This window comes from Accipiter gentilis, chromosome 6 (genome assembly GCF_929443795.1).
Source record: "Accipiter gentilis chromosome 6, bAccGen1.1, whole genome shotgun sequence".
Classification (NCBI taxonomy): Eukaryota; Metazoa; Chordata; class Aves; order Accipitriformes; family Accipitridae; genus Astur; species Astur gentilis.
In genome coordinates, this window is record NC_064885.1 from 39,142,358 (window position 1) to 39,284,522 (window position 142,165).

The following is a 142,165-nucleotide window of genomic DNA, read 5'->3' on the forward strand; positions in this document are numbered from 1 at the left end:
TTGTCAGGATTCTGTTAAGTCCACTCACAATTTTACTATTACTGGCACATTGTAATCACTTCTCTCATTATCTCATTCCAAAATAATTCTGAAGTATTTGGGGAATATTTGTAGAAAATGCTAGATTACAGGAATGGGTCATGGAGTCCCTTCCTTAACCACAGAACAGCTCTGACAAGATCTCTTTCTTCACACTACTTCAGACAATTCAGTTGTTCACTGCAGATCAAGTAAAGAGTTTAAGACCAATTTCTACAGCTGCGTGAGCCCGGAACTCTATTAAGGTGACAGTACAAATTTTTGATAGTTAATTTTGAGATCCAGACACTTGTCCCCAGGCCACAGGTGGATAGCGCTAGCGTATCGCCCACATCCACTTAACAGGAAGCAGTCGGCAACATCACCGAAGTATTTATTATTTGACCATTTCAACTTTATTTTCTCAGCAAGGCCCTCAAGACGTTATTTCACATCTAGGACGAAAAGTACTCGAAATGTACTTGAAATCCACTGCACTGGTTGCTTTAAAAGTGGCAGTGGCTCAGCTGCCTGCTGTGAACTGCTGCTAGAGACGCTGCCAGCGCACGTGTTCTGCCCTGTTCAGTGTGTACTACTGCTCTCCCCCGTGCTCATTTGTAAATGGCTTCTGAAGACAGGTATGCAAAAGGTCAGCCACCCTTGTTTTGGCTCCTACTGGAATTAGCAGGAATCTAACGTAATGAACTGCGAGGATGCCTTCCGTATGGAGATTTTTTGTAACTCTGCGCTTGCACAGTAAAAAGCAAGAGTTACCACGCAAGCTGTAGTACTAGCTCTTCAGGTCAGAGGTACCGTGAATGACAGCGCCAACGAGCTGAAGATTCTCACACAGAAAGAAAGGCAGCTCTGTTCTCAACGCTAGACATGAAGATGTGAAACGCAAGCACCAAGGAAACCAGCCTCTGTACGAGCCAAGTGTCGAGAGCATCTTAAACCAGCTGCCTGAGTGAGTGAAAAGGCAGCTGTTGGCCAAGATGCTTCATCATCACAGCATGCATACCCCAGTAAGGTATGGAAGGCAGCAACAGGACTTTGTTAGCTATTTTCATCAGTGATAACACACAAGTGTCCAGGAGTCAATCCCTTTAGGTAATGGGTCCTTTAATTTTTTGCTATATTAATAAAAAAGGTGATCCAATTTATCTGTTTCTTTATGGAGTAAATATTCAGGAGATTTAAGAAGCAAATACACCATATCCATGAAGTGTTTATCAATGCACCCATTATGATGTATATATATATTTGCACGATCCAAAAAATTAGTATCTTCATCCAAAATACTGATGCTGGAAGGAAGGGGAAGCAATTTAGGATAGGAAAAAAAGTTCTCCAAGTCAGTTATTAAAACGTCAAGCTTACCCTTATCTTCTCCAAGTGGGTTCGGGAGATGATCCAATCTATAGTTAAAGTCACCTAGAGGAATGATGCCAAGTCTTCACTTCTTCAGTGCTTAGTTAACCAAAACATACAGTACATCCTCCAAACGTCCAGCAGAAAGGGATGCGCAAGAGAAACTGCACAAACTACTTCAAGATATTTATAAATGAATTATTAACAGTCACTTCATATCAGCTTCGAGTTACCTACATTTCTGAACAGATGAATACTCTCCTACCTCTTCCATTTAAAAAGTACTCCAGTTCCAGAATATAGAAAGTTTTAACATTAAGGCATACGTACAGCTATGTTGTTTGCTTTCATTTAATAAAGATCAATTTACTCAAATACATGGAATGTTGGCACAGAACTAAAGCTCTTGTGGAACAGCTACCAATCATACACAAATATTCTGTGAGGTCCTCTTGACTTGCACTTCTCTGATAGATACACCACAAAATGGCTTTAATAATACAAACTGAATGCTGGATCAAATCTCTAAATAATAAGTAGCAGTTAAAGTAAATGGTTTGCTTTATTTGTAAATTATGTACAGAATACATTTTTTTTTTAATTATGACGGAACAGGAGAAAGAAAACAGCCGTAATTCCCAAACTGTGCTGCTTCCTTTACCTGCTGGAGATGACATCCTTCTCCGAACCAGATGTACAAAACCAGTTTGGATTTCCTCAGTTGCTGGCACACAGTCTGGAGAAACAGAGAACACTGCAGCCAAATTCAGCGCTACCAGCTTTTTATATTTTCAGCAAAATACTTCTGCTAAAACTAGTTTTCTTAGGAAAGTTTTCACAATCTTGAAAATACAATCAAGAAAAATACCAAGAAAGCTGTGGGCTAAGAAGGGCATTACCTAACTAGCTATCAAATGAGCATAACTAGGAATAATCTGAGATTTGGTCATTCAACTTTTACCTGTTTTACAAAAGCAAGTTTGAGAAGCTAAACTAATTGACCAGTTATGCAAGTACCAGAAAACTATGTTTTCAGTATGTTTGAGGACGATCTGGGCAATCTATCAATCAATAGAAAACTTGTCAGATTGATAAAACTTCTGTCAATGGATATTAATGATTAACGTAGTACCAAGTAATCGAGTTAATGGTTAAAAAAAATGAAGGAACTAGATATAAAACTGTTTGGTAACATGTATATTTCAGCAAACAAAGATGCTACGGTAGGGTCTATGTTTTGGTGATCAGCCAACAAAGAAAATCCAACCATTTGCACATACTTAGTCCCAAAACCACAGTGAGTTATGATTTTTCATGTGAAGGCCTACTTTCGGTATCTTCCTCCTCTTCCTCTTCACAATCCCCTTCATCTGTTTGCTGTTCCAGTTCCTCTTTTGTGATCATTTCAAAGTCGTTTCCATTTCCACTACTGTGCTGGGACCTGTCGTCTTCACGCCTGTCACTGTCAGTGTCTGAATGTCGCTCTCCTCCTGAGCCGTCTGTTCCCGAGTTCCTTGTTGCTTCTGTTTTCCCATCGTCTTCTTCCTTCTTCTCACTATCTGATTTCTCCTCACTGTCGTGTTTTTGCTGCTTTTTGGATTCTGATTTTTCCTCTTTCTTTAAGTCTGCTTTTGGTCCTTTGTATTCGTGTGTGTACAGGGGCCTGAAGGAGTCAATGAATCCCACGTCTGCTGTAAGATTTGGCAGGAACCAGAAGTGATGCCTTCCTCCAGTGATGAGCCAGATGATAAGGAAAAGGATGCAGCGAGCTGTATAAAAAAGGAAAAGAGAAATTTGGGGGTTTGTTGTAAACATCCAGACTGTACAACTATGGTGTAAGAGATGCCCACTACTAATACCCACCCCAGGCCAGGGACAGGGGTGACATTGGGGGAAAATCTCTCCCTCTGCAACAGCACTGTGGAATAGTTTGTTCTTGCCACATCTCCCCCACCCCATTAACCATGTATCTTATCTGTGATTTAGCTCTTAATCCCCCACAGTCAGTACCCCTGCTACAGAAATACAAGCCAAAGAAAGCTTTAAAATCCTGGTCACACCATTCTCACCACTGAATCTGGTCTGACACACAGTTCTTGGGTTTGTTTTGCCCCTTTTTTTTTTTTTTTTTTTAAACGGAGGCAGTGAACAAGTCTCCACTATACAGGAAGCACAAACAGGTGACACAAGCCTGTGCCTGCTTTCTTTCTGTGGCACAACTCCGACACCCAGTGGCCAGGAGGGAAATACATACACGGAATCGGCCTGGCAGTGGCCAACAACAATACCCTGGGAAGTGAGTGTCAGACAGCTCAGACCACCTTTAAGAAGCAGGCTGTTTATCCGCCCTTTTAGACTGCATCCCCTGATTAAGTGGAGATGACCGACACTTACCAACAGCAAGAAGAAGAATACTGGCGACAAAACATCCTGCGCCTACACTGAGGTAATAAACACCAACACGCATTTCTGCTGGCCAGAGTGGGAACAGAGTTGCAGCTATAACAGCAATCACTAAATAGGAAGATAAGGACAGAAGCATGAGAAGCATGATTAGTTTTTCCTGGTATATGCATAAATGTTCTAGGCTTACCATTTATTCAAGGTACTGGCTTAGCATAGTATTGAGTTACTGACAGTATTTTAGGCCTCGCCTGAAACCTTGTCTAGCTTCACCGCTCCCGTTTTCGTACCAGGTAGAGAGAGACGACACATTCAGCAACTCTTAACTCGCTGTGCTGAGTCAACACAGCAAAGAGAACACCTCTGAGGAGAGGGCACCAGCAAAAAGGTGAGCAGGGAGCTGCCTGTAAGCAGGGCAGCAGGAAACAGGGGCTGGGAGCTGGGTGGAGATCATGGTGGCCCCAAGGACTGGTCCAAGGCCTAAATATGGCCCCAAGGGATGACAGGGATTCTCAGGAAAGGTGGTTCTCTCAAGGGGAGGAAGCTGGAAGGTAGAGGTCAAGGGTGTTAGACCAGCAGTATGATGATCTGTTAGCTCACTGATGTCAGTTAACATCAATACTAAGTTAGATGAAAAAAACATAAAATTAGCTGATTGGGCTTATCCTACACAAATACAAATTCTAGGGTCAGAACGGTATCATTCATAGTTTGAAATAATGCCTTTTAACATCTTTCACATTTGTATATAACCCCCATTTGCCTAGTGGACAACTTGCTCGTTAGCTTAAAGCAGCTTGCAAACTTGTGCAAGTTCAGACACCTGCTAAAGCGTGTTTCAGCTCTTTCTTTCTACCATGTGTAGCCCCTCCACCCTGAGATCAATAGTCATATATGATTGGTATCAAATCATGCTGAAACTGAAGAGCAAAACTTTGTCCAGGAAAAAGACAAACTTCCGCAAGGCTTTTGATACTATGCCTACATTTACAATGCGCTCACCAATATCTACTCTTACTTACCAAGTACAAGTCCCATGGCAAAAGTTTTAAAGTGAACGGGGTCATAGATCCACACGTACACCTACAACAGAAATAATCTGGTTTACACTTGGAAAACAAGCTCTTTGATAAACGATTTCGTTTGTTGCCTCATCCAAACCCTTACTGCCACGCCGTAACACTTGGTGCTGAACAAACGGCCCCATGGTCAGCACCGTATCTGGGTAGAGGAGCAGGGCAAGGGATCGTGTAGCATAGGTAGGGCTATACTTGGAACAGGACTTGAAACAGGTTTCTGCCAGTTGAAGAGGTGCAAAAGGAGACAGCCAGCCAAGGGGCTGCACACCTGCGTGCCCGCAGCAATTGCCTTAGCTACGGGCTGATCATAATTTGAGCCTCACGGCAGGAGGCCTAAGGACACCATGCTGCTGAGGCAGGACACAAAGCAGGGCTGGGCAGGGCACTGGCTGTGCTGGAGGGGAAGGAAGGGAAGGAGTTCCCACACCGTGTAAGAAAATCAGTGCAAATCTCAGGCCAGATCTCTCAAAGAATTACTTCATGAAAGAAACTGTACCCACAGTAACTTACAGGGGACGTAAAATCCCAGGGAATGCAGCCAGACAGTAAAAATGATGGGGAAACAAAAGATTCAGAAGTATCACTGAATCAAGGGGGTTTTTTATTTTTCTTTATTCATTAATGTTGTTTGGCATGAAGCCAAATAACTGTTGTAAGGAAAAAATTTCTCCGGTCCACCAAGCGGAAACAAAAAAAGTACTTCTAGCTTTGAAGAGATTCCCTAAGAGAAAAAAACAGACTGAACATATGGAACAAAGCACCCAGCTGAAACGCTCAGTTCAGCTTCAGTCCCATTTGATGGCCTCAGACCAGCATAACTGGTAGCCACTCTTCCACAGCGTGCTGTTATCTACATGTCTACAGCTGCAACGCTCAGGACCAAATGTTTGTGTGAGAACTGTGGATACATTTGAAACAGATTTGCTCAGCCTTATTAAAAAAGAACACCACCTTCTTGGTAAAGTGCAGGATTTTCTGATCTAGAAAAACAGGAATATTTTTTTTCTTACCAAACTAAACAGTTTGAATCTTAGCTATTATTAACTGTGAAAAGCTGCTGATTACTAGAAACCAGGAACCTCATAGCAGAAGCCTTATTATAAACTACAAGGAGGACACCTTGGAGGCAGTAATACAGTTTTTCAGTGTGATCAACAAGTATTTAATATTCTACTTCTCACAGGGTGTGAAAGGTGACCATATGCAGGTGTAGCTCTGCTGCCAGTCAACTGTTCTGTGAGCCCAAACAAATGGACAATCATGACTGGTGACAGGGCAATAAAGTAGTGTGTAATACTCAGTGTTTGTAAGAGCAAAACAATGAAGAAAAGGCAAGAACCAGCTCTAATGTAAATATACAAGGATTGGCTCTACATTAGCTACTACTGAAAAAAAAAAGATTTGGGGAGTCGCAGTTCTTAAAAAAAATGTCAGCTCATTAATAAACAAAAAAGTAAATGATGTTAAGACAAGAAGTAAATACTGTTATACTGCAAATATAGTACCGCACCCTCATTCTGAATGCTGCATGCCACCCTGGTTACTCCATATAAAAGACAATAGGGAAGATCAGAGGCAGGTGTGCTTCTATATGAGGTGGGATGAAACAGAGCAAGGCAGGTTGTAAAAGAACTGACTGAGAAGACTAAAATAAAGATACATAAAGGAAGGACATTTTCCACACAAGTGATTTATTTACAGCGCTCACTGCCGTGTATGTTTTATAACCAAAGGTATAATCTTAGGGGAGGTTCCAGTACAGTGACCCACAGCATCAACACAGAGCACAGTATAATTTTGCTGAAGTAAAGACTTACAACTTACCCAAATCTTAAAAGCACAAATATGACTGGATGTTACAGAGCTGTTAAAGAACTAAATTCTTTGTCTCCCAGGAAAGCAAAATACAGAGAAGTATTTAAGACCATAATTTCAGACGTAAAGTCAGGATGAGAATTCAGAAATGCCTAAGCGTCACTGATCTGCTCCGGTCACAAAGTCAGGCAGCCTCTGGGTGGCAGGTATTTTTGATTTCCCCTCCTGTGATTGAACATCCTGTTCTAAAGGGCTCGTGTTTTGTTTAGAACTATTTCAGCATGACAGTGGCCACAGGATAATTTGGGCTGGAAGGGACCTCAGGGGGTCTCTAGTGCACCCTCCTGTTAAAAGCAGGGTCAGCTGTGAGGCCAGTCCAGGTTACTCGGGGGCTTACCCAGTCCGGTCTTGAAAGCCTCTGGGCAGGGAGGCTCTGGGCAGCCTGCTCCAACACCCCATCACACCCTGAAGGCAAATATTTCACCTCATGGCCGCTAACACCTAATCTACTGGCAATTAAGGTTTCTTTTAGATTTTTTAAGTTACTGTCCTACATTTATCTCCCTCCAACCTCCTTGCAAATATTTAAAAGCTGATTTTTCAAGATCAGCCATCACATTGCCATTAATTTTTCTTTCAACATGTCAAGAAAGAGTTTGCAGAAATCCAGTAAATTAACTTATTATCTGACAATAGTACACTGTCACTAAAAGTTAGAAAGCACCCGTAAATATTACCTCATTTCCATCCAAGAAGACTTGGTCTTCATGTGGCTCAAGCTTAAATTTCCTCTTAGTTTCCTTTTTCTTGGGTGTACCTGGGGTCTCATCCTGAGGACAAACACAAATTATATACATTTAAAAAATATTTAAAAAAATTAAGAGGGTTTTAATTTATATTATTTTAATATATTGAGTCTGATAACTTTTCAGAAACTTAACATCACGTTCACACCTTTTTTCTTTTTTTTTTTAAGTAAAGGTGCGTTATTTCCTCCTGTGCTCATTTATTACCAACTGGGTACCTCAAAAATAAAAGGAGAATCGTAAGGAAAGAGAAATTTTATTTTTAGTTAGTGTCTAAGGACTAGACTATGACCTCAGGATTACATTATGTCTTCAAATGCATAGCAAAGCTCCACTAATATTAACAGTCTGCACAAATACGAAGAACAGGGTACAACACTTCATAATCACTAACTTTATTATTTGGTACCTTGGTGCCATACGGACCACATGGGCTTCCTTTCAGAATTAGTTTCTGCCTGTTTATTCTCTATCCTCCTCAATCTCTTTCTGGATCTTGTGCTTTCTCTTTCCTGTCTCCTGCTTCCTTCTCTTTGCTCATTTCTTTGCTTGAAATTAACTTCCTGATTTTTGTCCTGTTGTTGTTCAAGTTACTATCCATTAGCTTATATAATAAACCAAAATACCAGTTCAATAAATAATGGTTAGTTTAAAAATTAACATTACATTTAATAATGTAACTCTCCAGATGACAGGGAATTGGAGGAGTTTATAACTTTCATAACCAGCATTTTAAACTACCTCAAGAGTTAGGTAATCTACTGGCTTCTATGTTTAGGCTGCCAGCAAGATTGTTTTAATTCTTTTATTAGCCATGTAGCTTTCTTCTGAGATCTAGACCTTTGTACATGTAGACTACCCTCTCACTAAATGTGCTATTATTTCACTTAGGAGTGTCTGAATGGCAGTAACTTTTGAGCACTATCCTACTAACTCTCACTGGATTCCTACCACGGCATATAGAAGAAAACACACATGCCCTCATCAAGTTTCTCCTGCAGATCCCTAACAGTTTAATTTAGGATTTCCGTTCTGCTAATAAATCAGGAATGAAAACACGAAAAAACACATGAAAACTTGTACAGTAATAATAGTTTGAACTTTAAAGAAAGTAAATCAGAAGTCTGTGAAAGCGAGGCATTATGCAGATTAGCAATGGAGCTAAAACCAGCCCACTATTACAGAGCTATTTACAAGCACCAAGTATCAAATATTACATTCCAAGCATTCTTATTACCAAACACTGCAAAATTGTTTTTGTTTCACATGTGCAGCTGCACTGTTTTGAGACATTAGGTCACATGCCTATGTGTCCTCTCTCAATGCTAACGTAGACTTGTACAAAGCATCATTGCTCGGTACAGCTGAAGAGAATAGTTTTTGATTAACTCAGCCCACATTAGAAGATGATGAGGTACACAAAGGCCCAACTGAAGCCTCTTTTTTGATCTAGATCAAAATCAGAAAAACTCCAAAGTTAAAAAAAAAAAACCAGCCTATTTTAGAGATGAAAACAGGCCAAAAATGGTATGTCACATTTTGGAACAACTAACCATATTTTTAAGCCAAGGTAACCTTAACAGTCAGTTAATGTATTCTCTGTTACAGGTTTGTCTCTTCTCTTACTGATAGTACTTACCTTCTTACACTCCTCTTTTTCACCATCCTTTTTCTTTTCCTTTTCTTTCTCTTTCTTAGTTTTTTCATCTTTGCCACTTTCCTTCTTGCTCTTTTTCTCCTCTTCTTTCCCACTCTCGGCCTTTCCTTTTTCCTTTTCTTTCTTTGCATCCTTGTCAGGTTTCATTTTCATCACTTTTAATGCTCGATGAAAGAACTGTTTTTTCAGGAGTCTTAAAATGGAAAAAGTTAAATGATACATTTAAGTGTGGCTGTGATAATAACATTTACGCTCAATTATGTTATTAGATACCATCCTAGATTATCTAATAAAATCATGGATAGTGTGACTGAAAGACAGAGGTCACCATCATCTGCTCTATTTACAACTAAATACACCAGACCTAATTATCCCATGTCTCACCCCTTGCTTTGCGTTTTTTTGTTCATTTGTTCAAAACTGGGTAAAACCTATACTTTTCTGTGGCAGCATTTTGGATAGATATAAATGAATACACAGGATGTAGGATGGAGAAAGCCACCCATTGATGCAACTCCATCCAATATTTATTTTCAAGTTCACGTCAGTGTATTTCACAGCAAAAATAAGAAAGTGGACATACAGCTTATCTGGTTCTTTGGTAAGTGGTGCACGATGAATAAAATGACGCTGTTGAAACTGTGGTGCATACGCAAGCATTCCATTCACGTCAGCTACAAACAGACCTTACAGCAAGCATATCTATGGCCAGTGGGGCACCAAGAAGTAGTATTTGCTAGTCTTAAAGCTGTCGCCAACAAGTAACGTCCTTGAAAGGATCATAGCCAAACTCAGAATTGGAAAAACACTGCAGAATACTGCTCTTCAGACTGAGAGGAAGCAGTGGGGTGTGAAATCCAAGCACACACCCCAAAAATCCTCATCCTATGCATCAAATTGATTTTCTTTGTCCTTGATTTCTTTCATCTCTTGCTGCAGACCAAATCCTTATGCTGGACTGCTTGTTGAATTAGGAAAACTCATTAAAGAGAGAGAAGTCATTCTACGAGTTTAACTTATGTGCATGCTGACTATCAAGCAGAGTTGTTTCAGGTATGTAAAAATAAATTCCTTCAGACAACTGTTGACACAGATTCTCCTTCTAGCAACAGAAAAACTCTTGTTTGGGAGAAACTACTTTTCTTCACAGCTGAAAGTTTAGGGGGCTCAGGTATTGAACAGCCCACAGGACAAGCCTGGCCTGCAGAACTGCTCTTTCACTTGCAGGAGCTACCTCTGCCTCTGATGGAAAATAAAAAGACAGTGCTGTGCAAGACCTACTGCTCAGAGCATGCAGCCATGGTATCAGTGCGGCCAACAGCCAGGTCCTGAAGCGGGACAGACCTTGATATAACTAATGAAGTCCAGATTGCTTGCCGATTCCCAACTTGTTAACCCTCTGTAGATCTGCTGAACAAAGCATTACTGATGTAGCTTATTTGTGAACAAAACACCTCAAAAGAAAACTTACTGAACTTAGATCAATAAGTAAGTGTACCGGGAGACCTTATGTACTGGAACAGCATTATGAATTCAGTTAGTAACTTGTTTTACATATGCAACTGATCAATGCAATTGACACAGAATGAAGGAACAGGATCTGGCATTTGGTTTTTGTTTGATAGGGCAGGTAAAACAAGCAATAGCCTCACCAAGAGAGTTAAGGTACTTGGTTTTAATATTAATAAGGGCCTAAGCAGCCTCTTACACTGAAGGGATTATTTTTGTATTAAGATGTTCCTCCATCCCTTCCAAAAGGCAAAGGAAGTAGACAGTGCTATTGTTTAAAACTCTGAGAACAGCTTCAGTGACTAAAGGTGGCCTCAACAGAGGGCTGAACTGATTTTCTTTGCACACTACACAGGCATTCTTTACACTCCTGGAGCTGAAGGACTTAACCAACTGTTGTCTCATCTGATGCTTTAGGAACTGAAGAACAAACACACAGACTCCCGCCTCAGTCCAAAGACTCTGGAAGGGAAAACTTATTTTTATGCTTGCATTAAAATAATATTTTTTACTAAACTTCTTGAAGAAATCAGCAAAAGGATTAAAGTTCAAACACAGAATCAGCCCTGCCTGCCTCAGCCCTGGAACTGGGTAGAAGAATCTCACCTTGCTGCGTGGCTATCTAAAAGAGGCCAGGAAAAAAAGGCTAAATATTAGCCATATTCTTCATTTCTAAATAGTTTTCACAGAACTCTCCAAGTGTAGACAGTCCTCTTAACCCTATGTGTCTGCCCCAAATGAGGTACAGTCACAATACGCCATCCATCTAAACAAAGCACTTCGAGTACACTAAGCAGCAGGGACTCACCATTTGAGAGACATAAATTGAACCTCCAAGTCCACCTCCTGCCATGATGGCAGACTAGGTACATGGGAAGGAGAGATTTGAGAGCTCTGACCCTACTAACTTAAAATAACTATAAAATTCAGGAAAATAATTTTGTTCATTTTGCTGCCCCAAGCATCATAATGAAAACATGAGAGAGTTTTGAGAACAAAGATAATGAAACTACATTGTTTCCACCCTCAAACACGGTAATAAAAATACAATCATTATTTTTACATGCAACCACAAATGTTTTAGAATGCACAAAGCCTAAGTGAAATTGGTTCCTAAATAGCTAAGGCATCTTGACAACTATACTCATTAATAACATTGATGAATTGGACAAGGTCATACCTGTTGCAATAATCAACTACAGACTCTCGGGTTGTAAATAAAGCCTCTTCTCCTTTCTTTGCCTTTGCCCATTTAGAATCCAGGAGGCAATCCACTGCTTTTGAGGCTAGAGGGAAAAATGGAATTTAAAATGCATTAAAATTAATGGCATTTATTTTAACATTTAGTCTACATTCCTTGAACAAACCAACCAGTCAGTCAGTTCTGGTGATGTTCCACATCCTCTCAATCTTTAGAGTAAGACTATTCTGAAATACAGCACTCTTGACAACTACACACTTTTAAATCACAAAGCGAAAAGTTTATTATGTTTACTTCAGGCCAGTATTAATTTTATGGCTATCTAATGCCTAGATAAGTTTTCAAAACCAAACTGTAAGATCAGTACTTATTACATAAAGCACTAATAATAAAAACAAAACAGCCCCCCTTCCCCCCTCCAGTACAATGTTAGAAGAACAAAGTTTAATTCTCTGGTTAAAAGTAACCCTACCAATAAAATAATCAACTCGGTGGCCCATCATGTTGGTGGATTTTGTTGGACAGTTGAAACGTAAGTATTTAGCAACAGCCTTCTCCTCTTTGAATGGCTCACCAACCTCCTACAATAGTAAAAGTGCAAAATTAATACAGTTTTAAACACATGGGAAAGACACTCATTTGGGATAAAAAAATCAGGTATTGTAAAGTCCTCATTATTTTACGGTCATATATAAATAACAAATAAAAGGTAAAAGATGTGAAAATAGGGCAAGTCATTTTTCCCAAGAACTTTCTGCCTACATAAAGTAAAAAAAGCAGGAATTCTTAAGTTAGATGATCTGAAGGTAACGACTACAAACTCCTTTAACGGCTCTGTAAAAAGAGCAAACTAAAGGAGGAACTAAGAGGAAAGCACTGGGCACATGGAAAGCTGCTTAAGGCACATAAGCTTGGATGAAAACAGTTGTGAAGCTGAGAGCAAAGAAAAACAAGAGTGAGGAATGAGCATGTATGAAATGACAGCAATGCAGGCATATTGACAGAATACAAAGCAGCTTGAATTTCATGTGAAAGAGGAGAAAACCATGTTGAAAAGAAGTTGATTTGGCTAGAAAATTTCAGTACCACTGCATGACTACAAAATTACTTTTAACTTCAGAGTACCACCAAGGAGATTCTTCCAATCTAGAAATGAGGAACATCAGTATGAAGCACAGCAGGATGAAGTACATGAACGTCAAAACAGACGTTTTAGGAAAAGGGAGCCCTTCATCTGCACGCATTCATAAACTCTGTACATTTACCAACTTGCAGAGAGGTAGCAGAATTCAAAGATTTCTAAGACAGAAGGATAGAGATGGGCATTTTCAATTATGTAAAATTAAGACCTAATATTTGTAAGCAGGAAAGGAAGACCTTTCTAATGTTCCTGCTTCACAAAAACATACCTGAAACAAACATTTGGCATATTATACCGACTCAGGCAAACTTCCTCCAAAATTCCTTTCTATAAAAGTGCTTTTAATCAGTAAGGCTTAATTCTCCAAATCCCCCCGCTACTCACAGATCAATAACAGCAAAACATTAAGACATCTCTTCAGACTGCCAGCACCTTTTCGGTACCTATTCTTCTCATGCTGGCCAAAGAAACAGATTACAGAAGCCACAAAACAGATTGATGATTTACAGGAATATATAGAATTCAAAGATTCTATCTAAAGACATGATGTTTTCAAAGGTTAATAAACATATACAACCTCCATTACCGCTTTTAAGATGTATAATCATAATACTGCAAGAAGCATGTGAATTGAAAATGCAAGGTCAAATACGTGCTGTTACACCAGAATAAAAACCTCAGACGGTGAGAACTGTTAATTTTCAACAGTATGCACAGCTAACTTTCAAAATGAACTGGTTAATGAATTATCCTTCTAGATGGGATTATTGCTTTTCCTATCTGAGGACAATTTTAAAGAGAATAATACAGACATAAGATATCCAAATGACCAAAAGCACTCCATAGTTTGTTAGTTCTGAGACGACTGACATTTTTTAAGCCTAAATTCTTTATATATACGCAGAAATACGCTCTCATACTCACCAGTTAAGACAGTTTTAAAAACATGCCTAAATTAAGCCAGATGACCCTAACAGTCCTCATACAGATTAAATTAACGCTTTCTCTATGTTCAATCCTTTCCCCCCCCCCCCAATTAAAAAACCGTGTATAACTCATGGAGAACTATTCAGAACTAACAGTGCATGTATGCACAAAATTTATATACTGTGGTTTGATGTCCCCTTATATGGTACAGTTGTACCAGCAATTGTAAATCACTGATGATGCTACCAAGTTTGGTACCGAAACAGATCTGGTTTAATAGCAATAGAATCAGTTACAATGCATTTAAAGAAAATGAGTGAACGTGTACCATCATTACCGTATGGCACACATGCTAAGCCACCATGGAGACTGATGACTACATGCAGCAACTGTATTTCAAAATAATGCTTTTCTAGTATTTCCTACCGGCAAATTAAACCTGGAACAACAACTCACAAGGCAAATGTTGTTCTTCACAGCACAGACAGTAAAACAGTCAGAGAAGCTACAGATATTCACATCAACGTTAATTCCTGTGCTAGGTTTTGGGTTTGTTTTTTTTCTTCCTAAAATATTTATGATTCTGCTAGGTCATGTGATGCGCTACACAGGCAGTGGCTGGCACCAGGAGATCTTTCTTTTTTTTGATCGCTCCTTACTATCTATTGCTTTGTCCTTTTCTGTGGGATAGTTTCATAACATCCCAGACAAGAAAAAGCTTCCCTGTGAGAGAGACTGCCAGTTTAACTGAACTCATTCTGTGAAAGTTTCCCCTGCAATTTACCCCCATTTTACATCCTCTTTTCATCCATTTTATTTGCAGAGCCAGGCTTCTGTTAAAATATTAAAACAGATGACTGACAGAAAATAATATTGCATTCCACCATAAAGTGAAATCAACAAAAGCACTGAAAATGTCAGTATCCTAAGCAAAACTTTTTAAAGATGCAGTTCAACTGATCTTTATGTTCAGTTGTAAAAAAAAGCCAAAACCCCAGCATTTTAAGCCTCCTATGCATTCAGAAAAAGATTATACAAATGAAGTCATGGGATAGTTCTCAATAAATTATAAAGCTTTAAAACGGATGACACAGCCTTAAAAAGCACATGAAAACTTTCTGATACTTCAAGTTTGCTTTTATAAGAAAGACAGAAAGATTCAAGAAACACCTCAGGCAATATGTTTCTGGAATGTTGTAAAATGTCTTCTCAGTTAAAATTCTATGATTAAACTGTTTTCAATTAATAAAAAAATAGGATAGTGTCAAGCTTCCAAATAATTCTGCTCTAGATTTTGTTTTAGACCTTTGCATCTACTTTAATTTTATATATGGAAAAATGCATTTTGTCACTAGACAGCATGTAAAATTTAGAGATTTATGATCCCTGATAATTTACAAACTCTGGAAGAATGCCATTAAAAATAAAAATCAAACCCAATTTCTTATTTGTCTAGACAGAACTCCATCTACAGGAAGACAGGAAAAGCAGTGCTCAAGTCTACCTACTTACTAGAAATGCACTAACATTTTAGAATTTTTAAGAATAATTCTCAAGCATTCCTATCAAAATTCTGCCCCATATGAATTCATAAAATGACACAGAGTTTTTTCAAACCTAGGGACCTTCCAGACCCACTGAAGTGAAAGGAAAACCCTACTCAACTTTACTTTTTACCATTATCTCCCAAATCAAAGTATAGCATAGTGCATTCTGAACTTCCTTCAATACACTGATGTAGTTTCCAGTTAATTCAACCTCCAGCTGGGACTGCAGCAGAAGAGAGGCCTGTATATGTTAAAAATAAAACCATCTGAACTGAGCTATTACAACTAGTTTGCCCATGAGCTTCCTTCTCCCTCTCATCTCTACCTAAGTATGATTTATTCAGGCTCTCTTACTCCTCGGAATCACTCAATGGATGTCAAAAGGCCAGAGCATATTTGTGGTTTGAAATGTCACTCTTTTTTTTTTCCCCCCCTTTGCATCACAGTTGCGAGAAGACAGGCACAACCCAAGACAGGATGATTTCCCTCCACAACACTGTAATGTAAACAAGGTTTCTGGAAAATCAGAACAGAGTAAATGATGACTACACTAACAAGACAAGTTATCTCATGTGCAGACAAACACATTACAAGGATTTATCTTCCTCTGTTTCAAAGGAATCATCAAAATTATTTGATTTCAATAAAATTAATACCCTTTTTACTTCTTTGCTCCTTCATCTGAGAACCTAGATTTTCAGAACACCGTCCCTCAGAGAAGATTTCTGAAGCGTAATAGTTTATACAGTTTTCAGATAAGGGAAAGAAGAAATTTAAGCACATTTGTCACGTGCAGCCTGTTTTTCAAGCTGAGATGTTACATCAAAAATGACACTATGTCAACCCATGTTCCATTCCTCATACCTCTCCTCATATTTTAAGGACACGACAACTGCATTACTGTCATCTTCTCTGAAGATGGTTTGAGCACATCAAAGCTTGGGTTGAATCCCAACATTATCTTTTTCCTTTCCCTGTTAATTCTCAGGACCTTAGACTAGAAGATGTTCTGTGGCAAGAGAGCAGGGGGTACTCATGCATCCTGCTGAAACATTTATACTTTGCCTAAAATAAATCAAGGTGCAGCAGGACAGAGAAGAAGCACACAAACTAGCATAATTCGATGGAACACTGGGTGGGAGTGGGTAGGGGGGAAACAAACACATTAGGGTCTTAAGACTCGCTCTTAGGACTCCATCTATATTTTCTTCAGTGACTAATAAACATAAAATTGTCCAACTCTTGCATGGATGACCAGTACGTGGATTGCCTCTGGTCTCTTAAAAGAAACTGTGGCAGAGCCATGCAGAGAAACCAGTTCTTCTGGATTACTGTGGCTGTGTGCTAGCCACAAGACATTAACTTTTCTTTACAGAAAAAGATTAATGGATATTTTATTTTTATAGGATATGTATAGGACAAAAAAAGTATTTGTTTTCTTTCTTCTTTCTTTTCAGCTGTCACCAATTTTTTTTTGATCAAAAGCTGTAAACACACAGAGTTCTAAAACAGATGCCAAAGGAGCAACGTACAGTACTTTGAAACCAAAACATGCCAGATTCAGTCCTCTTCTAACCCTAGGTCAGTTGTTTTGACTTTTTCCCTTCCTACCTCCAAAAACGTAACTCAGATTTTTCAAAAGACAGCAATTACTGTTTTACTGACAAGTGGAGCTGCTACTTTTAATTCCTATTTTTCTGTTTTCCCCACCTCAATCTTTGTTTCTTCTTTATCACCTGATACCACTCACTTTCACAGAAGCTATTTAGCTATTCCCCTTTGTTATCATCCCACTTAGCTTTACTAGAATTTATGAGAAAATAAAGACAAATGGGCAAGCTGGATTAAAATCTGTGTTACTGGAAAACCATTGTACTGTCATTTCTGAAGATCCTTTCCATACTCATTCACAAAAAACTGTAGCACAGGAAGCAGCGATGAAGCTGTTGCACATTTTCCTTCCAGCCGAGCCCAAATCAAGACACAACAGAACTGCAGGCTACAACAGTTAATATTGACTAGTAGATATCCTGCGTCAGGAGAACCTCAAAGCTTGAATCCAGTGATTCAAGAGAAAAGAAAAGGTCAACAAGGAAGGCATGTGTCATTAATGGCATGTACAAGACACTGATGCGACCTCAGCCATCAATTTGCAGTGACACATTTGCCTAAGAACTGTTTTCTCTATTCCTACAGACAGTATTTATATGCATTAACATTTCTAGAGCAAAGGACGCAGCACTAGGGTGCTATGCAAGTGCTATTAATTGCAAAGCAAAAATAAACAAAACTTCACATGGGCAGAATAAAACCGTGCACAATGGAATCCAGCCAATGTAATTAAAACTTAATGCCTACTTAACAGTCAAATTGCAGACCTGCCAACAAAGTGCCACGTGTTACCCGCTGAATGCTTGTCAAAGTAACCAACTCTGAAGATTTTGTGCTTAAGTGAATATTCCAGGATACTTATGGAACCGTATTTTTTTCTAAGGTATGAAATAGCTTTGATCAGGTTGCTGGAGTTAACAGGCATTCAAAGACACCTTCCATCTTTTGAGATGTATCTGTCTAAAGAAAAAATATTAAACTAGCCGTCAGGTAACATATGTTGTTTTTCTTTTAATAAGTCCTTTATATACAGCAAGCATTCTCGATTTCAGAAATTTTAATCACGTGGAAGCCCACTGGCTTGAGCAATCTGGATCCTACAGACCAGTCTCTTTTCACCACCACATGTCTGAAGTAATCTCCATGTTAATTACAGTTAAATTACGGTCAGGAATGACACTTTGAAAACTGTACCTCTAAAATGTCTTTATTCAAACTTTTGAAGTTAAGATTTCTGCAACTTCCATAACTTTCAGCTTGTCACCAGAGGAAAAGTCTAAGCTATGCAATACAGGTTGGGCAATGTGTCTTTTTAGGAAAACGCATAGATAAAGTAAATCTTGCCTATTACCACTTCTGATGGAAAACACAGAAAGTAGACTTGACAGAACTTTGAACTATTTTATTGAGACTTTTTTCATGTGTCACCTCATCTGTAGCTAGCTGACTTAACTACCATGATTTCAATCTTGATGGCAGACATAAAAACCTATAAAAATTATTCAGAACCCAGGTTCTGTACACATAGTACTTGTAATCGAACTCTATTACATCAGCCTCTTCCACAGCTAAACATACCGTCTCCTCCTAAGAACTCTACTCTTGTCAAGAAATACAGCTCTGCTTAATTACAATGGGGTATTCAAATGTCAGACTTGCACACAGTATGAAAAATAATCTCTTTATTAAGGGTACACATCACCCTAAAATAAGTATACACTTCTAAAGCACTTGAAACACCTCCAAATAAAAATCCCAGACTTCATTTTAAAAGAAGAAACTTGCAGCATTATCCTGAAACTTGATAATCATACCGTAACTATGCCAATAAAATTCAAAAAGCTTAAAAAAACCCACCCAAAACCAACTACCAAGAAAAATACATGTTGTTTTATTCACTGACTAATTAGGAACACCCTTTGAGCATTCAACAATATTCTTTATTCAGTCTTGGCTTTCCATTGTTGTTGGCATACACTAGGAAACTATTAAGATGCAATACACATTTATCTGCATAATTATATCACAAATTTAGGCCACAATCTTAAACCTTAAGTGTTAACACCGAGACATCAATTTAATTACTAACAATCTGGGAAATAGTTTTACTGCTAACAGGCTGGAAATTAAGCATGTGCTTAAGTGCCTGCAAGACCACAGCCTTGGGTATTACACAAAACATTAAATTACATTTAATTTGTTTTTGATAGATGCTTTATTGAGCTGTTGTCATCCTTGGTAAGGGACAGTCTATAATTATTACGAAAAGAGAATAATTCTGTAATGTTTTACAATAATTCACTGAATGCCTGTGATTGATAAGGCTTGCTTAACAAGATTTTGATTAATTACTCTTTGAATTCTCCCCCGCCCCCCGAAGTAATTTCAATTAAAGGGGAAAAAAAAAAAGAAACTATTACAAGTACAGGCACATCTCCATCTTCTTGGGGGAAGGGAAAGTGGGCTGGGAAGGGAGAGGATGAGAAGAGGAAAGGAGAGAGGAAGAGAACGAGGAAGAGAAAGGAGAGAGGGCAACAGAGCAGAAGGATGACATATGAAGTGTGTTGTTGAATGGCGCTAGGACTTCTCTCGTGATTATCTCCACTTACAGAAGAGCAATAAATCCCAAACACTATTTAGGGTTAAGAGTTAATAATACATAACGGTAACGTGCATTATATTAACTGATGCTGCAACTGTGCCCAAAACATGCATTAAAACCTCTGTAAAACTCGCTGTTAAAGTTCCATATTCAGAAGTCCAGGCTTGCAGGTAAGTGAAAATACCTGAGCAGTCTTCGCTTTGCCTTTAAGTGACACCACGTAATTACCACTACATTTTATCATGATCTCAAAGCTGATTAGGTCTATTTTTAGACACGGTTGTTTGTTTATGTTTTCTAAAAACAAATTTCCTCTCCTTACCACATCATTTCCTGGCTGGGGCACGTTTGTTTTTAAGATGCTGATACCATCTGTCCCATGTGTTTTGCTTCCCAATCACTGGAACAGACACGCCGGGTGTCAGCTCTAGGCAAAGGCGGCTGCTCGCCTGGGTATTCTGAGTGTTGTTCTACCACATTAAGCTATTGTTCGACACTGGTAACGGCTGAGATCCTAAGCATAATACGGCGATTAAAAACAGGTAGCAGCTCGATCTCTCACCCTCCCCCCCGGCCACGGAGAAAGACGATGTGCTTCTGAGGCCGCAGACCCCGTGAGGGCAGAACCGCCGGGCCCTCGGATGAACGGATGGGCCGGGCTGGCCCCGCCGGCCGCCCCTCAGACCCCCGCCGCGCCCGGGGGGGGCCCGGGGCGGCAGCACCCGCAGCACCCCCGAAACGCTCCTCCCTGCGCTTCTCCGCCGCCCAGCGGGCCCCAGTTTTTCTCAGTATTTACTAAGATTTACGAATTTGCTAGAAAATTCTGAGGGAAAAAACCTGTCGCCCGGTGCCAGCCCGGGCTTTTACGGAGCTCCGGTACGGCGCACACCCCCCCCACTCCCGCCCCGCACTCCCGGCGCCTGCGGGGCTCCCGCTGCCCCGGCGGCGGCCGAGACGAGGACCCTTCCCCTCACCGCCGGCTCCCGCGGGCCGCCCGGTACCGGCACGGCGAGGCCGCAGAACCGGGGCTGGGAGGGGGAATCCCCTCCGAGGGACGGCCGGGCTACTCGACGCAGCCCACCCGGCGGGGCCGGATCACCCTGAGGACGGGGATAAGGAGCGAACCGGGCAAAGGAGGGAGAAGCTCGGCTACCTGGATCCGCTTCCTGTGCCTCCGCCGCTCCGCCATGTTGTCCCCGTCTGCTCCGCCGGTGACGTGAGGCGGCGGCGGCGGCGGCAGCCTCGCGAGAGGCGGCGGGAAAACCGCGCCCCCTCAGCCCGCCTCGCGTCGCCTCAGCCCCCGCGGCGGGCGGTGCCGGTCTCTGAGGGAGAGCCGGAGCGCAGCATCTCCGCGGCGGGTCTGCGCTCTGGTGGGCAGCCCCGGTGGGCCGAGGCTGGGCTGGGCACCCCCCGCACCACCACTTCGGGCTGTCGGGGCCCTCCTGTAGCAGTCTGGTTAATCAGAAACTCCCCGCGGGGGAGATGCGGCCTCTCCTGCTCCCGTGGCCGGGCTTCACCCCGAGGTGCTCGGGTTCCACCGTCTAAAGTCCAACTCCCAAATCGGTATCGAGGACTTTTCGCCGCCCGGTTCCCTCGAAGGCAGGCAGGGCTGCGCGTCGGGGCCTACCCAGGGCAGGAGGCGGCGATCCAGCCGCGTCCTGGCCGTGCTGTCCGCTGGCTGGACGAAGCTGGGGTGCCCGTCAGCGCTCGGAGGTGTCTCTTGGTATCTGAAGAGCTAGCCTGGCCTGCTGGAATAAAGGTGCTCCAGCTCTTTGGCAGTAAAAAAATAGACGTTTAGTTTTGTTACTCCTCCTAAATAGGACATTGGGCCTTAAGGATGCTCGATGTAGCAGGCCTTTGTTAGTTGTTACCTATTTACGCAGACTCTGATTGCGCAGACCTGCTCCTATACTTAACAGAATTAGAGTCAGGAGGCAACCTATATAAAGTAAAATGGCCTTTTGTCAGAGGTTGTCCCACATGTTTTCGCTATGAGATCACTCAAGTTAGCAAAATGTATAATGGTTTATCCTGGCTCCATGTTTCCAAACCACACCCTGGCACTTTGGGATGGAAAAGTATGTGCAGTGCTGTATCGTCTTGTCCAGTCTTCTCAAATCTTGTTGCCACTTCCTGTTCCTACGATTTTGGAACCTCTCAGATCGAAAACGAGGTAATTAAGAACCTAAAATTATTTCCAGCAGCTTATTTGACCCTGAGTCACCATGCCAGTTTTTGTGCTTTTTCTGGTACGACATCTTTTTCTTTTGAATGTTTTCCTCTTGCTGTTGCTGGGCAGAAAATCTATACAAGTTACAAATTAAGCTGACTGACTGCACGGTGAATGAACTATAAAAGCGTAATTCAAAAGATAAAATTGTAGGTATAGGGAATTAAAGTTTTTATGGTTATAATAAAACAATGCCTTGTAAAAAGTAGGCAAACTGCATTTATTAAAAAAAAAAAAACAACACCACATTTTTAAGTTTGCACTCATTTCAACCATTATTTCATGTACTTAACTTGGAGTAACACAAAAGCACATCTGAAGTGGAGGCTTTCTTCCGGAAGAAGTTTTAGCCATCTGTAACTTACAGCTTGCTAATAATACACAATGGCTGCAGTAAGGGTTTTATCACAGTATAGCTCAGAGCCCCTCTGCAATCCCTGCATAGGCACAAGCTGAACTTCAGCTATGAAACTCCACCCTGCTCTAAGGGAGAGGTTGTTTGGAACCACGCTCCTGTCTGCACACAGCCCTCCTCCTGAAGACTGCAGTTGCCTCGTGATGGGTCTCATTCCAGATCATGACCCCTCATACCTCTACTTTCAGGCTCTTTTAAGGTCTTACTTCCCATATACCTTCTGTGTCTTGGAATCTACTATTGATTCATAAACCCACCTTTAAGGCTTAGTTCTTAATTTTGCCTTTTTTTTTTTTTTTTTTGGCATGGTATATTATCTGCAGTGCATTAAGTTGTTAGCTGACAGAAAAGCACCTTGGATTTCTGGTTAATCTCTATTTTCTTTTTGTCCACAGAACTTTTAATTCATCTGAAGTTTGAGAACCACTAACTTGCAGGAGCTCTTCCCAGGACAGCTGGGCATGCAGCAGCAGATTGGCGTGCAGCACAGGGAGCAAACTGATCACCTTAAGAAGATCTGTAAGAAAGGACCGAGGGATGGAAAGTGGGCTAGGGAATGTGTCCTCCAGTGTGAGGCACTGGGTAGTGAACTTCCTGCCACTATGGAGCACAGAGCCTATCAAGACTGAATCTTACATGGAAGAAGTTTATTTGCAGTCATCAGTACAGCAGGGAAACAGGAGAGAAGCAAGTGGCTGAATCTCAAGAAAGCCAGGGAGTGGAAATGAAGGTTCAAACAGCTTGCATTTAAGGTTAGTGTCTATGTCAACTGCAGGGCAGGCTGCAAAAAGAAGCATTTCAGAACCATGCAGTGAAGTCACAGCCCCTTAAGTGCCAACTGCCATTTTGATTAGAGTAGGGGTTTCAGAATCATGACCACTTAAATTACTGTTGTGAAGGATATTGCATGCAAGTGGAGTGGTTTCCTTTTTCAACCGAAGCCAAACCGATGGCATTTCATTAACCTCTTTTCCCTCCTTCTCCTCCTCTTTAAGCCAACTGTGTGATCTAATGGGGCAGTATGGATGCTGGAAAATTAGTTCAAAAAACAGCTGGATACATTCATGAAACAAAAATGCATCATGAGCTATTAAATATAAAAATCACCTCTGCTTGTCTGCAAGATAGGTCCCTGGAGATAAAGGAAGTATTCTGAAATGTTTGCTTTGTTCTTATATTCTGCATTTGGTATCCTCTCTTGGCCTCTGAGGCAGGACACTGAGTTAGGTGGTGGTCTACTCCTTCTGGTACATATTTTCTTATACCCTTATATTCACTTATTCCTGGCAATTTATTGGCATTTGTGCTATTTATAATTTCATTGTTTTGGGCTAAGTCTCGGTCATCCTGGATCCATAAGATGATGTGGTCTTACCACTATGGCATGGTTAATATGTGCCAGAAGTGCAAGGCTACATGTTGGCAATTGAATTACTGACAAGCATGTCACAAATTATCTCGAGTCATGCTGCCTTCTGCGATACAGAAATTGAAGTGACACTAGAAGTCTGAGCAAGTGTCTGTTCTGCTGAACAAATGATTCACTTGCCAGAAGCTTATCCACTGGACCCATGGTGAATCCTTCTGGCTTTGGAGGAAGAGAGGGGAGAACACAAATCACAGTTACTTCAACTATTATGTTGATGGGCAGGAGGGAAGGCAGGAAGGAGGGAAGGAAGGAAAGAGCTTCCATAGAGGAATCCAAGGAGGACAGACAAATTCCCCAGCAATATGTTAGGAGCCATGTCCTAGATCATCTGCAGATGGTAGCATGCTGCACACTCTGGAGTGACTTCCCTTTTCATCCAGTCAGCTTCAGCACTGAATATGGGTTCAAAATATAAGGAATATGGCCTTGTACCATACAGCATCACATACTTCAAGGCAGGTTCAGCTAAAATCCACCCACAAATACATGAGTCATAACTCAGAAGCACACTCCAGTGTAGACATATCCTGAGTCACTTCCATCTCAGAAGCTTATAAATATTTAGTTAGCCACTTAGCTTTTAATTTAGCAGAACAACAAAGATTCATTAGTCAAATCTCCAGAATTATCTTTCACTAAGAAGCTTCTTAAATACTTTCACTCTTGCAAATTCCTTTTCATTTCCATACAACTCAGAATTATTTGATATGTATAACGTACAAAACCCATAGTTGAACTAAGAATTAATTTCTCCTGATTCTGGTCCTTCTGTAATTAATTGCATCTATTTAAAATACCAGCTCTCTTCATTGCAAGAATATATTTTCATTTTTTCTCATTTTAGCAATAACTGGTGAACCCTAATAAGGACATGTCTCTCCTGATGTGAAGTGGCATATAGCTCTTCCTAAAGACCACTGTCAATCTGGTCGTCCAGCAGACCATGCTAGAGTCGGTTGGGATGTACCTGGACACATAAATATGTTAAATGGAAAATATATCCATACATTTTTTGGAAGAACCAGCCGAGGTTTTGGAAAAAATAAAATGCTTCCTTGTTTCTCTGTATTTTTTGGCAGTAACAGGAAGGGAGAAGAATTAAGGATATAGCATTAGGAAAAACTAATAATAAAATCATAAATTTGTTGTTATGACTACAAGTGTTTGAGTTAAAAATATGGGTTATATAAAAATGTGATTCTTGAGTTTACATCTCTCCAATTAACAGATTCAACCAGAAGCCAGTGATTGCTTTACAGACCATCTTTCAATGCAAACTGTTTACAGGCTGTTGGAGTCCCATGAATCACAGACTGAGCAGCACTCCTCCCTAGCAGAGCTGTTTGAACCCTGTAACTGAAAGGTAATCAGCAAAGATGATAACCAGGTTGGCCTGATGCTTTCTTTTTTCCCCTGGGTCACCAGTGCTTTTTCTGTTTGCTGTTTTGGTTGATTGATTTTTATTTCAATCATTCACGCATGCAGATTCCACATATATGTGTTTTTAAATTTTGATAAAGCAAAACATCTATTCACATCTTCACTGTACTATGGGAAAAAATACTGTATCATTCTCTATACAACACAGACAATAGGTTCCTCTTTTCTATGGTCTAGGTAAAAGACTTTGCATCCTTACCAACAGGGAAATTGTTGGTTCAAGAAGAACCTGTGGATAGTAGCAGAACTAATGTCTGTCTGAAAGAATACAGACTTAGGTAAACTTGGCAATGGGACAAAGGAAAGGACTGTGTAAAGGCCAAGTCAACAGAATAATTCTTGTGGTATCAATATAGGTGATGATAGTAGGAACAAAGCCTTCCCAAAGAAAGAAAAGAGCTTTGGAACTGCAAAGGCAGAAAGCAAACCACTCACCCCCTCAAAAACCCCCGAACCCTAAACAAATGAAAAAGGGGAAGTGAGTTTTTCTCTTACTGTAACATATATTCTCGTTATACTGAAATTGCCATAGCAATATAGCTATAGCTATTTATTATAACATGAAGGGCTTAATCAAAACCACGCATCACAGGTAGCAGAGCCCTGATGAACACCCAGCCTCATAGAGCTGACTTGTTATTTTCTAGTGAATAATAAAGAGCTTAGATAGAACATTTATTATGCCATTATCAGAACAAGGTAATAAAACAAGAGTTGTATCTAGTTTTGGGTGCTTTTCTGTAAAATTCCTGATGTTGAAGGTGACTCAAAACACTGCACAACTAATCAACATTTTATTAGGGTATTTGGAAAGTCTAAAATATGAGAAGTTTCTGCTTAGTTTAAAAAATAGAGGTGATTTTAAAAACAAGGTGATTATTTTTTCTGTTTCACATTCAAAGGATAGATTAACATTCTGAAAACTACTTTGTGGAGGATTCAAAATTGTATAAGGTCTTAGAATACAGAGTTTTATAAAGTAGCTGATGGTGTAGATCCAAGTCAGTTTGAAATACTGTTGCCTTGTGGACCTAGCTGCTTGTTCTTGTTTTCATGTGCTTGATTAGAATGACTGCCTGACTTGGACCAGGTGAGAATTCTGCTTAATTGTTGCATATTCATAGCACCTGGGGAATTGAGCAGAGAATTATCTGTTCAGGTCAGTATGAATGTGTATTCCACACATAATATATTAATATATAATAATAATATATGATATAATATACATAATATTATATTAATATATAACATTCCACACATAATGTAATACACACATGTGTATTTCATCATATGCAGCAATGCTGAGGTCAGAAACACAGGTTGTAGTAGGAAGGACAAGCTATTTCTTCCTTTTCAGGACTTTCCTAAATCTGTTATTTATAGTACAGAACCATTTTGTTATATGTTTGCTATACCTTTTCATTTATCTTGTCTTTAACCTTGGCCCTATAAAAAAAAAAGAAATGGAAGTCCCTGTCCCTAGGACCCTACACATTTAGTGTAAATACAGACAAAATTAGATACTTCTACAACATCTCATAAAAAATATTCTCTTCTTCATTAACTATATCACTATTACAGACTAATACAGCAATAGAAGTGAAACATTTCTAATGATGCCACACATATTAAAATACATGATCTGTATCCCATTGTGATTTTAATGGCATAGCAGAAAAAATGAATGCGGTGGTGGCATAGGCACCAGAAACTTACTAAGTAGCACAGTTCTGCCAACTTTCTTACGTACTTGTGATTGCTAGCTACACCCCTTTGCAGCTGGAATAAGCATTAAAAGTCAAAAAAGAACATGTAGCTGCTAAGAACCAGCAAGGCCTCAATGTTTATATATAAACATAATTCCTGAAAACACATCAAAATCTGAAAATATGGGTCTGTCTACTGATTCCATGTCTTTTTTAAATTTTTACCTTTTTTTTTTTTTTTTCCATTTTCTCTGAAGTGTTTGTAGGAGAGGAAACATTCATTACAAGTGGTATTTCCGTCATTAGAAATAGAATCAATTATGTCCGTTTAGGTAAATCCCTTTCCTTCCTATTTCACTCTACGGTTGTATGCAATCCAGGCCTTACTGCATTTTGACTGCTCCAGCACTGCATTTTGACTGCTCCGACACATCTCTGCCTCCCAGTACAGGAAGCCATGAAGTCATTCTTTTTGTCATTTTGGGAAGAAGAGCCCAGTATGTGCCAAGGATCCTATGGGTTTTTTTAATTGCAGGAGTAGTACCAGACTGCAAAGTTTGCATCCTAGCTTTCTCTGCTTTTAGCATTGTTCATGTCTGAGCCATTTACAAAACTAGTCATGCTCTTCAGAACCAGACTTCAATCTTTCTTCCCTGGCATATGGAATTTCAAGTCAAGCTCCTCTGCTGTTACTTTAGAAAAACAAGTTCAGTTTCTTCATATCCTTGCTCTTAACAGGCCACCTGTACTTCAGGTGTGCTGCATTTCACTTTGGAGGGGTAGTATATAACCTCTCGTAGCTTTGCAGCGACATCTCGTGGCCTCATTGGCCTGGAAACGTCTCAGAGATTTCTAAGGTGGAGAAGGTCTCATGTGGATTAAGTCAAATATTTCATACAATGACGGAGGTAGGATGCCATTTGAAAACCAATTCATTAACTGTGTTTAATTAGGTAAGTGACATTGTTGACGTGATCGTCAATTGTACAAAAAAAAAAAGTTAGAAATTGTTTCAGATGCTAAACTGAATTGGTGTCCCTGATTTATTTATTTATTTTTATTTTAACAAGCACTTTTACTATATAAAAATATTTTAATTTTCCCTCATGGTATATGAACAGTCTACATCAAAACCAAACCACAATAGTTAAATCTACTGTAAAACATTTTTTCTGGGGTAACTAATCCAAGATGTTACATCTTAAAGTAATAGGTAAAACCATTTCAAACAGAATATGATTTTTTTACATTGACAATTGTGTTTCAATTCAAAATCTGAAAAGTAAACATTTACATTACCAAATTCAACATAAAACTCTCCAAGCTGCCTTACTAATTTTAAAGCCATGAAAAAATGTAGAAAAGTTAATGAAGATAACAGAGGTTAACACTTCTTGAAATTAATTGAGGTGGGTGAGGTAAGTGAACAGGAAACTAATTGCCAGTCCAAGATTAATATTGCTGTTGTACACCTTCTTTTAAACAATCTTATGGAGTTATATTTAAACTTTCCAGCTTTAGATTATAATTTTGCCTTTTTTTGAACACTATTGAATATTCAGTATATAGTCCCTTATATGAAAAATATCCACAGATCACGCATAAGACATTATCCAGATTCTTGAGAAAGACTCCCATTATTTCACCAGATCACAGATGTAAAGGTCAGCACTTTACTTAGGAGGGGATTACTTCAGGATCTGTCTGCAACTTGGGAGTATTTTGCTGCATAGCATACCATGCTTTTGCATTAGGCCTTACTGGGTTTTATCAATGAACCCTAAGGTCATATACTCCAGTTGCATTATTTGAAGATACATGCAGAGAGCCCAAAACTGCCATAACTCATGTCAGTGGCATTTTTCAGTGAAAGCAGAATCAGGCTCTACTCCTTTTACAGAAAGACTTTGCTACTTCAGAAAAGGAGTATTATAGATATATGCCCTTCGTCTCAAGGCTGCAAAGTTTGTATAGTATAGTAAGATGAACATCTTAAGTTGTTGCAAACATCTAATCACATATTACCTAGTGCACAAGTATACCAAAGATATAAAATAACTTATCTCAGGCTAAAGTAGAAGAAGAGGTGCCCACAGTATAAAATATGAGAGTACTCCCTCTCCTCGTGTGCTTAGACACTCGCTATCTAAACAACAGTGTACCTCTTGGTTTTTAAATACTTGAGGCCACACAAACTAAACTAAGGGGAGAGAATCTAAAGTAGCAATATACAGCAGATCCGCAATCTATCAACCCTCAATTTACAGAAATTAATTTTATCAAAAATAATTTGTGTGTTCTTTGGAGTAAAGAAGTGTTCTTGCAAGGAAGAGAGTAGAAGACGGCACTGTAGTATACTGACTTCCAAAGCCTCAGTGGAAGACCAGTGTGTGACCAAACCTCTAAAGAGGGAACAAAGATAATCCACACAGGTATCACAATAAAATGCTGGGGATTTATCACTAGCTAAAACCTCTATTTTGTGGTTCTTGTTTGCTGTGAGGTAATGAATCATCAGTAGCAGAAGTGAGGGGAAAACGTATTTTTGCAGAGGAAGGGGAGTTTTCAGGCTAGCATTGGTGGCCTCTTCCAAAATGAAGAACACTGAGCATGCTGCTGAGTGAAGGGCTTTCCATGGCTTGCCCAGCTGACCTGAGGGGAAGAGTGCTGCCGCAGAGGTTGGCTTTGAGCCTGCTGCCTGCAGGGACGTTACTGACCCAGTGACTGGTCTTCATGGCAGAGTCTGCTGGTGCTTCCTCCTAAACTCAGCTCAGCTGTGCAATCACGCAAAGCAAATTCAAACCCCATCGATAAGAATGCCTTGGAATAATTAAAATTGATGTTACACACTGTAAATTCATCTCCAGGGTTTAATCCATGTGTCTCATCTATACGCTGTATACCCTTCCCAGGCACTTAGAAAGGCTTAGTTCTAGAATAGCAATGGAATTAACTCAAATTGTTGAGTCTAGGATGTATTTCTCTACATTCTCCGGGTAATTCCATACTCTCCCAATGAATTCCATATAAATTTTCTGCAGAAGTCAGCTATGTGTGGAAGCTGTAACTTTTCCTTGTAGTTTCTCAGCAGGTACACGCTGTAAGACAGACAATGCACTGAGTCTCTGACAGATTTCAGTGATCACATTGGACTTCAATGGAAAATTAGATTTATCTGTTAACTGTACTAGTATTCTTTTCAATGAATTGCACTTGAAAATAATTGCACTAATATGTAGTTGCATTTTTTAAATGCTTTTCAGATACCATACTTCCTCATGCTACATTTGCAGATTATTTCACTCAGCCCCCGTCATACGGAGGTTTCAGACTGTAGCTATCTTCTCAAACACTGTAACTAGAGCTTCCTGTATTATTAAAAATAGTTTATGTCCTAGACTCAGCTCAACTTTTCTGAAAAGTGATCATCTGGAAGTCAGCCTGAGATCCAGCTGTGTCACATGGGTTTTCCCTGCTTTCTGAAACGATCTGTTCCACTGCTTTTGAAGTTTCTGGGTCCTGAGAGCAGGGACTATCCAGCGTATCGCCACTGCTATTGCAGTGAAGTGGGGAGGCTATGTCGGAGGGCTGATCTGAGGGTTTGCCTGGTGCAGGTGGCAGGGGCACGGACAGAGGAAGATTCATCATGTAGAACACATTGCCCAAACGTCGGGACACCTTTAAAGACAAAAACACAATTGCAGCAATTGCTTCTCAAGATAGTGTTAAAGCCATTAAATGTCAAGGCTGACTGTTGTGTAGCAATGCCAGGGACATCCAGGAGATCCCAACCATCTCAAAGGGTTATTAGTGGTTAGCAAAGGTGCAAAAATCTCATCCATTTTCCCTCTCTCGTATTTTTCTAGGCCCAGGTTCTTGTGGAAGGAGCTTGGCAATACTCAGCTTGGGAAACAGCCCCAATGTGCTAGGCCTGACAGCAAGCTCCTCATGCTCTCTAGGTGCTGTAGCACCCATGGGACAGAGGGGAGACAACTGCCAGCCAGGAGTGGGGAAGGTGGTTTTAATGAGAGAAGAGTGAGGGCAAAGGGGTTAAAGAAAAGAAAAAGAACCAGGCAACAACAGGAACACACAGAGAGTTGGTGTTACTGGATGAAATTAAGAGCAGAAAACTTTAAACACAGAGGCACAGCCTGTCTGTGAAACATGTACGATTATATTCCCAGAAAGGCTGTAGAAACCTCCACTTAGTATGTTCTAAAAGCCAGGTTGGAGCAAAAGCAAGTATCTATAAGAGCAGTTCTTACCAGCTGGGAAGGGAAAAGAGGAGTGAAACTGAATTAATTCATCAAACACGTCTTTTCCATTTCAACCTCAGCCTAGTCTCCAGTGTTGTATCCTGACTCGACTTGAAGTGTCAGTCCTAACTTCCCCTTAGTGTCTCCCTGCATGCTGTTGTAACATGCAGAGAAGCAAAAGCAAGCTATGCTGGAGTAATTTCTTTTCTCCTAATATTATGGTAGTCGCCTTATCAGTGAGAAAATCGTGTTTTAGTTTGGAAAAATTTCATCCTGTTAGCTTCTGACTCTTTCACATCTCTGTGACTTGCCATCTTGGCATACATTTAATGATCGTACCTGAGAGCGGATTTTCAATGCTGGTCCGAGTTTTAATCCCATTGTATCCAGGAGATGTTCCTCTGTTAACAGTGGGAGGGTTTCTCCATCAATAGCGTGGTCTTTAAATACCTTATGAAATGATAAAACACAACATGGTGTGCTAAAACAGACTTCACTGGTTATTTTTTACACTTAATCCTGAGGCATAGACAATAAAAGGAGGAAATAATTTTACTGTTTTATCTTCATATTTATCTCCTAACTGCAGCGTGAAGTCTCTTGTTCAGGTGTGTGGGTATCAGCACATTTGCCTGTAGTTTATCTACTTGTTCTTGGCAAGTGGGACCTTTGTAATGTTTCGAAGTTACTTTTTTTTTTTTAAGGAAGTGAGCAGCCTGCTACCAATGAAAGAATAGTGTCGATATTATTAAGGCTTTACCAGGAATATACAAGATTTCAATCTCTTTGCCTGCATTTCTAATAATACTTCCTTTTTCAAATAGGATGATGCCCATAAGAGCTCAGGGGTGGTAGGTGAGTTATACCAATATTCAAGAATGCAAAATTGCTTTAATCTGCATAAAAATTGTGCAGGGCATGTGGAGTGAAAAAATTAAGATACTTTTCTTATACTGTTGTTTTGCTGGTATGTATCATGACCAATGACTCCAGATGCAGCAGAAGTGCGTGTAACCTCTCAGAGCATGGACTGCCTTTCCCTTTAAGAAGCAAGTGGCTTCATATGTTGAAGCACAATGAAAACTACTATTAGTTTGTAACTTTGTGACAACCAGTTAACCTCTAGCATTTAGGTTTGTTTGATGACCTTTAAATCTAGATGGTCCTAAAGGCCTGAAAATGTGGTGAATATTTATAATCACCTGGGCATAATCTGAACAGCCTGGGAGACTAACGATGAAGTTGTATACATCATCAACAGTCCACTTGCGAATGTCTTCAATGGAAGAAATGTCTTCTCCATTCAGGATCAGGCCTTGTGCTCCTTTAAGGAGGAAACATGAATGTTATGTTTGTAGAACTTTGCTGGCAAATCAATAGGAAATGATTGTTAACATGAGAATTTTTACACTTCTCCAGAACCTAATATATTAACAGCAGTGTGTAGTCACAGACAGATACGGGAGTCCTAGACGCCAAAATCACCAGATAGTCAGTAGTAGCCAATTCTGGAGGTTTTTCTTCTGGTTGGCTTCTTTTGTGTACTGCTGGCAGTGTATATACCAGTTACTACACATAAAAATCATAGTGTGGTTTTTTCTCTAATCAGTGTGTTATCCAATGCTTTTGATTCTTTAGACTTTCCTGTTATTTTAACTTTACTAATATTTTGGTAGAATGGAACCAAGCCTCTGCTAGCCCATAGTGCCTACTGTGATTTAGAAGGACATATAGAAAAGTTATGGGCAGAACATGGAGGCTAGCTCACAATTTCATTTAGCAATTTTGTTTATTTTAATTTAAATTCCTTTTGCAGACAGGAACTGAATACTTAATGTGCATTTTAGGGACATGTTTTAGTGGTAGACTTGACAGTGTTAGGTTTATGGTTGGATTCGATGATCTCAAAGGTCTTTTCCAACCTAAATGATTCTATGATTATATATTTTTCAGTGATACAGTATGTCTTTGGTAGATTATCCTTGACCAACATCACAGCCTGTTCTCATTTCAGGTACTGGGAAGTTTTGCAGGGCTCATCCACTGGCACTGTTGCATTTAACAAGAGCTGTAAAGCTATAGAAAAAATGATTCTTGAACAGTAGCTGGAGGGTCCTGTGTCTTATGCTCTGTTCTTGCGGAGGTCAAGTCTCAGGGATAAGTTTGTTCCTAAATGAGTGCAGCTTCTAAGGGGATTCCTTGTCCTGTTTGACAAAGACAGGGATTATGATCAGTATATTGCGTGCTGCTACGTTTCCCCCCAACTACCAGGAGAGGGGAGAATGTAGCATGTTGAACAGAATTGTGGAGAACCTCAAAGTGCTGCTAACTTGACAGCTTAGGGGTGACCGATATAAACACAGGACGACATCCTGCAGTAGTATAGCGTGTGGCACTGAGCATTGAAACAGTTAAGAGGCTGCTTTGTGACTTTTTGCTGTGCAATTGCATTGCCCTGCAAGGTAAAGCACTGCTACCTAAGATGCTGAAACCTCCATTATGCCAGCAAGCAGCACAGTTTGCAGGTAGGGAAAACTGTTCTTTACCTTTGCTGACTTGGATTTACCAAGTTATTACTATTTGCAGCATATTAATTCTACATTTAGTTTCCATGACTCTATCATACAAAAAAAAAATTGCTTAAAACAGAGGGAAGAAATGAGAGAGCAAATCAATAGAAATAAATAATATCAACATGCCACTCTAACTGTAATCTGGAGACTTGACAAACCTGAAGGTAGCAATGGGTTGCTGGGTACTGGAAATCCGTATGGCAATGCTGAGAATGGGATTGCAGAAGGGTACATGTACTTCTCATCAAAAGCAGCACAGGAGCTATTAGATTCCTTCTCATTTGTGTTGCTGCAGCTGTTGGTTTCAGTAGAAATTTCATGAGTAGCACAGTTTTTTCTCAAGCCTTGTTCAAACTCTTTACAATTTTTGGCAACTGCAGATGGCTCAGTCTGGTTTTTGCTTTGTTCATGTTTGTTTGGTGTCTCCACCTCTGCTTCTTTCTTGTCTTCTTTCTCATCATCCACTGCAGCTGAAGCAGGGTCCGTAGTTTTGTCATCAGCTTGGTTCTTTGTGCCATTGGCACTACAGTCTGCAGTTTTGTGATTTCCAGCTCTCCTCCCTGGTCGACGTGCCCTCTCCCTTTGCAAAGTGCTGACTGGAGGGTATGGGCTGGTTGCCATGAGCATAGTGTTGCCATGAATTTCATCAAGGGTGGTACGATGAACATATAAGTCGCTGGGAAGATGGCCTTCAGGTAGTCTGTGCCTGCCACGGAAAGCGATGGGACTAGCTGGCATCCCATGGTAAAGGAAAGGTGCTTCCAGGCCCAGTAGCCCTTTTCGGTGAGCTTTCTCCATTTCTTTTTGCTGAAAAATAGCACTCATCTCCATTTCCATTCTAAGAGGCACATAGAGTACAAGCAATTAGTGCCGCTCAGTTCCTTCATCACCTCTTTTTTTCAGTAGCAGATTAAAACTCACATAATTGAACAGGCAAGAGTACTGCTTTTCTTCTTTCACCCCTATATTGCTAGATGTGAGAGGTCACAAACTGCAGATAGAACAGCAAACCTGGCTATATTTAATGTGCTGCCAGATATGTATAGTAAACTAAAAGGAGGAGAAAAGATATCTTCCATGTGATGCCTCTGGATAATATTTCAGACAAAAAAGTGTTATTTGTATATTGGCAATCCAGGCATTATTACAGTGATTATGCTCACTTGGGATTTGGCAAATTGTCTCCAGAGTCGTAAGGGTTAAAGACTAAAGAAAATAAGTAATTTACATTACCGATTAGAAAATTATACTGAAAACTGGAGAACGGCAGTGATATTGTAAGTGATAAAGAACTAGAACTATATTATCTATGGAACCTGTGCATACATTCAGAGTAAGCTAACATTAGTAAGTCTCTTGAGTAACTCTCCATAGTGCCTGGCACCTGAACATGACTCTGACAGCGTGAAAGGGTGAGATCCTGGTGGTAAGTGTTCAACCTGTTGGATAAAGCCAGTGCTTCAGGGTCTGTGCCAGCTTCCCGCCCCTGGCATAGCGGGTGGGAGGGCTTACCAGTGAGATACGGAGAATACAAGTAGAAATATGTGTCTCCATTGTACCAACCTTTGCTGGGATCAGCTTTCTCTGGAGCCAAGCTAGTGATCAAACAGAAAGCTGTAGCTCCCAGAGCTCCACAGCTTCAGCGGGTGCCGAGAGATGAGAGAAGTGAGCCAGTTTACCAGACACAAACCAGAAATGGTTCAGCCTGCCTTCCTTGCTATGAGGAGCTTTCAGTGGGACTTCCACATTCTTCTTTGGAAAAGGGCTTGTGTGGGCAGCCAAGTCTTTAAACTTTAAAAAACTTTAAAAAGCACCAAAATAGCTTTCTTAACACCGCAATGAGGATAAAAGGTCAGAGGGAGTCTGACTTTTAGGAGACTGCTCATTAATGTAAAACTGTCAGGAAAGCAGTTATTCAGATGATTGTTGCAAGGAGGAAGTAGTTGATGACCCCATAACATTCAGGGCTTTTTCTCTGCCCTCTTTTCATCTTTGCAACAACCTGCAAATTACTGATTTTCTGCTTTCAGAGATCCAGCGGAAGTGTTTTGTCTATGGACTATGTCCTTGCACATCTTGCCCAATTGTCATTACTCACATGCAGCTCCTGAGGTGGAGATAAACAGCAAAGACCATTACATTCCTGACTACTCCCCCTGATAAGATAGTCTGCTCCTCTGAGGACCAGCAGATGGGCAAGCACTGAGCTTTGGTAAGAGGCAGAGTCCCTTGGAGAACAAGGATTTAGGCCCAGGTGCTCAGCAGCATGGTTGTAGCAAGTGCAGGAGATTGTTTGCCAACACCTGATTTCTATAAAGGGTGAAAGGAGCAAGTGCACCTCTAAAGGTGATGTGCGCTGCAGAAAGCAGTATGAAGCTAGTGGCAATTACCAGGATGGCAAAAGTCTGGGGTAGGAGGTTATCTCATGGATATAGGCTGAGCTCTTTTACATTGGGGTTTTCTTGGGTTTGGTGGGCTGAAGGAAGAGCCTGAACAGGTAGGACTAGCTCTGCTGTGGCTGAGGGTATATGTGATGGCCATGCTTGCTGCTAGCTGTTTTACTTGTTTTTCTCAGGGTTTTTGCCATGTGGTAAGAGCTATGTGAAATGCATTGTGGATGCAAACCTTGTGCTTGGAGGAGTTCAGTAATCAAGCTTTGCTGACTGAAGAGCTCAAAACACTTCCGTCATAATTCTCTTGAGATGCCTACTCAGAATTTATCTGTTCTTTGCTCTTAATCTTACTGTGTGAGGGGTGTTGCCACTCAGTACTGTGCTGCAGCCCAGGTGCAGGTGTGCTTGAGGTTAGAATTCCTCTATGGAAATGGTGCGGCTGTGAGCAGGGGCACTGGTGGTTACTTAACCAGCTACTGGTTACACTGAAACTTGTACAAATAACTGGACTCTCTATAGTCCCCCTGACATTCAGACAATTTGGTTAAACTAGGAAAGCTGTCCACCCTGGGTAGGGTAGAGACATAGCTAATCATCCCAAGGGCCCAGCTGTAGAGGCTTAAAATGTGTGTGATAGCACACAGCTGTAAAGTTTGAGTTTGTTTCTGACTTCTTATAACTTCAGGGTGTTTGGATCCAGAGTTCAGGGGTTTGGGCTGAAGTTGATAGGTTGTTTGTTACTTCAACCAAGTTGAGGGGTTTGTTTCTTTTTCTTGTATCATTTTAAGACTAAAAGCAGAATAGGGGCAAGAAGAAACTCCAGTAGCTTCAGACCTTAAGAGGTAATTAAAGGGCCTCTGCTTGTCTGGGTGACTTGAAAAAGTATCTTAATCACTGTAAAAACCCACAAAAAGTCTGTGACTTAATAATTTCCAACTGCCCTTGCTGCTCTAGTCCTGGCATGCACCTCAGAGCAAAGCTGACTATTGATTACCTGGCAATATTTTGCTTTTGAACCAGTTCCTGTCTCCTGGCCACAGCTTCCATGGATTCTGGTTGCAGAAAGCTATATCCTTAAAGGGAAGGGGGAAAAAAAAAAAAAATCTTTAAAATTCACTTATTTCTGCAAGCAAATGCACAAACCCTAAAGCAATGCAGAGACACTTGAAAAAGCTTTTTAAGATTTGAACTATGTGCTTTGCCAGGAAGCTGATATGACTTCAAGTTAAATCCCATTTGTATTCATTGCTTTGGTGGGAACCTGTAGTAGAAACACGCAAGTCCAGCATCAGGTGTTTGCAAGATCAGATCTGTAGTTAGGTATAACTGCCATTATCTATAAAGGAAAGAGACAGCAGGGTAGTTTTACTTGGTGACTTATGTCTTTGAAGTACATACAACTGCTCAGAAAATAATAACCACCAGTTAAGCAAAGCAAACGTGCTCCTTCAAGGCTGTTTTCAGCCTACATGCTGTGTAATTTTAAATTGCATTTCCTCTTAAGGGAGTCTGTTATCGGAGAGCCACACTGCGGGGGGGAGGGGAGGGGCTGAAGCCAGGAATTCTTGTTTATAGATCTATGTGCCATCAAGAATTTATTCACTCATCTCAAAGAATGAACCTTAAGAAATTACCTCTTTGTATAAAGAGATATGTAAATTTATGTGCAGCATGACATGCATGCCACAGTTGTGTTGCCATGCTGTGATATCCAGCCTTCCCCTTAGAGCTGTGTCCTGTAATTTTGAGCCTTTTTAAAAGGACTTGTAGTTGCCCAATATGAGTAAAGTAGCATGTAATATTATGATTAAAGAATATGATCAGTAGTCTTAAAAAAGCTAATGCTTGTATGTGAGCAAGAGTTAAATGTAGCAAAAAGTGTTGTTGATTGGACTCATTTGTTTAGCTACAGCCTTCTGTTTTGGTGTGAAAATGCTTGGAAAATACAAAAAAAGAGGAGAGAACAAAACCATGCAAATGATCTTGGAAACAGTGTACTTAAAAGCTGAAAAGGATGTGTTTAGACTTAAACTGGCACAGTTTAGAATCTCTGGTAGGCAGGCTGCCTCCTTTTAGTGAGACTTGTTTTTCCAAATAAAATAAACTGTTATTGACAGTACCGATAAACCTATGAAAAACTAGTTGGTGCAGTTTGCTTTCTAATTTACATGCTATCACTTTTCAGGATGCAGACAATGCTTCATTACCTGGGCCTGGGTAAACACGGTTGGACAATATGTTTGGCATGTTTGTGTGCTGTGGGACTGTGGGTCCAAGGTGCGACGCAATATGGATTTGTCTTGGATCAGCTGATGCCATCATTTCAGTTGAAGGCAACAGATCTCTGAGAGGAAAAAAATACATTCAGACATGCAAAGGACATTGTTTAGTTAAGAATAATCTAAGATCTTTATATACTCAGGTACAGCATGTGCACAGTTATTCTTTAACTGCAGTGTTATAGTAGAGAAGTGGTGCAAAATACCTGTCTACCAGTCGAGGCTCAAACTGTGAGGGAATTGCCTGCATTCTCTGCTGGCTTGCGCCCATTAGCTGAGGGTTTACTGCCATCAACTGATTTCTCATTAGCATCTCTTGCCGCTGCCGCAGTTCTGATACAAAGCATATATTCTGTTGTCAGTGTAGTAAATTAGAAAGTGACGATGTCTGCAGTATAACTTCACCAGAAAAAAAAAAAAATTTCTCAAGTGACAGCATTTTAGTAAGAGTTAGCAAATCACACTTTTTTTTTTAATGGCAGCAACTAAAAAAGAATACATTTCCACTGCCACCTTAACCGTATTGTTTAAATAATGTAGTTTTATACAAGCAAACTGCAGTAAAAATAAGAAGGATGTGCATAGTCAAGGGTACAAAAGGACAATTTACAATCAACAATAAACTCATATATCACTATTAAACAGAAGAGAATAGCCATGAATGTTAGGTTCTATGCTTGAGAGAGTTTTCATTTCTAATACAGTTTTATTTTTGGAAAAATCTTATTAGCTAGAACCTGCCTTGGCATGAGACAGCAGCTCTAGAAAGAAGAGCCTGCAGTGCTGAACCAGAACCTCATAATGTCCAGCTATGGCTTTTGCCGAGTTTCTGTGTGACCTTGACTCTCGAGATGCTTAGCATCTCTTGATTAAATTGTGAATGCCAAGAATCCCCCATGTTAACTTCTAATAAGATAAATGTTTCTCCAGTTACTCCTAAGATGAATTTGAGATACCTCTTAAAGATGTTAAACCTGTTGCTGGCTGTTTCTTATACATTGTACAGGTATTAGCAATGCTATAAACAAATGCGCAGTTAGGTTTCTTCCTGCTTACCTCCTGCTGCCATGCCACTTGCTAATCGGTATAAGTGCTTTTCTTCTAGTGTTCCTTGTTCTCCTAGGATAGACATTTTTCTCATGTGATCCCGTGGAGTCATGCTTCAAAGGGACAGCAACAACTTTTCTGTTGTAAAGAACAGAATCAGGAGGCCCAAATAAAAGAATAAGACATTCAAAACTAGAAGAAACAGAGCAGGTTATACACGTTAATTTCTCAGATAAGAAGGTAGTCCTTCTGCCACTCACAGCTGCACCCTTTAGTGCTTGTGGATTGTATTGGTTACCATATAGAAACTTTCAGTTTTCAGGACAATGCAAATGTTGCCTTTGTTTATACTAAGTTGTTCAGTGTCCTTGGGTCTTACTATGCAAGGAAAGTAAGGATTTGGGGAAATATCAGCTGCTCAGAAGGATGTAATTAAGCCAAAGTCGTTTGCCTGCAGCCCTGAGAACGGCGACATGTGCTCATACTCAGGAAGGCAGGTATCTCTGGTTTTATTTGGGAATTGTAATAGTTAGGAGCCCTGTCTACTGTAAACTAAGTGAAACGGATAGAAAGAAATTATAGAAATAAGTTGTTCCAAATGACATCAGCCCCTTAAGACTGCCAAATGAAGTAAAAAAAAAGGTAAAAGAACATGCTTTATAGTGATGAAAACAGTGATAAAATCAGCTAGGCTCAGATTAATTATCCATATATGTACAGGTAAATAAAGCCAGATGAAGAGTAGAAATTTAGACTAAGACCTAATACACTACAAATGCATAGTTGAATAGCTGTAGTGTCACTGAGGTGGATTGCATCAGCATTTCTGAAATCTATCTGAAGAAGCAGGTGACTAGATTACAAATGATCCTGATACCAGGGGAGTAAGTAATCACAGTATGCCCTGCTCAGGATTTTAGGGGAAGGATTATTTGTGCAGATAGGTCATAAAGGAAATAAATCCTGTAACCCACAGCCTGGATGTTAAAAAGCTATCCTGTGTGGGAGGCTTTAAGTTGAGAGGCTGGTGGAGGGGGCAGGCTAGCTCTAAAGGCAGCAGAGGCATCTGTACATTTGTTTCAAACTAGATTTGCACAGCAAATGATTGATTTTTTTTTTTTTAAAGTAAATTGCAATTAAGGAGTTTAATTTTGTTCCCCATTAGCTCTGATGAAATGGATTCTTTCTTTCTTCTTAAAGATGGAAGATGTAATGCTTAAGTGTTCTCATCCTGTAGATACTGACAGCTCTGTGAGTTCAGCCAGCATTTATAGATAACAGTGAGGAATGCCTTAGAAATGCAAAGAGAGAAGCACAGAGAATCTACCAAAGCCAAAGAGAGCTCAAGTGAATCGTGCCTTTCTAAACCTTTCCATGAAAGCCATCAAACAGGAATCATTGAGAAACAAGACTAAAGAAAGAGAGGACTGGCTGTGCTGTGAAGGGCAGCAGTCTCCTCTCTGCTGGGTCTAGTTTGGGACATGAATCCCATGGCACAGAAGCCATCACTGACAAATTCCCTGACAGCAGCTACCTCATTTCAGCTGAGTGCTGGTAACTGCTGAATACGTATTAATAATCACTCCACAAAGATGTGATCTCTGATGCACAAATGGCCAAAAACATCTAGAGCTTTGGATAGTTTGACTTTTTATGGCTTACTTGCCAATTTGCCTTTAGTATGTTGTGATGAAGCTATTACCTTAAAATGCCAACCTTCTCTGAGAACTCTAACTACCTTTTGCTCAAGTCTTTCTCATGTATTTTCACATTTATGCCAAACTTGCTTACTTTGCAGGCCGAAACTTATTTTCATTTTTATACTATGTTGCCCCTGCTTCTAGCCGTAGTAAGTCAATGCCTGTGATTAATGGGATTGGCATGATAAAATCCAACTGTGGGACCAATTGTGCATATGGGACCACTGCAGAGGCAGTGGTGTTGTACAAGTAACAGTGAGACCAAACACAGTTTGAGATGTTAGCATTGTTATGAGTACAAGATGGATCCAATTGCCAAGTGGTTTATCTACCTTTAAACCAGCTACATAGGATACAGAAATTCTTTAGAAATGGTAAGCATGAACAACCAAAATTCCCCTTTTCACAGCCAGTCCTTCTCTAAAACAGAACCAAACTTTAAAAACTGTTCCTTATGCAAAATCTGATGGAAGCTAAATCCTATATTTTGTTACCCAAGTAATTTATAAATTAGAGTAGTCATTATAACTCCTTTTATTGCCTTTGACCTATTGAAGAGTTACAAAAAAACTTAAAGGAAAGCTATCAGTCTAATTCACATGCTTCAGAAATTTACCATTTCCTTGGTATGGCGAAGATACTTGGTCTCAGCCTCAAAATGAGTTTTCCAAAAGCTAGACAAGTTAGTAATTTTCAGCCATTCAGACTGAGAGTAGAGACTATACTTGGACCACACCACTGGTGTTCCCTCAAAATAAAAAGTTCTTTACATTTGTAAATGTTGTAAATGCTAGAATTCTGTGTTGGCTAAGATTGAGGTCTTCCTGGAAGCAGACAAGCCTGTCAAATCCAAGAACAGCACCATGTGCTTTGTTCTTGGCACATGTATGTCATGTGCCACTGGGTGTGTTTCCATTTGCCTTTTTTTTTTTTTTTAGGATACTTTAGTCTTAAAGCGGTTTAGGATGCTGGGTGCTTCATGAAGAGCATTTGAGCTGCCAAAGTGCTTCTGAGCTGCTAAAGCATTTTAAAGCTCAGTACTAAAGCGTTTTAGTGCTGAACTAAACTTTACAGCAGCTCAAAAAATAGATGGCAACTGGGATGATGGTATTTGCCATACCATATTGGTCTGGTGAACCATTTAGGTAGTTTCCTTTCCCAGATGAGTGGCCATGTATTAAATATTCTGGAAAACAAAGCAGCAATTTTAAACTTCATGCTAACCTGCTTACAGCCTGGCCTTTGGCCTTTGCCTGGTGCACCTGACTAAAGAATATGAAGGTGCAAAGCAACCAGCAGAGGCTCAGATAGACATAATGGAAAACCTTTTTATTCTAGTAAATCAGAAAAAAAAAATAATTAAAAGCTAGTATTAACACTAACAAAGTTTTGTCTGACAGATGACTGACAAGCTGTACCACTTTTGCTTTTTAGGAACTGCTAGAATGCTTCAATCCCCTGTTTTAATCACAGTTGTGAATGCACTTTATTCTGGGGAAGCTGTCCCTGTGTGGGGAAAGAGACATACATGTAAAAGACACTTTTATTCTTCTGACTCTTTTACTGTTGTATTAACACCCCTCACTCCAATCCCCCCTAAAATCACACCTGTGACTAAAATTTTTTGATACAACTTTAAAACATAGACTCGTGGGAAAAGATCCATCCATTCTAACCCAAATCCACCACCTCCATGTGGGATCCCATATACCCTGCCTGTTCTGACAAACATCTACCAACAACTAAGCAGCAGTAACTGTGGTTAGAAATCAGCAGTACCAGTATCCCCATCATGCACTCTGTATAGTCCATGCAGTTCCCAAAACAAGTCTGGATGTTGTGTTGGATGTGAGGTATGTTACACTGTCTGTTGACAGGTGGTCTCTCACATAGCCTCCTTTCAGAGCTGAAGCAGAAACTATTTTAAGACTGTTCTTAAAATCTTTATTTTTAAAAGTGAGGTTTTCTTTTAAATGCTGGCATTTTCACTCAGTGTAGGGTACCATATACAGCAGCATCCATAGTGGAGTTGATCTGTATTTATTGGTAGATTATTATCCACTAGATGATCAAGGTTCACAGCGCATCACTTCAGGCAACATTAATCACTTCAGGCAATGTACATCACATAAGCAACTTATCCTTGCAAAGGTAGACTAGGTGGTCTGTTGGTTTGACATGGAGAAGATATAGTATTGAAAAAAGTCATGGAATAATATGACTTGAAAGTTCATTGGTATCTTCTTCCACTAAAGCTGTAGCTTACTACTTCCACTGACCCAGTTTTTGAGTCATCATGAGCCAAAAAGGAGGGTTTGATTCCTTAATGAAGCTTTCACTGGAGTTTCTTCATGAAGTCATTCTGGTTTTCTTCATTGGTGTGCCAGTCAATCCTATCTAACTTGGCTTGGATTTCTTCTCGGATACATAGAAATAACTCTGGTATTTTTAATAACTTTAACTCTGATAAAAATTTTCAGATATTATTTCCACTGAAATTCTAATCTATGTTCCCTAGCAGAATGTTAGAATATCAATATAGTGTGAATTTTAATTATAGGACACATTTTATATGTATATGTCATCCACATTAAATTATTCATTTATTTCCCTTAATTTTCTGTTCAGGGAAGTACTGAATTGATCAGGTAGGATAAATACGTAGCTTAATAACCTAATATAAAGACTTGTATGTAACCCTGTGTCAGGGGGAGAAACTGAATTTGACTAATCTGTGTTATTCCATTTGGAAAAAACACCTTTTTTGGTTACTTAGCTGGGGTTCTGACTTGCAGGTGAAATTCCAGGTACTTAAGGTTTATACTATTTCCATAAAAACTAGCATATTAGAAACAAACATCAGCAAAACAGGATCTCTGAGGGAACAGGGAAAGTATACTTCTGATACATATATTAGCCAGGATTTGAGAGTAGCTCAAAATCTTGCATCAGGGTTCATATAAATTCATACACACCAGCTGTCCAGTGTTACATTCATATATGGCTGATCCTATTGCACAAATCCTGGCTGTACAGCACATTACAGGGATGAAGACAAGTTAATCTCTACCTTTAGAGTCTTACCCTTAGCAAACCCTTCTTGGCAGCAGGCAGAACCACTCACCCAGTACTAATTCTGTCTCAATTTATTAGATGAGAAGTGGCAAGACACGAACTTCATGAACCAGAAGCATTTGCAAATCTAATCATGCAATATGCAGTTTCAAAATGTCTATTGCAGTCTGTGTATTGTATTATTAATTGCATTGGCAAAATACAGTATAGTCTTATGTATAATATAGACTTGTTGGAAGACTTGGGTTTTTGGTTAAATGCATCAAGATTTCATTAACTAATAACTGCTTTTATTTACATCAAACACATGGAATTAGCATTCTTTAAAAGCAATGTTTAGTATGCCTTTGCAGTGGCTCCACAGGCTGTTTGGAAGAAGCTGAGTATCGTTTAAAATGCTCAGCTAAATCTGTTTAAAATGCTCAGATAAATCTGTGTCAGAGAAATCAGTTAAACGTATAATATAAACATGTATACATGCTTAAGAGTGAAATATATGAATAAACTCATATATAGCCTCATTTTCATTTCCATTGGCTCCCTTTTTAGAAAAAGCTCTCCTGATTACTTGAGAAATCAGATGCTGTTTTAAAAAATAGATAAATATTCCAATATTATTAATACTCCAGTGTTATTAACTGTAGTATCAAGGGTTCATGCCCTAACCCTATGCTAAGAGTCATAAAGCTAGAGATTGTACTTATTCAAGAACCCGTAGTCTGCAAAATAAATTACTTTTGGAAAGCAAGAAAGCAATTATACCAGCATTTTGTCATACAGGAGCATGAACTATGTCGTCTTAATTGGGGTAAGGTACCATTGGAGAGGCTATAGGGCTAAATTCTAATCCCAGATACGTGGGCACAGACTGCTCAGAGACTGAGATTAGAGTGTAATCCTAAAACTGGATTGAGAATGATACATTCCCTAAAGAAAGGAAAATAACTATATTTATACTGTGTATGTCAGCCAGTAGAGTTCGCATTGCATACCTTTACACTGAAATGGAGACACGGACATGCATGTTTCGCCATTTTTGAGCTAGCTAATTGCGAAGATTGCAAGCAGCCAGTCATTTGTATGTTTTTAAACACACTGGTCTCAGGAAGAAATCAAGGCTTAGTATTGGCAAACTCAGTCTTTCAGGAACTAAGTTAGGTTCATAATAGAAGTTCATCTTGTTCTCTCTGGAATGGCTGGGGGCAAGGGGAAACTGTTATTCCTGTGTGCCACTAAGGCAACAGTCAGCTTAATGCATTGACTAAAACCAAGGGTGGAGATGCTTTGTGCTGAACACAAACACACAGCAAGAGCCCTCAAAGCCTGCTAGGTGAGACAGACAGATGGTGGAGGAAAAAGAAGCAGTCCTGCTACTTGATATGGCATCGGAGGCATATAGATACAGGACAGTAAGCAGCTGAGGTGGGAATTGTGCTTAGCAGTTCTCCCTCTCGGCTCAGTGCTGTAACCGCAGGACGGGTTTCTGCAGAACCATAGTGCTAATATTATTCGTTTGTGTTTGTGGCAGTACCCAAAGACTCCAACTGGGATCACACTGAGTGCTTTAACTATGCTTTTTAAAAAAAAAAACAAGTAAAATAACTAACCAGAAACTAATGAAAATAGTGGTTGTAAGCAGAGCAAGTGTGCAGGTGCAGGCATACATGTGTGTAACATTGTACACCCACCCTGTATCCTGACAAGCTGGTACACGGAGAAGCTGTTTACAAGGGATGGGTCTCTCTATTACATCGGTTATATACACAAAGCATGATGTAATTTGTTTTCCTTGTGGATTTATTTCATAATTAGAGATGACATTTGAAACATTATCCTCTTGTCTTTGATTCTTTCAGAAGCCTAAAGATTGCAAAATGTGGCATAAGTGGGATCAGTTAAAGGGAAACTAATCTCTGTATTTTTTACTTTTTAATCGTTTTTACTTTTAAAGCATAAAAAAGAAGTTTTTTCTTTTTCTATTTTTAAATACTGGAAATGGATGTCTTGGAATGCAGAGCTTTCTGAGGACTGGAGAGCAAGGCTGGTATTTCCAAATGAAATACAGTTGAATTTTAGTGGGATTTGTGTTTCATTTTAACAAGAAATACTAGTGCAAATGACAACACTCCCAGTGCCAAAAGAAACCAGGTAGTGGAAAGAGGAATGGGTTTTAGGAAGGCTATTTAAAATTGTTTTTATTTAACAACTCTTTAACATCACTGACTAACTAAGAGTTTGAATCTAGAAAACTTTTACTGAATCCTTAGTACCTTCTCTTTTCAGTTAGGGTATTAAATATTGCAGCAATATCCTTCAAACTTCCCCAAATCCTCTCATAAAACAGAAAACTGCATTCGATGTGTCTTATGCCACTAAGGTAAAAAAAGATGGTGTGGGTTTTTATCATTAATTGTTTCAGGTTAGCTTTATTACAAAGCAAAAGACAGCACACGCTTGTCTTAAAAAATATTTGCAGGTATGTTAAAATATATGTAAGTCACAGATATCAGATACTAAAACTACTCCAAATTCCTATATGAATTCACAAGTTTTAATACAAACTTTTTCCCCTTGCGAGATTAACATGCGAAATTGCACACCTGATCCTGCAAACAGACTCAGAAATCAACATCTTGAACAGACTGAACATTTTCATCTCCAATTTCAAGGGTCAGACCATGATAAAATTACTTGAATCAGGATTGCCTCTCTCTCTCTCATTCTGTATCTCTGGGGCACCAGGGTGATACAGAAATTCACATATTCTGTAACTGAGAAACTTGAAATTTTAGCTCCGAAGGCAATATTACAATGCCCAAGCCTTTCTCAGTCTACAGTTAATTCTGCCCTCATATTCAGGTAATAACAAGACATAAGGAACCTCATCATGTTATGATATTATTTTTACAAAATATATCACTCTGCATACATTGGTGTTCTGCAAAGCTGCTAGCACTGGGGTGTATTACAATGGCTATGCACACAAGCAAAATTTTAATTAGGTAAATCTAATGCAGGTACATCAGACTAAAACAGCCAAATATATCTGTGTGATGATAGCCTTGATTAATTCTGATTGCACACTGATTTAGAAAATCCACTGCTCCAGGAAGTATCTGTAAAATACTGAGGTTTTTCTATTGTACTTTAAAAAGATAAATTGGCACAAAGATTAAGCTATATGTATTAACAACGAGTTAGCTTTTAAGAATATTTTGTTACGGTTAGAAAAGACAGTGGAACATCTGTGCATATACATTAAGCAACTCAATCTGTATCCAAAGTTTTCTAGAAAAATACTGAATATGCAATGACAAGCTTTCCCAAAGTAAAATCCTCCATTTGTGAAATAGCTCTTTAAATGTTTCTAAAAGGATCAAGTTTATATCAGAAGAAAATACAGTGTTTGCACCTGAATATGCAGTATTATTTACCTGTAAGAATACAAATAGCAGATTGCTGAGAAATCAGAACATAATTAATTACATACTTTACTCTTTCTGTATCACCCCTGCCAATTCCCAACTACTCTCTGCAGTCCAGTGCTGCTCTTAAAGAAAAACACCATGAAGAAGTCTGCTTAGATCTGCGCTGTTTCTATCGTGAGGTCTTTCCTGTCGAAATCTGAAAAATCATACACCTCTTGGTATTGCTTAGCATCACCATTTACATTAAAAACTAGCACTTTTTATTTCATGTATACTTACATCTATTGTGAAGACCTTAGTTTTGGGTAAAATGAAGACACCGTGAACATCCAAAAGTATGTGCCTTCACTATAAGTCTTCCTTTCAAGCTGCCTCAGTAATGTGATTGACAGCTTTTAAAACACATCAAGATTAACATGTCAAAAACTGCCTTAACTAACGCTGACTTTACTTTAAATACAAATTGAACTTATCTTGATTAGCCCTCATCCCTGCTTCTAAGCCCTACCCACTCTGACATCACAAGCCCTTCTCCAATACCATCCTCTAACCAGGCTGTAAAAACATAATTACAAGAAGAGCACTACACTGATCTGATAAACCTATTTCACATTTAACCTGCTAAGCTGTTGTTAGCTTTTAAGATGCTTGATGCATTCACTTAAAATCTTCCTGTTCCAACAAGAAATATGAGAGAAGGTTAACAATTGCCTAGCCTTTGTGCATTGTGTTACCTATCTATGCTGATTTTTAGAAAGGGCGTACTTCTGACCATTGGCAAGCAGTTACCCCACAACCGTGTTATCCCAAAATTGTGTATCCGATTGGATTGGAGGGAACTAGAAGGTGGAAATCCTGTTAAGCATATTGTGAGGCTAACACAGGGATCAGATGGTTATACTGCTCAAGCTGGCAATTTACTCTTTAATTCTCACTGTCGAGTTAGGTCTCAGAACGAATGCATAGTAAATGGCAGATTTTAAAATGTCAGAGAGTGGTTAGTTTCTTCTAATATCCATGTCAGCTGATGGGATGTCAGGTTGATGTTTGTTAATCCCATATTTACTTGCCTGAAGTTCATCAACTGCAACAATGAAAAATTGTCCCTCATACTCTCTTGGATGCTAACACAATGCCTAAACCTGGAGAAAATGGACTCGCTTTTACTGAAAATTGCTCTCAGGGAAGTGTTATCATTAGCAAAGGGATGTAATTCTGCTATAGTTCAGCATGCCCTTACAGAAAACAAACTATTTTTATAATGTAACATAAAATACATATCTAGTATCTACTGTGGGATTTTTATTTTTTTTTTAAAGTGACTGTGACTCTGTAAATATTTTTGTTGTAAATGCTATCATGACTATTTTTTGCTGTCTGGACTTTCTTTATAAAGAAGAAAATCACACCCAGAATCACTGTTAAAAAAAAAATTCCAATATTAGGTTTTACAAATAATTTTAGGACTTCCTTTTAAAAATATAATTAGAGACCAGCTATAATAACCTGAGAGTAATTTTCATGTGGTTGTACAAATCTTCACATGTGCAGGCAGACAAGGAATCGAAGGAGCATTCTAGTCTTAAAGATAGTATTCAGCTTGTGTTCAGTCTACTCAGTCTGTAACTGCCTCCAGAAGCCTGTGACTTGAAATGTAATGAGTAGATACAGTCTTGAAAAAAGTTCCTTTGCTGGGATTTTTCCAGATTGTCTGGGAGAGGCTGAAGCAAATCCTTTGTAAGATATGGCGTTGCTCGAATAAATTAAAAGCGAAGTCTTGCATCAGCATCCATTTTTCATCAGATGTTTTAGTCCATGTGAATCATGTTTCAGGAAAACCACAAAAAGTTTAATACCAGGAAAAATTACTTCCTGAGGTAGAAACAAAACCAGCAATATAATAAGGATATATATTTATTTTTTCCTGTTTAACCTAATGAGGGAAGTTTGGAGAGAGAGCACACTATTTCGCAAGACCCCTGGCATCTAGCCTTTGGTTTCTGGCACAGAAGCAGGATTGCTGTGTGCTGTAGTGAAGTGTGACAACCACAATTCATAGAGATACTTTAATGGTCCCTCTCAGGAGAAGATCTAGTTGTTCTTGACTGGATTTCACAGGCGTCAGGCAGGGGTGTGTATTTCTGGATCGTGCAGTGGTCTGCGTGTCTCTCGGTAGTCCTGTTTCTGCTGATTGTCTTCACCAATAGGAAAAATGGCAAAGCAGCAAAGAGGGAGGGAAAGCGACATAGGAGATGAGTTATGAATAGAACAAAGTAATGCAGAGTATATCAAATTGATTTGGGCCTTAGTCTGTCAATCAGTATCAATGTTAGCTGAGCTGGTTTAGGGCAGTGTAGTCCCACGTTATGCCCTTTGCACAGAGGAATCTGGGAGTGGGGAAACACCAACATTCAGATTCCTCTGTGCAAAGGGAATAACTGTAGCCTGACAGCTCCCACCCACTATATGGTGTTTGTCACCTGAGCTACTGGCACCAGATATATAGTAATGCGAAAGATGGAGCTGGAGTCACACCACCTTCTGTACATTCCTACCGAGAGTTATTGCCTGGGGTTACCTCTACGGCAAGCAGTGAAAAAGTCTCAAAACTGGGATTTGACCCAGCTGGTATAGGATACCTCAAGAGAGTATCACTTCATCACAGCCCACAAGGACTTGGAAGAATACCAAAAAACCAACAGGTTTTGGCAGTTTATATACCATTCTAAAGCTGAATTAAGAACGAAGAGACTCTCTTTCTCAATTCATTTCAAAAGAAATGTTAACTACTTCACATCTTTCACAATTCCTGAAGTACCAGAATGGGTTATCAGTGTGGAATCAGCTCCATGCACTAAGGTAGATCGAGTCTTACTGTTGTCACCAGACATTTTGTCAGCACTGGTTTGGGTCAGAATTTTCTTTGTTCCCTTTTGACAAAATCAATGACAGACATCGCTCAGCTGATGGGATTTATAGTCTTCAAAAATGGAAAGCAAAAAATTGTATTAGGCCATTTTATTACCAGTTCAAGAACTATGTTGTTTACCAAAATGCAATGCTGGAATGGATTTGTATAAGTAGAGAACCTGCTAAACTAGAGTCTAAACAGGTTTTAATCCACTGTTTCTAAACACTGTCTGTCATAAGTGAGAAATCCGTGAAAGAGTGATAATCCTTATTTCTTCTCCTTATGAAGTTCACTGAAGCAAGATACACTTCAATGCAGACTTATTTCTGTATGATGAAATGAACTGGACTGATACAGAACTTGGTAAATGGCTTATTTGTCACAAATCACCCTGTCTTTTTTCCAGAATGAAATCTGTGTTCAGACATATCAAATTCTACATCCAAACCTCACTTCCTTCCATGTTTCCCCAAAAGTTCTAAACTAGAAGAGTAGAGTGCCCACAAGCATAGGTAAGGAAAGGGTGGTCTGATGGTTGGGTTAGGAAGTCTGGGATCGGTAAATTGGGAATAGCAAGAATGAGCTTGAACAAGAAGCAGTGGTCTCGAATCCTGGGATTAGAAACAATCACCAGACTCTACAGTGACACAGCTGGCTTAGAAACACATGGGATCTCGCCTTTGGGTCCACTCACAAGAAACTGAATAATAACCAGAGAAGGGAATGGGCAGAGTTGTGTGTCAGTGTCACTGTAATCATCTGACACCCTGGGTATGCAGAATGTCCTTTAAACTTTAGCACTCCCTGGGAGTTAATTTTTTTTTTTTTTCTCCAATCCTCAGCCCTTTGCTTGGTTGCAGGATTGGTGTTCTAGTTCCTTCCTGAGTTGCAGGATGCTCTGAGGAGGGAAGTGCCCAACTTTGGTGTTCACCTGTATTAAATACATACTGACAAGATCAGCAAATACTTACTGGAAAGGTAGCAGGTTGTAACACAATTGGCTGTTCAATGGAAAAGCATTACATTTGCCACAGCTCTTGAGAGAAGTTTGGAAGGACTAGGTGGATTACACAGCTGTCTCATTCCCAGTGGAAATGTGGAATTAATCAGAGAGAACTGGACCTAAACAGGGACAAAACTGAAGCTACTGAATTTTACTTAGCATGGCTGACCTCAATTCCAAAAGCCAATGAGTGAATCTAAGTGATGAAATGTGACTAACCATTAAGTTCCTTTGAAAATTAAATTGACCAAACATTGTATATTGAAAGAAGACTGGATTTTGTGTGTCCCTGAATCAAAATGTTTGGAAAGGTCTGGATTTAAAACCATACAAGCTGAGTTTTCAAAGACGTGATTTTTTGTTTGGCTAACAGGACTGAAACATTTTGGTCAAAATTTTCAAATTGGCCACGTGCTGAAAGAGCAAATCAGTTGGTAAAATTGTATTACCATTTCCATGCACACACATCAGAGGTAATGGAAGCCACACTCTACCATGTTTGTGTCATGTACAGAATTTTACTCTTTTCACTTTGGACATGACTTTTAACATTGGAGTAATAATTAACAAAGCAAATGACAATACACACACTTATCTTTAATTAAAGCATTTTATGGCATATGTTCATATTTGCTTGTTTGGGGATTTTTTTCATTAGCCTGTGTATGGATTTAGGGTATTTTTGGATGTAGAAAGGCCAATTAACGACTGCATTGGTATCACATTCAAAAAGAAAACTTGAGTAAATACTCTTTTTTGAACTAACTTTTGAAATAACATCTAGAAATACAGGGACTCAGATGCTGTCATTTAGGATGACCCTAAGAATGCTTTACAGACAGCTCATATATCAGCATAAATTTGCTCTCTGTGGCAACACATATTCAGGTTGAAGTTCCACAGAATGCAATAAGGAGTTTTGCTGAGCTATCCAGACCCATTGTACCAGATGGTACCGTATGGAAGTAACACTGATCCTTTGACTCTGTTGATTTCTAATTAGGTTTCTAGTAATTAATATAGTTTGCAGGCCTTGCATGAACTCTGAAGATTACCCATTCATATAAATGATTAACTGAAAGGGGATTAATCCTGGCATAAGTTCAACCAAAAAGAAATTTCCAGCCTGAAAATCTTCTCTATCAGACTAATACATTGTAATAGAGAAAGAACAAAACATTAAGTTTGTATTTGTGTAGTTCCATTCAAAAAAGAATAACTCAATATCAAAGTGTTAAAAATATCTGCATTGTGGATATAAATATACATTTGCTGCAATAGATCTTTTAGTCATGCTTTTTATGGAATAAAAATGCATATTCAATATGAGATAGTTGGAAAAATCTACTTATCATTGCTATTATTTCATAGTAGATAAGGTAAATTCTGGCTGTGAAAAAAAGAATATGTTTTAGAATTCTACAGTTCATGTTTAGCAGCTTGTGCTGGTATATGCAAGGTTGAAATTCTTCTAACTATAATAAATCAGAGGCAACAGAGGCCATCACACACCTCTGCTCACAACCAGTTCATCCAGCACATGCACTTGCAAGACTGTCCTGCCAAGTGGGCAGCCCCTTCAGGTCAGGCAGAGCCCACCTTTACATGCTAGCACCAGAGTTTCATAACTTGACTTTTTGTTATGTTTTGAAGTGTAAAAGTACAGTGAAGAATCAAAATCTTCCTCAGCCTTTCCACCTATGAAAAGTCTCATTGAGTTTAGGTGACATTTTAAGGTTACTCAGAGGTGTATGCGTTTCTGAAGCCAAGGGGTTTAGCTGATTTTGTATGTTCTCTGTGCTTCTTCAACCCCCTCCTGTTATCAGTGTATGGTTGCACATAAATATGGAATGAGGGGGTTGCATTTAGTTTTCATAACCCAGTGAAATGTACTTTAAACAACTGTCTCAGTAGCTACTGGGCTGATGGGCTATTAAAATCAGAAGGTCTAATATTTATTTTGTAGGAAATTATGAGGATACTCGGACACTTTGGACCAAATAGAATCCTCAGGCATGCACACTGATCTCAGTGTAGGAAAGTCTGGAATGAGTTTGCTCCAGGGAAGTGTCAGTGTTGCACAATATTTCTGAGAGTGTAAGAATATATGGGAAAAGTGTTTATCCACATGGCAGCACACTGCTGAGCTCTACCTGGACGCTCAAGCTACAGTTCCTAACCTAGGCTCTGCAGAGCACTTCCCGCTAGTTGAGTGCAGCTGCATCTATTCATTCTTCCGCGGGGAATGGTCCTTCCAGCCCATCGTGTGTGCAGTCTCTTCTGAAGGTTTTTGTCTGGCCTTAAAGCCGATCTCTGCTGCTCTGTGAATTGCCTGGGTGTAAGGAGAGGCAACATCAAATTAGCAGATGACACAGATATTGTGGCGCTAGCAAATACCATCAGTGCCAGCCGAAGGCTTCTCAGCTGTGTAGGCAAGACTGAATTTTGCTGCCTCAGTTGTAAGGGGTCAGAACTTGGTGAAAGTCAGAGGATAAAGGGAAGGGACACAGCAGGAGCGAGAAAATGGAGGGGGCTGTGAGGGGCATAGTTTGATGTACGTGGCTGGGAAAGATGAGGGCAGTGAACCTGGTACTGGAGCAGGCCACTCTTACCCTGCCCTGGTTTGGCAGCAGCTCCTGGCACAGGTATTCTGAGTCAGCACAGCCCAAGAGAAAGTCCCGTGGCACTGGTAGTCAGCAATGGGGCAATAAGCATTTTTCCACCCCTAGCAATTTCTTGGCCCATGCAACAGCCCACTTCACCTAGGCAGCCTGCAGCAAATTGAGCCAAGCAAGAGAAGCTCATGGAGGCTGCTGCAGGCAGGGACAGTCATGGAGAAAGGGGAAACAGAGCAGCAGAGATGCATGCTAAGGAAAGGGAGAAAGAATAATATGGCAGTGATTCAGTCTCCTTCTCCCACAGAGAGGAGATCAGTGGCTTCACTGGGTGTGAGCAAAGGTGGGACAGGGAACTGCCTTAGAAGCAAACAAGGGTCACTGTGTTGCTGCATGCTACAGGACTCGGAATATTAAAAATCCCTAGCAGATAGATATCCCAAATCATTACATTCTGTATAAATATTGGGCCAAGTGCCTCCTAGTATAACTGCAACGATTGTGTGGAAACAAGGATGGGTTTAGTCCAGTGTGTTTAGATTCTGTATTATTTTAACCAGATGCTTGGGGTTTTGTTTTCCTTTACTGGATAATAAGGGCCATCCAAAACAGAGTTGCTACTTTGCTTGGGTTTCATTGAAAGAGACACTACTAAAGGGAGAGGAAATCCCCAAAATGATACTCAGTGATTAAGTACATAGAATATAGGATTTCAGTGTTTGCAAATCCTTTTTTTCAAATGAACTTGTGGCACTAATCCTCTAATGGCATTATTTCTTTGGAATATATGCAGGATTAAGGAGTCACAATGAGGCAAAGTACAAAAATCCACATTAATCTCTCACCAGTGGATGCTGTGTGGGATGCCACTTTAACTATTTTGTTCCAAAATTGGTTCTGTTCCTAACCTTGCCCCAGGTCTACACAGAAGAGTAGATATAAACAAGTATGACACTGAGCACTCAGCAGATGGTCACAAACCATTTAACTGGATAGAAAGGGGAAGGCATTTATTATTTTTAAACTCCAAAAGCTAAGCCTGGCCTGTGCTGTCCATGACGTACTGCAAGAAGCAGACGCACAAGTCCGCAAGGCAGGAGCAGGACACGTGTTCAGAAGTATGCCATGGAGGAGACAGCAACCGACACAGCAAGGCCCAGTCTAGCAGCTAACGGCAGCATGGCTGGGCCTGGCCGTCATGACATATTTCGTCTTCACAGCACAGCCTGGGCCGATGCTCATGTCTTCAGCCCACCTCGCTCTAGTCATCCTGCTTTGTTTTGGGATAACCCTGCTGTCCCCTCTTCTTTCATAGCTGCTGTAAAAAAAGTTAAAGATTTGCTTTCTAGGAAGAGGAAACTAGGTCACTGCAAAACTACATTTGCCTTCTCACCAAATTACAGGGATGCTGTCATGCTGCCATGAGATATTTCCACTATCATTCAACAACCTAAAGTGGTGAAAGAGTTTCTGAATGGGCAAAATATCACCTAACATACTGATGTCAGAACATTCAAGTTAGTCCAGCCTAACCATTGTAATTGGTGCTTCATACTTAAGGATATTCCCAGTTCCAGGGAGTGGAGATTATCAAATATTCCCCTTCCACGTTCTCATTGAACTGCAGTGGGCATTGAGTGTTTAGGGCCAGCAGAGCCCATGTCACGAACATGGGTTGCTTTGCCTCCGTTTCATCCCTGGCCACTCTGTTGTTAAGCACAACAAGTGGAAAAGAGCTGTCAAATTCAATGAGATCCTTACCAACAGAAAAGCTTGGGATTTTCGATAGACTGCGTAGCTGAGATGCCTGAACACATGAAGTGAATTAGCACACAGGGAGGTGATCTTTCCCAGTGGATACAGGTCTGTAGTGAGATGCTAGTTGCAGAAATTGGGACATGACAGCCACTGCTGGTGTCAGAAAACCCTAAAACCAACTTGGAGATCCTTTCTTTTTGGGAATAGAAATGTGCCCTCCATTCCTGCGGGGAAAGATGGTTCATCACAGTGTTTTTGTGCATTTTCTCCTACTGTAAATGTTTCCCAGCGTGGTACTTCTCATGGGCAGGAAGATTTTTCTGATGTTCACTTTAAGTTTTTTTTTCTCTTAATCTTATCCTGTTGGCTCATAGCAGCAGCTCGTGCCTTATTCCACCCTGTCTGAATCATTTGTATGTTGACACACTGAGTCAAGCCTGTCCTCACAGCTGGTGTCTGCTCAACTGCTTTCAAAGAAATCATTAGTTTTGTTGACCAGCTTTATCATTCCCCACCAAAAGCACTCCAGTTTGCATATGTCTTTAGTGTATACATACCGCTGGATGGTCCCTTGTACCTAAGGAAGTATAAATTATATTGCAACAGGTGCAGACAAAGGTGAGCAGGAAGCGATAAGGGAAACGGAGTCTCCACTTGAGGGGAGACAAGAAGAGTTTGTTGGTTTAGCCTACAAAAATGAAGACCTCATAGATTAAAAAGAATCATCAAAGCTGAAGAGATTCAGCATAAATGGCCATGAGTATGTTTAAGCTAGAAATTGTAACATTTGCCATCATGGAAATCAGATTCCAGGACAGACAGACAGACAAAAAAGGTATAGTGAAGTTTGATGTATGTATTGCATCGTAATGTTGTATCACACTGTTGCCTACAAGCAGTATGACATCTTACATCTGTTGCCCTAAAGTGAACAGAAGTGCACTAGTCCGCTGTGTTCCTTTTTCTTACTGAACTATGCAACATCTTGCTGACAGCACGGTTTTGCTCAGCCTCCAGCAGTATTTCTGACCAGTATGGACAAAAGGGGTGGGAAAACAAAGAGCTTTTCTTCAGGTAGTCTTGTAACCTGATCTATGAGGTGACTCAGCCTCTTCTAACAACAGCTGTTTCAGGGACGTGCAGTGGTTAGCCTGCAGTATCGAAGTCTGTGCGGTCACTTCCTGATTTCTGCCTTGTGAGTGATCAGAGTTGGGACATGATCAGAGTATTTAAATGGACTTCTCAACCCCCTCCCCGAAAAGAGAGGCCAGGGAGAGCAGGCTGACACTGGGAGACAGTACAGAGGAATAGAGGCATCGGGAAAGAGCCCACAAACCACTTGTGCAGAGCTGCTGCTATCAAACTGATGAAGACAGAAACTCTTGAAAGAAAACTACATGGAAGGTCCTATTAGGGAAAGAAGTGAGGTTTTGTTTGCATATCACGGCTCACTTCTCCTTGCAAGCCCTGAAAGTACTGTAGAACGTGAAAGAGATCCTCAGGTGTGCCAATGGAAAAGACAGGTATGTTTCTTTGTTTAAAATAATACCACTCTACAGCGTGAAAACACAGCCAGAGTAACCAGCATTGCTTTACAGCTCAGTAAATGTGCATGTACAGCTATGTACATTGTTTTGTATAGTTTTTGTACTTAGAAGAAATACAGCTGTGACAGCCTATTAAGAGCAAGACTTTACACAATGCATCAGCTTTTTGTAATTGTAAGTGCTCTGCCCTTGAACACTGTTATCATGACAGATAACTTCCAACACAGTAAGAAAATATGCATACGTTTATATACATCAGTATATATACCCACATTTATATATATACACACACACACAAAGTATATGTATATAAAAACTACATTTGCTTTATTTTGACATTTTCCCCCTAACCCAAATCTTGCTATAACATGAAAACTATCTATGCAAGTCATAGGGTTCCTGATACTACTTCTTGTTTCTCTCTTTCAGAAAGTTGATGCCAGTGATATTCTGTATAACTGACAATTATTAAAATTATTGAGTTCATGTACTCTATGGATAACAACAAATTGTGGAATGAATTCTGCATGCGGGTCTGTACTGGGGAAGGGGGAATCTGTGTGAGCACAGAAATCTATTCATGAGCTCTGGTATATTACAGGATCGAGGTCCGAGCACAGGTCATTCCCCTGTGCACACTCCTGACTGTGTGCAGTCAACAGCACACAGTAGGACTTGAGACATATCTTTTCCACATAGTCATTGCAAAGCAAAAGTCAATGAATGCCTGCTTAGTTTTTATGACTGCTCCATTAAAAGCATGTGTGTGCAGTTGAAGGCTAGAGTTAAAACTAAAGAAAGAGCATTAAATTAATATTTAGAGAAAAACAAAGCAGTTTCGGAATCACCACATGATGCTATAGCTTGTGTAGTAAAAACAGAAATAAGGAAAGAGTGTGTATAAATTATAAAGTCAAACTTTCATTTACCTGTGAATTAGTTACTGAAACTGAGGTTGCTATACTACTGAACTGTTCCAAACAAGCTATCTGGGGGGGGCTTGTTTTCTTCCAGCAGTGGCACACTCCCAGTGTTCGTAGCTACAATATCTCGTTGTTTTCTGCACTATCACTTCAGCTTTGCTCTAAGGTTAGTGGGGTTTCATTTCCATGTTCCACCCTGAGCTTGGTAGTGTGTGACATTGTTCAGGCAAAGATGTCCTTGCACTCCTTGTTGCACACTTCCGCCTCTCGCCTTCCTGACTGCTGGACTGGCCTTTGGCATGAAGAATCACTTTGGTGTCAGACTTAACCTGGCATCCCCTCAGAGCGGGGACATCTCAGCCTTGGTTCTGTAATGTGGCCACAAGACTATGAACTGAACCTGGGGATTAAATGGTAGGGGAAGCAGCAGTTTAGCCCTTCAGCGCTTGGTGGCCAGGTGGGGTGGCCTTAAGGGCAGTCTGCATTAACAAGGCAGCAGAGAGTGATACTTGTACCATTGAGAACTGGGACCACTGAGTCTGCTGTGCTAGTACTGAGCATTACTAGTTCCTTTTGAAGGAGGAGAAATGAGTTCAGAGTGTGGTCTACTAAACAGTGCTTTTCTGATATTAGCACAGAGGGAATGGTAGGAAATTCTCAGTGCATCTGCCATTATGAAAGAAGGTAAGCAAAAGTAAACGTTAGTAAAACTAATTCTATGTTTGCTGATTCCCTGAAAGATGACATTCAGAGCTGCCAGGATAAGCAAGAAGAGGACATCCCAAAGAGTTCCCCATTTGGCTTTGTAATAAAACAATTCCAAGGGAAGAGATCCTCTCCTGGAAAAAGAAAAGAGCAGCCTTCAGCCATCAAAAAATTCTTCAGGGGCTTTGACTTTGGGAAATCTGAAGGCAAGGACAGAAGGGAAATTGAAGAAACAGAAATAAACAACTCTGGAGCTGATGACGAGAGTGAGAAGCAAGATCTCTCTGTAGAAGGTAATACTGCTACAATAGTGAAGTACATGTGCATTGTATATATTTTAATTTCATAGAAAATCAGTTGCTTTTCTTGCTAGCCAAAGTCCTGTATTTTGCTGCCTACACTTTATCCTTTAGCCAGGATTTGCTTCTGATTGGAACATTATCAAGGATGTGCTCTCTAATTTGATAGGTGCCAAGCAAGGAGTGAGGTCCATATTACTGAGGAGGGATAAAGCTTTTGGGCGACCTCTCTCTTGATCTCCAATGTGAGAGGTCAGTGCTAGAGTCAGCTCATTAGTTGCAGAGCTTATTTGGTTTCAAAGCCAAGCTTTGAGCAGTAGCTTTGCTTGTTGTATTTAAGATTGGTCTCTGTCTGCCCTGCTGCTAAAGCAATCTGAAGACAACAAGAGCAGATGTTTCCTACCACTTAACACTGGCGAGGGGGAGGGGAAGGGAATGGAAATTCACCATGTATGTTATTCTGCGCACACAAGAATACCCTTTACATCCGCACCATAGAAAATGAGGCTATATCGAAAAAGAAGCTGGGAGGTGAGGCTTAGACCCCCATCCTTTTGTCCTAAGAGTTTTGGGTAAGTTTGGGGAAACAGTAAGAGGACAGCTGCTGAGAGTGGCATTGCTATTTTGTGTAAATTTTGGCTGCTTTTTTCCACCTGTTAGATGAAATTACTGATTTGTTAAAGGGTTTAGCAATGAATGTAAATGCAATTTTCCTTGCTGTACAAACTTAATGGAAGAAGAACATAAGTGGGGGTTGCTTTGCACAGTCAAGAAAAGCAGAATCTGCCTTATACAGACAATGTATGGAAATGAACTCAGGCTATCATGAAGGAAGTAGCAGGTTCATCAAGCAGTTCCGGGGCCACTCAGTGCTAACTGATCAAGTACAGGCTGTATTGCAGCAGTGCGGCTACAGCGCCGGCACACAGAGGTGGTTATACGACTTGTGCATCCAGAATAACTGCTGCAGTTCAGAATTTTGCATGAATTTAATGCCCTTGAACTGGTGGTGCAAACTTCCCAAGTCACTGGCATAAGGTATCGTGGAGATGTGCAACAGGAGATTCTTCTCTCACTCTGCATCAGATCTATAGTGATCTTATCACTCAGGTTATTGGTCCACTTGATCAAAAATAGAGTCTGGTTTACTGACAGATTTAGTTCATTTCCTAAGTCTTCACCTGACAGCCACAGACAGGGTTTACACACTGTGTTAGTAGCAGCAGTAACCAGGGCCGTATTTCTTTGTTACTCAGATGGACTTTCACATCTCATTTCTGAAGCGGAGTCACCATCTGGTGAGCAGAGATTTAACCAGTTCATGCAGAAACTGGGAAAGAAACCCAACAGCAAGAATTTGGATCTAAATAATTGTGCATTAAGTGCAGCAGATGTAACAGAGCTGGGTAAATACACATTTTATTCAACTAGTCACTTCATACATTTATTTAATACTTATTTGCCTATTCAGTTATTCACTCTCCTCTTTTCCTTTCCCTTTTTTTATAGGGGCCTGGCTTTATTTAACATTCCATCTGGTGGTCCCAGGTCCCTGAGAAATGATAGTTAATAAATTATGTAATTTATGTAATATATATATATGAATATAAAAATCATACAGGTCTGTGAAGCAGGTGAATGTCCTTACACTCAAATTACAGATAAGAAAACTGAGGTACAAATTGTCATGGCTTTATAATGCTGTATTGGTTGTAGAAGGCATCTCTGTATTAAGATGTATTGACACCCAATGTGTGCAAATAACATTCAAACAGAATATGCGTTTGTTTTTTTTTTGTTTGTTTTGTTTTTTTTTTACAGCTTCTTTATTGCCGTTTCTCCCGGAGCTGGAAGAGATCAGCCTGTCCTGGAATGGCTGTGTTGGTGGGACTTTGAAAGCTCTCACTGTTCATCTTCATCATGTGAACCTGCTAAGAGTCCTTCGACTTAACAACTGCAGGCTGACAGCTGAGGATGTCACCTCCTTAGGTACAGGATTTCATTTACATTTACTTCCAGACAGCTTGGGTCTAATGTAATCCATCTCATCTCTTCCTACATCCTACTCCTGCTGCTTCCATGCTGGGCAGTGTAAACTCCTGCTATGAAACAGTAGAAAGAGCTTTGGCTGATGAATGACCTTATACCTTTGAGAAGCTCTGCCAAGTTCGTTCCTCAGGGTATGAAGCTTTCACATTCAGAAGGGAACAGAATTCAGTCCTATTTGCAGGAAACCATGTTTTCAATTTCGATAAGTAATTTTTTAGCTAGCTTTGATATCTAACGGTAGACAGAAGAACTGAAACAGAGTCAGTTGTCATAGGGTCAGCTTAGGTCTTAATGCTGCAGGACAGATGAGTGCTCATCACAAAAAAAGTGATGTTCTTTTGGAAGAGACTTAAAACTGGAAGTGCTGCTTTGGAGCTTTATGACTTGGTTTTGCAAGTCTGAGAGAAGCTTATTCCTCTGTTTGCTTCTTTGCTTGGAGTGCCTGCAACCCTGCTTTCTGCAAAGCATGAGATTTAAAAGTGATGTTATGCACTCAGGTTCTGGTGCTGAGTCACTTACCTCTGGGCCTGGAGCTTACTCTGGGGTCAGTCTGTGATATGTATCTTAAAGAAGGGCAAACTCAATCAACTAGGAATTATAAAAATTACTGCTTATTTTGCAAGTTCTAAAAACTGGTCTGAGTTATAAAGCTGGGGTTTATGTCATTCATATCCAGGCTTTTTCCAGGAAATGTTCAGAAATAAAATTACATATATGGTAGTAGCTCAAAAGTGGGTCATACTATCGTTAGGGAGGAAAAACGCATCTCTACAAAAGCTGGTGAAAGTAATTGATCTGTTTCTGATGAGGATAAAATCTGTGTTTCATTTTCTATAATATTTTATCAACTTTATTTCATTCTTTTTCAAACCCTTTTCTCGTACTTTTTTTTCTCTTGAATTTTATTAGTTATATTTCCAATTGATTTATTCTGCCTGGTTCTTCTGTGCTGTTTCCTTACCTCTTCTGGATTGGCCTCTGCTGAGACAGACACAAAACTGATCATAGGACTTGAATTTCTAGTCAAAATGTGATGCCCTTGACATGTGCAATAGCAGCAGTCAGTTTGCATTGATTTTGCCTGCGATTTTGAAAACAGCTTGTGTATTTAGGCCGATATTGCCTGTTTGACTATGTCTACATCTATCTGTGGAAATGTGGCCACTTGTGGACTCAGTGCATTCTGCTTAGAAATCAGTGCCTCAAATATAACCATAATATCAACCTTTCCTATGTGGTTGCTCAGAGCTGTGACTGTGAGAGGTGGTAGGAAACCATTCCTGGAGTTATAGTCCTTTATTTATCTTCTGGGTGGAAAATGTGTCTGGAATGCTAGTCCCCATGTCAAACAGAAACAGGCTATGCTGCAGAGGCAAACCCACTTCTCAACTGTAGAGCATTGCTCAGTAGTCAAGACTCAGGCACTAATTTAAAATAAATGCAAAAATAAAAATTAAGACCTGTCCTTTTCTCTCAAACCTGGATATTCACTTACAACAACAGAAATAATTATTTTTCTATTATAAATCTTTTGTGAAGAATTAATTATGAAAACACACAGACATGAAGTGTTTTTATTATTAAAATACAATTCTCAATTATTAGGTTGATGACAAGACTTTAGATCAAAAATTTGTGTAAGACACTTTGAAATTGCATTTGAATACGGTCTGATTAATTGATCTTTCTTGGGAATGAGTTTATGCAAATATACATCTGCCTCCCTCTACAAAGAAAGTTAGGAAGCTAGATTTTGCAGTGGGATGCTAGTATTACAAAGAAGCACTAACACAGTTCACATTGGCAGGTGCGTCAAGCCTGGAAAAGGCTAGTTTTTCTGAATGTAATCAAAACCAGTGCTGTCTGCCTTAAAATAATGGGAAAGTTAGTTTGGGTCAAAACAACGGTCATTGTGATTCCTTATGAAGTGAGTGAGAAATTCCTGTCAGAAATGAAACTTTTACGCTTCAGAAATAGTTGTGAGAGGACGTTTTTCATCCCCTCCAAAATGACCTGTGGACACAGTACAGAGGACGTTGGAAGTTTGACAACTAAAATAGAGCAGAACTGTACAGGACAGTAAATTCAGACTTGACACTTGTATTGATTTCCCTATAGTCTAGGCTTTCTGGGTCCTGGCACAGGTCTACAATGACAGCCAAACAGTCTGATGAGGATTTGGGAACCTGAATAAATTTCAGGTCTGTGTGTACTGTGACAATGACTTGTGATCTGTATTGCTCTTTAGACAAGCTGAGAATTTATACAACATTGCTGCAGTAGCAACAATTCATGGCATCCACCAACTTTCCTGGCAAGCCGTTCAAGATATAATAATTTGAGAACTAAGTGGCTAACCTTCTTCTTTAATATATTCCAAACGTCTATTTGTGTCTTGCACTGAAATTGATACCTAGAATGAATCATCTTAGACTTCTGTTACAGGAGAGGCATTTGAAATTGTTTCTCAACTGGAAGAACTGGATTTATCATGGAACAGTAACATAGGTGGAAAACTATCACTCCTGACAAAAAAAATCCAGAAAGGGTGCAAGTTAAAACTTCTGAAAATTACAGACTGTAACCTGACAGCAAAGGATGGAGAATCTCTTGGTATGTGTGTCCATCTAGCTGAATGGAGACTGTCTTGTTTGACTTAGATGATGTCTGTATTGAGCTCAATGTTAGTGGAAAGTTATTTTATTTCAGGCTCTGCATTGTAACAGTATTTACCACGCAGTGTTGGGATTTAATGCACATTCTTCCACAGAAGAAAGTTGTTCTCTCTAATCACGTGAGGTAGGGTTGAGAAGAAGAATAGCTAGATCTAAACCATAGTCTGGCTGCCTCAGTGGTCCAGGGTTGCTGGATCCTTTGAGACCCTGATCAAGTCATGTGTGCCAGAATTTCCAACACTGATTGCTTAAAAGTAAGCAGCCAAATTTGTAGTTAGTTATGGGGATGGGAAAGAAGGCCTGAGGGATGGGAATTTAGGCTGGGTTGGCAACCACTGATCACCCCTCCCCTCTTTCTTCTCACCATAGCTTAATCCTGTGTGGTCTTTTGATCTGACTCTGTGTTTTAAAAGATATTTTCTCTCTAAAGAGAAGCCCCTGTGCTCTCATCTCCACTGCAGAAGATGGCCCACATGCAACATACAGTCCTACATCTTTTCATTAGAAATTTTTCTTACTCTTTGTATTCCTGCTTTTTATTCCCCTGTGTTTTTCCAACTGTCCTTGTATTTTTTCACCTTTATTTTCATACTGATTTTTGACTGATTTTCTTGATGCCTATCCAATCTTTGTTTTGATGTATTTTTAAAGTAGAACAGGAACTTAGCAAGTCTAAACCACACATATAGGCAAACCCAGCCTACCTCTTCCTGTTTGTCATGGTGCTGTATTTTAATAGGGTTCATCTGTATGTATACCAGACAATTACCAATTCTGGTTTTCTTTTCTTTTTTTCCCAGCTGAAATTCTAAATGTGATCCCAAACCTCGAAGTATTAGATCTCTCTATCAACAAACACATTGGCTGCAGCATGAAGGTTATTGCTCAGGATCTGAAAAATGTGCCAGGCTTGAAAGAGTTAAACTTGCACATGTGTGGATTAAAGCAAGACAGCCTCCAGGGCTTAGGTTAGACTTTATGTTCAGAAACACTTTCATTCTGAATAAATTGTACATCTGAAAACCATTTAAGAAGGGCAATGAGGTGGGATTTTGCTAATGGTTTGGCAGTATTAATGGCCAATCATTATTTGCTGTTTGAGGATTGATAAAAGACTACAGAGACTTTCAGCAGGAGTAGCATTTATCTTCCCTGAGCTCAAGCATGTGAAACTCACTAGGGAGAGTCACCCTCCACACCATTTATCTGAGACACATCTTAGGGTAGATTAGTGGCTCTCTGGACATGCTTCTTCTCTCCCCAGACAGAACATAGACAAGGGCACAGACAGGCTAGCTAACTTCTAACAAGCTAATCCTACTCTCAGAAGGAAATCCAAATTCACCATTATCACTTAATGAGTGTCCAGTGAAGCCATATGAAATGGGCTTATTATCTGTGTCTCTCCCTAGTGGAGGTTTTATCCATAAAATAAAACAACTGGCACTAACTAGCACATCTAGTAGTTTCAGCAAAAGGCTGAGGAGTGAATGGATCTGGGGGATGACCTGGCCTCACCTTCACCTGCTCTTTCAGAGAAGAATGGAGTTGCATGGGTGGGGAAGTTTTGCGATATTACTGTATATCCACTGTGATTGTACGCTGAAGCTTAGTGTAAGAGCTTTGCCTGCAATACCTTGTGCAAACTTTGATGTTAAAGTAAATAAATGCTAAAGCTATGACCTGCGTTATTGTAGCAGCCGGTGACCAGCATGCTCCCTTTTCCATTTCAGACACTGCTTTACAGCACCTTGCAGAGCTAAGAAAATTAGACATATCATGTAACAAAGAGATTGGTGGTGGCTTTAAAGACTCAACAGCTCATTTGGCCAGCTTGAAAAACCTTGAAGTCCTTGATCTCCACCAGTGCTGTGTAACAGAAGAGGACGTGACCGTTTTGTGTAAGGACGTGTTGATGAAATCCATTAAGAATCTAGGTTTTGACTTCTGAAAATATCTCAAAGGCGTAAGAGATTATGCTTAACCTAGTCTAGCAGATCTTAGTATGCTTTTTGTTAGGCAGTTCTGGAAGTGCATTGTGGAGGATAGCTTTCTTGATCAATATGGAATGTTATTTTTGCTGAATCAAAGGTAATCTCATAGTGTTTGATCCCACGTAGAACTGAGGACCTGAATCTGCCATGGTTCAGACCCGTGATGGGAATGTAGGAACTGCCATCAAGCACTGCTTTTTTGATAATCAGTAATTTTGGAAATATCCCGCGACAGTTCCCCACTGCTATAAATTGTCATGGATCCAAGGTGTGTATGTGCATATAAATGTAACTGCCTAAAACTTGCTTAGTGAACTGTATGTCGAGTAGAGAGTGATGTTAGGAGATCTTGCATTGCTGCTGCTGTATGCTTTATGGAAAAAGCTGAAGACTACAGTCTCCATGCTGAATTGATCCAACTCATAAATACTATTAGGAAGAGAAAGACATTTCCCATTCAATCAGTAAGTTTATTTTTCTGTGTGCATTATAACAACTTTTTGACACTGGTTTTTACTCTTTAGAACAACAACAACAACAACAAATCCCATGACTCAAAGCCTATATTGTCCACATCTTATTTTCCATGATAAAGAAGGTTATTTGAAAAGCTGCTGCTGAAGCATTGGGAAATAGTAACTATTAGTAATAGCAATCCTGATTTATTTTTAATTTATTGACTAATAGAGAATAGTAACATGAATATAAAGGAGTTTCAGTTAGCAGTGAAGACATTTGGAAGTAACCCCCATCTCATTTAATGTTAAATTCCCTACTTCACCTGGAAAATTGCAACAGGATGCCGTCTTCTGACAACCTTCCACACAGTATGTAATACCTAATTTCTTAAACATTACTACTGAAAATGGCAAGGCTATTTATGGACTAAAACATTACTCACCATAAATTTGAGTGTCAAAACCTGGCCTTGACTTTTGGATTGATTTATAAAGAAAAGAAATGATGTCAAGCAAATATACAACTACATATTTGTTCTGGATCGGTGACTGTCTAATAAATATTTCATGTTTTCATAGCCCAGGTGATACCTTTGCTCTCCAGTCTTCAAGAGCTGAATTTATCCTCGAATAAGAGTGTAGGAGTCTCATCTGATCCTCTTCTGGGCAGGCTCAGGTTTTTACCAAAGCTGAAATCTGTGGCCATCAGCAATTGTGGTTTAGGTGAAGAGTCGTTTTCATCACTAGGTAGGAATGTTTTTTTTAAAGTATGTCTATTCTCTGTGTATCCTTGTGGGACAAAGCACTTCATTCTCCTTTGGCTGAACTCCAAAGATCATGGTTATATTATACCACAGGTCCCGAGTGAAAAAGCCTGCGATGAAACCAGTGCTTCATGGGACCTGATTGCAAGGGAAGACCGTTGTATGTCTTGCCCCATTACACCTGACTGGATGAAGTCCTTTTAGTCCTTTGTCTGATAGTAAGCTTTCATATACTGCCTAATTTTGGAAGAGAAAGGAAAACATGATTTCATATTATGCTGTAATTATCATTTGGTTGTGACACTGCATTTGCAGTTTAGTGGGGTAAAGTTTTGACTGAAGGTTTTTCACCTCACTGCAGGTGAAAGTTCAGTAGAAACTTTCTGGGATAGAGTTAAGCATGGGGCAATGGAGGAACTAAGGCAATGACTGCAGTAGTGGAAAAGATATTGCACAGCCATGAAGAAAAGTCCAGTCTAACAGAGCATATGTAAATTCAGCCTCTTTTGCCTACTTATTGCAAATCTCAGTGGATTAGTGTCTACACCGTCCCTTTGATAGGTGTTCCATATGGCACATGAAGTCTAAGTACAGAGGGATCTGTTAGTTACTGTGTATTGTGCATTTATAATATATTTTGTACTGTTTACTAGTGGCATTAAAACTTGACCGCCTTCAGCAGAAGCAGTAGCAAGCTAAACTGGTCCGAGGTCCCTGCAGAAAGAGTACTATATTTATATCATTGCAATTATGTAAGAGTGACATCATGGAAATCAGTGTTGTCAAAAGGTACAGAGCATTTTACCTTGCGTGGTGAGTTCACAGCAAAAAATTGCTGTGTTTGAATTGATATTAAATGGCTTAAAAACAAGCTGTTAAATTAAATCGACTTCAGTGGGACAAGGTTAAGCCAATAACATGAACAGAAAGACGAGAAACCCCTCCGCAGTATCCTTAAAGATTCTGTAGGCAGGCCCTTCTTGTATTCTTTAAAGAGAACAGGAGATATTTTTTGTCTGATTTATTAGGATAAAGTAAGTCATTCTAAGCACAAGCAGGCAGCCTGTTAAGAGCCTATTTACAGGTGAATTGCCGGTGAGGTGTCTATTGAGGCCATGTTGTTTTCTCTTAGTAAGCAGAAGTTGCTGGTCTTAATCTTTTCAGCTGAGGCTGCCCTTCACCTTCCTGAACTGGAGATATTAGACCTTTCTTGGAATAAGTGCGTTGGTGGGAACCTAAAGCTGCTTTTGGGAGCACTAAAGCTTGCAACGGAGATTCAAGTGTTAAGACTGAGCAGCTGTAACTTGGTGGCTGAAGATTTGGCACTTCTAAGTACGTATAACATGGTATTTACTAGCAGTCAAAGAGCCAGGGCATTTAGACCACAATTCAGAAGGGACTTGTTCAATGGGTTGAGCACGTTGTTGCATAAATCAAATTAAAAGATGGAAAATACAGCAGTATTTTTTCCAGAAAGGGTTTTAATTTTGCTGAAGACTGTGTGTCCTGTACATGCACAGTGCAAAAACTGAAAAGGCTAAAATGCAAAGAATCTTTTAGCAGTTTTATCTATTAATACAAAAAGGCAGCCCTTAGAAAACGTAGGGTTTGCATCTATTTTTTATATCAGATATTTAAAGCTGCCTGTAAGAAATTTTATTTTGCTCAGTTGCTGGTTTTGGGTTCAGTAATTTATAGAAAATGTATGTGCTGACAGCCAGTAATACAGGCACTACCAGCTCTCAGTCCATTAGGTGTGTTTCTGGAGTCAAACTATTGTGGGAGAACTAAACCAGAAATATTTCCACCCACCTCTTAGCAGCTGCTGAGGAATACTGGAAGATGGGAACCTGATGAGGGAATAAATTCTAGGATCCTTTTACAATCCTGTTTATTTTGTAATCATCCTTGTGATTCTGTGGGCCTTGGCAATAGCTGTGTGACAGCTATTAAGGCCCTGTAATCTGAAGGCTGGTGAGATGAAGCCTGAGTATTTTTGACTTTACAAACATCACACTTGATGGGTGTCTCCTTTGCCAATCATACATTAAGGATCCCAGTTCCCTTTAGTGTATATTAGGCCCATTACCCTCCCACAGTGAGAGGTGGCTGTTGTAATCATGCAACCTCATCCAGTTTTGCTTTCCTCTTTCTAAAACTCTGTGTAAAGCCTCTCTGCCTATTTTAATTGGCACTTATAACCTCCTTCCAACTGACTCAAAGGTTTTCAGGTTGCCATACAGTTTTAACCCATTACTCCTGTTCCTTTTGAATTGCCTGTGTTTAAATTGTTGTACACTCCTTCAGCTGTGATAAAACAATCTTTCTGAGATCAACAGCAAGTGATTTTATGTTGCTGAGGAGTTGAATCTTGCTGTTTGACTGCTGAAAACCCTTAAATAATATGGTACTCTTCTTACTTATAAGCTTTTAAAGCAATTGCCGGGATGTATTAGTTGTGTTTGTGTCTGTTGTTTCTTGCAGCGTTACTGACGGAGGATGGCCATCTAGCCAGATTACGGAAGCTGGATTTGAGTTATAACAACAGCATCTCTGATGAAGGGTGGGTCGTTTTCTGTCAAGGCTTAGCAGTATTCAAAGAACTCTCAGAGCTGGATGTCAGTCTTCGCCCATTGTCCTGCCGTGACTGTGGGCCGTGGTTCAGCAAGTTGTTAGCAGCCCTGACAAAGCTGCCTGCCTTGACAGAGCTGGGGATGCAAAGATGGGTCCTTTCAGAATCACAGCGAAAACGACTGGAGAGCTTTAATCAAGACAACAAAAGAAACATTCGTTTTGACTGTTGATGGAGGTTGAAGGTTTCTGGAAGGCCCTTCACAAACAGCAGATGAACCAAGTATTACATGTCTCTGACTTAGAAGACTGCCCAGTTTTTAGTAATCTTGTCTCATGAGAGCTCTTGAAATAGTTCCACAATTACAGAAAACTGTTATTTAACCTTCTGCATGCATAGATCATTCCATTTAATAACATATTCTTTCAGATTCTCTGGGCCATGCTTACGCTACTATCTATGCTTAATCTTTGTTTTGTGAATTCTCCAATGACTACTGTCAAAAGAGCAATGATGATTTCACATGGACACACTGTAGGTTTGCCAATGGAGGAAAGTGGCTGGGGTGTGTACTAATGCAGGTGGGTGGGCAGTGTGAATGTGGCCTCCTGTATATAAGGAAGATGCCTCCAATGTGAAAATACTTGAAACCTCTATGTTTTAAATTTTAGTTTCATCTCTCCCCAGACTTTTGCCTCTTTGTGAATGCATTAAATCTACATAATTGTGAGATTTGCAAAGCATCCCAACAACTCAGGATTATATGTTAGTCCAGTAAGCAGAATAGGGAAGGGGCTGTTCTGCCTCTGCTCTGGCCGTTGATGCCATCTCACAGTGTAGATAAGTCCTGTGTACAGAATCAGCATAAAGTCAAGGTAAGAAACAGTTCCTTGATATCTTGACAGGTCTCGGGGGCAAGGGAAATGCTGTGGTAGGTTAAATCAGGGGTATGTCCTGCTACCTTAGCAAGGATTTTGGACACAGAGCAATCCATAGGCATTCTGGATAAGGCTATACAAAGACTTCAGGATACTTCAGGGATGCTCCTTCTCATCCTGAGCTGTTTCGGCCTTACCCAGACTGCTCTTTCTGTACAGATGCTTTTATGACATGCAGCACAAAACCAAACTTCCAGATCTAGGAGTCTGATCTAAAGCATATGAAAGCCAGTGGGAGTCCCTGCAGTGCCTTCACGCTTCCTGCATTAATCCATTAACCTTCACAACACCTTGTGACATGGACTGTGTTCTTATCCTTACCTTAAAGATGAGGGAAATAAGCAAAGTCTATTATTCAAAGCCACAGGGCAGCTTCTAGGTAAGAGCACAGCACCCTGCTTTGTGCTCAAGACTTGTTAGAAGAAGCACCAACTTGGGATGTGTAAGTGGCTCCTCCTTTTTTTAGTTGATAATTCCTTATTTGGCATTTTATTGTATTTGCTTACACAGAGCTAAATTCTGGCATAGTCACTCGTGTCATGGAGCTTGTTAACCCACACGTGAGCTCAAAGACTGCAGTGGGATTATTCATTGGTAAGGTATTTTAGGAAGTAAAGATATTAGATCTGCCCACTGAGTGAGGAGTCTTAGAGAAATCCCGAGGCAGCTTGAGGGATAAAGTACTGCTCAATTAGCTCTGAGTATATCTACGTGCTGCAGCAATCTCCTGGAGGAGAGGTACAACAGGATCATTCGGTGGCAATTTCCTAACTTACTAGGGCCCCTCTCAGCAAGTTCTCCCGTGCAGATGTAGATCAATATTTAGGTTTCAGTCTGGGTGACCCTTCCAACATCAACTTCTGGCTGGTCAGGGTTATAACCAGCAGCTGACCGTGCTGTGCTGATACCCCTTGATCATTTAATCCATGACTGCATGTGAGGGTCTCCATGGACTTCCTGGTTCCAGTTTCAGTTCCACTTGAAAAGTGCACTTGGTTCCCTCAGCTCTGAGAAATGTGAGGTGAACTGGAGTGTCTTGATCAGAGGTAGCAGGGAATTGCTGCAGTGTGGGATCAGTTATCTTCTACAGAGATCCTCAACCTCTGAAGTGAAGCAAAGAGCCCCTGTTTCATACAAGGCTAACAAGAGAGACTTTCAAGTAGTGACTTAAGCCAGGAGAGTTACTCTAATGTGGAAGTACCATCATCTCTGTTTAACAGCAGCACACCAATCTCTTCTCTTAATCACTCACCTTCCTGTGACTTTCCTCCTCAGATCTGCCTTTGGTTCAACTGGGAAACTGATTCTTTATCTGTTCTGTGAGAATCTCTCTGAATTACTCCCTTCCCACTTGAACCTCTCTCCCTAATTCAGTACAGCAGCTGGCCAGTGTTTAATGTCAGGTGTCTGTTGTAATCTTACTGACTGAACTGGACTTCAGTGTTGGGGTTTCTTGTTTTGTCATAGTTGGGCTCCTCATTCGCAGCTCCAGAGCACAGTACGGACTCATTGCTAGAAACCTCTCCACTTGCTGTTCATGATCCCCTTCTGAGTCCTTTGCCCTCTCATGATTCTGTCATACCTATTGTGCCACTAAAAAGCTTTTATTAAATCTCTTCTATTAAATGTCCTGTCTTCCTGGAGATCTCTTTCTTCCAATGATTTCCTCCTTGGTAGTCTCTGAATCATCCTTCTCTCTGTTCCTCTTTGCCTTCACTTAGGGTGAAAAAATTTCCTAAGACACCTCCAAACAATCAAAACAGCATCAATCACCTATTAAAATGGAAAAATCAAAACCAAGCCATCCCACTTTTCTGCACTCCCAGCTCTCTCCCGCCAACAAGCATATTAATGAGGTTTCAGTATCAATCGATTCAAGAGGCAAACAGAAATAAGATCCATACCCTGCGTGCAGATGTAGCCGCAGCATTCAGAGAACATGACCTGGAGGTGGAGCTCTAGGAAGAGCTGGGTCTCAGTGACCCTGCCTTCACCACCTCCTTCAGGATCCCACCACCTTCTCTGAGGCATCAGGCAAGGAGAGGGAGAGCAGGACTGCAGCTCTGACCAGCCAATTAAACTAAATAAAGGGGTTTGCTCCTACCCACTCGTGCCCTTTGAATCTGCACAGTGGCCGGTCCCAGTCCAGCTCTGTGTTTTATGTATGCTGCAGATAAAACTCTGGAGGAGTTTAAGGAGTAACTGAGCAATACTGAATAAAAACTAGACAAGGACATCAGCTATCTCGGACAAACAGCGTTCTGTAAAGTGCTGTGGAAGGACGTGGTTGTATATAAATTTGGCATGCTAGAATTATAGTAAGGAGTGTTTGTCATGGTTCTTTTGAATAACAAAGGTGTTATGACATGCCAGGACCCAGAATCATTGCAGAATATTGCATTCTGCAGACTCCCTGCTTTCAGATAAGCCTGTTGTACACAGACGTCTGTTTTACACTCACCAAGCTATTTCAGAGATGAGCTATAACACTAAGGATTTGACAGCTTGCAGTCATTCAAAATACTGTAACTACAGATTGTCAAAACATCAGTGAACAGTTTTGCAAAAGTGTGGAGATGATACTTTCAAAACAGCTTTTTACACCTCTGTAAGACAGGATGGTAATACAGGTTCTGGTAGAAGTGCATGTTTTTCTGACTGCCTGGAATCCTCCTCCATATTTCCAAACAAGGTACTGATCATTTGTGAATGTAAAACTCGTTAAATAACTGCTAGTTAGTGGGGCCACAAATATTGTTTCACTCTAGATATGGCTCTACCTCACTGACAGGAAAACAGTTTCTAAGAATTGCATGTAAAATACTTTGGGATTCAGAACAAAGAACACTTCATTGCACCAGATTCCTACAGGTTAGACTAATTTGCAGTTAATCAGCTGCCTTAATGCTTTGAGATAACATGCATTCAGAATGAGACATCTCAAGAATATTTCAGAATCTGCCTGATTCAGTTGGATTCAATGTTGACAAAAACACAAAAACCTCAAAAAAAAAAGATCTATTTTCATTGTAACACTCACTGATTCGAATGCTTTAATACTGCTTATCTCCTACTCTCTTATCTCTGCTCACATTTGCCCTTCTTGTAAATGAAAAGAGCCCTGTGCATTTTTCTGCCCAAATATCACTTTTTTTTTTTGCTTTTGAGGGTTTTACAGGCTTCTCTTTTCCCTTTCTTTTTCCTTCTTTCTTTTTTTTGTTAGATTCTTAAGTGTCAAGAAAGGTCCAGTCCCCTTCTGATTCATCGACCCATGCTACAACCATTGGATCTGAAAAAGAGAGAACAACAATATGGTTACCTGGAGGAATAGGCTAAAAGCAAACAGTCATGTGGAACAGTATTACTAGTGGACATTCTCAATGCAAAAAGCCAGGCCCATTGTGGTCTCCAAAAAAAAGACTTTTATTCTGTATTTGGCTACATTGTGTTCAGCTAAGAGACTGCCAGCCACCTGATTTTTCTTTTACTCTGTGTTTGGTTTTTTTTTCAAGAGGAATTTCTTACCAGGGAGGAGACTAACACTGTAGTCCTCCAGACCCTTTGATTAGAGTAGTAAATGACTATGTCTACACGTCTTTAAATGTCACCTTTTAGTTCAGAAGAACAGTTGGGAGAAACACAGTAGTTCATGAAGAAATTACAGACATTACAGAAACAGGGGAATAATTTAGGTTCAGAAGAATCAAAGACTGGGGATTTGCCTTTCCTTCCTTCTTTCCCTGTATTTTTTCTGAGCAAATTAATTCCATGGCCTACTGGTGATACAGACTGATGTTCTTTTGGGAAAAAAAACCAAACCAAAACAAAACACAAAAGACATAAAAAATGTGGGTTTTTTCAATGTGATTGCCCAATAGATCTTCAACTCTCTACAGTCAGAATACAGTCAGCAAGAGTGAAGATGCCATGTGCAGTTAGTTAGTGCAGAAGGATGGAACTCAGGCTCTCTTAGCAAAGCATTTGCTTCACCAGGTGAAGACTATTCACCTGCACCCAGGTGGCTAAATTCGGCTCTCAAAAGGCCTGCCAATTGGTCTTCCAACAGTGCTAGTGAACTTAGCCACACAGAGATACGATGGAGAACTAGGGAAGATGGGAAGACTGGGCTGGGGAGCACCCCCGGGGAGCACCCCCAGACAGCCAGTTCTACACTACTCACTGCTCTGGAGTCACTGGTGCTGACCCAGTGGGTCTTCTTACATCAGGGGGTCTGCTTTGAGCTGAGCTCTGGGAAATATCTTTTTCCCCAGACCCTGAGGTTGAGGTAGGTTGTGGATGAGGACCTCCTGTCCACTTGGCTTGGGTACAGTACTTCCCTCACCCTTCCAGTTCCTAACTTTTATCCTATTTGGTTCCCTTACAGTTACAGGAAGAGCCCTGAACGATGCACTGCATTCCTTCCTTTCCTTCTCTCCCTCCTTCTTCTAAAATGCTTACTGGTACTTGCATACTTAAGGCCACAAAGACTGTATTTCACCTTGTATTTGGCATACAGAGTCTGGGAGCTGTTTAAGGAGATTGTTATGGCAGTCAAATATTTTCAAGTGGGTCAATGAACAAATGGCTGTGGGCAGGTACTCCAGACAAATATTCTCTGTATGCAGTTCCTTCAGATTCTGGAAAAGATGTGTGTGGAAGTTTTAATAATTAAAGGACTTTTTCCTTAGCTTGATATATAATCAATATATAGAGAATATCAGCAAGTGCAGAAGCAAGGTTTATAACCTGAGGTACCATTGGGATGACTACTAAACACAAAGAGAGAACATGTGTTTCAAACACTGAGTTTTGATATTATTCCTATTCTGACAGCCCTGGCCTGATGCTTATACCTAAAGAGATTAGGAGAACCTTCAGTCCTGCATTTGGGAGCAGCTGAAGTCCACAGAAGTGCCATGCCGTAGCAGACCAAAACCTTCTCCCTTCTATTGCTCCTACCTGCAATTTGCTGATGTCTTCTGGCAGACTTGTGAATTTAATTCCTTTTTTTTTTTTTTTTTTTATTTTGTCCCAGCTATAATTTCTCTAATGACTCCAGGAGAAAGGTTTGCTTTGGAAAGATACTGAATTGGTTTTCAGACAGGCTAAGGCATTTCAAATTTGTCGGTTCTTTCACCTCTGCAGGTATCTAGACACAGTCATTAAAAAGATACATTATGTCAATTAAACAGTAATCTTTGGGATTTTGTTATTAGGGAAAAATCTCCAAGAAAATGCTGTGGAGCCGCATTACTGTTGATGGATGAACACAGAATATTCTGCTCATTAATATAACATTATACCTCACAGTATGGTGGAAATTTTGGCAAAAAAATCCATGTTGTTTCCTCTGCTGGAAAGATTTCTTAAGGGGTTAATTTTATTTCTTAGCAGAAACATTAGTCTGCTTCTTCATTTCCTTTGTATGCACAGTGCAGGGGACAGTAATTTAAATGAATGAAATCTGAAAGTGATTCTTTTGCATAAATTACTACTTCTGTATAAGTAACCTTCAAGAAGAAAATTGCACAAGTGAAAATCTCTTTGGGAAAGAAGAGTTGCATTATATAAAAAGGAATGGGTATTCTGAGCCCTAGAATGAGTATGCCCATGAATACCATACACAGCTTTAGGGTACATAATTGTTCATTATCAAATGAACAGCAAATATTAATGGTGTTAAAGGCATTAACAAGATGACATCCATTTTTAAATTGCCCTCTGTTCTGTTTGTTTGTGATGTATTGATTCTATGCAAATGCAGCTCTTATTTTCCAGAGTACGCAGAGAAAAAAGACTCAAAAAGACTGAAGCAATCCCTCCAGTCAGTATGTTGTCTTTACGATTCAACACAAAGGTCAGTGTTTCCATGTTCTTGCTGTTGTCTCCCTGCGTGAATACTCAGATATCAGTGATAATGAGTTACCTAGGCTCAGGTGCATACCAAGTGGAACATGCCTTCTCACTGTTGTAGGGAAAGGTGGCACTCAGTTTTAATGAAGAACTTAGATTTTGCAAAAAGGAGGTATCAATAAAATAAAAACTAAAACAAAGGAACAAATACCTTCTGTATCTGATTTTCATCCAGGGCCAATACTTCCAGATTTTTCATAGTGCATGTGCCTTTAGGAATATCATCAAAGCAATTTTCACTCAGATTAGTATCCTGACACTGGTTAATCTGATGAAAGACCTGGGTACTGTGTGCAGTCAGGTGTTGCTCAGATAAACATGGGAAAGGGATGACCAGCAGCAGATCTGGTTTGGGAACTTCTCAAACTGTCTGCTAACAGCCTGGAGTACTCTCATTTCAGTGAGATTCTGTTGCAGTGTAGGAGGAATGGAGGATAAGTTATTAAAACCTAAAAATAGCTTAACTAAGTTTGTCAAAAAGCCTCTGTCTTCTGGGATGAGACTGATCAGATTTTGTTCCAGATCTATTATTTCTAAATTAGCAATATGACAAAGCTCCTTGGAAAAACTTTCAGATCTATTTTTCTGGAGGTAAATTTCCTTGAGTTTTTGTCAGGTTCACTATTTCTTCAGGCAGACACTTGAAATAAATGTCAGAAAGGCCAAGCAGTTCAACATGACGGAGATATTCACAGACCTGCACTGGGATTTCATGCAAGTTTGTTTTATAGACTGAGCTGACAAAGGGGCTGCAACTTGCTGATAACTGGCAGCAAACTACAGCAGAGGGGATTGTTACTTAGATTTAAGCTTAGAAGACATTTCAGCTCCCCCAGTTTGCCTATGTCCTGTATGTAATTCTGATCCAAGTAGAGGATCTTCGTGTGCCTCAGGTGATTGATGTCTTGGGATGCTTACAATTGGGTTCTTTTCCATGTGCAGCTCTTCCAGATATTCTAGACTCGAGACCTCTGGCAAGATGTTTCTCAGTTGCTTGTTGGCTAAATCAATGAAAAATATCCTGTCTGTGATGTGTGTTCTCTGGCACTTCGTTCACTGGTATATCTTGTGCAGTCTCAACATGGTCATCCTCAAAACCAGCAGAGTCACCTTTGGGGCAATGAGTGGCCCCTGTGCTGGCCTCCTGGCTCTGCTGAGACTCAGCCACCTCTGCTCCTTATCTGTAATTTCAGAAGAGAAAAATAATTAAAAATCGACAAATCAAAGACCTTCCTGTGCTTAACAAATACTGGCAGAATTCAGCATTTAGGGACAGGTTCTAGTCTCAGTTTGTACCCCTGCAAAAAGCTGCTTGGCTTCACTGAGATCGAATCCTGCAGTAAATACAGCAGGACCATAGGCTTGAATGCAGTGCATCCTGAAGTGCCCCAACAGCCAAATTTGGAGGGCGACCATGTGAAGTCAGGAAGACCAAGAGGTGGGAAGGGGTGACTACCTGACTGGCCTGTGATGTCTGGGTGGAAGAAACCTTTCAGCTGGCATTTAAGGAATGATAAGAGAGAAAGTGGAGGTCAAGAGGCAGCTGTCAGTTGTCTCCAGCCTGATGCCCTTTTCTCTGCTGCTGCAACCACCCTGGGAGGACATCACGTTTCCAGAGATGGGTGGTTTCCAGGTGCCACCAGGACAAGGAGGAGGAACTGAGTGACCACCATGGGGAGAGACCGTGCTGGGCTTCCCAGACTAATTCAGGTGTTGCACCAGAGTATTTTATTTTCTTTATTGGCTCTGAGTCCGGTACCAGGGTGTGAGCCCCACATGCTGTGGGACAGGAGAGCTGTGCGACCTCAGCCCACCCCCTCCTGCGTACACGGTCAGTAGCGAGGTGGCTAGAAGGATTTATTTGGTGGCAACAACCAGCACAGGCACCTTTGAAGTAACCGCTAATCCATGTAACCACGGAAATATTTGCAAAGGCTCCTCGGAGACCGCGGGCAGACTGCTACGTAAATACTCCGGGAGTGAGCTGAGGAGACTGCAGGACCAGCACCCCATGGAGCGAGGTGGCCGTGGGGCCTCCTGCCAGGGCCCTGGTCCGGGCCCGGCTGCCATTGCCCGCTCCTTGGGGAAGGGCCCGGGATGCTCTCCGTGACCAAACGCTATTAACCTTGGAGCGCAGCCCGGCTCCACCACAGGACGGAAGGCGCAGGCGTCGATCACTCAGGTAGGCCTGCGGAGGCCGGGGGCCCGGCTGCTTTATGGGGGAAAAAGGACTCGGCTGTGTGAATATTAATTCTCTGTTGGCTCAGATCCTACGTGATGGCGGGTCAGAAGCACGTCCACAAATCCACGGGTTTTTTTGCCTTGCGCTTTTCCTGTCTGCCTGTATCTATCTCTTATTCTTGTGTTGCATGCCAAGAGGTGTAACCCTTTTCAGACCAAGCCCGTTTTTATTGTTATGCAGAACCTGGCACAGCAGTGCTTGGGTCCATGGTGATGTTGCTAGGCTGCCATAACGATGCGGTAACACTTTGTTTTGTTTTCCAGCAGGTCATGGCAGTTTGTCCAGATCTTCGCCAGCACTATGTGCAGGCCTGTCAAAACCTGGGCCAGCCTGAAAACCCCTTCATTGCTCACGTACTTCAAGAAGCCGATAAAAATGATAAAATGTAAGCAAATAACAAACAGTATGTTTCAGATGCTTCTGAAAGCCTTAAACACGACAGCAGGACAAGGAATTAAATGATGAGAAAGTTCATGCAGTTTCAGGCTTAAACAGAAATAATATTTAGCATTGACTGCTGAAGTTCTGGTTTGACTCATCTTGACATCATCTTGGCAGAAGTTTGTGCTATATTTCCCTTCTGGGCAGCTTTACAAGCAGTGAAATCAAAAAAAGTGAAAAACGTACAGGATGGTGCCTTTGTGTCCCTTAGAGAAGCCAAACCCCGCGTCTAGTCTTTCTAACTCCCTTCCTTTTGTCTCTCTCCTGTTTAAAAAGCCTCAGCTGCATCCAGTTAGCTTCCAGCTGGTAATGCTTCCCTGAACTGTCTCTGAATCCTGCCAAGGTATTAACCACTCAAACTCTCTCTTATTATGTAGCTAGGTAAGGCTTCCTCTCGTGGATGCTCCTGGGGTCAAAGTTAATTGTCCTTTGGAGAGAAAAAGTGAGAAAATACAGCATAGGGAAATGGTTTGTGTTAGATTTTGATCCTGAGGGCAGGGTAGAGTAAATAAAAGGAAAGGGAACAAGTAAAAAGGAGATGATGAGGTAACCTCCAGGATAGTCTTTACTTTCATCTGCCTTTCCCTTATCTTGCTTCTTCCTGCTTTCTATGCCTGTGTGCTAAGCGTGGTCTTGTGGCTGTGCACTGTCTTCAGAGTATCAAAAAGGACAGTGCTGAGGTACAGCTTGAATCACATTATCTGTCACGGTGTTACTAAAGGTAGTGGCAGCAGCTAACTGCATGCAAATGCATCAGTGAGGGCAAGCATGGATGCACTCCTTATCTGGAGAGAGAATTCATTTTTCTGTGTCTTTTTACTTTTCCCCATGTGCTTACATTTTTATGTTACAGCAGAGGGACAAAAGGGATCACATTAAAAATAGCTGGAAATAATCATCTGGTGCCTGTGCAGAGAGTTACAGATGATGATCTTCAAGTTCTTGCCTCTGTCTTACGCAGTACTGTGTTTGTCACAGGTAAATTTTTTTATGTATGTTTGATATTGCTGTGCTAATATGAGAAAACATAAGCAGTCTTGGTTTCAGCCTGAGTTTGTCTTTATTTCTTTTTGTTCAGAGATCGATTAATTGTAGATATGCATTTGTCACATTCTTCATCTTTTTCAGGTTTGGATCTTAGGTATAATGTATTGACCGATGCTGGAGCAAAGAACATGGCAACATTCCTCCAGGTGCCAAAGTGATGTTTATCTTTCAGCAACTTGTAATTTATTTGGCTGTGATAATATTTATATGTAGTGTATTGGAGACAAGACTGCATTGGTTGGGCAAAATTTCATTAATTTTTACTTTCACATCCAAATCCATTCTACTAGAATCTCAGATTGTATTCTCTGGGGAGATTTTTAATTTCTAGTAGAAAACCATTGGACATTTGGTTAGGATGTCCTGAAGAAAGAATGGTGGAATAAACTGTAAGCTTTTAGGCTTACAGTTCAATTCACCAAAGGGGGTAATGGTAGTGTCAAGTGTGCCAAGGCCTTTGTTTTTAGATACTTTATCATCTCTGTTTTCCTTTTGGTAGGCCTAAACATGGGGAACTTTAATACTGCCTTTTTGTCATTGTAAGCACTGGAATACAGGTGGAAAATGGTGAGTTGCCACTCTGTGCCTGTGTTCCTAGAGCTCAGGGAGTGCCATTAATTTCACAAAATGCCTGAAGATCTGCATCTGAGCTTGACCACCTGCCTTGTTTGGTCATGCTGAGCACGTGGGTTCCTGGGTGGTTTCTGTAAGCCCCATGAGGACCTACATGCTACATGTTTTTCTGTCTTTCCCTCATTATCTGACATACTTTGGCATTCTTTTACTACTTCTCCAAATCAGGGGCTGACTGAAATGCAGCAAAGGACAGAGGTTGTCAGTCCGTGTATGATGCATCTTTTTGAAAAATTCAGGCATGCTCTGGAAAAAAGTCTCATTGCTTTCTGCTTTATTCATTCCTAAGGAAAACTGCACTCTGCGGTACCTTAACCTGATGTTTAATGACATTGGCACAAGTGGAGCAGAGTTGATAGCAAGAGCACTCCATGTGAGTATTTGTCTGGGAGATTTAGACAATGGCATCTAGTTTGATATTTTTGCTTTTGATGAACAGTACTAGCTGTCCTGCCAACATCAGAGCTGGCTGAAAGGGCCCTCTGTGTTCAGTCCGTTCAGCATTTTGCTGTATCGCAGGGATTGCTTGCTTTCCCAAGGCAGACTTCAGAAATCAGATTTCACACAAGAGAAGGTTTCTCTGTGCTGCCATTAACACTTAATTATCACAACTATCACAGCTGGATTTTTTTTCTGTGTGAAAAATGCTATGCTATAGGATATATAATGACATCAGTTTTTTCCTTTTTTTTTAAATTGTATTAAATTTGCCTGTACCTTGATGTCAATATTTGTCTTGATTCAAGATGTCTGAGACGTGTTTTCAAAACTTTGCTTTACAGCAGCAGCAGCATAAAAACATGTTTGTTATTTTTAATGTGGTTTCCCAATGAAATGAGGCTTGTGTGTAAGAAACATTGTGTTTGTGAAATGAGACTCACGTGAGCTCTTTCTTCCTCCTTCATAGTCTTTGAACTCTGAACTGATTTCAGCTAAATTTGAGAGGCCTCCAAAACGCTAAGCTTGTACAGTAGATAGTACAACACTGGGCTTGCAAGCAACCCCCAAAGCTATTTGTGCAGTTCTGTGGCAGCGTTTGCTGAGCAGGCAGGTGGCAGGACCTGACCAACAGCCCTTTAGCTGCGTGGGCTCCTGCTGCTGGGCCAGGCATGGGGGGATCTGAGGGTGAATGGGGTGTGTTATTGAGTGAGGGAGAGGGAAAGAGATGCTGTAGCGAGGTGCTGCAGCAGAAGAAAAGGTACTGGGACACGTGGAAGAAAAAAAAGCTCTATGAAATCAGGCTACATTAGTTCTGCTCCTCACGGAACTACTTTTGTAATCACAATCATAATCTCTGATAATGAGTGATTACGGTGGTACTGAGGAATTAAAACCACAAAACTACTCTGCATTGCATTTAGGGCTTTAACAGTGAATAGATATTTCATATGCATTGAAATTCTGTGGAGGGAGAGGGGAAAGTTACTGACTTTTCTAGACCTCTGATCAGAAGTTTATATTGCCAGCAAAGTCTCCAGTCCAGCAAAGACTTACACACTGGTTTCACTCTGCACCAAGTAGTCCTTCCGATGGTGACTGGCTTCACTGAGCTTTGACTGGTCATGTGATTTAAAAGACTGTGAAAAATAAAGCAAATTATATTCTTGTTTAAAATACGCTTACCAGATTTAAACCAGTTTTGATATAATTTGCATTTCAGTTGCCAATTTAGGCTTAAATATCTACCTCGATTATTTTCATGAGAGTGAAATTTGTGAAACTGGAAAAAACAAAAGTTTTCAAATACTTGAGTTTTGCTTCCAGACTCTCATGCATTTGATTCCACTAAGGGGAGCCTGAGCCAGCTGCTTAGTCAGTGTTATCACTTAGACACAAATCTTCTGGAGGGATGTTTTGTCTTTGTGTGACAACCAGCAGGATTCACAGGAAAAAAAGGTCAGTGTTGTTTTTCAGGCCGTTTAAAAGGAATTAATTTTATTTTTATTATTATTATTTTGTCTAGAGGAATGAAACTCTTGTGTATTTGAGAATGACTGGAAACAAAATAGGAAACAAAGGTGGGATGTTCTTCGCTTCAATGCTACAAATTAATTCAACCTTAGAGAAGCTGGATCTTGGAGACACTGATATGGTGAGTAACTTGGTAAAATTATCAGCAATGACATAAGTCTTTCAAAGGTATGACAAAGGTCCGGCAGTGCTTAATTGGGGGAAGATGCCATCTATTGTCATTTATTTTACATTTTGTTATGGCTGGAGGTAACACAATATATAATATTGCAATGCGTACTTGGAAAGGCATGTTGCATAAAACACCTGTGAAGTCATAACTGATTATATTAGAGCCATTATGTCCCTGGGAATTCAGGTGCTTGGCTTTCACATTTTCCAAGGCTTGTTTCTGCTCTTCATTTTTGTTATGCTAAGTCCTGTGTGATTCATGTTGAAGAAAGGGCTTCTTGCTCCCTGGAGGTTCTTTTCCTTCTGAAGTGTTGCAGTGCTATAACACCTGAAAGTCACCTAGTCCCATAGCTCCTCCTGTCAGAGCTTGATCCATAAAGGACATAGGCACAAGAATGCTGAATTGAGTAGAAAGGCACCCAATTTGATCTTAGATAACTTGCCATCTCCTAGAGTTGGGCACTGAGCCTGCTTACACAGTGGACAGGGAAAGTCAGGCATGTGGAAATGGGTGAATGCACTACGCAGGATGCTTCCACCTCGAGCCAGTAAAAGCCTGTGGGTGGCTTTTAAAAACCTGTGGGGTACAGCAGGAGGTAGCAGCTGGAGCTGTGAACGTCCCTCTGGTGCAAGGTCCCGGCGCCGGACTGATGGTGTGTCCTTGTATGATCACATCAGAGGGGCTGGAAGGTGGAAGTGGTTCTCCCTGCTGGGGAGAATTTGGTCCTGTATCTTGCCCTCCAGGAGAATGCTCTAACTGAGCTAGGAGTGAAATTTTAAGATGGGCCAACTCTTAGCCTTCCTGTTAAGGGTGTTCATCTTTTTGGGAGATAATGAACTGTATGTTGGGCAGAAGGAGTAAGTTTGACTGTAGCCTAACAGTTATGACTGTCACCTGGAGGCAGGGAGAGAGCTGGGGTCCGATGAAAATTTTATTATATTTGTTTCCTGGAACTACAGAATTTGCTCCTAAACTGGAGGGCTGAAAACTTCCCAGAAATTGTGAAGGGTGTTATGAAAATATAAACAAGGAAAGTGCAGCCAGTGTAGGACTTATTTGAAAGCTTAATATACTTATGTTTGGTAGGGAGTTGTCAGAAAACTGATTTAAAATGAAATAGCTTTAGGTGTAGACCAGCCTAATTGGAAAATAACATGAATTAGTGAGCAAACAAGAAGGAAATACAAAAATGTGAACTGGCCTGTATTCTAGACTCTCACTACTCTGTACCACATTAATTCACATTTAGTATGAATTTACCTAGTGGATAAATGCTACCTAAGACTTTTACCAAAGACCTTAGAGAACACACATAAGCTGATTTTAATTTATAAATCAGGAAAACCAAAATACAGGATCAATTAAATGGACAAGTATCTTTGAGATGCATTATTCTTGCTTTTTACTTAATGAGTTGCCAATTTTCCTGGTCATTTGTACTTCTTGGTCTAATTCCACTCTATTATTCCACAGGGAGTTGGCATTGGTATTATCAGAAAATACACTGTGTTTGTAAGCACTTGCTTACTGCACTTGCATCTCTCCAGAGCACATGGAGGCAGAAATAATACTATTTCCAATCTGACCTCATTTGATGTTTTTTGATCTTCTGACAATTCTAAGAAGTCATGGTAATTTAGTAGCTTGATCTATACATTGAACAGGTTTCTCTAAAGAGTTTATTTTCATTTCCAGGGTACGCAGTGTCTAATAGCAATAGCAACAGCCCTGACTCAGAACAAATCAGTCAAAGCAATAAACCTAAATCGTCCTTTACTATACAGCCAAGAGGTATGTAAGTAGACTGTAATGTCAGCTCAGTCAAAGAGAGAAGTCAAGTCAGTACTGATGTAAATATTATGGATATCTGAACTGCATGGGTCTCTGGGTTTCCTTACAAAGTGAAGTAAATGGTTGCAGAAATATTCTTTTTCTGTGCCAAGTTTTGTGCAGTCACAGGCTGCCCCTGTTTAACTAGAAGGTTAATTTTTAAAAAAGTTCTGTCTTGGTAGATATGCATTTGTTAAATAAAGGGCTAATGGAAGTGGCTTGGTATTGGTGAAACAAGTATTCCTTCTGCTGTTACTGCATGGAGAGTTTCACGTATTATTCAGCAAACTGAGGGAGAAATGCTGTTTAGCAGGAAATGAGGGGAAGAACAAAAGACTGGTGTTTATCTGAGCAGCGTGATGTATGGGCAATTGCCAGAGCCCCAGCCTAAAGAAGAAAGGCACACTTCAACAATATGCCATATTCACTCTGCTGTGTGGTTTTGTCGTTTCACTATGTGAACTTGAAGCATGAATTTAAGAAGTGAATGAACCTCATCGATTTAAAACCTATGATGCATTTGTCAGCCAAAACAAAGACACAAACCTTCCAAAACAATCGAGCACTGAAAAGAGAATCTGGAAGGCAGTGTTTGCTGGGCCAGCACCATAGGCCCCTGGATCTGTACAGGTGCACAGAGCTGTGGGGCTTTTCCTTGCAGACATGCAGCTTCTGTGCGTGGCTGGTCCTGCAGAAGTCTTGGCCACCAAGCTGGCTGCAGTGGTGCCTTCGCCAGACTGGCAGCAGTTGTCGGGTGTCTGCGATAGGTACCGTATTTTCCTGATGGCAGGATAACGAAATTAAACTGTCAGGAAGGCCAGATCTTCCTAAATTCTCAAAGGTGTATTTAACAGTTGAAACAGATTTTAGTTGTTTCTTTTCTACTAAGACAGGGCTTGATCTACGTAAACTTGGTTTTAGAAGTCAATTTAAACTACTGTTATAGAAAATATAGGCCACTAAGGGCCTGGTCTGTATCTGTGGGACATTCTATTAGCCATTGTTCCTACCTATCATTTTCTGAGACCTCTGGGTTGTTGCCTTATTTTTGACTCTCAGAATTTACTCGGGTATTTTCTTAACTAAATGTGACAACTTCAAAATTAACTTACTTTGTCTTACAGTGACAAGACATATTTTCCCCTAGCAATCCTGTTTCTTTTTAAGAAATAATAGATTAACATCATGGCAAAATACTCTTAATGTTAGTGAAGACTGACTCAAACATTCAGTTTTTAACAGCAATGATGACTGGGAGGAAAACTGATTAGACATAATGATTCAAACATTGATGGTTCTGATATTTGCAGGGATGTATATAGTACTGTAAATCTGCAAATATATCTGGTATTTTTTTTTTCAGCATTATTATAATATATGGTTTCCTGGTTATTTTTAATACAAAGCTGTAATGTACAAAATAGAACACTACTGATGCCCAAATCTTGTTGTTAGTTGTGTATCTCCCCTTTACCAAAGCAAGACGATACCTTACCTTAAACTACAGCTTAATAAAACTGAGTGTGTGTTTTTAGGAAGAGACCACAGTACGTGTAGCTCTGATGTTGAAAAATAACTCTTCTCTTGTGGAACTACACTTGGGCAAGCACGAAATGAAAAACTTTGGTGTAGAGCGACTGTGTGAGGCATTGTATGAAAACTCCAGCCTGAGATACCTTGATCTTAGCTGGTAAGAGTTATGTGACGCAGCCCTGATTAACATTAGAAACTTATTTTCTTAGCATCTTTTTTTTAAAAAAAGCATGCATCTCTCTTTTTCAGTAATAAAATAACCTGTGATGGTGTAAAATTTCTGGGAGAACTACTAAAACGGAACCAAACCCTGCAAATCCTAGATCTCAATGCAAACCGAATAGAAGATGATGGAGCATTCTACCTGAGTGAAGCCTTGACCTTGTACAACAGGACTCTTCAGGTGTTAGTATTTACACAACTTCCCCATAGACTGCAGGTGTAACAACTCAGAGTATAAGAAACTTGGACTTTGCAGTGGCTGAACTGACGTCAAAACTGCGTGCTTTGATGTTGATCAAAATAGAAAGGTTGGGAAGTTCCAAACTTTTTGGTCCATTTTTCCTTCTGGGGGAAAAAACGTGAGTGACAGATTGGGTGGGATTCCTTTGCCTAAGCCTAAGTGTCTCTGGCCGTGTGAGATGCCCCAAGACCTGTGAGACATCCCAGGGCACTGGAGGTGAGCCACAGGCCCTCAGAGAGCCCTGCCGCTGGAGACCAGGCAGGACATAGTAATGCATTCCAGAGGACACCGGAGGCCTGTGTTTGGTGTCTGAATTAACTCCCCTGTGGCTTCACATGAGCCGAAGAGAGTAAAACACTAGGCCAGGACATGCCACTCAGTCCCACATGTTAATGCCTCGTGTTCACCTTCTCGTGCTGCCAGGCCTACTCATAACTCATTTTATCCCCTTTTCCTTGTACTTCCTTTTTTTCATCTTGTATCCATTGCTGTGTGGCCTGACATACACTTGTCCTTCTGTTTCAGGTTTTTTTGGGATGATTGAAGCTTAGATCAGTTTTGTAGTGGTTCATGTTACATGTGACTCACAGCTTTTACAGTCCTTCTAAGGGGAGTGTGTGGGGGGAAGGCAATTAGATCTTCTTAGTTCTTTCTGCATCTTTAAAGCACAGGTCCCTGTGGTGCACAAATGAAAATAAGCAAGAGCTGTACATCTTCAGAATTTTTAGATAATCAGATTCCATGCAGGAATAAGGCACTATATTTGTTGATTCTGATCTTCAACACTTAAGAAAATCCGCTGTTTAAGTTAGCTTCTGGGTGAACCCAAAAGAGCTGTAATCTCTCCATCAGGGTGTATTTTGTAGCCCGCATTAAACCACGCACCGGCAGGATGTAAAAGCTGATCAAAGGTGTTACCTGAAGCCACTAGTTTTAAGTAGCAGACTGAGGAGGTGGCGGCTGCTAGGTGCCTCTGAAAGCCTTCCAGGTTCACTAATATAAAAATAACTGCCACTCCACAAAGATCAAAGCTTAGCCTGGATAAATGCCAAGGCTTGGGCTTCAAAGCAGCCTAGAGATGACACCTGGCCACCATGCAGTTAAGTCACCGACACTGAAGAACTAAATAGTGAACAACCTGGCTGCACGAGTCATAGAAATGCCTTGAGAAATAGTGCAAGTCCATGGTCCAAAATGCCTTTAGCAACCTGAAAAAGATTTTATAGTAGGACTGGCCTTGATACAAATAAATGATTAAATTATTAACAACAACTATAACATTTCAATATACATATATGATATATAATAATATATAGTGATACAATATAAATGAAATCAGTTAAACTCTTCCTTTTAACTAAAAGATGGCAATTCTGTGGTTTGGCACACATTTGTGTAACTATTTTCTCTGTTTACTAGGTTGTCAGTAGTAAGCAACAATATAAGTGGCAAAGGACTTGTAGCTCTTTCAGATGCAATGAAAACAAACATGGAACTTTCCTATATTTATATCTGGGGGAACAAATTTGATGGAGCCACCTGTGTGGTAAGTGTTTGCTTCTGAGCTCTTCTAAGAGGGTCGGGGTTGGTTTGTTTGTTCTATCATTGGGAAGACTACAGCAATTAGTGAACAAGATACCTGATTGACTATGTGTTGGTTTTGGTTTTTTTTAAAATATTTATAATATGGTGGTGCTGTAAAGAAACTCACTGGACGTCAGCATACTGAAATGTATTCTCCTATTGTGTGTTATCTTCTAGAGCCTTCACTGCAGCCGAAGCGGAATATTACACTATTCTTGGTTTTATTCGTTTCAGGCATTTTCAGAATTAATTCAGATGGGCCGCCTGAAACCTAATTGTACAGACGTGGAACCGTATGAAGTGGATGGGCACATTCACCTTGCAGAGCTCTCCCATGGCCTTCAGAAACATTACTACTGGACACCAAGCTGTGGGGAGGTGACAAACAAAGATGCTAATGCCATGCTGGCTATTGCGGCAGTTTCAGAATACTTGTGAGTAAGGTAGCAGCTTGATGCACTCCATATGCTTGAGCTTTTCCTATCTGGTTTCTAGTAAAATATATATCAGGATCAGACTTGCTGCATGCAGTTTCTTCAGGGTCTTTAGTCTAGAAGGAATCTCAAACTGCCTGAAATGGCATTAGAGATAAAATATAGAACCAATGACCTTAAAATTTGTTGCTAAATAAGCCCAATTGATTAAGAGCCTATTAATATGAAAATGCATTAATTTTGCTGCAGTCATTTCTATTGCACACTATCTCCTTTGCCTTACCATGATGAGCTGTACTTCCAGGGTTCCTAGGTAATAGATAAATTCAGTGAAATTACATGCTCAGAGGAAAACATTTTCACCACAGCATAGTGCACCAAGACTGACACTAGGTATTCTTAGCAGTAATGAGGGGTAAAACAGTCACTGAGTGCAGCAGTGCAGATGCATGAACTGAACTCCTCGCAGCTGAACTGCTCTGCTCTATTTAGGAGACCTTCTCAAATCAGGGTTTTTATCAAGTGCTTATTTAAAAAAGATGCTGGGGCTGGATCAGAGCAGCACCAGGACCTATAGATGGAGTATCATGACCACAGGGCTACTGCAGAGGAAGAGCTGCCGTTGCCCTTCCTGGGTTGTTGTGGTCTCTGCACTCAGGTTTCCATGTAGCAGGGAGAGCCCACAGGTAATCGTATTGCATCTGTGCAGGCTGGAGTACAGCCAGCCAGATCAAACTGACAAAAACCTACACCCAGGACTGCTGCTGGGCAGCAGCTTTGCTTGAGAGCAAATCAGATATGCTGTAGAACAAGATTCCTGCTGAAGCTGAGAGGTTTAGGTAAATCCATTTGTTGCTGCTGTGCTCTACATACTCTCTCCTTTCACCTGGTAACTGCATGCTTTTGACCTTTTTCCAAGAGTGACTTTTTTTGGAACCAAGTTAAGGGACCTTAAGCATTAAGCCACTATAATGCTGGAACTTTAAAGCTAGTGAACCTAGTTTACTGGGATATAAATGGTATTTTGATTAACTTGCCACGGGTATATATTTCATGTAGTACAAATGAAAACCACCACCAAACTTGGTGTCATTATTTCTTCCTGTCTCTTGAGAACTGTTTAAAAGATTACTATCATTACAGCCACGTGGCAACTCCTACACATGAACAAGACAACATATGCACATAATGGTAGTTAAACATAGTTTAATAGCTTGGATACAGACTTCGTAGAAGTTTGGGAATCACTCAGCTTGTTTCTTTTTTCCACCCACTCTGCTCATACCTGTAGAAGTGACTAGATTTATGCTCCTAAATAGAAAAAGTCACCAAATAGGACAGCAGAGTTTTGCTCAAAGACTTTCACTAGTGCATTCTTATCCATGTCTAACTGTGCCTGTTGAAAATTAGTATAAAGTAACAGAATAACCTGTGAATGTATGTGCACGCAGGCAAAAGACCTACGAGATTGAAGTATGAGGAGAAAAAGATAAGAAAGTAATTTCAACAATAATACCTAAGCAGCAGTGATGTAACTGCTGATGTTCTGATTCTGTATTATCACAGTGGTAGTGTAGGAACAGGGAGAGGTATGGGTACCCCTTACCATGCTGAAATGACCAAGGTGCTACTGATAGCTGTTGTACCTGGAGGTTTTTGTTGTTTGTTTTTTTTCACACCCCCCCCCCCCCCCCCAAATTAGTCAGGCTCTCTTGCTCCAAAAAGCATTTAGTATTATTAGAGGAGTTAAGAGGTAAGCCCACAGAGCAGGTATGTTTGTTCTACATCTTAACCTCTAGTCATCTTGTTAAGCACAAAGTCCACACATCACACTGTGAATGAAAACCCTATGCTAGAGAGGAGCTAATGTTTTAACTATTGTTAAACAGGAAGAACAGAGCAACGAGAACAAAAGTTGAGGATACACTGAACGTGATTGTTTAAGAATCTGCATGCTATGAAACTTCTGATGTTTCTCAATAACTAGATAAGCCTGTATTATCAAAGTTGATAATTTTCTGAGCTGCTCTGGAGCATTGCAGGTTATACTGTGATATTCTAAAGCGAGTACTCTCAGTACTGAGTCTGAGGATAGAATTTCTTGCCAGAAAGACTGCTACAGGACTCAGATCAAGGTGTATTTTTTCCATACATCTTTCTTTCCCTTGTCCTGTACATGAAGTTCAGGCTAATTTCATTGCCCAAATTACATCTTAATTTACTTGTATGAATGACATTTGTTAATCTGCTGTGGTAACAGGGACCAAAATCTACTAAGTCAGTCCCAGCTCTACCAACAGCTGTATTTTATTTTTAGTAGATGGGGTAAGATGGCAACAATATCATACACAAAATGTAACAGGATAAATGGCATCTACTTTCAAAAATGCTAGCATATGTTTTTGAAATTTGTACTCCGTCTGAACCCTTGTTTAACAGCAAGATGCTCAGCCCATAAGAGCACTCTGCATTATTGACAATATCCATAGAAATAGCTCTTGTATTAGTTTACTCTGCAGACCTGTCTTACAATGGAATATCAGAGTAATTCCTACTGAATTTTGTATAAATAGCTTCCTGCAAACTAAAATAATTATTTGTGCAAAAACTTGTACTGCTTAAAGAGGCTTACGCCAGAGACGTTTACTGCTTTCCTTTCTCTGAAAACCAAACCTTGAAATTCTTAAGGTGTATCTTGTGTTCTTTGGAGTGAGAGAATTTACACAGGCTAGAATTTTTTGCCATGTTCTTCTAAGTTATTCTAGTAGCTAAAGCAAGCATAATCCCACTCTGTAAACCATTGTTTCAGCTCCCAGAACTTGCAGTACCTTGCTGAAAGGCAGCATTTTTGCCCCAGTTTAAAGGGAAGGAAAATGACTGATCCAGCAGACTAGTGGTACAGTGCAGGTTCCCCAAGTCCTACTGTGTGCTCTAGCCACCATACCACCTTCTGTAAAACTAAACAATCTAGTAAAAATAAGTTAAGATACAAATTCTGACAAAGAAATTCACTGAATATCTACTTTAGCATAAAATATACATCTTCAAAGCACTCTGTAAAAAAAAAAACAACAACAAAACAAAAACCCCAACAACAAAACCCCAACACAAACACACACCCCCCCAACACCTCAAAACAAGTAGAAAAAAATTAACCTAAGAGTCATTATACTTGACTGTATTTAAACTTTTTGTTTAATTTCGTTTGAGCAGACCCAAGGTATCTTCTATAAGAAAAATGAGGTGTGTTTACTGCCAAGAAGAAAATGTAGTGATCCTTGCTGTGTTAGTATGCTGTGCCAAGGGCTACCGCGCATCCTTCTGACAGGGTGCTTTGATGGTGGTTATGTTAGACTGCTTCCCTCCTTCTTTTGTTGCTACCCCTTGCAGTTATAAACAGGAGACACAAGGTGAGGGAAAATTACAAAACAAGTTTATTAAAGTCTAACATAAAACACTTCAGGCTAAATATGTACAACTCCCTCCCTTCCCAGGGGATTATAAAATTGAGAGTTGAGGTATATACAAATAACAGAGGAAAAATTGTATATACATGAAAGATACTTTAAAAATAATTTAACCAAAAAAATCAGTTATTAGTCCTTATCTGAACGTAATTCTGCAAGGCTTATCAATAGCCTCTCCAAGATCACAGCCCTGAAACCCTGACCATGGGTCTTGTCCATACTTTTTTTGGAACGCATGATTTCAGAAAAGTTGTCGTGCTTTGTGCCCACATATAGGTAAAAATTTGGAAGTTAGTGTCATACAAGGAGCTATTCTCACATAAGAATTTCTGAACAGCCAATTCAGAGATACAGCTAACCTATTCAGGCAAAACTTCCACCGACTTCAGTGCCAACGGTGTGACAAGTCATGTAATTTTCTCTACATTACTGTTAATGGAATTATTAAAATTCCCTCCTTCCTTCTGCAGGTAGGTCTCAAGAAGTTGTCTGCCTAAAAAGATTCCATGCTTTCCCATATTAATCCCTTACAGAAATTATCAATACTGTTATAAACCTTGTACCTCCAAAATGAACTCAGAATCCTTAAGCTGAGGAATTAGATGTGCAGCTGATTTCCATGCATCTACTGGCAAAAGGTACAGTACAGACCTGCTTCTTCAGGTCCTACAGCACCCAGCCTGAACATACCTACAAACATTTTTTTTATATATATATATATATTTAAAATCTATATTCTAGTAAATGAATACAGTTCATAGAGATCATACCTCAGCAGCTGAGATATCTTCATGAAAGATGACGATAAAAATCAAGACTCTCAGATGGGGACTCAAGAGTGCAGGTCACTAAATTATTGCTCCAAGACAAAACTACAAGCCTGTGTATTCTATTAAGAAAGGTTAAAATCGTTGTCTTGTAAAAAATAATGATTATCTTCTTGTCTATAAAGAAAACTAAATGACTAATAAAGCAAGTGTTACTGTTATAAGTATCTAAACAAATCCTGTATAAATCTAAGCACTGTATTTTTTAAAAAAGTCTGAAATCTAAGAATACAGTAATAAGCTATAATTTTAGAAATATAAAACCAGTCCAAACAAACATTGTTATGGAATGCATTTTCTATGTAGGAATGTAATTTTTTAATTTTTTTTTTTTCTCCAGAGCTAGTTCTCTCTTGCGGTCATTTATCTTGGATATGTTAATCTTCAGATACTTTTCCTCAGATAACAGCAGCATATCATCAGTTCATCTTCCAAAGCTGTTTAAATATGAAACTTATCCGTTTTACGGTATTGTTCTTTTTCAGTATCCATGACTAAGCCTTTGTCTATCCCAAGACTTCTGCTCTATTTTCAGAGAGAGAAAGTAAAGAGGAACCCTAGGACAAGCTACACAGCGTTCGCTTTTTTAACAGAGTCAAGATCCTGGTCTTTGTGGTTCTTCAGTCTTAAATGGCAAGGCTAAGGAATCCTTCAGGCGCTACATCAACAACAGAAGCTAAAAAAGAAAAGGGGGGAAGAAAAGGGGAAATGCCAAACAAAGAGAAACAAAAAAAAAAAATCAGAGAAGTTAATCCATTGTCATTTGCCAGCATTACAAAGGACATCAGGTGTTCATAAATGTGGTAGTACAGGTAAGCAAAGAAAATGAAGGTCAGGCAGATATGGCAGTAATTAGCTCCAGTGGACAGAATTAGAGATGCCTGCATTAAGAATGTTCCTGGTGAACACGGTTGTAGTCCTTGCTGTCCACAGTAGACTTTATCTGCAAATCTGCCATATATTAAAGCATAAAATATGATCACGAAGCAGAGTTTTAAACATGCCACATACTAAGATGATCAACACAAAGAAGCAAAAAGTCTATTACTTTACAATTACAAACAAGTAGGAAAAGAAATTAAAAAAAAGTATCTGTAGTCACACTCAGGAGTCAAGGGACCATTTGCAGAATATTTAAATGAAATCCTCCAAGAAATTTTTCACAAGTCTGTTTAATTAAGGTGCAGATTAATTATTATTCCATGTAGAACAGAATCAGTTAAGAGGTATCTCCTATGCTCTTCTATTTATCAGTGTCTGGACACAAGGCATCAGTGGAAATAAAATGCTAGCACCAAGTAAATAACCAACAAATAATATCTTTAAATGCATTGTTGGTACAGTATCACAACTGTTTCCTTACTATTTGATGATTAATTAAATAATGCTTACATTATGTTAATGGCACAAACTGGCAAAATGGAGTATAAAAGTACTCCTATTGTCAACTAGTCTTTAACTAATGACCCTACCCAGACACTAAAAATGTTGTTTTTTAAAAATGTACATTGCTAGTAATAAAAACCTACCTTTACCTAGGTCTTGCTAGATACCAGTTTTGTGCAGTTACTGTGGACACGTGACATGAGAGGTAAAGCAATACATAAATACTTTAATTAAAACAAATCAGTTGTACTCTAACAAAACCTTCCCTGTAAGAATATCAATCTGCTCTGTTGTATTCTTCTTTAATGTCCCCTCACATAGCGCTTACTTACTGTTTTCACAGTGAAGGGCAGGATTTACTTCCTCTTTTGTACCTACTGTCTAGCACAAGAAGAAGCACTACTGTAAAAGGATTATGAAGCTATGATTCATGCCTCACAATTAAGTCAATGCATCTTTTCATCTCATCTACAACATGCATGTTCCAGCTCTCCTTTTGAGCAACTGTTGCCGTTTGTGCCAAGACCAGGGCATTTTAGGGATGTGAAAAATAAATCTGGGGCAAGATACAACAATGCTGGATTCACTTAAAAGAAAGAAACAAACAAACAACAAAAAAAGAAAAAGTGATTTGTTGGAAAGAATAGCCAGTAGTATCTATGCCATTGGAACCCTCTGACTTACCACACTACAGAAAAAAATTAACCCTCCTTTACTTGCCTTGCCCAGAAAATATATACAAAACTTTCTTTCCCTCTGGTCAGAATTAAACTGAAGACGGCTACTTCTGGCAGACAGCAGTAATTCTTTGCAAGCACCTCACCAGAGCACTGGCCTACCTTCCATCATGTACCATTGTATCACCCTGGAATGCAGGAGTACAAGCTTGTTAGTACATTCAAATTACGTTTTTCCCCTTACACATCTGGGTTAATATTAAACTATCAAATATGGCTTAAAATGTCTGCTCTCAAATGACAATGTGACACATCAGATCGGAAGGAGCATGGGAAGAGATCTCCAAAATACATTAACATATTTAACAAAGAATTCTTAAGGCAGGTGTTGCTGGAGAGGAATGGTCTCCTGGAAATCAGTGTTAATTGCAAATAGAAATTTGATTGTAGATTAGCACAATTCAACAAAAACCAAAAGACAGCACTGCACAATGGAAATGCCTTACAAGTGTCCTTACACAGAGGAAAAAAAAGAAGTCCAATTCAAAAAGTGTGACTGCTTGCTTGCTTATGTTCATCTTACCAAATGTATGCAAGTTCACTACCAAATTACCTTGATGGCTGTGTACTGCACTGTCAGTATAACTGCTGCAAGAAAATAAACTGAGGTTCTGAATATCCAGTCACAGCAGACCTTAGTAATGTTTCTGATGAAGGAGACTGACTACCCGTCACGGGAAGCAGCATCTGATGGTCTTCAGTCCCAATGGGAAGAGGAAGTGCTAAAGACATCTCAGAGGGTTTCACATCTATGGACTCCGATAAAGGACTTTTCTGACTCTGAATGGATTCTTGTTCATTGAAAGAATTATCAAGTGCATTAGAATCAGGGGGAGTTTCAGATCCTGGGGGGGGGAAAAAAGAAAGAAAAAAAAAAGAAAGAAACATTCAAAGTTCCTGCGCAAATTCTTCAAATTCCCTTTCAAATGACTGTCAGAACAAACACTTAGTGTGTCAAAGACTGCCTGGGCAGCTGGGCTGTCAGTGGCTTCAATGTGCTGCAAAGCCAAAATGAGCTGTAAATACCACATAAGCACTGAGAATCACATCCTCTGCTGCTTGTAGCATGACAACTAGACAGATGATGCATTACAACTTGATCTCTACTTGGCATGGTACAGAAGATAACAAATCCTTAACATGATAGTGAACAAAGGAACTTTGGAAAAAATGTAATTATGAAGGTTTCCTTGAGATTTTCCACTCCTGAAAATCTAAGAACCACAGCCACATCCAAGCATCCTCTTTTATCTGAGATAGCAATGTACAATATATCACTTAACCATAAAGTTCTTCAGAAGAAAATGTCTGTTAACTCCTTACCAGCCAGACCCATTACAGTTTTTATCCAGTCACTTGAGAAATTATTTGCTATTCTTAACTGAAATCACTGTTAACAGATTCCTCACCACCTTCCTGTTTGAATGCAGTCTGCCACTGCTCCTGGATGGCTTTCTGATTAAGCCACATCAGATATTTGACCCTTCCTCTATCAAAGCGTGCTCCGACGCCTGTTATTTCAGTGGTGAAGCACTCCTGTCTGCCTTCTGCCTCTCCACGAGAGCGGATCTGCCTTGGCAGCTCTTTCTCCCAGCTCACACTCTCTCCACACTCACTGCTGCTCTCGCCTCACCCTTGCTTCCACTGGCTTTCTGCTGCACTGGGGCCTTCCTAAACAGGGCTTCTCAGGCTTCTGACATTCAAAGGTGCCTCTGCATATGACTCATGTTTTCTCATCCTCTCCCTCCCAATCCAGACGTACACAGACACCTATTATTCCTTTTTCCGTATGACAGAGGCAAGGGAATTATGGTTAATACACTTAAGGATGGACAGGTAATGAGGTGCATGGAGCCTGCGTTGAAAGAGGTTGGCTATCTGAACATCTCTCTGCTTTGTACCATAGGCAAGTAATATATGTCAAATTTCTTCCTAATCAAAATCTGGTATCTAGAATAGGAACTGAATGTATTTGAAAGGTCTTTTTAAAACAGTATTCGCAGCTGGGAACGTTTTGCCAGCTGTCTGATCTCATGTGTTTGCTAATCCAGCTCAGACTTGGATTAACATTGACTGCATATATATAAAAACCCCCAACCTTTCACTGTCACATTAAAAATACTTGTGCCTTCAAGATGCAAAGTAATTCTTGTAACCAGTATGCCTTGTTCACCTCAGTTACTACCCCCGTACAGACATACTCCTTCAGCATATTCGGAAGAGGTAAAAAATCTCCTACAACTCAGACTATGCCTTCATGGGAGAAGCTCTCATGAGTTACTAGGACAAGAAAGTAAATATTCACATACAGAAATTCTTGTCAGCAGCAATCCACTTCTATGTTGCTCAACATGTGTTTGCTATAGCAATGCAAATGCTTGAAAATTTGCCTTGAATCTACTTTAAAGTGTGTACTTTATGCTTTACAAGGTTTGGGTACCTCTGAAGCGGATGTTTTTGGCTCTAAAGAGAGCTACTATCCAAAAATCTTTTATTTTCTAATTTTAGGCATGGATGAGCAAGAAAAATGTTATTCAGCATTGAAGACAAAACAGTTTATGTAGTTTCTTAACCTTTCTTTGCACAAGGAACTCACCTGTGTGAACTTTTGTTTTGTGCTTCTTAAGATTTTTTATATCTGTGTAAGAATTTCCACACATTTCACAGATAAATGGTCTTTCACCTGAAAAAAATTTGTTTGGCAGTTAGAACCATCTTGAAATTCAAAGAAAACACAGTTAGAGATGTAGGATAATGGATTTCAATGTTGTATTTTAAAATACAACTTTGTAACTCTGTTATTTTGTCTCTGTGTCTGTATTCAGAATAAAATTGTTTCCAGAATAATCGATTAAAACAAAGCAAAAACCCCCAAACATTAGAAGTAAAGCCACGATCATTCATCAACACCTACGCTGTTACACAGATACTAGTCTGAAAAAGGCAACTAAAAATTCACAAATATTTGCTTTAAATTATATTAACACAGAGATACATAAATTAAGAAAATCTGCTACTTTCAAGTACAGCACAATACGGTTTGTTTTAAAGGCAAAAGGGTAAAGGTAGAATATTATTTATAGTGCAGGAAGCAGCCTGTCTGGAAACTGACCTGTATGGGACCGAAAATGTTTATTGAGTTCTCCAGAGGAAATAAAACTCTTTTCGCAAATGCCACAGATATATGGCTTCTCTCCTAAAGGAAACACAAGGAGTTTGTTATTTCAATATATAAACCAGAATACACATAAAGAACAAATCAAAATGAAACAGAGGTGATGTCCAGTGGGAGAAAGAGCTCCCTAAACTGGAGTCAAAGGGAAAAAACATGAGAAAGGAGCTGGACGACTACTCCAGAAGTAACTAACTCCCAATCTACAGATTTCCGGGTCATTACCTATCTCCAACCCCTCTGAAGGCAGCCAGTCCTCCCTTGCCAGGCCTGTTCCAGTACTGCAGTGCTCTGCCCCCTCTCACCTGTATGTTTTCGGGAATGGGTGATGAGAGAACTGGAGACGGCAAAGGCTTTTCCACAACTGTCACACACGTAAGGTTTCTCTCCTGTGTGGCGACGCACATGGTAGGTGAGCGTGCTGGCCTGAGCAAACCGCTGACCGCACCGATCACACACGTAGGGCTTCTCGCCACTGTGCTTCCTGTGAACAGACACAGACATCAGCGATCTCCTGGCAGAAAGGGAAGCAACGCACACGATTAAGTAACTTTCCTCAATTAGAACTGTATCCCGAAAGTTCCTTGTGCTAATGTTCTATGAACTAAAAAAAAAACCCCAAACATTAAAAAAACCCCAACTGTGAGTTTGGTTTCGGGTTAGCAGTTTCTCAATGGAGTGAAATTCACTGTCTGTTGACTCTGGGAATCAGCACATCCGTGATTTCATTGGCAGCTGAACTGAACTACAGGCCCTGCACATGTAACGTGCACCATAAGAACTTGCCATGTTTTGTGTTACAGTGTACTGAAAGATAAAATGATGATTCCTAACAAGGGAATGTAATTCCTGCTCCTGCCAAAAATTAAAAAAGCCCCATGCAGATAGCAGTGAACAGTGAGAACTGTTCTGTTTCACTTCCCAGCAAGGAACTCTCTCCTCTTTGGTGCTACAAGCAGTTTAAAACAAAACCCACACCATTGCCCTAAGGACACCAGCGCATAGGCTGTAACATTCCTAAATCACAAATCACTTCCCTCATGAGCAAGTCCACAGATGTAATTACTCTGTTACGCAGTGTGAGAGACGACCCATGAGAAAAGGAGTAGAAATGACCAAATTTTGTGAATGTGTAACTCTTGCTCACACTGGAGTAAATTATTCTGTTTTAATAAACACATGGATAAGCATTTGCAGGATGTCACTTTTGCCTACCTGGCATGAATCTTCAGATTGCTTGAAGTTGCAAACTGCAGGTTGCAGACATCACATTTGTACGGTTTCTCTTCTCCATGATGCATCCGACTGTGGAACACTAACTGGCACTTCTGAGCAAAGCCTTTGTCACATAGCTCACATTTGTATGGCTTCTCCCCTAGTGAAAAATAAAACCCTTGTGCTCTCTGCATTTACGTAAGAAAGGTTTCCAATCCATTACTTGACCAAAGCTCAGGTGTCGGTTCTAATACTTCTTACAGATAACATCTTGGAACATCCTGTAATTAGTCCGCTGAAGTGGAACATGCCAGGAATACAGCGGTTAACAGGCTATTTTTTAACACATTACCTTTCGGGAAACAAAGGTAATAATATTTTTAACAGTGCCATTCTCCCCATACTAGTCTAAGAATGCTACTACATTTTCAGACTTTTTGCGGGTTATGTCTATTTATGATTCTGAACATTTAAAGATGAACAACCAGTAAATCATCTGCTTTTTCTTAACTGTCAAACAGCAACAGGTCTTCAACATACAGTCTAGTGCTCACTAATTTCTCACTAGCATCTGCTGTAGAACGCTACAGGTACTTCTCTGACTATTCATGTTCTCTTAGTGGTCAATTGTGGTCATGTAATAGATGGTGCAGCTCCGCAGTCTTAGGTGACAGTATAAAAGAGCCTGTCTGCACTTCCATGGCAGTGCACCTCCAGACCAAGAACTCAACAACTCTTAAGTATATTGTGTACAAAAAAACTTCAAAAATAAAAGCATTAGACATCTAACCTGCCATCTAGCAACCAACACCATGAAATTCCCTACCTACCCATGTAAAACTTCCCAGTACAACACCCTCAAAAGTAGAAAGCGCAGCTTTCCTACCAGCAAACTGTCCCTGAATACTGCTCACAAGCTCCATCTCGCATATGAATCTTTGGTTAGTCACTGGCTGACAATATTGGAAATTCTCCCCCTCGGTTACAAAAAGAGCAAGGTGCTCTCCTGCAGCTGTACCTCAACATCTCCTACTTCACAGCTTCCTGGAAAGAGCTCCACTGCTGGCCTCTGCTCAGAGATTTCCAAAGGGGAAAAAGAGCAAAAGTAAACAACTTTTTATCCGATTGACTCTTACTTCAGCATTCTGAATGCTAGCCCCAAAAGGAAGAAAACTACCATAAACCAGGCCCCTCTGCTGCTCACTGTGCTAAGTACAGCAGCAAAGGCAACAGCAGAACAGCAGCTATGCCAGATCAACCTGAAGAATGAACTAACTCGGCACCAAGTCTTCCATCTCTAGGGAAGAACGTATGAAAAGCCAAGCACGGTACTTCTCCCAGATGTCTTCCCAGGCCCCAACAATTTGCTGTTCATAATCTTTTTAAGACAGACATGTTGTCTTAACGTTTAAGCGTTCGTAATTGATTTCTCTTTGATGTTTTGTTCAGTAGCTCTTGACAGAACACAAAATTCTGGTAATATTATCAAAGGCAGAGATCATAAGACCATCAAACATTTCAACTGCACATTTTGCTAAATAAAATCCCAAACGCTGTAGTAATTCAGCCACCTTCCCTGCCTTTTTTGAAGGCCCTATGGGAGAAGTTACCTACTTGTCACAAGATCGCACTTTTCCCCACTTTTGTTATCAAACATATATTAGGATTTGAAGTTTCAAAAAAAGCAACAGAAATTCTGGTATCAAGTACAGCGAGTTTTTCGTGCTCTGCTGGCAATAGTTTTTGGCACTCTATCACTCTGCAGAGTTAAAGGGTAGCTAGCTCTTCTGAGTCTTTCCAGAAATCAAGATGCTCAGACTAATAAAGTCCTCTCTAGCTATTTAAGGTAGAAACTATGATTTTGTACTGAAAAATGCTGAAAGATTTCATGCTACCAGGATACAGGTACTATCCCCATATGTGTACCAGCAGCAGACACAATTTCTAGAGGAAGAAGTCAGAATGCAAAGATCGTTTTAGTCCTGCATTCAAAGGCTGTGATTCCAGGTCTCCACAGTCCATGAAGACAAGGCCAGCGGCTTACCTGTGTGAGTTCTTACATGTGTTTTCAACTGATTGCACTGGGTGAATGCCTTCCCACAAAGCTGACACACGTACGGTTTCACTCCTTTGTGTATTCTCATGTGTCGACGGAGGCTGCTGGCTTCTGAGAAGACTTTCCCGCAGGTGTTGCACACCGGCTTAGCTTTGGAGTACTTCTGGTCAAGTTCTTCTCCCGAACTCTCCAGCTGGTAAGCGTTCTTTTCACTGGCTATGTTAGACATACAGTGCTCCTTCAGCGCACAGCTTTGCTGAGGCTTTCCCCGTTTCTGTTTTGCTGCCATTGTCTGAACTAGGATATCCTGCGCTGCCAATGTTTCACTTTCCACCACAGACACCAGCTGTAGTTCCGAGTTATCACTGCCTTGGGCAGCCTGTTCCGTGATCTGGGTGGCCAGCTTATTTGCATCTAGAAACATTTCAATGGACGTGTTCTCGGTCACATCATTCTGATATTGTACGGATTTATTCTGTATACTTTTGGGGGAGCTGAAATTCTTCTTTCGCTTTTTGGTTTGAGGAGATTTCTTTTCTAAAGCTGCTTTCTTTGCCTGTGGCTGAACCAACTCTGCAGAAGCAGCGTCTGCCTTCTCCCGATTATTGTAATCTCGGAGGGTCAGAAGGCAAGTCTGCTGATTCATTTCAACGTTTCCAGTGATACTAGATGTCTCTGTAGAAGAGGGATTAGCAATAAACGCAAAGTCTTCCATCTTGATTTTGCACTTAGTGACCACTTCTTCTACTTTGAGATAGTCAGCAGCCTGGTGAATTTCTTTAACATTCCAGCTGCAAGAAAACAAGACTTGGGTGATGATATTCTGCACAAAGCAAACATTTGTTCTGTACCAACTGTATCAAACACAGACAGCACAGATACAGAAAAGTGACACTGTCAGAAAATGTAACTTTGCGAACGAACACGTACAGCAAGATCTAATCTCTTAGTGCTGTAGTGCCCCAAGACACCAGCAGTCTGACAACTACTCCTGAACCGACGGCCCATGTCTAGTGGGGTCTGTGGATCCACAGAACTGAGAATTTTATTTTCAGTTACACGCCTTTTGTAGAATTTTAAGGTAAAAGTCCAGTTGTAAGGTGGTGAGGCTAGACATGGGGTTGTTGGTCCAAAATGCTCAGAAATCACAGTACTGGAGAATAAAATGCATAGACTACCATTCTGTAATCCTCTGGCAAAAGCCTTAAGTAATTCACAAATGGCGCATTCACCTCAGCACTTCTGTGAGGCAGGTATTAATCTTGTTTTATAAAACGATTTGCAAACAGTCCTAATTCTGTATCAGCTGTGCACAGACAACATTAACACCAAGGAAGTCCTCATTTAAACTACTACGTTCTATTTTGCGGTTCCTGCAATGCAGGCCTTGATGGTGTAGAAAAAATTGATCTGGAAACGGTGGCAACATGTACCATCCATGCATTTATGGATTTACAGCACTGTCAAGAGAGATTAATAGTAAACAACATCATTCTAACAATCTATTACAGAGTAAATGTAGTTAAACAAGTAACTAGCCACAATTACTTTCTGTAGATGAATACAACTGGTTTAGTATCTTGCATTATACTTGCACCGAGTTCAAAGTACACCCTCCTCGTGTCACTCCCGCACAGAAGACAACAGAATTTGCAGACAGTTGCAGCAATCACCTAGCAGGATACAGTACAAGATGACGGCTGCACATGGGCAGACCTGCATGTGTCATCTTCAGTCAAATAGTTCTCCCTGGATGAGAATGGTACTTTCACCTTCCTCTTCCTTCAGAGATCTCAACTGCTCAGAATGGATCCAGAAACTCTCCTGCTGCTGTCCCAGACAGACATCAAGAACGCTGCACACTTCTGGTCACATGTAATTTGCAAAGCATCAATCACTAACTTCACCACATAGCTGCGTACGCTGCTCCATTGCCGTTAATGTTTGTAGCTAATTTAAAACCAACCAACCAACCACCACCTTGCATCTGTGTACTTAAATTATCGAGTATGAGTTTTCAGACTTCAGCAGAAACAAAAGGTTTTTTAAACCTGCATTTGACACCAGTCATTGAGAAAGGAGTAAAAATCCTGGACTACACACTTCTAAGCAGTCACACTTCCCTCATGAGGGATAATCTCTCTCTTTCGCTGAGAGAAAAGCACTGCAAAGAATCCTCACTGTATGCGAGGCAACACAACGGCCACAAAATCAATGCAGTAAGGGGGGAAATGCTTTTTCTCTGACTCCTTTTGGGCACCGTAATGTAAGATTTTAAGTAACAGATCACGCAAATTCTAACAAACGCAATTTTTTAAAAATTGTGCCTATCTTCACCCATTCCTCAGACTTTAGTCTCTACGTCATACACAGTTTCTGCGTGTTCTCTGCAAAAACAGACTCCCATAATCCAACTTCAGAAAGAATTCACTTATCCTTCCCTCTGCTGGTAATCACACAAGATCTTTAATCCCTCCCTATCCAGACAGAAAGGCTGGGAGACTAAAACTATCAATCAGTGAAATATCAGGCAAGACACCTCTGTTTTGGCACTCGCATGTCACGTGGTATTTTAAAACATACAAACAGACGATCTTCAACTTGTTAATATGCATCATATCCACTATTTGTTCCTCCAGAACTTATTACAAAGAACAAAAAATCCAGCACTGCCTTAACACAAACTTTATTTCCCTAGTCTCTTTCCCCCTTTAATAGCGTATGTTACCTGTCGAGGTTTAAGTTTCCCGTATAAATAAATTCCAGGAGTTTTTGGAATCCATCAGCTTTCACTTGAGTCTGATCCAAAACAACATTATTGTCGGACGCATCTCTGTAAAATGCACCGAAGTACTCGCTGAAAGAGGCAAGCACATTTCTGTGTGCTTTGAACTGGAATTCCCCAATAACAACAGTGCAGTCACAAAGAAAGCCGGCTTCTCGCTGCTTGTTCAGTCTCTCTAAAAGGTGCTCACAGTGATGGGAATACTGCATTTTGACAACGAGCTGCAGCCTCTTTGTTCTGACCTGGGAAAGCAAAAAAAAAAAAACAATCATCGACATGCAAGATTTAACTTTGTTTTACCCTTAACAGAGTAAGTTAATGATTACAAACGAGTCAGTTTTCGAATCCGCTCACGATCACGGCGGGGCGGTTGTGTGGCAGCGCTTTCGGACGAGGTACAGCGAGACGGGCGGATCCTTCTTAACTTGGGGAGCTGCTAATTTTAGAGCCAGAACGAGGGGGAGAGGGCAGCGCCCTGTACGCTCCCCCGCCCAGATCAGAGGATTACCCTGACTAAGCTGACGAGCTGGCATCTCAAAACTGGGCTCCGAGGAGCACTGAGCAGAAGCGAACCACCCGAGGCTCGCACCGAACCGCGCTCGGACGGCGGGGGCAGCCGCTTCCCGGGACCGGGGACGGGCAGACCCCGGAGCGGTCACCGGGGCCCAGCGGGGTGGAAGGGCCGCCTCGGCGCAAAGGGAGCAAACCGGGTGCCGGCGAGCCACAACCCGACCCCCCCCTCCCTTCCCAACCTTCACCCTCGGCCCGGCCTCGCCGCTGGACGGGCCGGAGCCCGCAGCGGCCCTCGCCCCGGCCGGGCCCCGCCACCCACCCCCGTGTCCCCCACGCCCGGGCACGGCTAACCGGGCGCCGTCCGTACCCCCGGGGGACCGCCGCCGGGCCGGCAGGAGTAAGCGGCGGCGGAGCCCGACGCACCTGCGGAGGGGAAAGTGTGTGGGGGGGCCTTCGCCTCAGGCCGCCATGTTCTGATGACGCCACGCGCGCCGCTTCCGGGATGGGACTTCCGGTGTCCCGCTCCCGAGGGCCGCTGCGGGGGATGGGGGGGGCTGAGGGGCACCGGTGGCACCGGCGACAAAGCGGGAAACGGAAGCAGGGCCGCGACCCGTTCCGCTGAGGGGAGCGGGCAGGGCTAAGGCTGCGAAACGGCTTCCCGGGAGGGTCGGGGAGGCGGGGACTACAACTCCCATGATGCAGCGCGGCGCGGCGGGGCCCGCCGTCGGCGCGGCGAGGCGCTGTGCATGCCGGGAGATGTAGTCGCGCCCGGGGCGGCGGAGCGCTGCCGGCCGGTCGCCGAGCCCGGAGTCCGCGGCGGCGGGGAGACGGTGGCTGCGCTGCCTTACCCGCGGGTCAGCTCCCGCGGTGTAGATCCTCGGCCTGCATCCCTGGATTGGTAAATCAAATGGGCTTGATGTCGTTGTTACTGTTGATGCGGCAGCGCCGAGGCGTCTCGCCCTGCTTGTGCTTCCAACTGAAAAAAAAAAAAAAAAAAAAAAGGCAGGTAAAGGTGTTTTTAAAGGGTTGGCGATGCGCTGCTGCCGGTTTGCAGGGATCGGTTGTGATCAGTTTCGGAAGCAGAACAACGTGTGAGGAAGAAAAGAGCCACCCCCGGCTGGTGTTTCCGCCCGGTTTCGAACCGGGGACCTTTCGCGTGTTAGGCGAACGTGATAACCACTACACTACGGAAACGCCGCCTGCCAGCGTTTCCCGGCGGCGCCGCTAATGGCGTTCCGCCCCGCCTGGACCCCGGCGACGATCCTTCTTGCCTCGGTCTTGTGTCCCACGGGTGCCCAAAAACCGGGCTCACCCACGGGCCTGCATCCCCACCGAAGCACGGCCCGGCCGTGCTGGCAGCTCCGCACCATCCCAGGGTTGTCACCGCTGCCCTTCCGCCACACACGCCGGGAATAACAGCATTGGCGTGAACGAGAAACTTCAAGACCGTGGTCTTCCCTCAAATACTCTAATCGATTTTCAACGTATCTGTAAATAAAAAGCCAAACCCTCGGCTAGCATTGCACGCTGAAGCGTCATTCTGAACCAGCATGGCTTACAATGCCAAATCTACCTCCTGCTGTGGGAGGACTACTTTGTTGGGAACGAAGCACGGACAAGGAGAAAGACGCCAACAAAAGGAGCTGAAAAGCCCAGGGAAATGAGAGGAGCAGAGCACGACAGAGGTGTTTGCCTGCTGGTGCCAGCAAATACAGGTGGGCTGAGCAGGACAAGTCGGGCAGGGCTGCCAAGGGGAGCTGTAAAGCACTGCGGTTCCTGCAGGAAAAAAGCAGGGCGGTTTCGGCCCATGTTTATCAGAAATCGGAATGAGACAGCCCCAGCCAAAAAGGAGGAAGGGAGTTGTTTGGCACTCCTAGCCTTGCAGGGCAGGACCATAATAAACCAGCTGGCGAGAGCAGGCAGGCAAGCCGGGAGCCGAACAGAGAATGCGTTACATCAGGCAGTGCCTCCTCTGCAGGCCTCTCACTACAGCTGGAGCTTGGAAAATGGGGAAGTGACTAATCCGCCTGGATTTTCTAGTGCACCAGGCACTGAAATACCTGATCCTGGAAGGAGCTGTAGAAGGGAACTTAGCTTTGCCATCCTTTGCAAAGGGAAATGCAAGCCAAATCCCAGCCAGTGGGAGGAAGAGTAAGAAAAGCCAAGAGCAATGAAATAGGAAAGGCTCCAGAAGAAAGCAGTGACAGGGAAGGGAAAGGGGAAACAGAAGAACGTTGGAAGCGAGCAGCGACAATATTCTGTTGAGTTTGGCAGCGGCAGCTGCAAGATTTCTTAACACTACTGCTGTCATCATGCATAGGTTTGTAACGGCTGCAAGGATGTGTGTATAAGAGGTGCCACAAAAGAGCATTTGGGAAAAACATGCATCCTTACTAGCTCTTTTCATCCTTGCAACACCTCTCAGGTCCACATGGAAAAACACTCGTGGAAATGCACTTGTGTTCTTACTGGCACACCACGATCACAAGATCTGTTTTGCGCAACTGTAGCACCCACCGTGAAAAGGTTGACGTTGCAGCCACACCTTTGCCTAATCGCGTATTGCCCCAATATTCATAACATCCATTTTGTTCCTGCAAGGTCTTCAGCAGTCTCCGAGGATTAAATTTTAATAATTGTAAATAAACTTATAAAACACAAAATACAAATTAACTAATGAATATGCATTATTACTGATATAATAATATTTTCAGTCATAGCTTGACAACCACAGTTAAAGAAGTGTCGTGGTTTAACCCCAGCCGGCGAGTAAGCATCCCGCAGCTGTTCACTCATTCTCTGCCCCCCCGCTCCCGCCATGGGATGGGGGAGAGAATCAGGGAAAAAAGTAAAACTCGTGGGTTGAGATAAAGAAAGTTTAATAGGACAGAAAGGAAGAAAATAATAATAATTATGATAATGACAACAATGATAATAAAAATTAATAACAATAAAAATAAAATTACAATAATAATAAAATTACAATAATAATAATAATAATAAAATAATTGGAATACACAAAACAAGTCATGCACAGAGCAATTGCTCACCACTTGCTGACCGATACCCAGTTAATTCCTGAGCAGCGATCCCCCTCACCCCGCTCCCCCCAGTTTATATACTAGATGTGGTGTCACGTGGTATAGAATACGCCTTTGGCCACTTTGGGTCAGCTGCCCTGACTGTGCCCCCTCCCAACTCCTTGTGCCCCTCCAGCCTTCTTGCTGGCTGGGCATGAGAAGCTGAAAAATCCTTGGCTTTAGACTAAACATTACTCAGCAACAACTGAAAACATCAGCGTGTTATCAGCATTCTTCTCATACTGAACCCAAAACATAACACTATATCAGCTACTAGAAAGAAAATTAGCTCTATCCCAGCCGAGAACAGGACAAGAAGGAAGGTCCCGTTTAGGTAACGTGTTATAACCTTCTCTGAGGAGCTCAACTGTCTCAACTCTCACAGCTGCTGAAGTTGCCTGGCCTGTGAAAGGGTCAAGTATCTTTCCAGTATTTTTTCAAAACAACACACATAACTTAAACGTACATGAAGTGCTTTTTCCTAATGTCCTTTACCTGGGATATCCCCAGACAGACTACCTTCACCAAGGGGAGATGCTGGTGTTGCCATGGAGACCGGGGTGGAAAAGTACTCATCCAGTGCCGCTGTATTTTGTCTGACTCCTGTAGGTACCCAAAAGAGCATGGGATTGTCACGTCCTGGGGAGATAGGGAGGCTGTGGGGAAGAATGTCTATGACAATGACCTGAAGATGAAAAGTAGTGAGCAGACAGTGATTCTGACTGAGGCACCGCTGAACCCACTGGTTAACAGAGAAAAAACAGCAGAGCTCTTCCCCGAGCACGCTGAGGTACCAGCTCTGTGTGTCTGTCCAGGCTGTGTTCGCACTCTTGTGCTTCAGGTCTCAGCACAGGCTGTGTGATGGACTCTGGTTACGGTGTCACCCACAGCGTTCCAATCTTTGAAGGCTACTGCTTGCCCTGTGGTATTCTCCAGCTTGACCTGGACAGCTGTGATCTTACAGGGCACCTAACATGGATTCTGAAAGAAAGCAGCACTTCACAAGTCACCACAGCTGAGGAGCTGCTTGTACATACATGTGCCTAAGCCTTGAGGAAGAGATGGCTAAGAATCCTAGTGAGGTGGAAAAAACTTACCACCTTCCTGGTGGCCACGAAATGACGGTTCAGAATCAAAGGTTTCGTTGTCCTGAAACCCTCTTTCATCTTCCTAATGTTGGCATAGAGTCACCAGGGACTGACAAGCTGTGCTCCAATTCTATCATGAATGACTCATCATCAGGATGTTGGCATAAGGACTTACTTCCGCTCCAGTCCTTTCTGGTGATTTCTGCCTCTTCCCTGGAATTAAGCTGAATGCTTAAACAAGGAGATCATCTGCATGGTCCCAGGTGGTGTTAAGGTGAAAGTCAGTCCTCCTCTTAATAGGAAGTTTTCAGTTTGGAGAGAAGGCTCCTTGCTTCCCTGAGCGCCTTCCAGCCGATGCAGATTACTGTGACAGAGTACAGGGGGGCTGAGCCTAACATGGTGCACAGAAAATGTTTCTAAAATACACGTGATTTTATAACAGATTTTACTTGACACTTCATGGAAAAGAATCTGAGATTACCACTGCTTGGAAGCTAGCGTCTAGGAGGAAGTCTGTGTCTGTAGCTTGCCTTTTGAAAGTCCAATAAAAATCAAAACGTCTGGCAGAGCTACTTCCTTCTTAGTCCAGGAACACATCTTTCTGAATAGGTGTAAAATATGTTTTTAAAGAGGTTCTCTACCAGAACAATGCTGTACAGTATATGTACGACTAAAGTTAGAAAGACTGAGAGCTCTACGCCGTTGCTTCATACTCCGTTGTACCTGCAAAACTGTGCAGCCTTGAAACGCCTTGCTTTTCCACAGAAGTCTTAGGGTCAAAAACCAAATGCATAAAAAACACATGTTGAGGAACGTTGACGCAGCAGAGGCGAGACAGCCGGCATCCGAGGCGAGCGCTCCAGGGAGCGGGTATCGCGCGGGGAGAATATGCCTTACGCAGAGAGACATCATGGAAGCGATAAACACCCTCTCTCAGGAGAGCACGGGGGGGCTGGTGCAGCGCTGCTTCAGGGGAACGGTGCGGGGGGACAGGTTTCTGGCCCTGGTTCCTCACCCGGGGGGGGTCCTCGACTGAGGCGGGCAGGGCCGGAACGCGGGCCCCGGGCCCTAAATTCGGCCCCCAGGCCCTCAAGTGCCGGCCCTAAGCCCCAGGCCCCGGTCCCCAAATCCGACCTCCAGGCCCCAGGCCCAGGCCCCAGGGAAGGGGGCGGAGAGGGGAGGGGAGGGGAGGGGAGGGCACGGCCAGGCGCGCGCCCGGGAGCACGTGGTGCGGCGGGGGGACGAATGGCCCGAGCGTTCCAAACTCCCGCCACTCTCTCCCTCCCGCCCCCTCTCCCCGCCTCAGCCAATGGTAGCGGGGGAGGGGGTACCCTCCCGACCAATGGAGTCGCGGCGGGCGTGGCGGCGGAGGCTTTTAAAAAGCCCGGCGGGGGCGCCCCCGCGTCGCGTGGCGGGTGGGGAGGCCCTGGTGTGACTAACCCTAATGGCTGCTGCCGCGCTCCCCCGCGCCCGTCCGCTGTTTTACTCGCTGACTTTCAGCGGACGAGGGGAGTAGCCTGGGTGGGGGTAGGGGGTGGTGAGGGGGAGCGGAGGGTGGGAGGGAGGGGGGGCGGGAAGGGGATGGGGTTGGGGTCGGGGTCCGCCGCCGCCGCCGCCAAAAAAACGTCAGCGAGGGGTCTTCTCACCCCGGCCCGCCCTGGGGTCCCTGTGCCCCGTCCCCCGCCCCGCAGCCGGGGGTCCGCCGCGGAGGCTCCCGCCGCCGCTCTCCCACCACCCTCTTTCCCCCCACGGAGGCCGCGGTCGGCCGGCTCCCGCCACTGCCGCCGCGAAGAGCTCGTCTCTGTCAGCCTCGGCGGCGGCCGGGAGCGAAGGGGCGACCCCCGCCTCCCTCCCCTCCACCTCCCTTCTCCTCTCCCACCCACCCACTCCCCCCTCTACCCCCGTACCGTACCGGGGGGGACCCCAGCAGAGCAAAACGGGAGCGGTGCCCCCGGGTCAACCGCCGCGCTTCCCTCAGCCGTGGGGCGCGCGGCCGGCGCCGCTCCGACACGCGCGGCGGCTTCCCGCCGCTGGTGATTGGGGAGGGGAGGGGAGGGGGGGGGGGGGGCGGCAGGCGGCAGCGCGCGACCCCCCTCGCGCCCGACCGTTGGGGCCGCTCCCCTTCCATCTCCCTCTCCCCCCCCCCCCCTCTTTTCCTTCCCCTCACACACACACCGCGTCGCCTCAGCGCTCTGAGGCGGGCCGGGGTCTGCTCCGCCGGGGCTGGGAACGGGCGGGGGGGAGCGGGACCCCCCCCCCCCCCCCACACACACACACACCGGAGGAGGGGGCTCAAGCCGAGTCGGCCGGAGGCCCCAAAATGTCAATCCCTGCCGAGATTTGTTGTGTGTGCTCTCCCCGCCACAGGACGGGCGGTGGGAGGGCTGGGCTCGCCGCCGCTGTGATCTTTATCTGGGAGAGCCCTGAGGTGATGGAAACTTAGAAATGTTGACTTTTACTCACCGGCTTTAAGAAACGTTGAATTTTACTCACCGGCTTTAAGAAACGTTGAATTTTACTCATCGACTTTAAGAAACGTTGAATTTTACTCACTGACTTTAAGAAACGTTGAATTTTACTCATCGACTTTAAGAAACGTTGAATTTTACTCATCGATTTGTAGAAGCACGGAACTGAATTTGCAAAAACACGCAAGCCTCCGAGTATGGGGAGCTGGCGGCAAATATTTCGCTGAGGTGCGGAAGAACGGATTGTGAGGGGGAAAGCGTTGGGGCTTGTCCCCAGCCGTGCCTCTCTGCGTGGAGGCTTTGGCCCCACCGTGCAGCAAGCCTACCTGTGGCACGCCAAGCCGCAGCACCGTCTCCCTGAAGAAGTAGTGCAGAGAGCCCATCCTGTGCCGCTCACCATCATCAAAACAGGCTGTTCAGTTACTTCTGCTGGTAGGTCTTAGCATAGGCCAAACCTTTGCCATCCTTCTATAGCCGGTATCAACCGCTTACAGAAAATTTACCAGAAATGCAGGCACATGTGCGTGCTGTGCGCGATGGAAGCCAAGTGTGCACCGCTGCCCCACCACAGGTCTAGCCTCGCTGGGGAACAGACATGGCCCTAGAAACTGGGCTTAGGCACGACTCAATGCTCACATTTTACCAACCCTTCAGTAATTCCCTGAACGTTTGACCAGTGCCATCTTGTGGCCTTCTTTCTTTCCTTTGCACAGAGCATGGGGATGAATGTGGGTACTTTTTTTTTTTTTTATTTTGTTTGAAGAAAACCTTCTGTTGCCAGAATAAGTGGAAGTGGGAGAGTCTGACATTGCACACTTGAAGATGTATAGGTCCTTTCTGGTAGTGGAATCTGAATGTCGCTTAATAAACCTGACCTAGCTACAACTAGCACTGGCTCTGGCATGGGTAATATTCTTTCTTGTTTCAAAGCAACTTATGTGTTTTCATTGTTTTATCTTGTTTCTGAGCAACAGCTTTCACTTGGCATCAAATCATTTCAGACTTCCAACGAAACAGGCAAGCCAAGATATTTCACGTACTTAGTACATTATTTTTTCAAAGGAAATTCTCCTTGTCTTACGAGTGTCCCGTTTTCCCGAGAAAAGTCTTGTTTCCTAAAAATATCTGGTTTTGTGGCATTTACAAAGATTTTCTTTTTCGCTGTCACTTCTGAAAGATGTGACAAACTTAAACTGCCAGTTGCTGTACACGTGAGAAAGTGTATGCTCTGCAGAGCCATGTGTCAGAGAAAAAATGTTTAGAAACTGCAAACTTCATCTACTTTTGTTTCTATTTATTTATGGTAGCAAGGAAAACTTTGTGCAATATGGTATTGTTGTGGACGCTACAACGAATGTAGCTGTTGTTGCTACAGCTTGCTACTGTTTCTGAACAGCCTGCAGCTGCTTCCCCCGCCCCAGTGAAACAGTCCCAAAAAGGTGCTACTGTGGCTTTTTAAGAATCATAACAGAAGCTCTCTGCAATTTCTCCCCTGAAGAGCTTAAAACCATTTGCAAGTGGCAGCCACCACGGTGTGTCAAAGAAATCGTGTTCGATGGCTGTCCTCTAAGCAGCACTCAACTGGCAGTGAGTAGTAGTTACCTGCGAGAGTCAGCAGCTCAGGGGAGCAGGTCCGCCTCAGTGTCATGCTTGAATCACTTGGCGTTAAGTGGATTTTCTTCCCTGCAGAGCGTAAGTGCTCTTGTTAGTATCTCCATATTTGCTTGTTTTTAAAAATCTAATGGTTCGTTTGAAGCTTGTGGGCACCGAGAAATTTATCATTGATGCTAGCTGTGACGCAAAGTGATACAGAGGGAGGTGATGGCATTTGGGAGAAGAGGAGCACTTGTGCTCAGTAAATTTATGAAAGCGTGTTACTGAGGTTCATACTCTGGGCTGCCATTCAGATGGTTTGGGAATTAGGGTTCAGCATCCTGTGTGACTTGTTATCAAGTGCCGGATGCTTGGAAATTAACATCAACTCGTCAGGAGGTTCTGTAACAAATGTTTAGGTGATGAACTTTGAAGGACGTCTTGCTTGCATCTGCTTAGGGTGGGCGTTTTCACTGTTTGAGATCAGTCATACAACATTTGTCATGTCAGGTGGGGTACATGGTAAGTGCGTTGGCTGAAGGTGATAAAGCACTGTCGACCACCCTAGCAGTACGAAATGGCTTCACTGCACTCTACTAATATGTGTATGGGGTTGCCTTCCTTTTGCATCGTCATCTTCCTAGTGCGCTATTTCAAAACATCCTAGAGTTTTATGTCCCTGTGGGAAATCACTCCCTTTCTTTGGAGAACCTAGAAAAAAATCAGCACAATGTAGATGAAAACCCTTGGGAGATCCCCTAGAATTGACGGGATAGCAGGAGGTGTAATATTACCATGCTTGTGCAAATAGCCCTGTTCTGAGGATGTTTCAAGAACTGACAGGTTTGGGGACCCTGGGGGGGGGGGGGGGGGGAGTGTGAGCGTACCTCCCCCATTACCACATTTTCAAGTGCACATTTTGAAGTATGAGATCTCAGCTGCGGGTTATTCTGCCTGTGGCAGTGTGTGGCATGCAGGGGTCTCGAGCTGCCTTCCACTCCTGGGTCTATCTTGCACTCTGCCTTCAGTCACCCCTCAATGTCGTTACCCTTCCCAATCTCAGCAAGAACACTTTTCCACTCTGGGAAGAACTTGCTGTATACGAAAGCAGCAGTATTTTATCTTACATTGGTTTCATCAAGCCGTTTCCAGTTTGGCTTTTAGCTTTCTTGCATTAATTTAAAACCAGTCATGATTGTTTGGGTTGTATGTGATGTGCCAGTGCACAACAAGGAAGATTTACATCAGTTCAGGGGACTTACCTGAAAAGATGGACAAACTTAAATGAGTATAGATTCACATGTTGGTATGACTGTGTGTGTAAATTTAAAGTACGCTTTCCTGTGTACTTGAAATGACCGACAGAAAAGCTGGAGTTTTTTCACTTACTGAAAATTCTGCTAAATATTTCCAAAAGTTGTTTGCAGAGGTGACAGTGCATGGAGGCTTTGTAAGAACAGTGCAAGTAGAGTTAACGTTGAACTATGATATTGAGTCTGACAAAACAGTTCAAGTTGACCTTGCTTATGAGACAACAAAAAGCGTCTTAAGGAGAAATAATAATTATCAAAGAGTAAAGAATGGTTTAATTCAAAGGCTGTTTAACGTCTGACAGGTCTGGCAAACATTAATAGAACCCTACCCTAATTCTGTTTGTAGATTGCCTCAACAAGGGGTACTTTCAAAATGTGGTTGGATGTCGTATCTAAGGATATTTATCAGCAAAGGGAATGGAAGAAGCATACATCTCAATCGTTTTTAAATAAGTAATTTAATGGTAAAATGAAGTCATGCAATCAAGTCTTTGTAAACACTAAAAATACAGACTAAAGATGGTTTAAGCGTATAACAACTTTCTGTGCCTTTCTTTGCCCAGTTCTCTGTATTCAGCTTAACACACCCAAGCAGGGAAGTTGTTTTATCAAAAAGAAGTTTGGAAAAAACACCCCCAGGCAATGCTAAACCTCTGACATGAGAGCCTGGGAGAACAGCTCTGGGTCTCTGTCCCGTGCTCAGTGACTTTGACCTGCATGATGGGCCAGATCTGGTCCGTCTTCAAGCAAGAGTTCTGTATTGCACGGCCTTTGGACAGAGACCTGGGGGATGGCTTTTACCTTCTGCATTTATAGTTTTCAGTTTGCAGAGGCATGATTGTAACTTGGGCCTAATAGTATCTTAAAATTGAGCCTTATCAGTTAACCTTTTAATTTGTGTGTATTCAACTCTAGCTGCAGTCATTGGGGGAGTCTTACAAACCCTCAAATCCACACAAAAAGAACAGTTGTCAATGTTTGGATTCATGTATAGTTCCTACTTATATCAGACCTAAAAATGATAATGGTTTGGGAATAGAAGAGGCTTTTTTCTACCACTCTTTGTCTAGTTGAATGTTGTAGTTCAAAGAATTCAGTAGGGTACGTTGTTCCCCTGTGGCTGGTGAAGTCTTTGTTTTCTACATCTTATCTGTGCTATGAAGGTCTGTTGGATATGCTCTTGCTGTTCATCATATTTTTTTCCAACAGTAGATGGCAATAGCCATTCATTTGTAAAACATGAGAGTAGAACTCGGTGCATTACAGAATTTAATGTGCAAGGAGGATCATTCCTGGATAGGAATTTAAGTGAAACTATATGTAAAAACCTTTTCTTTTTTTTCAAGTACAGGTAAACTGCCATTAAATAGAAACCTTTGCAATTTAAACAAATTTTTTATAGAATCCACTTCAAGAATTTTGAAAGATGCTATTTAAGCTTCACAGGAAGGTACTATAATGAATTGTCATTCCTATGTGAAACGGTATTTAAAAATGCATTTTTCAATGTACGTTCTGGATAAACGCAAGTGATTAAGAAATGCTGGTTAACACTAGCTCCTTTTCAAGCTCGCTCAAAAGGGTAGTAATTTTCAGTTTGTTTGGCTGAGAAACTAATTAATACATATCTTTACACAAATTAAAGAATTTAATTTCCCATCTATAAACTTTAGGATTCACCTTGACAAATTAGTTTGACACCTTGACCCCATTGCAAATAGTCTCAGAGATCTTTGATTTTACTTTTGCCTCTAAAAATGCGTTGTATAATTTGAAACTAGCAGTGCAAATGTTAGCCTTTCCAGCGTACAGCAATATGTTGTAGGATAAATTGCCCTCCCCATTTCTCATTTATTTAAATAAATTTACTGTTTGCTTTTGTGGAATATATACTTTGTTTCCCAAAAGCGAATGTGGGAGGTATGTGAGTGAGGAAGGTAATCATCTATAACAAAGTTATAACCGAGTCACAAGACTTTTGGGAATTTTACAGCTGCAAACCAAAGTTCTTATGCATTATCACAGCATTCTGTTTTGCAACGATAACGAGTTTAAAGGCTAGCATTTCTCTGTTTTTATTGAAAAGATAATCAGACTTTTGTACATTAATGATGGAATATTGGCAGCTATGATAATTTCATAGAAAACATTTTAGTGCTGCAATTAGTATTTTAATAAGGTTGTTTCTTATTACTGTATTGGTATTATCTGAATTGTACAGTTGGACGCTTCCCTGTGCTCTGGGGGGGGACGACACACAAAGTAAGGCAGAAAGGATAGAAACTGACTGAAACAAAGTGAAGAAGGGGGTTTGGTCCAAGACTGCTACTGACTCCAGATGTGCCCTTCTGAGCTTCTTAGATGCTTCATCTATAAAATGGTGACAACGATACTGACCTCCTTTTGCGGCTATGGATGAGAAGTGCTAAGCAGTACTATCCTTTCTCCTTTTGCCCGGGGCAATAGACCCATAGAGCTGTATTGTTTCCTGAGAGGCCAGGCTCTTCATGCATAAAACTGTCTTCTAGGTCACAAACTTTCAGGATCAGGAAAATTTACCAAGTCTGCACGCTTAAACCTTTTCTCTCTGGTTCAGCCTCTGAGCCTCCTAAAGAGCAGAATTCCATCACTTCTTTCATCACTCTAATATTCCTTTAAACAACTGTATCGTGGGATCTATTGTACTTAGCTGTAGTATGTCTACCGTACAGTCCATGTTTTTCATCACAGGAAGCAGCTTGAACTGCTTATAACACATGGAGTATACATTTGTCTTGTTTTAGAACAGCTTTATATCGTTCAGCTGGCTTTACAGCCTCTTCTGTGTCTAAAGATAAGTATGTTTAAGTATAATCCTGAAGTTTTTATCTTCTGCATCATCAGCCTGCACTTTAGTTACCATTTTATATTATGCTCCTCCAGGCGGCTTTGAACAACCTTAGCTTGACAATTAAGGGAGTGAACTGGCAAAACTGCTAATTTCTCTCCCTTTCCTTTCACTCTTATCTCATATTCTCTAAGGTACACGTCTTTATCTACATGTTTCCAAGAAGGTGTTCAATTAATAACTCAGACAAGTCAGGGCCGATAGGATCTTTTCATGTATTAATTTAACTCTTCCTTTCAAACAGAGTGCCAGAAAATCACTGTTTTCATGTTTTCTCTATTTATTCTGGCTGGATTTTTTTTATTGAATTTGCATGCTGTAGTTCTTTGATTCTGCTCCCAAGAAATTATCAGGGATTACAGTAGTGGCCTTACAGGTAACGGCGATTCTCACTGATGTGTTGAATAGCAGTTTTCTTCTGTATTAATGTTGATTTTAGATTGGTTTTATTTATAGCAAAAAAGTAAATCCACAGACTTGGTCATGCAGGACATAGAAATATTAGGTGTTTTGTTACTCAGTTTCTTGTGTTTGTTTGGTTTTTTTTTTCTGATGATAAGAAAGATGCAATGCAGCTGATGAGTACAAAATTAATTTTCAGTGGAGACGATCACAAGACTTGTTCAAAGGCAGAGGTTTGTTTGTCTGTACGTACTAGTCATTTAGCAGTTACAGAGAGCAATATTTAAAAGCTCCCTATTCTTTCATTAGACATGAACGACAATGTTTAGTTTCCATGTGTTGATTTTGCAGCAGGTTTAAACTTGCAGTAAGAACTAAGATGAATTGGTATTATAAAAAAATCCTCTTGACTCTTGTCTACAGTTTAAATGCATCTGGTCCCGAGAAGAATCTACATCATTGTAGATACAGAAAAAACATAGTCTCTCTTGGCTGGAACTGGAGATGAAGACACCCATCTACACAGAATGGCAGGTCATTTAATGACCATGAAATGAAATAATTTCACTGAGAAAACAGATAACCAACAAGCTAAAACATGAAGATCTAGACTGAAAAAAAACATCTTTACAACCCATCTCAGGGAGCCTTTTGTTTGTTTGTTTCATTGGAGGTGAAGATAATGATTCTTTATTTGGTGTTTTTTTACACCAAATATTACTGATGAAGTATTTTACAAATTTCTATTCCTATGGCTTGTAAATCAGTGTTCTAATTGCTTTCAGAGGGAGCAGCAACCATGAATCTGAAACAATGAAAACACATGGCAAATACTGGTAAATGACAAGTGGAGTCTTGCTCCTGATTTTCCTTGTGAAAGCACATGAACCTTTTAGTGAACAATCTGTCTGAAATAAACTTATAGAATGTAAAGATTATGTTACCTAGTACAGATATTGTTGTGAAGTACAGAAAAAAATTACCCATTAATCAGCTTTTTCAAGTTACCCATTTTTCTACCAAGTTGATTTTTCATTCTGCAGTCAGAGGACTTTCAAAACTGATTTTTCCATTGGGAATGCCATTTTTAATGTAGCAAACTTGTATCACCAGGAGAAAAAGTTGGTTTACATCCAGTGAGGATCATAAACACATGTGGACTAATAGTTAAATTGCTGACTCTGTGATTAATACTAACCATTGTTTTGGTTGTCAATCTACTTCATGGAAATCTTCTGAGTATAAAGTCCAAGTTCAATGAGCTCCGGGATACTGCAGTTCTGGAATATTTCCAGCACTTTGCTTCTATTTTCAAGTTTATATCGGTAGCACCACTGAAGCAGATGACACATGAAGCTGCAGGTGACTTGCTGGCTTGCAAGCTTGCTGTGTCACAGGGCTTGGCTACAGCACGGTAATGTTAAACTTCTTTAAAGTACAGTCTAGTAATATAAGCCAGTTCAAATCATGTTTTAAGTGTATTTCTCGACTGTAAGTTCTGGCCAAGTGTTTCAGATAGTTCAGGAATACAGTTTAAAGAAAAACTATCGCAAGAAGGAACAATGCTTAAAAAGGTGAATGTCTATCTTCTTGAAGCAGAGTCCTGCAACACTTTTTTTTTTTTTTTTTTTTTTTTTAAGTATAGTGAGGGCTTCAAGTGTTTTCCATCTTAATGCTTGTGCAAGGTAAAATGGGCCTTTTAAATTTACCCTTTCTAATAAATAAGAGGTTTGTAAGTTCATTGGTTGAAGACTTGGGAACTGAATTTGAAATTGAAATTGAAAGGAGATGTTATTGAATGCTCATTGGTAGAAAGACAGATCTTGGGCTGTCTACATATTCCTAAGGTCCATGTACTGCTTGACAAGGAAGAATACATATTGACAGCATTTCTTAAAGGCATGCTTCAAGGACAAAATTAAAACATTTCCATAGGGTGTAGCCATCAATCACCAGAAGGATGTTCTTGTACACCAAGTACAACACAGTATAGCTTTCCAGTGACCTTAACACACTAGCCAACATATGAGCTGCTATAGTAATTACAGATTACATTAAGTATCAAGTAAAAGCCAACAGCCAACTACTAGGCAAACCTTTTATGCATTATTAAAATCATATCCTTCCCAGAAGATTCAAGCTAATAAAATTGAATTCAATAATGCAATCAGTAAAAAGCAGGTTTTAAAAAAATAATTCTCCTTTGTTGATAATGTCCTAAGAAATCCTATGTTTTATATAATGCCTAATATACATAAGCATGGAAATAATCCCCCAGGTATATTAATAGTTTCAGTTGCACATTCTCTGAGACTGCCTTGAATTTTTTATAATTGTATTTTATTAAGAAATAATTGCTATATATCAAGTATACATGGTACTTAGATTAAAGATTAAAGTCTGCAGTTACCTAATAATTCAGCAATTAAAATATAGAAAATTTTAGAAATTATGAAATTGCAAGGATTGTTCTCACATATCAAGAAGCTAGCTCTCCTTCCTGAGCAAATGGCTGGGACAGTTTATTACAGGCTCTGAAAAATAAAAAATGCTAGAGATTTGACATGAAAAAAGGAGGAGGGAACAAACACTTTGTATGTAAGGAGACCAATGTTCACTACTAACATTTTTAATAAATCACTTATGACTGGTTGTATCCTATATTTGGTCACCTTAAAGGAGCCCTAGCGGGCCTGACTTTCAGTCCAAAAGTTTCTGAAAACTTGGCATTTTAAGGGATTGTCAGAATAAGATTTTTTTTCCTGTCTTGGCCAAGATAGTGTATTTTGTCATGTAGTAGAACCAGGGTTACCGATGTTTGAGAACTGACACCATACAGCAGCTGCTTTTGTGAAGTTATTGGGCAGTCTTTGATTTCATACAACTCTTAAAATTTTAAAACAAGGTATATACTATTCCCATATATCGTATACAAAATTTAGAAAAAAGTTAGTATTGAACAGTATTCTACAACTAGATTAGTATTCTGTTTCTGTGAGCCTAAAGGGTCCAAGACCTGGCTGTAAAGCTGTCAGCAAATGAGTTGAGTCTGCACCGAACATCTAGAACACGGCTCAAAGCAGAATGTGGTGCAGATTCTCTGAGTAGGTGGTAAAACGATTAAAAATAAATAAAGCCAAGATAAATAGGTTTCACGACAATGTATCTTACACACAGAACACCGTAGTTGCAAAAATCTAGCTCTTCAACCGTTAGCTGCCACAGCAGTACAACAGCCTAGCCCCGAGCATGCCTAAATGAGGTCCTACATGCTTACTTTCTCTTCAGTTCTCCCAAACTGGTAAGAAATGTTGTAACTTTGTGCATTAGATCACAGCTATTACCTTAAGCAAGAAGGTCTGTTCCTGTTCAGGGGCATGGAAATAACTGCTTCCAGTAGCAGTTAACTGAGGGTTTGCCATTCTTAATTTAGGCAGTTTGTTAGCTACTCCAGATTGGGATGTAGTCTTCACTATGGCTTTTGATTCAAAAGTTGCTCTAATAAATTCTATTTTTACTTTTTAAAACTCAGCTTGCTTATTTAAAACCCAAAGCGTAGGTTCTTATTTTTAAAAAAAAAAAAACAAAACCGCTGCCCCCCCTGCCCGAGTCTTTATTGTTTGCTGTCTCAGAAAACTTGCCTGAAACAGAAAATGGATCAAGGAGTAATACTACAGCGGGCCAAAGTCAGCCCTTGTGCAGGTCCAGTGCAATAGTTGGAGGTATGCCTACTGAAACTGGGGCTGAATTTGGTCCTTTATCTTCACCATGTGAGCAGAGACTCTGTTTCAGTACTTCAGAGGGGCCCAAGAAAATTTTGTAACTGATGTTTTCCACTCATTTTCTTTCTCTGGTGGTTCTGTATTTTGGTTGAGTCGTGTTTCCCCAGCTTTCAGATGTACGCTTGAACGCTGGAAAAACTAGCTCTCATGCATAATGAAAGAGGAAAAGTTACAGAGGAGGAATTTATTGGCTAGCGTCTCCATTCCTGCTCTATATCTTGCTCTACAAGCTCCCACAGCAAGTGAGTGGTAGAGCCAAGAATAGAACACCACTTCTCTGACACCCAGTCCAGTGTCTTAACCCCTGCCTCCCGTGAGAAATTTTGTTTCGGTTTTCTGTGCAATGCAAAGATAAGATCATACTTTATTTTGGTGCAAAAATTGATCTCTAGGGTGAATGAATAAGGTTGGGAAATAGCCAGAGAGTAACACAATGTAAATAGTGAAACATAAGGAGGTTATATATATAACACTGCAGCTTCTCAGACTGCTGTGTGTCTAGATAGAATTAATTAAAAATTATACCAAGTATTTGAGTTCTTTCAAGTTTGTTTTGAGCACACAAGGTCTTCTTCAGAGAGAAAGCAGGATTTCTTTTACTCAGCTGGATTTTCTTTGAGAGCAGCCAATAGATGTGTTCTTTTGCCTGCAATGTAGAGGTGCTTCTCCTCTCTGGTAGTACTTGCTTTTTCAGGGATAATAGCAGGTGTTGTGTTGCCCATTTGGGGATAGCAAAGGAATTTGGAAAAAGATGGAGTTAGCGTGGAGTGACTAGCATTCTAACTGCAAAGCATTGCCATTATTATGGATTGAGTATAATAAGGAGTAGTATGTGTAAACTTAGCATGGAAATGTTAATATGAAATGCTTAACTGCACCCAGTATTCACAAGTGATAAAGACAAGGGTGGTCTCTAGAAGTGCTGACTCAGCACCACTGGCTTCTGAAACAGCCACTCCTCTAAGTTTGGTTAAGAAAAGTGCACCCTCTCCAAAATATCCAGCTGAGCTCAACTGATAGAAGGACTCACATTATCCTTTGCTTTGGTGTCCACCAAACCTTCCATGAGATTCATGACTGCAGTTGTGCTATGTTAGCCAGCTCCTTTTCAGGATTTCTCCTCCGGAAAGACTTTGAGTATTGATAAATCAGGGAGTTACCACCTTGCACTCAATTTCAGGCAACATAACAGCTTCTCTTTTCCGGCCTTTCCCAACATGTGAACAAGAGGGAAGTGCTAAGTGCCACAGGTGAAAGCTGGATCCCACCTCTCTTTTAAAAGCATATAGGTTTGAAGAGTAAATATTTGTGAAGGATTTATTTCCAAAATCTCTTCACACATCATGAATGGGTGTGTATGTGCATATGCAGGGAATAGAGATTTCTGTAAAAGGATAGAAAAGAGGTCACGGTAGCTTTCTGTCTGTGTTCATTAGCCATGCTCATTGCTTTTATACAAGCATTTACAATACAAACTGCTCAAATGCATTTGAAAATGACCCTACGTTATTTTAGGTACCTAGCAGTGTGGATGCACAAACAAGTTGCTGGGGATAAGCTGAAGCATGACCTTACTGCACCACTGGGACAGAGAGATCCTTCTCCACTGATGGCAAAATAACACATTTGCTTGCTCACTGGCTAGAAACAACCGGGATTTTTTTGGCGGTGCTTTACACTCGGGAACTCTTTATTTCTCACCACTGAAACATTTTGTGGGAACATGCCAGTTTCAGTGAAACTTCTGTAATAAAAAGTTTGTTTTCAGGCTAGAATCTAGAGGGAGTGTGCTCTAACCCTGATCTGCCTGTCCGAGAAGAAGGATTTAACCCCCAAAGTCTTCACATTCCAGGAGACCCCTAGTGCTGGGTTATGATGTTAGAGTCCTCTTTTCCCGTGCCTTTGTAAAAACAAACAAACAAACAAACAAAAAACCTAAACAACAAACAAATCCCACTTCTAAGTTGATCTTGTTGCAATTGGGAATGCTTCTGAAATTTTGAAATTATTTCTGAGATGGGAAAAATTATTTTTCAACTTTGCACCTCAGCACTCCGTCATGAACTTTGCATCTGAGATTTTGCTCTTGATGAATGAGCTCTCAGCCATAAGGACTGCTGTGAACTAGGCTTAAGGACTTTCCCGAAAAATGAAAACAAAAAGGCTAAACCACAGTTACCTTAGGAAATGTGAGGAAGGAGAAAAATGAGATCTTCGCTTTTGCGCCTCTTCTACAGGGTTTTGTCATTGATTTTTCAGCCAGATTCTCTTACTGCAGACACTGACTGCTCTTGCTCAAACATGAGATGTGGATAGAGCATTGCTATATTATCAGGGAAGGTCTCCTGGGGTTCTGAGCTGGCACTGGGTTGCAGCATCTCTAGGGACTGGCAGGCAGTGCTCTGATGGCTGTGCTGTAACTGATCCCTTCATGAACGCTGCCCCTGCTGCTCCGTCTAAGGGAAGCCACAAATGGACTTGGCTCTTCACCTTTATGGGCTTCTTCGGTTACTGCAGTTAGAAATGCCAACTACATTGTGAAATAAACAAATGGAAATTTCATCTGTTGTTCTTTCTGGAACCTGATGTCTATTGTTTTTTACTGCTTGCTGTAGTTGTGACTACAGGTTTTTTGGTCTTTATCGGTGTGGCAGTTGAAAGGAAAGGGCTGAATTTTCACCTCAGATAAGTGTGAGATGACTACTGTTTATACTCTGCCTTCTTCCAGGCAGCAGATACCAAGAGGCTGCTCCTCTAGGCTGCAGAAGAACTCGTGGTGATATCTTTACATGGGGTTGTATCAAAGTGAAAAATTTAAATCTTACAAACACTACACAGTATATGCATCCCCCTCTGGGAAGATGCTGGGGAAAAAAAAAAGGTTGAACAGCTGTTTAGTGTGCTATTAGAGTGTGCTCATATTATGGTGATGAGTGTAGAATGAAAGAAACAATATGGAAAAGTAAATGGGAATATTTTAGAAAATTTTCCAAAGACATTTTGAAAAAGGACTACTTGGCAGTCAAAGTATCATGACACTGCACTTGATGACTCTCATCTAGAACAGTGGGGCTTTACTATATGTTGGGCTTAAGTGTGATTGAAATCTTTTGGGATTCCATATCTAGCGGAGAGGTCTGAGCAATGGTATCTGTACTTATGTCCTAAGCAGAAGTAGCAGCATATAACATACAAGGGAGTAATTCCTATCTGATGTGAAAGGAATTGAATACACTCAACTTCTGTCAGCTGTAAGCGCTGTCTGTATATGCCTTGTATTGATATAATGTGTTGGTCGATGCGTGCTTTCATATAAGCCTCAACAAATGGAAATAGCAGTGCTCTAATGATAACTTCCGTTTTAATGTCTCTTAGAAATAGCTATCAAATCAACTATGAATACAGTTGTATGAAGTTTGTCAGCGCATTCATGCTTTAATACTAATGAGTCCTACGCAAAAAGTATTTTGAAAACACCTTTCAAAGAGAACAAATGTGGTTTGTCTCAGCCAGTATGGAAGTCTTAAACAAAATTCCCAGTGAAGGATTGCAACAGAATGGAATATTTGCTGGGCACTGGAGGGCAAAGGAAGCCAAAAAGATCACAGTTTTTCCGAATTATTTTTGTGAGTACCTCAAATTTGCTTCTGACAAACTGTTTATTTCACTTTTAATAAATTGAAAGCATTTTTCATTTCTAGGTAGTTTTTACTCAGTCTTTGAACTTGGAACCTGATCATTTTAATTCAGCAGGGACTAGAGGATGGGGTTCTTTGTTTTGGTACAATAAACAGGCCATAACTAGACATCATTTTCTGTTCCCTGCTCTCATAACTTCTGTTCTTTATGTGATGCTATTTGCATCTTAGCTACAGCAGGCATCAAATAAGATGTTTAATTAAAAATGTTATCGGAGGTCCAATATAAGATCAAAGATCACATGCTATCAGAGATCCAGTACTTTGATACCACAATAATAGGTGCCTTAGAAATAGTCAGATGGGTTAGATTAGATAGTAATTTATTTTAGCTTGTTTCCTTTTTCTTAGTACTCATTCCAGATACCATAACCTGCTAGAAGTTTCAAGAAGAAACAGTAATTTTTAAAGTGAAAAGTAAAAGGCTTCCAGTTTAAACAAAACTGATCAAAAAATTGTGGAAGTAGGAAAATGAGACCTTTAGAATAAATATGACCAAAAGCATAATAAACATTGACTGGGAGCATAATCCTGAATGCTAACATAAATCCGTTTGTTGTAACAAACATTTAGTCTAATTTAATCTTTGAATGTATTACTGCCAGAAAGAATAGAATTTACAGGCTCTAATGTGTTGGTTACTCTTAAAATTCTACTTTAACTATTGATGCTGATAGTGTCTCCCACTGAAAAGACTGTTTTAATTATCATTGCCATCCATCTCAGTGAAGTCTATGCATGTGTATTATTTGCAGATCATTCTTTAAACTACTAAATAAGTTGTATACTGAGACGGGAACGAGAGATAAAATGATGCTATGTTGCCATCAGAGCACAACAACAGTGTGTGAATTTGAGCTCTTAGCTAAGAGTTTGTGATACAATACTCAGAAGAAAGCAAAGGCAGCGTTAGTTTGTTACATGGCAGTGCATCTGCACAGCTAATGCTCAGATCTCACAGGACATTAATCACCCCCAGAAAGATGCAAGAACCCTCCACTTCTAACGTAGCCCATGGCAGTTAATGGAACCAGGCGATGTGTTTTTACCTGTTTACTTCTGTTTTACTTCTGAATTACTTTGGTTTTAGATTAAGTAATCTAAATGTCTGTTTGGTGGAGAACAGTATTTTTTTTGTATTCTTTCACACTTAGAAATTATTCTAACAGCTCTTCCGGCTAATAAATCATAACTAAGTTGGTTTCTAATGCATTTCAACTATCAGCCAGTATGTGCAGAATGTTATCGGTTTTCATGTGTTACAGATAGGGGAGGTGGAAAAGTGGTTTTAAAATGGTGTTGAGCTACTGCAAAGATTTTCCGTTTGCTTCTCAGCCATTGCCTTCGTGCAATCTCCGGGCGATTGCATTTAAGCGGCAGGGGGTATGGTGTGCCAGGAAGGACGCTCTGCAAACCTTCCTTTGACACCCATGGAACCTAAAAAGCTCTCAACTGGGCAAAGCGCTGTGATTCTTGTGGACGGACAATGGAGCAGAGCTCTGGCTCCTGCTTCCAACCCCAGCCCTCTCTCCAAAAAGACTTTAAATAACTTTCCATTTTTTCTTACCCCAGATTGGCTTTGGAAACAGGGCAGGAATGCAAATAAATGCATAAAAGAGTCAGTCTAATCGGCCATACAGTTCTCAGAATTTCATTACTCTTCGTTATCTGAAAAACTGCAAATAAGTAAGCAAATGCCGGCAGGGCAGAGATGCATTGTCAGATTGCAAACTTCGTGTAAGGAGAGATATTTGTGAATGCTAGCAGAAAGTCTAGGATCCAAAATTTGGTATTCGGGTTCAGTCTTGTGAATGAACACTACTTTTAGAAATGAACTCAATTGAAAAAAACCCCTTATTTTCCAAGTAAATGGACATCTTGTTTAAATTCAGAGGAAAAAAAACCTGGGGTTAAGTGTAAGACTCACAATTCAATTTGCATGTTGAGTAATGCAGACTGTAATAGAAGCTTTGTCATGTTAAGGTTAGGTCTTTCCTGTGGCTGTTCAAGTGGGCTCTAAAGACTTTTTAACATGTTGCAGGATATTAAGGGGGGAAGGTTTGACCTACATCCATTTTTTTCAGACCCACTTCTGCAGGTTTCATCACACTTCCCGTGTCTTGCACGTGGGACATTGCTGAGGGCAGGATAGGTGCCCAATTGCCTACATACAATTTCATCAGGAAAGGTATATGATTTATTGCCCTGTAAAGGGTTTTGACATGAAGCCTGTGAAAAGCACTATATAAATGCCAATACAATATAAAACGTCACACAAATACTTTACTCATTAATTCCGACCCTGTGCTTTTGTACTGGAGAGAAATGGGAGTGAAATATGAATGTGTTCCTTATGCTTTAAAGGGAAAAATGGGTTTGTGGATTTTATAAAGGCTGATGTGTTAACCTGCCTTTGTGGTTCCTTTGAAGACAAGCAGAAAGAAGCCCACTCTTTGCCTGGTAGTAACACTGAATGAAAGCAGATAAGGCACCAACAAACGGAAACTCCATGTTTGTGATGAGAGTCCTTGGTCATGATACTGCTCTCATGACACAAACAGATGATTTCATTTTTTACTTCAGAATTGCATTTATTTCAGCATTACTAGCTAGAAGCCTTTCTGCCATGACCCCATTACATTTCCCCCCCCCCCCCCTTATATTTTGTCATATTATCTTTAAACAGCTTAATAACCAAAGCTTCCCCAGCCTTCATGGCATTGGACAGGCCTGTTTCAGAACGAGGCTTCAGCAAAAGAAAATGTCCTTCACGGGAGTGCTTGACTGACATGTGAGAGCTGAGCGTTGCTTGTTGCACCATCCCCATTGTGTTGCCCGAAGGGGACAACAGCTCCTCAAAGCCCAGATCTCACCAGTCCCCAGCTCCTTCCTTCTGGGAAGCCACTGGGGGAGGCCAGGGAGGAAAGGGAAGGTCATGGGAGATACCAGAAAACCCCCTTTCATCTTCTGCAGGGATTTGCTAGCCTTGCCCAGTTCACTTTGTGTAATGGGACCCAGCCCGGGCCCAGTTGGTATAAGTCACAAAAGTCTTGTGTCTAATCAGCTGAGGTTTTCTCTCACTTGCTGACCCACCTGTGCATTGGGGCTTCAGTTTTTTTCAAGCCTTCATACATCAGCTTTAACTATTGCTGAGTACCGAGTAACATTTACTCCATTCCTTTATTTTTATTTCAGGTTGCTTTTCAAATTCCTTCCCCCTTCTGTGTTTCTCCATGATTTTGATTATTTCTATTTTCGCTTTTAATAGGATGTTCACTTTCTGCTGATCTCTGCTGACATTTTTCCCTTTTGATTTGTAGTACTATTAATTCCCCTCTGTTCAATGTTTTGTCTACATTCAGAACATGTTTGTTTTTCTCTAGTGGCCTGTAATTACTTTCCCCCTCCTCCTCTTTAATTTTTCCAATTACGCCTCCACTGATGCTGCTTTAAGAGCAAGATGCACCGGGGGTAACCTCTTGAGAATATGAGGATATGACTTTTTTGGCCAGAAAGTGCTTTAAGTCTTGGAAAAGAGCTTGGGTTGAGGATATTGATTGCACCTCTCTTCGGTACATTGGTAAATGAGTTTTCTGCTTGCGGTCAGTTAATACGTGAGCCCTGTTGCATGTTCGGGGACGGTCCTGCATTGCCACCTTCTAGTGGGACTGGGGGCAGAGTGAAGCCAACCCTGCTGTGGCACCTTAACACAGAGACCTCCAGCTCTTGTGTTCAGTGAAGCTTCTCTCCATTTCAGGTGAGGGATGGAGGAACGCTGAGACTAAGGGGCCAATGCAAACTAACCCAGCAAATCTGCGATGAAGTAGAAAATCAGATTCAGTTCTCTGGTGTCCCCGTTTACCACGCTGACCTCCACACCAGTCTTTCAATCTAGCTCCTAGCATGTTCATTTTCCTCTGTTTTTCTTTCAGTCTCAATGTTGTGGAAATCCAAGTCCTTCCTACAGGCAGAAACAAGATCTACTTCATAGCTGGCATCCTGTACCATTTTCATGGGGAAATATTTCTAGGGGAGTATTTTGCACGGCTTACCGGTATTCTGTACTTGTCTCCCGACCTATGAATGCGTTTCATTCTTCCCAACCCCAGTGTTTTCTGTGGCACTTTTACCAGGGACAGGATAATTCCAGGCCTGTTGGAAATTCAGAGCAAGCTTTGCTTCCTGGCAGGCGTCTACACCAGACCGTAAACCTGCGTCCCATTAAAACCCGCTGTCGGCTTATTTTCCTCCTTGCTCCTGACAGTTGTCAGCGCCGGGGGGTCACCCGCGCTCTCACCCGGGACCGGCCCGCAGCGCCCGGCCGCCGGTGCCCGCGCCCTGCAGTGCCGCGCCGCGGCCGCCAGGGGGCGCCGCAGACCGCGGGGCGCCGCGCAGCGCTGCGCAGGGGCGCGCAGCGGCGCGCAGGGGCCGGGGCGAGCCCCGGGCGCGGCGGCGGCAACCGCGCAGCTCCGCAGGGCACCGCGGCTGTTCCTGCGCGCAGCTAGCAGCGCAGCGCCGGGCTTCGCGGGCGCGCAGTCGTTAGCCGCGGATTTCTCCCCAAAGACGGGTCGAGGAGCGTTGCCGGGGGGCGGCGGGGGCGCCGGGGTTTGCTCCCCGCTCCCCCGCCCCAAGTCGCTTAAAGGCACCAGCACTGGGCGCAAACTGGGAGGCTTTGTGCAGGCGTGTGCGTGAAGCACCGTGCAAAAGAGGGAAAAAAGAAAAGAAAAGAAAAAAAAAAAAAAAGTGGTCATAGTAGGTTTGTTAAGGAATCCGGTAAGTTATAGGAAGCAAAATTAAATGTCTGGTGCTTACACGACGGCATGTTTTACAAGGGAGAAGGAAACTGTGCAGAAAATGCATGGGCTTTTATTGTTGGTTTTCATTGCCTGTATTGTGGTGGATGCTTTATGCTACGGAGAGCAAGTTTAATTGAACCAGATCGCTGATTTCATATAGTAGGGGGCATGGGGTGTTTTTTTTGTTTTGTTTTGTTTTGTTTTCGGAGTTAACCGTTTCGGAGACTAGAGGCAGGCAGGACTGGGCTCCGCAGCCTCCGAGTTTCGAGCCAGCAAATAAAAACACATTACATACAAACAAACACCGAGCTCAGTTATCAAAGCCTCAATCTCTCTCTATTATTTTCCCTTGTATTTGGTGCTTTTTTTTTTTTTTAATCACATCTGTCGTTCCCAGCCTTTCCCAGGACTGCAAAGCAAAGTGGACAGCTTCCATGTGACCACCTAGTACAGGAGGCATTTTTCTACTGGGAAACTTTGGAGCGGTTTTCTCCTTGCCTTTCCTTCTGAGAGCTCAGAAAAAGAAAATGTGCAATCTTCCCAGTGATTAAAGTCTCCGTATTTGTCTTCAGACTTATCGGGTTTATCCAAACTTTTGTGTGTGTGTGTGTGTGTGTATTCTCCCCCCCCCCCCCCCTTCTGTGCATTTGTAAAGTAGCCCCATCTAGCAATGATAAATATCCCTGTTGATCACTTGATTGATTACCTCTCGGAAAGGTCACGCGGGCTTGCAGTAATTTCCTTTTGCCTAAGGCTCCCTTTTCACTTTTACTCCCGCACGACAGCTCCAAGTATACAGGATCTTTATTTTTGATTTTTAACCCCTAAACAGCTCCCCGAAAACAATGCGTTGGTGAAAAGAAGGAGGGAAATCAGCCGGCGGGTCCGCGCTGCCCCAGCCCTCGCCGCGCTCTCCCGGGGCGGGTTTGGGGAGGCAGAGCCTCCCTCCCCTGCTCTCCTGTGGACTGAGAATTCGGATTTAAACAACCAGACAAGCTATTAATTTACCCATGCTACCCAGGGTCCTGAACCCAATTAATTTCTAATAATTACAGCCCAAGGGGGCTGGAGAGATCCCTCTGCCTCTTTCTAGCCTTGCCACTTCGCGGCACCGAGGTCAGCATATAATAATAAAGTGTATATTTTGAAAGTGATCAGCAGAACAGTGAGTTATTGCAATGAATGAAAATTGTTTCCATTTTGGCTAATTGAGCCCGTGGCTGAAAGCTGGAGTTCTGAGACTAAATAAAGAGGACTGTTTCATTTCGATGTGGACTGGAAATCCCTGCATAGCTTTTCGGTCACCCAGCAAGAAGCTTAATTTCTTAACAGCAAACCTGAAATCAAGCGTTGGGTAAACAGTATTAATAATTGCATTACAATGATTAAATTAATCTTACTGGTAGCTAGAAGAATATAGATTGAGATTGAATAACACGATGTAAAGTTCACTGCACAAAGACAATGGCACAACAAATACCTCGATGAAGAATTCCAACTTTTCTCCAAGTAGGCTGCGGGGCTTGTTCAATTATAATTTAAGGAAGAGAAAATTTCCTGTTACGGGGAATGCACTGAAACCTGCGTGTGAGGGGGTACGTTCGGTCTCCCAGCCTTTATTAGAAATAGATTTAATTCCACCCCTCCATCCAGAGAAACAACAAAACAAAACCAAACAAACGCCCCAATAAATTTCAATATTTCTTTCTGGCGGTGGATCTGCTGAAAAAGAGCCCCGCAGCCCCGCCGTCCGCCGCTTGCCCACCCGGGAGGGAGCGGAGGCTGACGGCGCGGAGGAGCCTCCCCGCACGAACGAAACGGATTTCCCGGAGGGCTGGCCGGGACCTTTCGGGGAGGGGGGCCAACCTGCCGGGGCCGCGGCGGGCGATGCCGGGGACCGCTGGGCGGGCGGCCGGGCGGCGGGGGACGGCCGGGAGGCGGCCCGGGACGGCGGCCGGGTGCCCCGGGCGGGCGGCGCGGCACCTGCCGGGCTCCCGGGGCCGCTGGGACGGCGGGCAGGTGGCGGTGACAGGCGGGCGCGGCCGAGGTCAGGGCTGCCCGCCCGGGAAACCCGCATCTGCGCGCCCGGCCCAGCCAAGGGGTTCCCACGCGTGATCCCCGCGGCGCCGGGCTCGGCCGCCCGGGTGGGAGCGGGTTCCCCGGGCAGGGGGAAGGACGCGCACCTCTGCCCGGGCGGCGGCTTTGCAGGGGTCTCCGGTTAAACTGGGGGGAGTGGGGGGGGGGGGGAGGCGCGGGGGGGGGAGCAGTTTTGCAAAGTTCCCGGGCGCTTGCAGTTCTCCCAAGTGAACCGGCGCCGCAGGTCGGTGCGGGGGGATGATTTGGGGACAACCCGGGCCAGCCCCGCAAGGAAAGGGAGCTGCCTGGGAGCGAGGTCTGGGGTCGGGCAGTGTCTGTCCTCCCTAGGGCGGCTCCGCGCATCTCCCGCGCATTCCCCGCGCATCTGCCGCGCAGCCGCCGCGCAGCCGGGGGGGCCGCTCCCCGGCGGCACCGGCCCTGCCTCCGCTGGGGCAGAGGGGCCCAGCTCCGCCCGGGACAGCCCGGGCTGGGCACCCCGGCGGGTGCGGGGGTGGCCAGGGGAGCCTGAGCCCGGTGCGGGTGCGCGGCCGCGCAGCGCCCTGCCCTTCTGCCACTGCTGCCCCTCCTGCTCGAGGGGGGGTGGTGGTGGTTAGGTGTACCCCTGCCCGGCTGCAGGGGGGGTGGGTGGAGGGGGTGGGCACAGATCAACTGCGTGGCCCTGAAAAAAAAAAAAAAAAGTCCAATTTGCAAATTAAAAATAGCGACGGGGATCAAGGACGGCTCCGCAGAGCGGGTTCAAGTGCTTGCGCCTGTCTGCCGGGCGTTTGGGGGAGCAGCGTGGGATACGTGTTGCCCCCGCCCCACGGCCCGGGAGAGATGGGTTGTCACCGGTGGGGTGCGGGGGGGGGGCGGGCCGGCGGGGGGGCTCCGCGGGCGGCCCCGATCCGCAGCACCGGCAACCGAGGCGGAGGGAGGGGGGGGGGTTGAAGGGGGAAGGGGCGATGCTGAGGATTTTATTAAAACAAAAAGTTGAGCAGCGTGTATGTACTGGCGCAGCCCCGAGTCTGAAAGATTGTAATTTTCTTTTATGGTGTCTGGCAGGATTTGCAACAGATATTAATGGGAACATAAATAGCGCATGGAAGGTATTGAACAAAACTGTTTAATGCAAGGAGGTTGTACCAGGGAAAAATCTATATGTAGTTTGGATTGATTCATACCTCGGACATAGCCATCCCCTAAAGGAGTTCCCAATTTCTGCGCTCTCCCTCTTTGATTGGCAAACTCTGTAATTAAAACAGATTAGAGCGGTCGGTGTTACTGTTTTAAAAGCGCTTTTTTCTGCCCAACTGGTGGTGGCTGAGCCGAGTTCAAGGTGGGCAAAAGTGTGCGCGCTGGGAAAGTGTACAATTTAATGGTACGCATACATAATAAAACATATAATCAAATTATATCTCTCTGTCTATATGTACGCAGAGATCTACGATAATTGCGGCCGGGTGAGAATAAACTATTTAAATGTTGCAAAGACTCCAGAACACCAATAATATCCCATATAAAAAAAAAAAAAAAGCCAGAAAAAGGCAGAAAAAAGGTGTCATTTCTTCCACCCCCCGGCTCCTGCCCCGGCGGGAGCGCGGATCTCCCCCGCTATAACCCCTCCCGCCTGCGCAGGCAGCGGAGCGGCTGCTCCGCGGCCGCGGTCGCGCAGCCCGGCGGCGGCGGCGGCGGCTGCCCGCCTCGTCCCGGTCCGTCCCGGCCCCGGTGCCGGCTGTCAGGGTCCCCACCGGCGGTGATGGATCGCTGCAAACTTTTTTTTGGCGGCGCTGAAATGTTGAAGAGCGGGGGGGAGCCGCCCGTGCGCATGTGCGAAGGTGTCCAAACTGACAATGCTGGAGAGATAGCGAGCCGGGATTGAGAGAAAGGGAGAGTGTGTGTGCGGGAGAGGGAGAGAGGAGAGAGGGAGAGGGGGAGCGAAAAAGGAGGAAAAGCTCCGGGAGGAAAAAAAAAAAAAAGCGCCCCCCCCACCCCAACCCCACGCCAGCATCGGCCGCGGGACTGGCAGCATGCGATCCAAAGGCAGGGCGAGGAAGCTGGCCGCAAGTAGGTGCAATACCCCTTTCTCTTGGCTTTTCACCCTCCCTCTCTGCCATGTTGCATAGACGTGTCTGATGCGGCGCGGAGCTCGCAGGCAACCTGCAGCATCTCCCCCCCCCCCCAAAAAAAAACCCCTCTCCTTCTCCCGCCGCCCGGCCCGGCTCAGCTCAGCCCGGCTCGGCTCGGCTCGGCGGGCGGCCGCGGGGACAGGGGGTGCGTGGGGTGGGGGGGTGGTGCGGCGACCGGAGCCGGTTTGGGGGGCTACGGGCGGCCGGCGGGAGGTGGGCAAGGAGTTGAGGAAAAGTTCAGTGGCGAGCGCTGGAAGTTGCTGCTGCTGCCGGGGGCTGGAGATTGGGGGGGGGGGGAGGTCGGGGAAGGCGGGGGGGGGGGGGTGCGAGAGGCTCCGGGCCCTATAGTGGGCGCTGTCGGCTGTCGGCAGGGCTGGGGGCCGCGGGGGGGGGGGTGGGTGTGTGAGTGTAAGTGTGTGTGTGTGTGTGTGTGTGTGCGTGTGCACGGAGGGGCAGCGGCAGCTCTGCGGGGGAGGCGGCGAGCCCCGGGCGCAGGTAGCCGGTGCGGAGCTACCGGGGACACCCCCTACCCCCCTCCCCGGCCCTGCCCCGCTCGCAAAAAACAACCCCCCATCCCACCAAATCGCGCGTGGGAGCGGGGCGTGCGTGGGGCCGCGGAGCGTAGCGCGGGTGGGGCGGTGGGAGCCGCCCCGCGTGGTCGGGATACCCCGCGGGGGGGGGGGGGGGGGCCGTAGGGGGGGTAGGCAGGGCAGCGCGGAGCGGCTCCCAGCCTGCTGGAGTCACCCGCTAAAAGTTGATGTAAATGTTGTAATTTCAGGCGCTTTTCCAGCACTTTTTATACAGTTTGGCCGCCCGAAGGTCTCTGTTCCGCGAGGCGAGGGCTCGGCCATCCACACGCAAAGCCCGACTTATTTAATTATTTGTCTTACGCTCACCCCATCTGTTTCTCCTTTATGATAGGGATCTTTGCTTTTAGCTGCTGCAGTGTTGGGGCTGTCTTTTTTTTTCCTTTTTTTTTTTTTTTTTTTTAAAAAAAAGAGGGAATCAACAACAAAACTTCTCCAGCTTTCGCGTCCTATTTTTAAAGCAGCTGATGACTTTATTTTCTCTGACACATGTGGGCAAGTTTCATTTGATATCCATAGCGATGGCAACTCACATTCCCGAGTGAAAAAAAAAATGGGCAGGCGAAAAAAAAAAAAAAGTCAGATGAAATGTTGCATAAGTTGCGTGACGTAAAAAGCAGATGCTTATTTACTCTTTATTTGTGAAGGGGGGGGGGGGGGGAAATAGAGGAGCGTGGAAAAGGGGAAGCGAAAGATCTCTCCGGATCATCATCAGCTTTTCTGTGAACCTTAACAATAACAGCAGCAACCTGCATTTGATTAGGTGATTTGAAAGTGGATAATCCAGCCGCCACAATTTGAAAACAAATATATTGTTAAATCTCCAGGTTGCCATCCCTACTTTGGAGCTAATTATGGAAAAAAATCTCACGTCCCCGACCAAATCCGTCAGGTTTCTTTGCCTTTCCCTTGCTTTTCTCGCTGTGCAGCGATGCAGGGCTGCTCCTGCTCCTGCTCCGTGGGCGAGATCCGATCGTCTGCAAAGTTTCTGCTCCGGGCTGCGCGTCTTGGCTTTCGCTGCAGCAGCAGCAACACTTTCACCCCCACCTCCCCCCCCCCCCCACCTCCGACAGATGCATTGCATTAAATAACCCTTCGGTTACAATCCGCTCATAAAGGAAATCATATTTAAAACGCTGGGCTTTTATTTTTTGGTGTGTGTGTGTGTATGTTTCGAAAAGCTGTTTCTTTCCCCCCCGAAGAGCGTCTCAGTTTCATGGCAAGTGGAAGGAGGGTTGGAGGCGACGTCTGTAATTTAGTCGTTCGAGAGGAAAAGTTTTTAGCTTTTCGGTTCTTTCTGGCTGGGTTGAGAATAGAAAATATTTTGCAGCCTTCACCCTCGTACATGGAAAAGGGTATAGATCGGAATCAAGCACCCGTCTTTTATTATTTCTCTTTTACTGCTTCGTGCGTGAAAAGAAAAATCGCCCCGATTGCATGAGTGTCTCTCATAGCCAGGAAGGCTTTTCCCTCTTAATTAAGGGAGAATACCCGAAGGGCGCATTTTGTTAACTTTGATGAAAAATCGCTAAAAAATAATTTTGAGGCTTTGCCCCCCCCCCCCAATAAAAAAAGTAAAAAGAAAAAAAAATTCAGAAGCAAGAAGAAGATACACGCGGGGAATAGCTAGTGAATTTTTTAAATGTCCAGCTGTACACATAAGGGAAAAGACACCCTGAGGTCTTTCTCCCCGCCACGCTTTTGGGAGGCATTTGGTGAGGAGGGGGGTGCAGGGTGCGGGAACCGGGGGGGGGGGGTGCGGGCCCGGCCGCCCGCAGCCGCGCTGCACCTGCGCGGGCATCCCCACTCCGCGCAACGCCGGGACAGGCCCCCGGCCCCCGGGGCAGCTGCTTTTCCACTCGGGTGGGTTTGTGCCCGCCTGGAGAAACCGTATCCCCGAATAACCCCCTGCCCCAGCCCGGGCTGCCGCAGCCCTGCAGCCGGTCCGGGGTAGCCCCCAGCCACCCAGTAGCCTCATAAAGAGACAGAAGGTGATCAGATTAGGCGAACACACGTGAATAAGGAGGCACTTGTTACTTTTACACTTTATCACCACTTTTTTACAGGCAATTTAGTGCAGCCAAGGTAGATCCAGATCCCTCTAACCATCTGAGATAGTAAAATAACACTTTCCTAAGTTTCAGCAGGTTTTCCTGCGCCTGTAATTTGCCTCAGTCTAGTACTTAAAAGGCTTGATTGAAAAACAGAGCTGGCAAGTTTATTTGCCTGTTTAAGACTCTGTCCGGGAATTTGTTTTCGAGCAGGGAAATGTTTGCTATGTCCAGGCTCCCGGCCCTTTCAGCGAGGCTGTTTATTTGCCGTCGCTTTACCATTACCTCTCCCTTAGTCCGCCTTTACTGCCGCAGGCGCTTTGTGTCAATCCCCCCCCCCGGCCCAGCCCTGCCGGGGGGAGGCAGCGCGGGCGGCCGGCGGCACCGCGCACACGCACCCGGCCCGGCCCGGCCCGGTCCCGCCGCTGCTGCTGCCGGCGGCTCGGCACCGCCCGGGGCACCCGCCACCGGCCCGGCCCCGGGGCACCGAGCGCCGGCCCCGGGCCCGGCCCGGCCCGGCCCGGCGGCAGCCCCGGAGAGCTTCTGCGCGGCGGGTGCGGGTAGGGGAGGCTGCGGGGACAGGCGAGACGGTCCCATTATGTGCCGGGCACATTTTCAGCAGGCACTTCATTAACCCTTGTCAGGATGGAGAGCGTGCGTGCGGCTTTTCGCTCCCTCTTTCTGCCTTTTCTTTTTTCCTTCCTCCCTTCCTTCCTCCCTTCTGTCCTGCCTTCCTCTCTTCCTTCCTTCCTCTCTTCCTTTCTCTCTTTTTCTTTCTCTTTCTTGCTTTCTTTTTTCTTTCTTTTTTCTTTCTCTTTTTCTCGTTCTCTTTCTTTCTTTCTCCTGTTCTCTCTCTCCCCCTCTCTCTTTCTTCCTCTTTATTCTTTTCTTTCTTTTCTTTCTGTCTGTCCTTGTTTCTTCCTTCTCTTCTCTTCTCTTCTCTTCTCTTCTCTTCTCTTCTCTTCTCTTCTCTTCTCTTCTCTTCTCCTTTTCCTTCCTCTCTTCCTTTTCTTTTCTTCTCTTTCTTCCCTTTTCTTTCTTTCCACTCCTTCTTCTTCCTCTTCTTCTCTCTCTCTCTCTTTCTTTCTTTCTGTCTTTCTCTCTCCCCCACTGTCTCTTTCCCAGGGCCAAGAGTCACTACTGAATTTGGGACCAAATTTGTGGTGCTTCGGTAGGCGATGCCGCCCAGAGCTGAGCCCATGGCCGAGCTCTGCGGTGCCTCCCGGCTGCTCCCCGGCCACACTGGGCCGGCTGCGGTGCAGGGCAGAGAAAGGACACAAAGGAAAAGGACGGTCCGAAAGGCGAGCTCGTTATTAATACAGTCCTGCTTGTAAATGAAAAATGTAACCCTTGTTAATTAACGCTGTTTACATGGGGTACAAGAAACTTAAGAAATGTTTCTACAAAGGGGAAGGAACTGTTTACAAAACTCTTTCAAAAGTGTGACATATTGCTGCAGTTCCAGCACTAAAAAGCCAAACACACTTACACGCCTTTGAAGTTGGCTGGCTGAGGCAACATTATTTGACTCGGATTCAGATATTGCTTGTGGGTATAACTAATGGCTTTTACCTAGTTAGTGGGCTGGGAGGGGCGAGGGCCTGGGCGCCGTGGCCATTGGGTCCCTCCGGAGAGCTGGGGCTGGCTCCCCGCCAGCTCTGTACAATGTCAACATTGAATATTTGAATTCCCAGACTCTATTTAACAACTTTCTAAATAAATAAACTCATTGTGTGTCTGTGTTTAAAATTATTTCACCTCTTTCATGAAAGCTACAGCATCTTATTACACCAGCCTCTCAGGCTGCTTTTCCCCCTTTTCTTTCCAAACAAACACAAATAGAGCTGAGCACAGGGTTTTTTTTTTTAGTGCCTTGTATCTCTCCCTCTCTCTCCTTCTCACTTTCTGTCTGTCTTCTTGTGAAGCGTGAGTGGAAGCTGCTCGGACATCCCATGATGTCCTTAGTGGCTCTGTGCACCCTGCTATCTAATCATAACTAAAACCAAAGCCAGGTTCACCAAGTCAGTTAAATATTAATCATTTCTAAAAGGAGGCCCATGTGAGTGCCATAGCTGCAGCAGTGCCCTGTACATACTCAATCATTTTGGCTGCTGTACCATAGGCGGGCTCCAGGGACAGCTTTCATTGTTGTTGCCATAAATGGCTATTAGTGTTCATATTCACCTATTCACCCAGTTATTTAAGTGCACCTAAGTGTCTATGTGTCTGTGCTTACTGTATACGTGTGCATACATGTGCGTTCATAACATACCTTCATGTTTGTGCCATGGAGATATATATATGTGTGTGTATATATGTATAAAATACCTATATATATGTGTGTGTACACGCAGAGAGAAAAGCAGGTAAATACATTTGATATCTGCAATTGCGATTAATGTATGTAGTGGTTTAGAGAGGGTTTGTGGTATGCGTAGGCTCCTGGGGTGCTTGCAGGCTGTGCACCTATGTCTGTACATCCACACAGGCTCTGAAACATTGTGGGTGTGTATAGGGAATATGGACAGAGTTGATATACAGGAGCCTGTATGGTGTTCCCTGGGATGCTTCCCAAAGGCACTAATTGTGTACTTCTGTGGTGGGAGTATTCATTGTAAAATATTGATTGACTTCACATGTAAGTAAAGGTGTCTGGACAGAGAAGGTATTTCTGGCTGTCCTGGGGAGCACAGCTCCCCGATAAAGCTGTCTAAGTTGCTGAAGAAGAAAGTGGAATGAATTTTCTGCCAGGACAGGTACATGGTGTGGGAGGATAAAGGAAAGCATCAGTGGTTGCTTCAGCCCAGGGTGGATGAGGAAAGGGCAGTGGGGAAGCAGTTGGAGTTTTATAAATCTCAGCTAATGAAGCCTTGTCCACAGAAATTGCCTTGCTTTGCTGTAAACCACTTTCTAAACAGATGTACTTTAACTTTGGAAGAGGTTGTTCAGATACTTAGGTTTCCGACCAAGAATTTACAATATTCATTTATTTAAAATTTAACTAGGTTTGCTGTCAGTTTTGGAGAAACTCAGTGCTCTTTTGCCATAATTTAATACAATCAGTTTTACATTGTCTCAGTTTAGTTAGGCAAGGAGTGGCTTATGAAGAGCAGAAAGAGGTTTAATCCCACATGGTTTTCAAACTAGCAGATACAAGTGTCATATTATCCAGTAGACAGAGCTAGAGCTGGACAAATGCAGATTAGAAATACAGTTTATATTTTAAGTAGTGAAGGTATTTAACCAGTAAAACAATTTACTGAGAGCTGGGTGGGTTTCAACATCACTGGAATTCCTTTGTCTTAATTAAGGTTGGCTGTTTTTCTAAAAAGATATGACCTAATCCAAACAGGAATTAATTTAGGGAATTCCTGTAGCCTGTGTTATACAGAGGGGCAGACCAGACCAGACCACTCTTCCTGGTTTTATAATCTATGCACCTAGTTAAAGCAGTGCCGTTTCATAGGGAGACATAAGCTCAAGGCTGGGATCACAGGAATGCACTTAAAAACTAAATGGCCATTAAAAAACCTGGGTTCAACTCAGACAATGCAGAACCCATGTCTGGCTCAAAGCCTTTGCCATCCTTACCACTGCTTACCTGTAGCGCAGGCGTCCCTGGAGCCGTGCTGGGCTCAGGGGTGACCTGTCCTTGCATTTAAGGGCAGAGGCAAAGATGGGTTTTGCAAAGATGATGATGAGGAACAGGGTGTACATGCTGGGGTTAGGATACAGAGAGGGGGGTCTGGGGTCACAGAGGTTTGATTACTGCTTTGCAACAGCTTTCCAGTGGGTTCCTGCCATGTTAATGTGCAATTAGTTAGCGCTGCAGTTCTTAACACCCAGACCAGGAACCAGACAAGACCAGTATAGAACATGATATGGAGCACTAAGCATCAGAAAGCAGCTCCAGGCCCCCTTTGCTGCTGGAGGGACGTGTTTTCTGGCAGATAAACTCAGCTAAGAAAAAGCAAGGTGGAGAAGGGGATGGAGAAGCCAAGGAGAAGTGGATGTTGTTATCCGCAGGACTCTGTCTCTTTGCATTGCCATTTTTAAATAATAAAAAAAAATATGCTCAGGGTATAAAGTAACCCTGCCTGATCATTGACTTTATGTTCCCTCCCTTTTGTTTGCATTTCCAGGCTATAGCGAGGTATTGCCTTCTCCAGTGCTGCTGGAAGAAAAGGCAGCCACAGACCCGTGTGGGAGGAGGGAAGCTAGCCTGCAATGAATATTGTACTTGGTGCTAAATATGTAACAAAGAGAAAAAAATGTGAGCTAATCCAGCAATAGGAGTTGGGAAGTGAAATACAATTAATTTTATTTCAGGGTTTAATATTGTGGCCTATTTCAGTGAAGAATTATCTTTTAAACTAGGATATATGCAACAACATAAAACCCCACTACCTTAAGGGAATGTCAAAGTTTGATCTACAAAATAAAGGAAATTCAAAGTTAAGGCTGAAATGTACCACATGGCCTCCAAGTCGCAGGAACAACAGGAGGCAAGGAAGTAGCTAAAGGTATGGGCTGCACTTTAAAACAAGTCCAGCAACTACCAAGCGGCCAGCACTCATTGCAGATACACAGCATGGCTCGAGCTGGGATTTGTATTGATTAGAGAGAGGCTGGCTCAACAAGATCTGCGATGATCTCAAGCCTCTTTGGAAATCTTGGCTGATCTGTGATGAGCATGAGAGTTTTATGGTGGAAGGATTGCAGGTCTGGGCTTAATTTATGCAATAGAAACACTTTGTCCCCTTCGGCACCAACAGCTTTTGTTTAGAAAATCTTATACTGGAGTAAAATTTTCGTTCAGAAAAGAGATATGCCCAAGTTACAGCTTGCTTTCTTTTCTGAAGAATTGCTCATATGTCTGAATGGGTGCACTACTTTTTAGCCCTGTTTAAACTAAATTTAAATTGCCT

At 42.0% G+C, this 142,165-nt stretch overlaps 7 protein-coding genes and 1 non-coding gene across 15 annotated transcripts; 3 read left to right on the forward strand and 5 right to left on the reverse strand.

Moving 5' to 3' along the window:
• Positions 1-1,161: 1,161 nt before the first annotated feature.
• Positions 1,162-20,925, reverse strand: SEC62 (SEC62 homolog, preprotein translocation factor). The gene is made up of 8 exons (XM_049804012.1): positions 20,841-20,925; positions 12,332-12,440; positions 11,839-11,944; positions 9,132-9,342; positions 7,424-7,516; positions 4,815-4,875; positions 3,784-3,903; positions 1,162-3,158 (listed from the first exon to the last, which is right to left on the reverse strand). Exons 1-8 carry the CDS (start codon positions 20,874-20,876, stop codon positions 2,692-2,694), a joined length of 1,203 nt encoding a protein of 400 aa, XP_049659969.1. The 5' UTR covers positions 20,877-20,925; the 3' UTR covers positions 1,162-2,691.
• Positions 20,926-28,089: 7,164 nt separating this feature from the next.
• On the reverse strand, positions 28,090-48,037 carry SAMD7 (sterile alpha motif domain containing 7). Of its 2 annotated transcripts, XM_049804008.1 has the most exons (9): positions 47,938-48,037; positions 39,465-39,593; positions 38,615-38,741; positions 38,337-38,473; positions 37,124-37,202; positions 33,895-34,574; positions 32,366-32,487; positions 31,503-31,613; positions 28,090-30,585 (listed from the first exon to the last, which is right to left on the reverse strand). In XM_049804008.1, exons 2-9 carry the CDS (start codon positions 39,565-39,567, stop codon positions 30,313-30,315), a joined length of 1,632 nt encoding a protein of 543 aa, XP_049659965.1. In that variant the 5' UTR covers positions 39,568-39,593; positions 47,938-48,037; the 3' UTR covers positions 28,090-30,312. The 2 variants fall into 2 exon arrangements, with proteins under 2 accessions (XP_049659965.1, XP_049659966.1); XM_049804009.1 differs by lacking the exons at positions 39,465-39,593; positions 47,938-48,037 and having other exon boundaries at positions 38,337-38,471; positions 38,615-38,676.
• A 9,091-nt stretch (positions 48,038-57,128) lies between these two features.
• Positions 57,129-71,054, forward strand: LRRC31 (leucine rich repeat containing 31). Of its 3 annotated transcripts, XM_049804006.1 has the most exons (10): positions 57,129-57,468; positions 59,156-59,413; positions 60,676-60,825; positions 61,241-61,408; positions 63,914-64,081; positions 64,944-65,111; positions 65,877-66,044; positions 67,175-67,342; positions 68,524-68,691; positions 69,844-71,054. In XM_049804006.1, the coding sequence occupies exons 1-10, from the start codon at positions 57,456-57,458 to the stop codon at positions 70,161-70,163; spliced, it is 1,749 nt and encodes a 582-aa protein (XP_049659963.1). In that variant the 5' UTR covers positions 57,129-57,455; the 3' UTR covers positions 70,164-71,054. The 3 variants fall into 3 exon arrangements, with proteins under 3 accessions (XP_049659963.1, XP_049659961.1, XP_049659964.1); XM_049804004.1 differs by lacking the exon at positions 57,129-57,468 and having other exon boundaries at positions 59,134-59,413; XM_049804007.1 differs by lacking the exons at positions 57,129-57,468; positions 59,156-59,413 and adding an exon at positions 59,587-59,671.
• A 2,868-nt stretch (positions 71,055-73,922) lies between these two features.
• On the reverse strand, positions 73,923-79,232 carry LRRIQ4 (leucine rich repeats and IQ motif containing 4). Its single transcript, XM_049803440.1, is given in 12 exon segments — positions 73,923-74,095; positions 74,151-74,158; positions 75,358-75,506; positions 75,829-75,876; positions 75,878-76,018; positions 76,934-77,028; positions 77,031-77,394; positions 77,396-77,516; positions 77,518-77,688; positions 77,690-77,818; positions 77,820-77,958; positions 79,208-79,232. Coding segments are annotated over 12 exon segments (1,563 nt in total).
• Positions 79,233-79,281: 49 nt separating this feature from the next.
• Positions 79,282-91,080, forward strand: LRRC34 (leucine rich repeat containing 34). Of its 2 annotated transcripts, none has more exons than XM_049804020.1 (11): positions 79,282-79,409; positions 80,322-80,443; positions 80,594-80,658; positions 81,435-81,518; positions 83,109-83,237; positions 84,984-85,079; positions 86,654-86,808; positions 86,901-87,056; positions 88,534-88,660; positions 88,933-89,132; positions 91,022-91,080. In XM_049804020.1, the coding sequence occupies exons 1-11, from the start codon at positions 79,294-79,296 to the stop codon at positions 91,074-91,076; spliced, it is 1,305 nt and encodes a 434-aa protein (XP_049659977.1). In that variant the 5' UTR covers positions 79,282-79,293; the 3' UTR covers positions 91,077-91,080. The 2 variants fall into 2 exon arrangements, with proteins under 2 accessions (XP_049659977.1, XP_049659976.1); XM_049804019.1 differs by lacking the exon at positions 91,022-91,080 and adding an exon at positions 89,730-90,694 and having other exon boundaries at positions 79,288-79,409; positions 80,319-80,443.
• A 1,468-nt stretch (positions 91,081-92,548) lies between these two features.
• MYNN (myoneurin) lies at positions 92,549-105,787 on the reverse strand. Of its 4 annotated transcripts, none has more exons than XM_049804000.1 (8): positions 105,714-105,787; positions 104,721-105,019; positions 101,981-102,783; positions 99,937-100,096; positions 99,027-99,205; positions 98,662-98,745; positions 98,146-98,232; positions 92,549-96,394 (listed from the first exon to the last, which is right to left on the reverse strand). In XM_049804000.1, exons 2-8 carry the CDS (start codon positions 104,984-104,986, stop codon positions 96,126-96,128), a joined length of 1,848 nt encoding a protein of 615 aa, XP_049659957.1. In that variant the 5' UTR covers positions 104,987-105,019; positions 105,714-105,787; the 3' UTR covers positions 92,549-96,125. The 4 variants fall into 4 exon arrangements, with proteins under 4 accessions (XP_049659957.1, XP_049659956.1, XP_049659955.1 ...); XM_049803999.1 differs by lacking the exon at positions 105,714-105,787 and having other exon boundaries at positions 92,549-94,102; positions 96,103-96,394; positions 104,721-105,060; XM_049803998.1 differs by lacking the exon at positions 105,714-105,787 and having other exon boundaries at positions 92,549-95,677; positions 96,103-96,394; positions 104,721-105,060.
• A 624-nt stretch (positions 105,788-106,411) lies between these two features.
• Positions 106,412-106,484, reverse strand: TRNAV-AAC (transfer RNA valine (anticodon AAC)). Its single transcript has one exon. It is a non-coding gene; the product is annotated as a tRNA-Val (tRNA).
• A 1,999-nt stretch (positions 106,485-108,483) lies between these two features.
• Positions 108,484-109,878, forward strand: ACTRT3 (actin related protein T3). The gene is given in 6 exon segments (XM_049802606.1): positions 108,484-109,200; positions 109,203-109,400; positions 109,403-109,630; positions 109,633-109,679; positions 109,682-109,781; positions 109,784-109,878. Coding segments are annotated over 6 exon segments (1,032 nt in total). The 5' UTR covers positions 108,484-108,836.
• Positions 109,879-142,165: the final 32,287 nt, after the last annotated feature.

Coding starts and splice junctions, on each gene's coding strand:
- LRRC34 (XM_049804019.1), top strand. CDS start 79,294: ATGGCAGTTTGTCCAGATCTTCGCCAGCACTATGTGCAGGCCTGTCAA. Junction 80,659..81,434: donor ACATGGCAACATTCCTCCAG/GTGCCAAAGTGA, acceptor TTCATTCCTAAG/GAAAACTGCACTCTGCGGTA. Junction 81,519..83,108: donor TGATAGCAAGAGCACTCCAT/GTGAGTATTTGT, acceptor TATTTTGTCTAG/AGGAATGAAACTCTTGTGTA.
- LRRC31 (XM_049804004.1), top strand. CDS start 59,134: ATGTTTGCTGATTCCCTGAAAGATGACATTCAGAGCTGCCAGGATAAG. Junction 59,414..60,675: donor GCAAGATCTCTCTGTAGAAG/GTAATACTGCTA, acceptor TTTGTTACTCAG/ATGGACTTTCACATCTCATT. Junction 61,409..63,913: donor TGAGGATGTCACCTCCTTAG/GTACAGGATTTC, acceptor CTTCTGTTACAG/GAGAGGCATTTGAAATTGTT.
- MYNN (XM_049803999.1), bottom strand. CDS start 105,055: ATGTCGATGATTGTTTTTTTTTTTTTGCTTTCCCAGGTCAGAACAAAG. Junction 102,784..104,720: donor GGAAACTTAAACCTCGACAG/GTAACATACGCT, acceptor GTTTTCTTGCAG/CTGGAATGTTAAAGAAATTC. Junction 98,746..99,026: donor CCATTCCCGAAAACATACAG/GTGAGAGGGGGC, acceptor TGTTTCCTTTAG/GAGAGAAGCCATATATCTGT.
- SAMD7 (XM_049804008.1), bottom strand. CDS start 39,567: ATGACTCCACGGGATCACATGAGAAAAATGTCTATCCTAGGAGAACAA. Junction 37,203..38,336: donor CCGTGTTTACCCAGGCCCAG/GTAATGAAGCAT, acceptor CTTCCCTTTAAG/GATATAGCTTTCTGCAACCA. Junction 32,488..33,894: donor CAACCCATTGCTACCTTCAG/GTTTGTCAAGTC, acceptor TCCTCCTTAAAG/GAGCACAAGGCCTGATCCTG.
- SEC62 (XM_049804012.1), bottom strand. CDS start 20,876: ATGGCGGAGCGGCGGAGGCACAGGAAGCGGATCCAG. Junction 9,343..11,838: donor GTAGTTGATTATTGCAACAG/GTATGACCTTGT, acceptor TTCCATTTTAAG/ACTCCTGAAAAAACAGTTCT. Junction 3,904..4,814: donor TGCCATGGGACTTGTACTTG/GTAAGTAAGAGT, acceptor CTTCCTATTTAG/TGATTGCTGTTATAGCTGCA.